This window comes from Solanum verrucosum, unplaced genomic scaffold, assembly GCF_900185275.1.
Source record: "Solanum verrucosum unplaced genomic scaffold, falcon-dt-bn FXZP01000261.1, whole genome shotgun sequence".
In the NCBI taxonomy this organism is placed as follows: Eukaryota; Viridiplantae; Streptophyta; class Magnoliopsida; order Solanales; family Solanaceae; genus Solanum; species Solanum verrucosum.
Genome location: NW_026019969.1, coordinates 6,775,020 through 6,893,548, shown reverse-complemented (window position 1 = coordinate 6,893,548; position 118,529 = coordinate 6,775,020). Strand labels below are relative to the sequence as shown.

Here is a 118,529-nt window from a genome sequence, read left to right as displayed (position 1 = left end):
ATGAATTCCAATATCAATTTAAATTAAAGTATACAAGTTTATTATGTGAATACAAATCACTGAATACACGATGAATATGAACTAATGTATACAGAGTGTAGTTACCGTATACATAAACAAAATCACATGTACTTAATGAATAAAATTTATATATGTATCTTATTAATCTCATTCTTGTATTCATTATAGTAATACGTATAATTGATGATAATATTCTTATGTATACAATATAAAGTTTATGTACACATGCTACAATTACTGTATACATCAATAAAATTTACATGTCTATTTTTATGAATATTTTTTTGTGTATACATATTTTTTTTTATGTATACATTATGTAATTGTAACTTTAATTATTGTATAATTTATGCATATTTATTATTACAGTTTCTAATAAAATGCCATTTAATATTATTTGATTAATTATTGTCGATTATGTGATAATTAATACACGTTAGAGCATTAATAATATATTTTCTTACCTTAAAAGTAGTCACAATCTTTTAATAAGTTATTTAAAGAATTTTTTAAAATTCATTCCTTAAAAGTTGGTGTAACCTTTTTTTTTAACGGGTTAACTAATAAATATATATGTATATATATATCACTTCTTAAAAGTAGGCAATGGTTTTCTAATAAACTAATTATTGTTGTTTGGTAAAAAAAAAATCATAAAATTACAATAAATTATATCTTTATATTTCTGTAAATTACGTTACTATTTTTTTAAATAGACGGTTAAATAAAGTTGAGTTTAAAAATTTAAAGAAATTGAAAAGCTAACTTCCTTAATTACAGGAGTTAAAAACAAGGAAGAAAAAATAATCTCACATCTCCTTAATTAATGTGGGTTGGTTGCACCTGATAAAAAGAAAAAAACTATAAAAAGTTGGTTTTATTTCTTTTAGGCTAATACGTGCTAATTTTATTTTAGGCTATTAATTGCTAATTAATATTGGGCTATATATTGCCAATTATATATAATAATTGTATGTCTGTGTCAATTCCTCATAAATATATTTTTTAAAGAATTATTATTTTTAAAATCTAATCTGACCTAACGCAGCCCAAAATTCACATAATGATGGGATGGGAACCCGATCTGACTCATCAAATATTTAATTCCCCTTCAATTGGGTGTAAAAGAAAATGAAAATAATTGAGATAGTATGCACAGACTGACTTGTTGCTGCTTTCGAAGCTCGATGGACTAATTCGAATGGACTGGACCATCATATATTAACAGCTCTACTTAACTCAAAAGTTTACATTAAAATATAAAATCTAATTTTAATTTTTTTTAATGTTTAATCATGTAATTAATACTTATTTAGCATGATTTAGTACTTTTAAATGATGATCATTTTCATTATGACTTATCAATTTGCAATATTTATTTTATATGATTTCATTATTATTTTTTATTGAATATTTTAGTGTCATCACTAATCTCATATTTTGTGTTATTTTCTTAAGAAACACATTAGATAGTTGTATTTTGGTTGGACTAAACAAATATTTAGAGCACAAATTAATTAAATGTTTGTATGAATACTTTACCAGAAAAATCCAAAAACCTAAAGAAAAAAAATCCGAGGTTTATTAGTTTGGTTTGATTTAAAAATTCAAAAATTCGACACAAATGGTTTGGTTTGGTATTTGAAAAACCCGAAAAAATCTGAGTTTTATTAGTTTGATTTGGTTTATAAATTTAAAATTTTTATATAAATGATTTGGTTTGATATTTGAAAAATCCGAACCAACCCGGTCATGTACACCTCTAAAAAATTCTATAATCAAAATTTGAAATCAATTTTTCTTTACTCTGTTAAAATATGATTAGGAAAAAAAATGTAAAAGTGTAAACTATCCTGATACATTATTAGAGCTTTCTCTGGTTAGTATGTTTAATCCTCGTAGAAATACGTTGTTTGATGTATCGATTGCCAATTTAGCCTTTATCTCATTACTAATATATAAGTATTCTTAAGCTAATGGATTATGAAATTGAATATGTAACCTTAAATCATTTTATTTAAATTCACTCTTAAAAATGAAAGAGCAACTTTCACATATAGCAAACACAAAATTCATATTCGTATGCTATAACAAAGTTTGTATAATTGCGCTCCATAGCAAACATATATATATGTATAATTCGCTATACATATACAAAAAAAAAACAGTTGTATAATCTGCTTTGGTATACATATACAAAAAGATCAATTGTATAAAGTGAGAGAGGTGAGTGAGCGAGATCTGGGAGAGGGGAACGAAAATATATGTATATATACAATTTTCACGCATTTTATACATTTGCGTTTTTGTATAAAGTGAGAGAGGCGAGTGAGAGAGTGAGATCTGGGAGAGTGGCGAGCGAGATCTGGGAGAGGGGAGAGAGGGGAACGAAAATATATGTATATATATAATTTTCTCTCGTTTTATACAAACACAGACGCATTTTATACAATTTGCGTTTTTTGTATAAAGTGAGAGAGGCGAGTGAGAGAGGGAGATTTGGGAGAGTGGCGAGCGAGATCTGGGAGAGGGGAACGAAAATATATGTATATATACAATTTTCTCTCGCTTTATACAAACACAAACGCACTTTATACACTTGCGTTTGTATAAAAAACGAGAGAGGCGAGGGAGAGAACGAGAGTGGCGAGCGAGATTCACCAGGAGAGAAGTGAAATAATAATAATTTGCTATGAGGTACAATTAAATCAAACTATATTTATAGCATTTAATTTGAATTAATAGTTTGCTATTATATACAATTTTCCCAAAATGAAAACTGCTGCCACCAATAAGTGTTTTGAGCCCAACAAAAAATACAGCATAGCCCATTTGACACTATCTAGCCTCAGGGTACTTATTCAGCCCATTTCATATTAACTTTGAGCCCAAAATTTACTTAAAATCCAAATCCAGAAAAGTACTCTTTTTTTTTTTGCAGGTCTTTAAGTTTTTTTCTTTAAGATAAATAATCTTTTTATGGGTTATAAATTTATATTTGCACATCAATGTTGCAACAAGTTATGCCACTCTTTAAAGGACTTATGATTGTTGAATAAATAAATGCAATATGGTAAAAATTATAATTGTTGTTAATTGTTATGTATGGAATAATAATAAGAAAAGGAATGGTTTAGTTATGCAAGAATATATGACACAAATATTAGTATGCAGTGAATAGTGTATAGCAGTAGAGATCATCATATATGCATAGCGATGTTATAAAGAATACAATAATTTATGTATAAATAACCATATCAAAATTAGTACTAATACATTTTTTTATATAACTAATTTAATATTAAAAGTATTCCCAACTCCACGCTACTTCTAATCTTTTCTAGGAGTATTTTTCAACTAACAAAAAGCAAATCTCTTCCTGTTGAAATTGGAGAAAAGGTTAAGAGGTCTCTGTCACAATGATTACTTTGACATTTTCCTATCACCAAGATTCAAATAATGAGCTTTCACAATCATTAGCTTTCAATTCTTGAAATTCACACAATCATTTACTACCCAAAAAAAAAAAAAAACAAGGGAAAAAAAAGAGAGGAAAGAAAGAGGACTTGAAGCTAGCACACAATTATATGACGTGTGAGTTAATTACGTCAGTATGAACTTGTTCACATTATTGATTTTAAATTCAAATAAAAAAGAAGATTATCGAGAGTCAATCAAAAATAATATTACTATCTCATAAAAATAAAAATAAGACTGAATAAATTGATTTTACGATCTTTTCATAATCTTACTTATACAATTACATTGAATTTGTTATTGTAGTACACAATTGTATGTGTGCTAGTGGTGCTATTTTTCCTAGTTACTTCCTCTATTCGTGACCACTAAACTAATCTCATCATTGCTCCTTTATATAGTTGGAAAAAGTTGAAGCGCAAATGAAGAAAGTTGGGATTTCATCCTTCCTTCACATTGTGCTTTCTCATTCTCTTTCAATCATTTTCTTAGACGAAAAAAATGAATGATTTGAAGAGTCTTCTTTAAAAAGATGGTCATAGTCGTCATAGAATTTAGTTTGATGACCCACTATATTATAGTATCCACCGTCTCAGTTTATATGACGCAATTTGATCAGTCGCATAATTTAAGAAATACAAGAAAATTTTATAATATTTTAAAATTATTTCAAACGAGTGAACCTAGTATACATAAAATTAATATTAGTAATATTATTAAATAATCAAACAAAATTTTGTTATTCTTATAAAATTAACTGGAAAAAATATATCGTATAAATTGAGACATTTGCTTATATTCTCTTTTTTTTTTCCATTTGGAATATGATGGATGCTAGTCGGCTATATTCACATGTAGGGGAAAATATAAGGTCGGTTAAGTGGGTAGGTCTGATCGACTAGACAGTTCAAATAACCTCAACATGTGAGCTATTTCATTATTTTTTATATGATAATTATAATATATATAATCAACTAAAATTTAAATTAAATTCTTGAAAAATGCTGCAGGAATTAGTAATTTATGTTTTGTTGGATGACTAATATAAAGTTGAGTAGGAAACTTAGTTTACTTTAACTCATGTCTAAATAAGATTTGAGTTAATTTTTAAGTTTCTTGTTAAAGTATATTTTGCACAATTATAAATATTTGTATTTTTCTATCTATTATTTATTTATTTATTTATTTGTGGCGGAGAATTCTTCAAGTTCTCAAAATTTTCAGACTCCCAATTTTACGCTATAACATTGTAGTACTCGTGGAATATGATTCAATATCTTCCTTAACGGAAAATCTTAATTAGATTGATAAAAATTTTAAAAAATTAGTGATGCCTTCTAGAAGCTTATAAATTAATTATTGAAATAATAAAATTTGTGTATCATATCTTTCTATACTAGTTGATGTATATTCTATCGAAAATCAAGATTTTTCTTGAAACGATTGATTCTACTTTTTGTTTTATTTTTTTTGCACCTTATTTTATTTAATAAACAGAAAAATATATATCGATTATTGATATAAGACAAGTCACCATCAACGAATAAGATACAGTGGATGAAGCTATTATTCTCTTAATCAGTAGTCTCAAATTCAAGCTCTAAATAGGAAATAATGACCCTAATAGGGGTGCTCAAATATGACCGTATGCAGCACAAATAAAAAAATATTGAACTTTGATATACAATGTGAATATCGGACGCCGAGAAAAAAAAAAAAGACAAGTCGTTGTCACAATCAGAAGCTAATCTCGATCGTGGAAAGGTTTACAAGTATCTATAAAGGGAAAAAAAGCATGCTTCTTGAGTAGCCACATGCATACACTTGAAACAGTTAGGAGTATGACAAAAATTCTCTTATCCTATCTTATCAATCGCATTCTAATCATATATAGTACTCCGGGGGTCCCAATGTGAGATAGTTTGACTTGACACATAGTTTTTTATAGTTAAATTGTTACTTAATATAAAAATATGTCATTCTTTTTAGACGAACTAAAAAGGAAAGTAAGTCACATAAATTAGGCAGAGGAGTATAGTTTATAATAGTTTAAGGAGTAGTATATTATGATATGGACCCATTTGGATTTCATGCCCACCTCATCTCCTTAATAATATCAAGAAAGATTTAGAATAAAGTTGCTTCCACACGTGAATTCTTAATAAGTTATTCATTCTTTAAATTTTGACTAACCCCACCTTAGATTGGGCTAAATTAAGAATATATACCGTATAAGTGATACAATCGTGTGCAGATAACTTTAGATCAAGAACGTTTCTACATTGAATTGTTATATAAAACATAATTAAAAGTATATAATATAGTAACAATAGGTACAAAGTAACTAAATTTGAATAATTTTTTTAAAAACTATATACACAAATAAGAAAACAATACATTATAAAAAAGAAAAAGAAAAAGGAACTTAAGGTGTTAATTTTTTAGAACATAAAAGCACTTGGATGTCTTATTATTATTATTTTCAAAATACTTTTGCATTCGGTATTATATTTCAAAAGCCAACTAATTTGAGTAATGTGGATTAGCGCATATTTATAAGTACGCTTGTTATGAGAAAGTAATTTATTTTCAAGTTTCGAAACTAAAACTTTTAACAAAAAAATAAAATGATCTCAATCATCCCATTATACTCATTGACAGATAGAGCTGTCAAACTTCATCGAGTTTCCAAAATCACAACTTTATTAATTGGGCTGCTTAGATATGGGCCATCGCTAACAATATATAATATAATGGGGATAATATATGGATATGATCACGATGGTGATGGCATGAAAAAAAAAGTAGAAAGTTATAAGATATGGAATTTGAATTTTGAAACATGAGTATGAATGACTAGACCTCCAACTAGAGAAATGACCACTTGATTAAGTGATTATATTATTTCAAAATTCCAAAAATGAGTCAGATTGATAATCTTTTTTTCCCATTTGCTTAGAGAGTCTTATTACATACAAATTACAATGCATGCATTCAAAGAAAGCCCACCAAAGATCTTGAGCGTGGTTCTTTATAATATAATTATTCATAATTGCATATACTATTTTATTATGATGACGCCAACTTAGTTTAAAGCTAACACATTAAACTAATTAATCATAGTTTGGACATATTTTGGCTTACCTCAGAAAGTCAATTTGCCAAGGAGCTTAGATTTGACCTAAGATTTAAACTTATTTTTGGGATGATGTATCTAATAGTACTAATTAATTTTAGTAATTTCATAATGATATTTTGATTGAATCTGAGAAAAAATTACAGTGTTTAACACAAGAAAAATAGGAAGCTTCTCGATATTTTAACGAGTCTATTTTTCATCATGTGTTTTCTTAGAGAGCTGGTTCAGTAGGAAATATGGTGGAAAATCGTGTTTTTTAACACAAATTTCATATTGATTAGAGGTAGAAAAACCCTTTGTTTGTAATAGTGTTGCACCCTTAAACCCCATAATGGTAAGCAATTATAACATGTTATCACTAACATTCTTTATCAGAGAATGATCTCGAGTTCGATCCCTAAGTATAGAGAAAAAATCATGATCGAGAGTTTTCCCCTTTTTATCATAATGCGGTGTCACTCCTCCTAATAAGTAATAACATTTGTCTATGTGGTTTTTCAAGCTAGTAATATTAATATTTCATTATTAAAGACAAATTCCGAGCCAAAATTATAACAATAAAAATATAAATAAATCAATTTTTTAACGAAAAGTAAAAATCAAACTTTTGACGTATGACAAAACTAGACCTTTATCCAAACTCGCAAAATACAAGAACACCTTCCTTGTTATAAGGTACACATATTGTTATTATGTCTCTTTAAACATAACAACGCAAAATACAAGAACACCTTCCTTGTTATAAGGTACACATATTGTTATTATGTCTCTTTAAACATAACAAAGTCGAGATAAAACAAAAAGAAAAAGTTCAGTTGAGTTTTGACAACTCTTGGTGAAATTTCGAAGCCAAATGACCATATCCATTGAATTGAAAAATTCTTGTTGTAAATATAATATGAGTATTTTTGCCAATGTCACTCTTCCACCAAAAATAAATAAATAGAATGTCATACATCACTTTCACTTAAGATTTGAGAAGATAAATGGCATATAGAGTTGGGTACTATCATAAAAGTAATGATTGGTCTTTTAGTCACATTTGCATATATTTTCACAATAGGTCTTTATTTTAAGTCATATAAAAGTGCATATCTTTTTTAGCATTGGCGTCTCAACTAAAATTACGCATGCATTTCCACATTCCTCCCCTATGTATGGGCCCAATTCTTTTGTAAGTTTCAACGTTATCTACTCAAGTGAGATTTCGCAGCCAATTTCTTTATGTTATAAAATCACAAGAATATAGTTCCACGTGTTAACATTGATACTTCTTATACTCTGCTTGAATTTGTTTGTCTTTTTTTTTTTGGAAAAATGCTTTATATATCCTTTAATTTTGTCACTTTAAAGTGATTTACTCTCATTATAAAAATGGCTCGCATATTCTCCTACCATTATAAAATTGATTCACATACACACTTTATCATTATAAAAGTAGCTTACATATATACTTCTACCGTTACAAAAGTGATAAAATTAAGTTTTTTGATTTTTAAAAAAAATTATGTATTTGATCTTTTTCAAACAAATTATTTTTTGACTTTTTAATTATTATTATTTGAGTTTCTAAGTCTTTTTCATTTTTCTTTCACTCTTTAGTGTAAAAATAAGAGAAACTAAAAGAAAAAAGTGTGAATAAAAAAAGGAAAAAGAATTAGTATATATGTTGTAATTTAATTTTTATATCTATAAAAAAAATTGTGGGGATCTATAATAAATTTTACTAGAAAAGGAGTAATAAATAAATAAACTTATCCATCAAAGTAATAAATTCAAATTAACCATTAAATTTAAAAAAAGTAAAAAAAAAAGCATAAGAAGAATCAAATCTACCCCTACATGCAGTGGCGAATTTAGAGCCAAAAAATAGGGCATCCGCATCCGTGGTTTCTTCGTAAAATTAGATACTTTATGTATATATTTTCTAAATTTGTAAAATATCATATTCTTGCACCCGTACTACGAGAAGTCTAAATGGTCCACATGATTAAATGTTGAGCTTTTGACCTTGAGGATTAAGGATTAATTTCCCATGTTCGAAAAATTCTAAATTCGCCTCTGCCTACATGGATTATTTTTTTGATAAAACAATAATAATAATTAATTTGTTCACACTTCTGTTAGAGAAAAAATGTATATGTGAGTGTGTCATAAAAAACATTTTCATAATGAAGGGTATAAAAACTCTAAATGACAAAATTGAGGAGTGTATCATGCCTTTTTGTTATAATTTCGTAACTAAAAATTTTCAGATAATATATTTAAGAACACAAAATTTAAAATTATTTTAATACATTTTATATACTTTACTTTAAGATCATAAAAAATAGATGGATTTACCTAATAATGAGTAGTAGATTTAAAATCCAAATAATCATGAAATTATTTATCTCAAATTTTTACGAGGACTATGAAGGCAATAAATAATTAAATATAGTCCGCTCAGAAAGCTTTAGTTTTCAACTCCATGTGAGAAAACGACTCAAATCATTAATCATTTTAACCCCATCATCTCATTATTACTATTTTACCTTTTATTTTCTAGGTAGGAAAAAAATATAAAAATGTCAAATTTTTTTTTTGTCATTTGTAGGTTGGTCATAAAGTTAAACTTGGATTCTTTTGGATTATAGTTTACATTTCTAGATTGAGGAAATTAGCAATTACAACGACGTGACAGTAATAAAGTCCACTTGATCCTTCCTTCCACTAACAAATTGGTGGTGATGTGTGAAAGTTTTTTTTTAAAAATAATTAAAATAAACGTACTTGTATTCTTGAAAAAAACTATCCTTCTTCATTTAACATTATTAAAATAAATATGCCAATAAAAGTATTGAGAAAAAATTAATCGAACCTCTCATCTCAATGTAACTATCAACTTATACGGTGTGTAACAACATATATTATTGATTGATTGTTACTCCATATGTTTGTTCAGGCAGAAAGTTTTAGTTAGTACGGGGTAAGACGTAAGCTTCGAGGTATGGGGTATAAAATGTATGTCCCGGAGATTTTAAATTTTAAAATTTTATAATATAGTAAAATATTATATTAACACAAAATATATATTTTTTGGAATACATTAATAGTTAAACAAAATTAGAAGCATGATTAAAAAAATACAAGACCACAGTTTTATTTTTTTGTGATTTATTAATGAAAAACCTGATAAAACAATTTTGTATTCAACTAAAAATAAATATTAAACGAACATGAAAGAAATGATAAATGTAGTAGATTTACCACACTTTTAACAAATAAGTTCTACACACACAAAAATAAAAGTTAATTATTTTTATTTGCAATTTGGCCGTAAAGTTGAATTCAGATACAATTTAGTCTACAATTTATGCCTACTTTACTTTTATAGATTAAGGAAAGAGAAATAGCAATTAATATGGACTTGACATAGTAACAAATTCTAGTTTATCATTCTTCTGTGGTGAAAAATAAAAATGAATACTCCTCTTTTACAATTATAACAAATGTTCTTGAATTAGTTTAACATTGTTGTAAAAATGAACAAATTTCAATAGAACATTCATGAACTTTGTAAAAATAGTAGTTAAAATTTATCTGTGTATTCGTGTATAACAATTATTTTTATAATAACAAATGCAAAACATAAAAAAAAAAAAATACCAATCAAAATGTTAGTCTCACCACCAAGTCATAATTTTGACTATTTACCCAATGAGGATAAAAACAAATCTTAATGGCACCTCTTCCTCAAAATATCGGTTTCAAATTAAGGGTACTTTTGGTATTTCAAATCTTTTCATTGATGTACTTATTTTATATCAAGAATATTTTGAATTTTAATGTCTATATTTTGAAGGTGAATTCCATATGATTTTCCACATATAATTTAGTTCCACGTCAATTCAAAAAAAGGGGGGGAAATCATCATAGATTTGAACATTTATCAAATGGAAATGTGCCTTTTTTGGATGACAAAAAAATGTGTTAAATAAATTGGGACATAAAAAAATATATAAGGCCTTTTTTAGCATAAAAATATATATAGAGAAAAAAAAAATAGGGAGAATAAATTAATTAGTCATTTTTAGACCACTTTATCATTGTTGGTTAGTTATTGGGAAAAATGTCTAAAATATATTTGAACTTTAATCGAAATTGTTGTAACGATATCAAACTTTGGAAAGATCTTTTACCCCTCTGCACTATTTAACAGTGTATTTTAAAGGTATATATGTGTCCACGTGGATATCATAAATATTGCATAATTATAAATAGTAACGTGTTCATGTGGACACATATATACCTTTAAAATATACTATTAAATAGTGTAGGGGGTAAAAGGTCCTGCATAAAGTGTGGTATCGTAACAACAATTGTACTTATGTAGCGCGTTTAATTTCCAAAAAAGAGTAAATTTTGTCGACTTCACCCTTATAAGTACGTCATTAATGTGCATTTATTCGTTTAGTTAGAAAAGAAGTTTTCTTTGATAACGTGTTTAATTCCCCAAAAAGTAAATTTTGTCGTTTTCACCATTATAAATCAACGTCAAATTTGGAGTCGAGCTTTTTCAGCAATGAGGCTTAGCGACAAATATGATGATTGATTTATGTAGCGCGTTTAATTTCCAAAAAAGAGTAAATTTTGTCGACTTCTCCCTTATAAGTACATCATTAATGTGCGTTTATTCGTTTAGTTAGAGCAGAATTTTAGAATGTTTGTTCTTTGATAAAGTGTTTAATTCCCCAAAAAGTAAAAATTATCGTTTTTCACCATTATAAGTCAACGTCAAATTTGGAGTCGGGCCTTTTCAGTAATGAGGCCTAGCGACTAATATGATCATTGATTTGTGCAGCGTGTTTAATTTCCAAAAAAAAGAGAAAAAAAATTGTCGTCTTCTCCCTTATAAGTACGCCATTAATGTGCGTTTATTCGTTTGGTTAGAGCAGAATTTTAGAATGTTTGTTCTTTGATAACGTGTTTAATTCTCCAAAAAGTAAAATTCGTCGTTTTTCATCATTATAAGTCAATGCCAAATTTGGGGTCAACCTTTTCAGCAATGAGGCCTAGAGACAAATATGATGATTGATATATGTAGCACGTTTAATTTTCAAAAAAAGTATTTTTTGTCGACTTCTCCCTTATAAGTACGTCATTAATGTGCGTTTATTCGTTTAGTTAAAGCAGATTTTTAGAATGTTTGTTCTTTGATAACATGTTTAATACCCCAAAAAAGTGAAATTTGTCATTTTTTTACCATTATAAGTCAACGTCAAATTTGGAGTCGGGCCTTTTCAGCAATGAGACCTAGCGACCGATATGATCATTGGCTTAGGTAAGACGGTAGGCTTGCTACGAGCACTTGTAGAGATTAGTGTTTTAGATCACAATACACTAATATAACTGACGTATGAGACTTATCCTTTACTTAAAAATATAGAGAGAAAAAATATAGCATGTCACAAAAATGTTGGCAGATCGGAAACCCTACTACGAGAGGGACACTTCATGTAGTGAAATTTTAAAATTGAGCCTTTTAACAAAGTCAAGTCAATTTCAGATCACCAAACCATCCTACTAATGAGAAGCTAGGTCTTATGGAGTATACACAAACATGTACGTTGCCACACTAAGATTAAGTAGTAGGTCATTGATGTGCGTTTATTCATTTAATCAAGATAAAAATCAAAATATTTGTATATAACGTTTTTTATTCCTACAAAAAAATATATATTTATTTTTCATCAATTATAAATTTCAATTTAGGATTCAAAGAGTAACTGTTCTATAAACATCCTCTTACTTAACAAATATACTAATGCATATAAGGTAATTGAGAATATATCACATGTAACAGTAGTCTGGATTTTTATTTATATTTTTGGTTTTCATCCGATGTCTGATACTTATATTGTAGCCCGATTAAATTCAGATTTGCGCTGGCCGAGAAGTTCCACATTGGGTAAAGCGCTTCCTATATAACAAAGACGGTTCCATATTCAGGGTTACTCGAACCTAACAAAGGTGACTCCGTACTCAAGGTTACTCAAACCCGAAACTTCTGATTAAGAATAAAAGACTACTTACCACTCCACCGTAACCCTTATGTAATAACATTAGAGTGATGTATCATAATTGTAACCATTAAACTTTTATGTTCAGTCAAACCGGATTCATAAAAATAAATAAATCCATTATAAATCAACACTTCACAAACAAAAATCAAGAAAAGAGAAAAAGTTAAACAACTCTGTTTCACTTTGATTTTTACTGAATTAGGAGCTAATCCTACAATTTTTTGTTGAAAATGTAGCAAGAGGACAATTTTGTGCTTACTCCCGAGGAATAAGTTGGTGAAATTAATAGTACTCTTTTACTTGTTTTATTATAGCCACGAGCCACCCACACTTCGTAACAAGTGGAAATTAACGATAAAACTCTTAACACACAAAAATTATTTATTTCGTGAGTACTTCTTATTTATTTTGCAATCTATTTATTTTCATTTCGTGATTTATTAATACAATCTGATAAAATATTCCCTATTGAAAATAACTTTTTATTTTCATAAAATAAGACTTTGCGTTCACATTATCTTTTTAGACTTCACTTATAAAATAATTGTGGAAATAAGAGTAAAATTTTCATTTATGTCGGTTTCTAGGACTAACTTATCATAAATGTTATACAATTATAATAATGGAAAATACGAATAATAGCCTTTTTGACCAAAATTTTAAAATTCTTTTTTTAAATGCATTTAAAAATATAATTTTGATAAAGATTTCTCTTGTATTTGGTCAATATATCTTAAAAACACTTTTATGTAGTAATTAGTGTTTGATCCAAGTGTATTTTTCTCTAGCTTCTGAAAAAAAAGCTTTTAGTACTACCAATAATCACTTATTTTCTTGGAAAAGCTTGGCCAATCACCTTATCATTTTTTAAATAAGAAAATACTTTTTTAAAAAATAAGCACTTTTCGCCTTGAAAAACTTGATCGCTTTAAAAAATAAAAATAAAAAAAAACTAAATTGGAAGAGAGTGGTAAAAACAGCAGATTTACCACGGTTTTACAACAAAATGAAAATTTGACTATTTTATATTACCGCCAATAGAAAAAATATTCACTTATTAGTGAGACAAGAGTCCTTTATATCCACAATCCCTATATAATAGTCTTCTTCTCTATACACAACTCATCCTTTTTCACTCTCCTCTGCTATTTATTTCTCCCCTTTCAACTAAATTTTCTCTCTTCAACAAATCTCACAAGTATAAGTTTTTTTTTTCTTTTTGGGAACTGGTCTCGACATCATGGTTATAGGAGATGATCTATATGGTCTTGATCATCAACGCTTATATGGTGTTGATCATCAAAGCTCTGAATCTCATCAAAGCTCTGAATCTATGAACACAGAAAGCGATGATGTGAACGCCCAGCTAAAAAGCCGGAGAATGAGTTCAGAATCTGAAGAAGATGGTCTGTCAAAAAAGTTCCGAACATCCCCAGAATTCAACTCTAACTCAGAGGTTCAGGTTTGTTGTTAGCCATTTTCCATGGTTTGCTTAGGTGTAAAGCTTTTAAATTTAAGTAGCCATAGCCAATATGCATGGTTGCTTTATCTTCTTCTTTTTTCTGCATGTGTTTTTTTAAAATATTTTTATAATCTTCTTTCCGCACATTTCTTTTAGTTCTTTTTAAAGTCGGCACATCATGGCCCCTCCATAACACTCATCTATATCAAAAAACAACCTCCACTTAATCTTCAAATCTTCAAGAATATTTTTTTTTTAATTTTTGTTTTTTATGTTTTTGGAAGATATCTTGAAATCATTTTGTAAATTGATCGAGTATAATTCATTTTCATAAAATAATCTCATACATACATTTTTTGTTTATACTAGAAATCAAAATTATTGAACTAACAAACAAGTTTGATAGACTGTTTTGATAAAATTTATATCATTTGTCCGTTTTCATAAAATGTATTAATTTTTCCATTTTTTAACCTATTCATTTTATTTATAAAATAAGTAAATATTTTATTATTTTATTTATTACTAAACACATTAATTAACAAACTTTTTTCAGGATACAGAACTTATTGGTCTAACACTAAGCAAGACACCATCTTTCGTGAACTTATTAGAATCAAAACTTTCACAGGTGAAAATGAAGAACAACGGCTCTACACGCCGGGTAGGAAGGCCATCAAAGTCTTCCCGCAACATGGAAGATTTTGCTATTGTTTCAGAAAAATTGAAGGCTGCCAACTTTCCTGCTATAAAACTCATTATTGGTGTTTGGGAGGTAAATAATCTTTTCATTATAACAATATTTTTTTTTTATATTTGCTAAACAATGCTTGTTACTTTTCTACGCAAAAAACAAAAAAATTAAAACTTTATAATTAAATATGTTTTTATAATGCTTTTTCTGCACATTTTTTTTTAGTTCTTATGTGATATTTTCATTTATAATTCTTTTTTTAGTTCTGTTATAATTTATTTATTTATTTTTATTTTTATTTTTATTTTCACAGTAACGTATATGAAAACCATATTCCATTTATCTTTTCTTTTTAATAAGCTATTTTTTATAAAATAATAATAATAAAAAATGATATTAGATAAATGAAATAATAATTGTTTTTTTCTAGAATTATATTTGTTGATAATTCTAATAAAATTAATTTGAGAATTAGAAATGTTTTTAAAAAAAATTCATTCAAATCCGTAAATATAACAAATATTTATGATTTATATAAATCGATTCATAACTAGCCACTTCTTCTTACAGTGGCCTAAATTCACTATTAGTCATTTTAAAAAGTATAAAATTAATAAGTTATTAGTTATGTGTTTATAATGCATTCCTTGGATATAGTTATAAAAAAGATTGACTACTAATTTAAATACTTAAATAATTTAATACAAAAATACAAAATATATCTTATGTTATAAATATTTTAATAAAAAAAATTACCTTTAATTTTTTTGAAAAATTAATATATAACTTACTGTAAATTTGGCAGAGAGTTTCGAAGCATGAAGGTGATCTGATTGCGAAATGCTATTATGCAAAGAGAAAATTAGTTTGGGAACTTCTAGATGGGCCTCTTAAGAGCAAAATTGAAATTCAATGGCCAGATATCATTGCTATTAGAGCCATCATGCCACCAGGTGAACAACCAGGAGTTCTTGAGCTTGAGGTACTATTTCTTATTTATTTTTTTTGCTTATATACATAATTTTAGATTTAATAATCAATTTTACGATATATATAAAATCATCATTGATACAGTTGAAAGAACCACCTACGTTTCATCGTGAAACAAATCCTCAACCTCGAAAGCACACATTGTGGCAGCAGACATCTGATTTTACTGGAGGTCAAGCTCCTATTCACAGGTGAAAACTAAATAATAAGTAAATTATTACGATTCTCTATTATACAAATTCAAAACTTTTTTTGGTAACTTGTACATATGTCTTTTTTAGGAGGCATTGCGTTAGATTTGCTCCAGGAGTACTTGACAGGCACTATGAGAAGTTGCTACGTTGTGATGCAAGGCTGAATGAACTAAGCAAAAAACCTTTCCCTAGCCAAATATGTCCTTTTTTTGAACAACCAGATTATAATAATGATCTGGTTTCAGATTTCTCAATTGGCAATGACTATGGATCACAACTTCTTCTCAATTATCCTTTTCATCACTTGACTTCTTCTTCGTCGTCTACTGCATTACTCCCTAATGTTCGTGAACCTCTTCGACAATTCAGTTCAAGTTATCCCGTAGCAGGTATGAATCATGTATAACTGTGGTTATAGTGTCATAACCCGAAACTAATGCTTATTAAAAATTTGGGCTTGTTTATGTTGTATATTTAGCCCAAATTCGATAAGAACCTTTTCATTTTGATTTGACTAAGGTTATGTGACTCATGCAGGTGAGAGTATAAGTGGGCTTTGGGGTGGCCAAGGATCAAACAACATGGTGAATGTTGCTACTATGGGAAATCAAACTATTGGAATGTTGCCAGCGGGTTCAACACCAGATCAACAAGCTGATTGGATTACTACAACACAGGATCATCAAGCAATGTATCAGCAAAATGACTCGATAGGAAATGGTCAAGTGGATCACACAATGCTAAACAATTTAAAGAACTATTTGCTGGAGGAAAATCAAGTTACATCCTACAACGAACCAGCATTTCCCTACTCATTGCCCGAGCACCATGAAAATAGAAGCCTTGTTGCTGCTACAGGTGGCCTAGACTCCAGTTATCAGATGGTGAACAACAATTATGCAGAGAATGTTGTACCAAACTATGAAATGGCGTATATGCAGCCAAATACCAATTGGATGTTTCCTCAACAAGCAAATGATCAATATTCTACCAATTATGCTACAGTTAGCGGAGGATATCCAACTCAAGATGTGAACCAAGAAGCACAGTCCGTATGGAAAACAACAAACTAGTAGGGGTTCAATTAGCTAGTAATGACATAAGATCTTGTTTAATGTTATTTCTTGTTGCAAGTACCTTTTTATTACCCTGCCAGTAAGTAGAGCTAGAACTTTCTACCTTTATCTTTCTTTTAGCCTATGTATGTTTTAGTTGATGCAAATTAGCCTATATATGTATGTTTTAATCGATGCAAATGAACATTTTATCTAACTTCAAGATAGAGATGTTTGACCTATACATAGCTATTCGCTCAACTAGTAAATAAACTGAACTCTCATTTTACATAACGGTATCTAATGATCTTTCAAACATAAGATAATACAAAAGGCTGATTGATTGTAATCTGCTTATTATTTTCTTTCATAATATTACAATAGAACTAAATAAGCTTTAAGAAGAAGAAAAAAGTATAAACAAGTTTGCAAATCATTGAGACTTCAGAGGGAAGATACAAAAAAAAAAATGATAATAAAATACATGTTAATGCATCAGCTTAATTGCACTCATGTATTTTTCTGAGTCTTGTCCATCAATTAATCATAGAGTTCTTTTGCTTATTTGCACCTTTACGTGCCGTCTTTTAAATAATGAATATGGCTTGATTCTTAGGTAAGTTGCACGATTTCAGGTTGCAATTAAATTTGAGTTAAAAAGATGGAAAAAAACGAAGAGAAGGGTTTATAATAAGAGGGACAACTATGGTAAAGTTTTGGCTTAAGAAGTAAAAACTAAGGAGCAATTCTAATGGTGCTTTGTTGATGAACAGCGAAACTAGAGCCAAGTTTCAACTTTCTGAATTTCAGAATCAAGCCGTATTAATTCAACAATGTTGTTTGATTGAAGATTTCTCAATTGAACGCATGACCTGTTTAATCTTGGAAATTAGAGATTATAGGATTAGATAGATGTTGGACAGCAAATAGTTTGTTAAGATTTATAAGTAGGAAAAACATTATGGGGAACTCACAAGCAAGAAGATTAGGGGAACAAATCATTAATTAGTCCAATCCAATAATTTGAGAAATCATAACTCTACACAAGACTTCTTTGGCAACTTTTTGCCTCACTTATTTACTACTTAATTAGTCAAGCTACTTAGTTACTCTTTACAAATAGAAAAATGATATTACTTATCTCTTACCCGATGAGTTTCGAACGTGATCAATTGTTAAAATTAAGTAAACCTACTAAGATAAAGCAGAAGCATATATAGCGATAGTAGTAATAACTAAACAGAAAACTTACTCAAATTATTGACGAAAATCATTAGAAAACTCCCTCTTAGAACCCTATTTTGCTCCATGATTTTCATGGCGGTATTCTTCATCTCATCCCAAACTTGAAACAAACAAAAAATATAAATATATAAAATAGAAGATAATGACTAAGGATTGCATATCAAAATTTAAAAATATTTGTAGGTGTAGTGGTATACAATGTAAATATATAAGGGGGATAAAAATTTATTAGCACAAGATATTTACCCTAATCAAATTATTTTATCATGATTAAGTGATAAGTTAAGATATGATAACCATCTTAGTAGAGATAAGTGTCATGTATATATTTGTTTGATATAAAACACTGAATGCAGATAATTTATTTTTTATTCCATTATCATCCAAGTTGAGATATCGATGAAAACCTTCATTATAAAATATACTAAACTTTTATAGTATTTAAAATATATATAAAATTTCATTTAGAGATATTAGACAACATAAAAGAAAAAATCGTATATTGTAGGACACAAAAAGGTAACTGTTTAGAGAAACACAAAACTCTCAAATTGGATTAAAATAAAAATGTTAACCTAGATTTCCATGAATTACTTATTTATTTGTTAAAGAGTTGAGGATAATTGAAAAAATAAAAATTTACTTATGTTTCGAATTCTATTTTTTCTCACAAAGGCCGTAACCCAAGTAAATTTAGGGCCTTAGCCCAATATAAAACGAATCAGTCAGGCCCAAAAAAATCTCTATTAGCCCAATTAAGCTAAGTCATTACTCTAAAAACCCTAGCTCTGTGTTCGCGGCAATTTTAGTTCCTAAAGGTTTAAGACAGTTACTCTCACCTCTCCGACGGGAATTTCTTTGCCGGAGTCTCGCCGGAAGCGTCTAAAAGTTTCATCATGGCGGGAGGGAAGATGAAGAAAGACAAGCCTCAGCGGGGCTCATCATCCGCTTCCTCAAATCCTCACTTCCAGGGAGGGATATCGTTCCACAAGTCGAAGGGTCAGCACATTCTGAAAAATCCTCTACTGGTTGATTCTATTGTCCAGAAATCCGGAATTAAATCTACCGATGTTATCCTCGAAATTGGTCCTGGTACCGGTAATCTTACAAAGAAGCTTCTAGAAGCCGGAAAGTCTGTTATTGCTGTTGAACTTGATCCTCGTATGGTTCTCGAGTTGCAACGAAGGTTTCAGGGAACTCCTTTATCTAACCGACTGAAGGTATCTTATTTTATTTGATCAGTTTTGTTTTTGTAAGATATTTATTGCTTAAATTACTCTAATGTGAACTTAGTGTAGCTTTGAAAAGAAAAGAAAAAGCTTATTCTTGATATGTTCTTTGTTTGTCAGCATTCATTCTAGTTAATTATGAGATTTGCGAATATTAAGCATTGGAATAGAAGAGGTTTAACTGAAACAGAATGTATTGGTTGTTGTTTGTTATAAATGCAAATTGGGTTAGTGATGTTTGATTGGTTGGTAATATGTTATCAGGGTTGAAAAGATGTGCTTAATCATACTTATTTGGTTGGTAATATTGCGGTTTCGAAACTACTTGTTTAGATAGAATTTTGATTCAAATGTTGTGTGTTAAATAATCAGTGGTTTTATGTTGTTTTTTTGGTGGGGAAGCATTTTCATGTGTTAGCATTTAGTGATTTTTTCTTTTATTAAGGAAGAAACTAACTACAAGCTCTCATTTGGATCTGTTCGGTTCATGAAAGAGTGACGCTAAATCGGTGACCCATAACATGTATCTTCCCATTCTCACACTTAGTAGTCACATTTCAGGAAACTAACTAATTCAGCCATTATTGTGTTTTGAATTGAAGACAGACGGTTTCATTAGATAGAAGGTTAAGCCCATTCCACGTAATAGTTGGATGAATGAGGAATTAGTCTAACTGAGGAACTGAGGTGAAGTGTTGGTTTTGAGTTGGTGGTTCAGTGGTTCTTTTTAATTATGGCTGCTTTGAGTATGGTAAAATGGCCTTATATAGAGTAACGTCTTTTCTTAATGAACTCACTCCACAGTTCAAGTTATAGAAATGGTTACTTATCTAAGTTCGACATCACCCATAAGGTTGTTATGGTATGTGGACCCAATAACTTTTTGTGATTATTGCACCCTTTAGTCACAAGCTTCTCTTTGGGAGTGGAACAAACAATTGGCAACCTTACTGACCTAAGCTTGAAATGGTTCCCTTCATGCAACCAGATCTGGATCCGTTTCTCTCAGTTTCCAAAGAGACTGCAGTTCTATGTTAACTGAATTTTCAAACTAGAAGATTATATACTTTCCCGACTGTGGATTCCAAGGATGAGATTTTGAGATGGTTTTGTGGATACAAAGTTGATCTCTGCAGTCTGAAATTGGCATAATTATAATAAAGCAAATTCCTCCCCTCTGAACACTTGACTTATAGAGCAATTATCCTCTGTGGAGGAATTTGCTTTATCATAATTGTGTGCACAGAAATTGAATCGAGTTGACATGTCTGCTCCCTCTGATTTCCAATGATTTGGGAGCCTGGTTTAGACTCACATCCATAATTTCCTATTTTGTTATGTATTTCTTTATTACTTGATCAAAAAAAAAATTATGATAAAGATGGGCTCTGGCAATTGCTTCCTTCTACAGGGCATAGGCTTGCATTCTCTGATCAGTGAGTAGCCGCTTACTTTACTGGAACTGTCATGCATGGTTGACAACTTCATGACTTATTATCATGGTCATGCTGTTAGCAATATGAAAATAAGAATTCACTTACATAATAGACAATTCATATGGCATCACTCTTCATTGATGTTCCTTTTGGTTTTATGTCTAGATATTATCCTTGCTTTCATTTTAATGCACTTCCCATCATTATCTATTTACGTTGAGATGCAAAACTGTTCTGATCTTCTGATCTTCTGTGCTGCAGGTTATACAAGGGGATGTTCTTAAGTGTGATCTCCCTTACTTCGATATTTGTGTGGCTAACATCCCATATCAAATATCATCTCCTCTCACCTTCAAATTATTGGCTCATAGGCCTTTATTCAGAGCTGCAGTAATAATGTTCCAGAGAGAATTTGCTATGAGACTTGTTGCTCAACCTGGTGATACTCTTTATTGCCGCCTTTCTGTGAACACACAGCTGTTGGCCCGAGTATCACACTTATTGAAGGTGGGAAAGAATAATTTCAGGCCACCACCAAAGGTTGATTCTTCTGTAGTTAGAATTGAACCTAGGGGACCACTTACTCCTGTCAATTTTAAGGAGTGGGATGGTTTGGTCAGGATCTGTTTCAACCGGAAAAACAAAACTATAGGTTCTATTTTTAGACAAAAATCCGTGCTCAACATACTGGAAAAGAACTATAGAACTTTGCAAGCTTTACAGTTCTCTGAGAAAGCTCCTTCAGATGATATGGAAATGGCTTTGGATGTATCTACCTTGGGAGAGTCATTTGGAGACTTGAGTATGGATGCTGATGATGGAAATGATGACGATGACATTGAGATGGATGATGGTGATACGAAAAGAGCAGAATTCAAAGAGAAAGTTTTGGCAGTGCTGAAGGAAGGAAATTTTGAGGAAAAGAGATCTTCCAAGCTCGCACAAGCAGATTTCATGCATCTACTTTCTCTCTTTAACAAGGCTGGAATTCATTTTTCTTGATTCATGGGGCAGTTAGCCATACGAGCTTATTATCATGTTTGTGGTTTTTCTCCTCATGGAGATCCAATTTTGTTTTGCTCATAATGATTCAAGTCTTGAAATTTGTAGATAATTTGCATTTAGCGTCTCACAATATGGTGGATTTGAATGAGATTAGAAGATTTTCTTCTGGTATGCTTGTAATAGCCTGCACTTTTTGGTATCTGTGACTCTTCAACAAGTGTTAATCTAGTCGAGTTGTTGCCTCTTGTTGCACTACTGAAGGCATCTTCTGACACATCTCTCCCTGCTTCTTGCTTTTGTTGGAGAGCTATGTAACTGCCTAAGCATCCATATTTTGAACTATTTATAATCTGTTCTCAGTCTTGCACTTTTACAACCAAGTGTGCAACACCTGGTGGTTGATAGATTTTACCTCTGTAGGAACTTAAATAGATTAGATATAAAATGGCTTAAGAGTTGGCTGATTTTTAGCTCAGTTCTTACAGAAAAAGAACAAATTCATACTTTAAACAATTATTGTACTTGCAACACATCATATCGAGTGTAATAGTACTTGGTCTACGGAAGATAGTTATACAAATACTAGGGGGAGACAGATAGCTGCACTTTGCAAGGCAGACTAGAAATCAACAGTTACCAAGAGCCTATTTGCTAGTTGAGATCAGTGTTTTTCTGCTGAACTCAATATTTCAGTGGCATAATGTTGCTTGTGTAGAACTTATGTATCGTACTGGGAGGGTTCAACAACAAAATCAATCAATTGATCACGGCAGTTGCAAACAAGTACACTACCTCAGTTTGACTGCTTCTTTTCTTTTCTTTGATAAAGATAATTACAGATCTTGGATAAAAATAAAACAGTTCCCTAGCAAGGGAGTAGCAGCTTGATCCAAAGATATTATTTCATCAACTTCGTATAAATGATGTGATTCAGATGGTGAAACTTCAGCACACCAGTAATGTTATTCCCATGAACTGAAACTTCAGCACACCAGTAATGTTATTCCCATGAACTGAAACTTCAGCACACCAGTAATGTTATTCCCATGGGACTAGCAAGAATGATATCTTGTGAGTTGTAACCAACAAAAACTTCTTTGAGCTTTTTCTCCTGCAATATAAGGCACCAGTAAAGCCGTCTCCCGGTGCCACAAAGTTGACCTGAGAGCTGAGATTGGAGTTATGTTATCCAATTTCACTATCAACTGGCCAAGGGAACCCGAAAATTAAGGTTAAGAGGTCATTCTTCATCCTTGTCTAACGATGTTGAAAGAAAGCTCAAAATGAAGTCATCAAGATCCCCTTCAAGCACAGAATCAGGATCTGAAACCTCATAATTTGTCCGGAGATCTTTGACCATGCGATAAGGCTGCAATTATGATACAGAGCAGTTATGATGACTACATGAACCATCACTATGAAGGTAAAATGAAAGGTTAAACTGTATGAAACATACATGGAGCACGTAAGTACGTATTTGGTTGCCCCAACTGATCTCAGTGAGAGACTGGGTATGTTGTGCATTCATCTGAGCCTGTCGTGCCATCTCAAGTTGGTCCAAGCGCGATTGAAGAACGGCCATGGCAGAAGCTTTGTTTGAATGCTGTGACCTTTTTTTTGGAAAAATATTAGAGCACTAAAAGTTCCCATTTGCTCTTCTTCCTATGGAAAAGAAAGAAGCTCTCACATATATTTTTCACCAGAATGGATGCTTACCTTTCATTCTGACAAGAGGCAGTAATGCCTGTGGGAATATGAGTTATCCTGACAGCACTCTCAGTTGTGTTAACAGACTGACCACCAGCTCCCCCTGATCGAAAACGCTCAATTCGAACATCAGATTCATTGATTTGAACATGGGTAGATCCATCTCCCAAAATTGGAATTACAGCAACTGCAACAAAGGAAGTATGCCTTCTCTTCGCGCTATCGAATGGCGAGATGCGTACCAGACGATGCACTCCTACCTCTGATTTGGCATATCCAAAAGCATTTTCGCCATCAACTTTGATTGTTGCACGCTGATAACATGAGGGAGCAGAAATCAGCAGAGCAATAAGACAATAGCTAACTAGTGCCATGTTTGAAAATTAAGAAGAAAGGGGAAAACTTCCTAATTTCAGGTCAAATTAGAACCCATGACAAGATTCACAACCCATATTTTAAACACACATTAATTACATATTTGTTTAACAATTCCGTTATGCTTCAAGGCTAAACCAAGTTCTCCCAACAGCATGTTATAAAATTAATGTTTGTTTTTAAATAGCCAAGAGTTTTTGCAATTCACAAATTTCAATTTTCCATACTACTTAATAGCTACATAGTTTTCAAGTGAGAAGAAAATATGGTAAGAACCTAGACCTTGATTCCTGCAATCTCACCAGGCATTTCATCCACAACAGAAACGCCATATCCTTTATGTTGAGCCCACAATTTGTACATCTGCATGACCATTGAAGCCCAGTCCATGCTCTCAGTACCGCCAGCTCCAGCTTGAACCTACACAGGAAATAACAAGTCTATCAGCATCCATTTTACAAAAAAAACATGATTGAGGAAATCAACAATGTGAGTGGCTTTTCTTATGAGATGTCCTTCTAAGTTATTCTGGAACAAGATGTGACAAGGAGAAACAAGTACACACTCAAAGACCAGGGAGACAAAAGTTATCCAAACAAAAAGGTATAAGTATCAGTAAAACCATGTCTGACAATTTAAAACACAGTCTGAGCTTCAGAGAAACTAACCTCTATAAAACAAGAGCAATTATCATGCTCCCCAGATAATAAAGCTTCAAGCTCTTTTTCTTTCACATTCCTTCTAATTCCGAGTAGAGCTTTCACTGATTCCTGCACTCAAAATGACTAATAAAATAGGAAGAAATGCCAAGTGACAATAGAATTTCTCACAAAATTGATCCACAAATCATATACCATATGGTTCACAAGTGGCAGAAATCAGAATTGAATTGGAGTATCTTGAGATACACACTTTCTTGAAAGGAAAACAAATAATGTTTTATAACATAAAATATAACACAAGTTATATAGAACCTAACTTTGACTTCATTATAAAAATCATTCTATACCTATACCTGAAAGAAGAAAAACCATGCCTACATTGCATTTGCAGGTAAGAGGGTAATTGAACAAACATTGAGTAAACAATTCCTTCCAAGTTCCTTCCTGGTGAAGGCGTCAAGTCAAGCAATCAGTTTGAAGATGGAGTTAAAGGTTCAATAGTTTATTTATTCATTCTACCAAACAAGTATTGGGCTGTTGATATTTGCAAGTTATGTTCAAAATTATTACATATAGTATAACAAAAGAAGTTGTATAAAACTTAACCCAACTTCTTTGTAATATAACTCATTCCTTACTTATTCCTGGAAGGAAAGAAAATCAACAAATTTTAACTGCTCCCAGTTTCAGTTTTGGTCTAACCAAGCAGTCAGTTTCATACAGAAGATGGAGTTAGGAACTTATTTATTTGTCATACCAAGCAGGAATTGGGCTGTAAAGCCTTGCATATCAGCTCCAAGTAATACAGTAATCATTACTAAGAACTAGACTGTTAGTTAAACTTACTAATAAAGTACTTAAAAAAAAGAGGTAAATACAAATTAAGCAGAGCCCCTAGGGTCAAAACTAGTGATATTTAAATAAAAGTACTGATATAAATCCAATGATATGCCTGTAACAAACTGAATTTAGGAGGAAGAATCGGATTTGATTTGCAACATTCTGAATTAAACTGAAACAAGTGGAATAGTGTAAAAATGGGAAACATGGAGTAGTGGATTCCATGCAATAAACAAATTTAAGCTCACCGATTCCAACTCTGGATCATTCTCTTCCCTGGCAAGCTTAATCATGTCAATATGTTCAACCAACTCTTGTTCAATGGCCATAACATCCTCCACTTTGTTCATTAGAGAACCATGTTCACGGCTAATCTTCCCAGCATGGACGGGGTCATCCCAAAGATCTGCCTTATTGAGCTGAGCTGACAGCACTTCAAGCCTATACATTAGCCTTTTCCACTATAAATGGGAGGCAAAGAAACAACACAAACAAAAAAACTGAACTCATTAAATAGAATTAGAACTTCTCAAAAGAGCCATGTAATATATTACTTCATTAAAATAATTATCTCAATCTAAAGACCAAAAATAACACTCCCTTAAACATGCCCCAAGTACAACTCGAGTTTCCTGCCAGACTAGTTATGTAAACATTGATCATTCATTTAAATCGGTCTGGTACCTGGCCATAATACTGAAGCTATTATATCCAATCAACAAATACAACAATCAGAGGATTCATCAAGGGATGATTATTTGCACACTTGTCGTAAACCTACTGCAACCTTCCCTATGTGAAGCTCACATTGGTCTGTTCTCAGTTTTCACCATGTCCATCACCTACCTCAATACCCAACCAACCAACCCCCAAAACTCACCCTACTGAGGAATTTTCTAAAGAAAAAACTACCATTATCAGACACAAAATGTAGAATCCTGTCTTCCAAACAGAACATATAAAACATAAAAATCACATTTTTTTCATAAAGATCACAAACTTATATTTCTCACTGGATAAGCACAAAGATCGGAACTTAAATATCACTAGTTTCTCTCTTTTTTCATCAATAAGCAAAAAGATCACAACTTTTTAGTGATGTGGTCAATCTAAATAAAGTATAAAGCTGCTTCAAACAACAATTACAGATAGACAAAAATACCTTGAGGCGTTTCTTGATAAGATGAACGGACTGAGCAATGGAAGAAGCATGGCTTTTCCAATCATCCTCACTATCATCAAGTATATTCCAATTTTTAGCAATAATTCCCTCAACAGTAAGCCCATCAGCAGTAGTCGGCTCAACAGCAGCCTCCAAGCTCAAAAACCGAACACCCCATAAAGACCCTGATGGGTTTTTTGTACTTCCATTGAAAATTGAAGAGAACCCTTTATTTCTTATATTGGATGAACTGTACCAAGAATGAAAAATTGTTGATCTATTATTGGAAATGGAAGTATTAGGAGATTGAGAAGAAAAAGTGCAAGAAAATAAGAGGAGTTTGCGTGGGATTCGAGAGAGCTGCGTTGATCTTCTTCCCAATATTAAAAACGACATTTTTATTCGAATCCGATTTGACGAACCATCAAACCCAAAGGGGTTTAGGCCAGGGTTTAACGCTATTCACGTTTCAGAAGACGAAAAAGTACGACGACGTTTTAAAAGAGAGACATCCTTTTGGCTAACTGCAGAAAAAATTAAACCACTTCACATTATAAACTTCGTACTAATAAAAGTAATTTCAGGAAGATTTTGCTAGTGTTTATTATAATCATCTTTTTCTTATTAAATTTGCATTGGCTTATTTATGTGCTTAGTTAAAAAACTCTACTTAGAACTTTTGATTTATAAATCATGAGTTATAAGCCCCCTTCAAACAAAGCTTGAAACAATTTCGAATTATATTTCTCATTGCGATGAACCTAGACTTTAGTTACTCTTTAATTTGAGGACTTCAGAGAGGTGAGCACTTTGTTTTTCAGATAACTGAGAAATAATGACCAACAATTACCACTTTTTGTAAAGAAATGAAAGTAATCAACTGCAAATCCAACCAGCTTAAGATATACAAGTGAAGTATACATCCAAATTCAGAATTTTCAACTCCCAGGTAATATTGTTCTTTTTTCTACATTTCGATTTCAATTTCAACATAGATGTCAAAGATCATACAGCAAAAATAAAACAACACCATTGTTTGATCAAAACTTTCTACCATAGTGGATATGGACGCTATCTAATATGCTTCTCCCACATGCCCTCGGACCTTTATTTCAATAACTAAGAGTAACATGTGTTCTGTTTGAAACCCTTCACTTCAAAATTCCTTGTACAATGTCTCCAGCCAAAACTAACCATATCTTCAACTGGAATTATTGCCTACAATACAACAGCCTACCCACCTGCCTAATTTAACAGCCAGATTCTGCACTTCCAACTAGCCCCAGCAAGGCAAAAAAATGGCATGTACAAATAAAGAATCTATCGCCTCACAAGTATAAATTCTCATAATGCAGGTCTTGCTACCTTAACGGTAGAAGAATGTGATGAATAGATACACCAGATTGACTAACATAATAAAGTGGTTAGGCCTTGCAGTAAACCACATCCAGCTTAGAGGAATGCTGATTTTCTGGGCTGAATGCTACAGAAGTGTCAAATTACTGTTTCACCATGAAGGAACTTTTACAACTGCACCCACCCACTGCACTTGGATTGGTAGATACCTGCAGAAAGACAGTAAACATGCACAAAAGCGGTTAGATGAAAAACCAAGAGGAACTAGCAGAAAATAAAATAGTTCTAGTGCCAGGTTAAGCATGATTTATTTTCCGAATTAGCATCTAGAATTGTTTTCTAACGGAATCCAACTGACTACCAATGTTGCAGGCATACAAAATAGAGACATAGTATACGTTGGAAGTCCATCTAAGACACTATTGATCAAAGTAGTCTACCCCCAAGAGACAGATATTGTTTTTTCCAAGGAGTTGGATTTTTGTTACACTTTTTAATGACCACTTTGCCAAATATTTTTATCCCCACTTTTCACCCCTAATGGAAGCCCCAAATAAGTGGTGGGAACTTTTCTACCCCTGCATCCCATGATATCAGCCAGTTTCTCAACAGTCATCAGCATTAATGCTAAATACTGCTCTTTACTAGGTTAACTCTCAGCCCAGTAACAGCTTCATAGCATTAAAGAACTCCTCCCAAATATAGCATCAGCACTTTGTCAGCTTCACAAAATAGGAGAGAGCCATCTGCATAAACCATACAGAATGTGATTAAGCATCATACCTTCTTGATCTAACCTGCCTATTTTAAGGTCGCTTATCCACCCCAACCTTTCAGCTTTTCTCAACATTGTGCTGAGGATTTCCATTACCAGAACAAATAAGTATGGTGAGAGAGGATCCCCTGCCTAAGACCTCTTTGAGAACTTAACAAACCTTGTGGGTCACCTTTAATAAGTATGGAAAATTCCACAGTTGAAGTACAAAATTAGATCCACTCTATCCATTTCTTTCCAAAGTTCATCAACGTCAACAAGCATTGCCAATTCACATGGTCATAAGCCTTTTCTAAATCAGGCTTGCAGGCCAGTGGCCACCCCTTTTTGTTTCCCCCTCAGCAAATTATCAGGACTTCTAATTTCCTCCAAAGAAGCATCTGTGAAATTATTCCAGCATCCAGATACCTACCATAGTTGTGGCCTAGGAATATACTAGTTTTTGCCATGTATTTTTCATTTTATTCATCTACAAGTAAATTGTTCGTGCTTTGCGCAGTCCTAAAAATCAATCAATTTACAATCAGATGATATTTGAAAATTTTGTTGAGATAGAAGAAAAAATTCTTAATCCATACACAAATAAATTGAAGAGGAAACATCTTAATCTTTAAGCATACACCAGTAGGATATATGCAATCATTAGTACTCCTGGATGGTGGCTCTTTATCTCACATATAATTCAATGTACATAGAATTTTCATTTTATGGCATTTACACACTGTGCTTAATACAACATGTGATGGGGGGAAAAGAAAACATCATTTGCAGTAAAACACAAATATTAACTACGTATGATTTATCAGTCAAATGTATAAGGTGACACTAATCAACACAACATACAATAATTTGGGGACCCGGAGTCACAAAGAGATTAGTATAATCAATGTTAACTATATTAAGGAACTACTGCAAAGCCCCCTCCGAAAGAAAGAAAGGATGTGACGGGGAAAAAGAAAACATCATTTGCAGAAAAAGAGAAATATTAACTACGTACGATTTATCAGCCCCTTCAATAAGGTGACACTAATCAACACAGTGTACAATAACTTGGACACTGAGTCACAAAGAGGAGTACAGATCAATGTTAACAGTATTACGGAACTACTGCAACACCCCCTCGAAAAGAAAACATCATTTGCAATAAAAGACAAATATTAACATGTATGATTTATCAGTCAAATGTATAAGGTGACACTAATCAACACAACGTATAACAATTTGGACACCAAGTCATAAAGAAAAGAATACAAATCAATGTTGACTATATTAAGTAAGGAAGGAAAGGGGAGGGAGGAAGAATAGAGTACTCCTTTGGCTTTTGCTTAGAAATCTATAAAAGCTGGTATCAATTTGGATTTAACCGGAAGGACTATATATACGTACATGTTTGGATTTCACTGATCTAAGCTAACAAATATAGAGTCATGCTTGTCCATATTAAATATATGGCAATTCATGTTTGTAATTGTAATATTGACTAAGCTAATCAAACAAAATTTATTTTTTCGCCTCCCCCTCCTTAATTATATTTTTCCATTTTCTCATTTCCTCCCTTCCCTTCTTCTAAATACATACAGAACAACTTCTGTATCAGAAGCAAAGCAACTAGATGAATGTATCACCTCTGGCCAATTCTAACGTTATGAGCCAAATTAAAAGTTAGTTTCCACAAGTATTATTTGAGCTTAAAACCACCAAAATTTGGTGTTTGCATGCTGAAAAGTTGCATAAATAAGAAATAGGATAATCAATAGATGCCGACTGTATAATTTCATGTTAATTTTAGATTTCAAGTCTTCTAAAAATCAACAATTTCTAGTCATTTGAATGACCATTTTAATCATGCTTCTCAGTTAAAGTAATAGTATTCTCAAGGTTTCTCACACTACTTGTTAAAGCCCGAAGAAACAAAATTTTAAAATCTGAAGACTTCTAGGAAGTCAAAACTAAAAACTTCATACTTTACATTCCACTACAAAGAAATAGGAAGAAGACAGTTTTTAAAATCACAATAGAAAACTTACCAAGTTGATCTGTGTTTTTTGGTCTAATCAGATCTTTACTAATGATTCAATTTCTATTATTGATGATGTTTTAGACTCATTACAGATAATAGGATCATAGCTTGTTTGGAAAGCTTCATGTAGATATGGTTGTAGTACAACCTTTGTACTGACTTGTTTAAAGATATATATATACAAAGCTACCAGTTTAAAATAAAATAAAATAAGGACTTACCAAGCTGACTTGTTAGAATAATGTGTGGCACATCACATCTCAAGTGTGCCATACCATTAGCAAATATCAGTTCATGAAAAGGAGCCACTGCTTCTCCGAACAATAAGAAATCAACTTTAACTCAGATTTAGTTCCTGTAATCTATCATACTGATTTTTCTGGAACGCGATGAATATGCCACATTACTCCACAGAGTACCCTCAACTAAATCCCTTTCACAAGCAAACTATAATTGGAATGTTAATTAAATATAACCAATGTTCTTATCAATTACCCAGTTAATGAGATTCTCTATATATTCCATATCTGAGTCTCTTCTTTTCCTTGTTTCAGTTTTGTAGGTAGTAATCAAAGTCATAATTGTAATCTCCTCATATCCCAAAACGTCAACTATTTTCCTTGAAATTTTCCTTATTTCAGTTTTGTAGGTAATAATAAAGCCATAACTGAAATCTCCTCATAACCCAAAACGTCGTCTCTTTTCCTTATTTCAATTTTCTAGGTAGTAAAGTATTAAACTAACCGGAGAACAAACCAAAAAAGAGATAATAGATAAATACAACCTAATCTATGAGAGGTGCCATGTCAGCTCTCATTGGCCCTCCATTACATAGATACAGATAGATAGATTTTTTTATTTATGTTGGGTCTGGACAAAGCTTGCGCACCACAACTATGACAAATGGGAAAAGCTCACCTAGAGTGTTTTGCCTCCGTTAGGATTTGAACCCGAGACCTAATGGTACTTTTTTTCCCAATAAAGGTAATGTAACTGAGACCTCATGGTACTCCTCATGTAGTGCAGCTTCTTTGTTCCAAGTGTGACAGAACACAACATACTTTGTTTAAAAAGTAGGAAGTTATTTTTCCCCTCCTCCAAAAGCAGCTAAATTCTTAAACATTACTCCATGCATTTTTTAAATGAAAATTCTAGTTTATAAGACTCCTAGACATTTCTAGATTAATTACTGTTGGAATGTAAAACTACTATGTACTACCCCAGGCTAGTAGAGTGGACAGTGGTACAACAACAACATAACCAGTGAAATCCCACAAGAGTGGTCAGTGGTACTTCTTCATATTTTTTAATGGCAAGTCTTTCGGGGCTTAAGCTAATGCCTGCCCTAATTCTTGCCTCATTGACAAACAGAAACGGAAAAATAGAATAGTGGCATCCATCATGCAATTGATCTAGAACACCAATATGCATGTGTATCTGACATGCAAAAAAAATAGCAATATTGAATGTAAAAAGCTACTTTTACAGACCTGAAAAGCAGAGCGGATCAGCTCCTCAACATAATCAACAGTTGCACCTTTGACAAAATCGAATGATACATTATCCACAACCAATTTAACTCCGTCATGCTCAAAAATTCTACAAAATATAAGAAATGAATGAACAGCAAAATAAGCAACATAATGACAAATGTTAACAGTAGCAGTATATGAAACTTTAGAGCATTTTAAGTGGTTTTGGGGGGTGGGATATGGGGGAGCAGGATGTTGAACTCATGCTTCAAAATCTGACAGATTCCTTAGGACCACCAAGAACAGGATTTATCAATCAATCAACCAAATCTGTGTCAATCCCAAACTAGTTGGAGACTTGGAGTTGGATATATAAGCCCTCTACATCCAGTTCCCTTTATTCAGCCTCATTTCATTCTAATACTCAATAGTTTGCTTTAAGACAATTTAGTGAAGACAAATAGGGGTCTTTCTATAACTGAAGGAAGGCTGGTATAATACTCCCAAAACTGTATAGGATGTGAAATACAAGAAACCGTTAGCAAACCTGTCATCCGAATTGGTCTTATCATCTAGAGAGAATTCATATTGAAACCCGGAACAACCGCCAGCTTCAACACTCAAACGAAGCATCTTCTCTTTATGTTCGCCAGCTTGCAACTCTTTAATCCTCTACTCAGGCATGTAAAAGGACCAAGTTAGTAAATTGTCTCAACTCAATTTTACAAGCAATTCATACCTAAACAGTACAATATCAAACCTTATAAAACAGTATAAAAACTAGAATGTCATCGTCAAAGTGATTATGCTCTCACATAGTCACATATACCACGGTTACCAAAAAAACCCTTTCCCAAATGGAGTTTGGAACTATTCACTTAGAAATTAACAATCTTTTACAGAACAACTGAACAAATTTAACTGATTAAACATAAAGGTATCAAATCTCGAATGTTTCAATAAGATATAGCACAAGAATCTTGAAAATTTCTCGCAAAAAGTCTTTCCCAGAATTTTTAAAAAAATAATCAGCACAGACATTTTTTAAGCATAAAAAAAAGGGAAAGCTTCGGACCGAGAGATATATTAAAACTTACACGAACGCAGTTCTCAGTCATTACAACGGAATCTGTAGCTTCGACTTGAGATTGAGATTGAGATTGGGGCTGTGATAGAGCAGAAGCTGAGGAATTCAAAAGTCGGTAATTTTGACGAATCCGGGTGGTGAAGAAGGGAACAACACGACGAATCATCGAACTCGACGACGAAGATGATAACATATCTATGAATTAATCATCTACAGAAGATGAGATTGGCGAAATCGGTATGGTTTTTTTTTTCCTGGAAGAAATGAAGAATTGGTGGATGAATTGAAGATGACAGGTTTTCTTGTGCCCGAGACAATTCAATGGAAGCGGATCTGGAGCTCCGTTTCGACTTGTGCCCGACACGTACCTTCCGAAAATATAGCTTACGCCAAATATAGAGGAAAGGCTCAAAATGATCCTTTATCTTTGAGTTTAGAATCAAAGTAATCCTTATCTTTTAACATGGAGCACTAATAATTCTTCATATTTTTAGAATTGGTACACTTTTAATACTTCATCAAACAACTGTCTAATATTTAATGGACTTATAAACTGTCCACGTGAGAAAGTTTTCCCCTCAAAATTGAATCTCTATTTTCCCTGTCTCTCACTTCCTACAATGAACCATGTTTGAGCGGCAGAAAAAAAGAAGAGAAAGATGAAAATAACAACCTAGAACAAACTCTATCGACGGCGGAATAATTCAACACGTGGACGAGATATGTTGAAGTTGGACAAGAAAAAATACTACCAATCCAACAAAATGCAGTTACATTTTAAAGATCAATTTATTTATTTTTACAAAAAAATAGATCACCTCTTGTTTTACAAGTAGAAACTATATTTTGTTATTGTTTTTCAAAAAAAAAAAAATTGGTGTAGTTTTTTGTGCGAATCTGCTATTGTTTGTGGTTCAATTCTAGTGTTGTTTTAGTGCAAATTAGGAGCTGCTGGTATGGTGCATTTCTGGTGCTGTTTTGGTGCTTTACTAGTGCAGTTTTGGTGATGTTGTGGTGAATTTCTAGTGCAGTTTGGGTGTTTTTCTACTGCTGTTTTGGTGCAATTTAGTGCAAATATGATGCAATTCTGATTTGAAATATGGAAATTTCTTTGTGAAGATTCAAGGGACCAAACAAATTGAAACCAAACATACATCATATTTGTTCCATAGCAAAATTCATTACATTGCAAAATGAAAAGATACATTATTCAATACTATGTCAACATGTGATAGCATTTCGAAACACCCGTTTTACAATTATTTGATCTCAACTACTCTTGGCTCATTTTTTCCGCCTCTTATCTCGGATTCTCTATCAAAACTTGCATTTGATAAACTTCCGCTAGGTAGAGCTTGAATCTGCCTGGTTTCTCTTCTAGATTATCGCGTGCCTCTAATTGTCTTCGAGCTCACTCATGTTTAGCATGTATATGTCATAATTGGGACAATCAAAATGATCAATGGGACAATTGGTCGAGTATCTGGTGTGCAAATACGTTTCCTATAGATGCACATATATCAATAATGATGAAGAATGCTTTGCAAATGAAGAATTTTTCTTCTGCCTGAGACTTCCATTGAAAGAGATGGAAAAAAAAAAGGCATTCCTCAAAAATCATTGAAACGCCGCTGACATATTGAATATTACTTCTCGGTCTGTTTCATTTATGCAAATAGATGAAAGAAACAGAGTTATGATGGATAAATTAGGTATTGATACTATTTGAAGAAGAACAAAGACGGGGAGGGTTTGAGTTCAGAAAGCATTTCTCGCGTGTAAAGAAAAGTGCCGTAAAAAATTAGACGGCTATTTAGGGGAGTACTAAATATGCACCAATTGTTGAAACATGGAGGACTATTAGTGCTCCATGTTAAATTATAAGGATTACTTTGATTCTAAATTCAAATATGGAGGATTATTTTGAGCTTTTTCTCCCAAATATATCTATCTATCTATCTGTGAAAAATGAAAAACTCCACCTTTACCCCAAAATAAAAACAAAGGTGTTCGGATTTATTTATTTTACTAGTGAGCATATCCGCGGTTATAAAAAATGATAAGATGTCATTATATATTTATTCAGATACATAATTGATTTCATAGAGAAAAAATATTTGGTTAGTAGTTAGATGGCTTCCAACGAAATCATAAGTTATTCTTTTAAATCAGAAGAAAATATAATTAAACTTACGACAAGAAATTTTTTATATAAAATAAAAAATAAAGAGGAATCATAAAAAAAAATGTAACAATTTTTTTACACAGCTTACAATCCTAATCATTAAAAATTAAAAAGAAAAAATATGAAATCAATACACAATTTTTTGAACTTTTATCGATATCCATTTTCACAAGTCGATCACCATTCAATAGCTTTTATTTTATTCTTCAAGTCAAATTAAAGAATGAATAATTTAAGTATCGGAAATATAACAATTTAAAAGGCTCGTGTGATCATTTATCCAAAGTCTTACAATGCTTTTATTTATAGGACTATAGTATGAATAACAAATAATGTCAAGATTATGACTATTATATTTAGATATTATGATAATAAAATTGTGGGAGTAACGAAAATAATGACTATTGAGTTTTGTGTTAAAGAATATAAATGAATAGTTAATTGACATATTTATTATTCTACAATAAAAAAGATAGAGAAATTGTAAAGGAAAAAAAGAAGAAGAAAAAACAGAATTCTTAGCATTATTGTGTAGATTTTATTGTTATTTAAAACTTGTAATGAAATATTTACAATTGACAATTCATGGGAAAAAATTATAGTTAGACATTTTTAAGGAACTAAACGGACATAAAAAAGAAAAGAAGAGATAATTATGTCCAACAAAGTCACGGTTACTATTTTGAACGAAATGAAATTATAAATTTACGACAATCAAAACTTTATATAAAATACAAAATTAAGAGAAATCATGAGAGAACTAAAAAAAATAAAAAAAATAATACAACATCATTCTTACGATCTTAATTATTAAAACATTAAAAAAATACAAAATTAATGTACAATCTTCCGATCTCTTGTTGATATCCAGTTCCACAAGCCATAATCACCATTCAATAGTCTTTATCTAATTCTTCAAGAACCAAAACATCAACATAATAAACACTAAAAATATGACAACTTAAAATGTTGATGTGCTCATTTCAACAAAGTCTTACAATCTCTCTATTTATAGGATCACAATATAGAATACCAAATAATATCATGAATATGACTATTAATTATTTTAGAGGTTATAATAATAAAATTTTATGGAAGTTATGAAAATAAAAACCATTAATTTTTACATTTAAAAAAAAAAAACTAAAACGACTTTTTAGCAATTTGACACTGAGCTTTTGATATAAAATTTGCATTACTTTAAACTCTTGCAAATTTCTTACAATAAAATTCAAGTAATAAAAAATACGACTTACATGTAAATAAAAAAGAAAAATAAGTATACCTTTTCGCCAATAATCTTGCGGGACCTTGTTTAAATTTTCTCACTAAATTGCGAGACTGAAATTCGATCAATTTATCAATATCATGGAGAAGATGATTTTTCCCATTCAAAAAAAGACACTTGCAATAAAACAATTAAATTTATATAAGTAAAAAGTTGAAAGGAATATATGAGCTATAAAATGCTATTTTATTAAATTACAAAAAAAATTGTGATTCTTGGTCAAAACGATGAGCAAGTTTATCACCTAGTTAATAACCTAGCTCAACTATACATATAAATTTGATCATTTCATTTGTAAACAAAAATTTATAATGCCTCTATTTATAGGACATAATATGGAATACCAAAAGATATCATGAATATGACTCTATTAATATGAATTAGGAGTTATGGTTATCAAAATACATGGGAGTAATGAAAATAAAGACAATTAAATTTTTATATTAAATAATATGAATAAGTGGAGTAGTAATTGGCACATTAATTTTTGTACAATAATAATTTTAAAAATAGAAAAAATTGTCAAAAAAATGAGAAAAAGATAAATAGAATTTTTGGCCAAAGAGAGGTGCCACGTCACTTTTCTTTTATCTAGCTTTATATTATATATAGATAGATTTATAAGTAATTTTTTTATTTTTAAGTTTTTTTACGAAAGATGTTTGAAACAGATAAAAAAGTATTTTAAAATATTTATTTCTAGGTAAAAAAAGTACCCAAAAAAATAGCCTAAAATTGATAATTTGGATATGATCATATGATTATCTGTGACTTATAACTTTTAATTTACAAGCTACTTAAAAGAAAAATCAGTCTAAAACATTTAAAACGGACTTCCAAGAAAATGAAACAAATCCTGGAGTACAAAAAATGATGAAACCACAACTTTTGTATCATATAAAATATAAAGAGGAAAATTTTATTCTCGCGTATGTGCGATTTTATGAAAATTGAGGAAAAACAAATAGAGATGTATTTGTCTTTATAGAAATTGAAATTCAGGAAGAGGAATTGATTTTTCTTTTCTTTATACAGTTTTCATTGGTGTGTAAACTTTTACCAAATGGTAAAGTTTTGATTATTTTAAAAACCACAAAAAAAATACAATTATTGATATAATTAAGGCCCTTCAAAATTAGGTGTGTGAAAAAATCAATTTAACTGATAAATTGAAACAAAAAAATGTTAATTTAGTGTTGTGAGGTTATTAGGTTAACGATTATGTAAATTAAAATTATTGAACTATCGGTTCAATTTTCAGTTCTTAGATTTTAGTTAATGGTTAATCAATAAGCTAAGAAGATCATATAAAACCTATTTTTTTTATTCCTAATGTTATAAAAGGTGGCTTATATTATTATTTTTAGAGATATAAACACTTTCTTATTTCTCAACAACGAAGCATTATACTTTTGGAGTATCAACTTTGGTTCATCTTTTTGCATTGTAGTTCAAAATTTCAAATTATAGTTTGTTACAAGGGACATATTTAAGAGAATGCTATTGCATCTAAGTTTGTATTAATTCATTTTTTTTTGTTGAATTAAATGACAGACAAATATCTAAACTCTTTAATTTTTTTGTTTTGATTTGAAATGAATAGGCACTATTAACACTAAAAATACAAGGTTGTACTTAACGTGTATGAATTCATGTTTTTGAAATGCAGTTTTTCGCAAGTTATTTCACAATATTATTTTAGTAATTCTGTTTGGATTGATATATTTTTTATTTATAGGTCTCATATTTATTAGATCATGATGCTTGTTTTAGCAATAAATATTATGTGAATACAAACATCATGAACTAACAAATACGAGACCTATACAAACGTCATGAAGTAACAAACATCATAACGTTTGTTTCATTTGCTTAAATAAAAAAAAATAGTTTTATTGGATAAATAAATATCTAAACCGCTAAGAACTTTTAATCGATTAATAGAAATTGATAACACTTATCTTACTAGTTTAATTATCAATTTAGAATGTTTACAATCCGACAAAGGTTATTTGAAAGAAGGTCCTTATTTTAGAGATAATCTTTAAGTTTTATCTTTCAACATTTTCAACAATAAGAAAGTAACCAAAAATAATAACAAATTGAATAAACCTATTTTACAATAATATTGATTTGCCTTTGTTTTAAAACTTTTCTAACTACACGAGTTTATTTTCGAGCTTTTTAACTATTATGAACTTATTATTTCATGTAAAACGAAACAAAATTAATTCAAATTTAACACTAATGCATAAAAAAAAACTAATAATCTCAAATCCCAAAAAGCAAGGAAAAGGAGAAAAAAAATGGCACATCAGTCTTTTGTCTCAAATGAGTATAGATTTTTATTTTTTTTTGAAAAAAAGAAGTATAACTTAAACGAGAAAATTGAATGAAAGGTGTGCTTTAAGTTTTGAATTAGTTATTGGTGACTATATTGACCAAAAAAGGTCAAACATACTTAAATACTAAATTAAGTTAATTGTGGACTCAATTAACATTTTCAAAACATATAATTTTTAAAAAAATACAAAACAATCCCCCCACTAAATAAACAAACTTTCCACTCCCTTCCCCTCTCTCAAATGTTCTCCTCTCACTAAAAAGCCCTTCCCCTCTCTCAAACGTTCTCCTCTCTGTAGAAAATTTTTCATACTTCCCAAAAATTAAAAATTGCTTCGATTGGGACAAGCAATTTCTCCGGCAACTTTCAATTTCCGACGGCCGTACTTTGAACTTTCGATTCTTCTATTCTAACCATCCAAAGGAACAACAATTTGCAGGTAAAGCTTTATTTTTTTGAAAAAAATTAGGGCTTTTTAGTTTTTTTTTTTTAATAGCGCATACTCTTCCCTCAAGAGCTGCCCAAGTTTTGTGCGATTCATGTTGAGACAATGAAGCTTTTGCTTGTTTATGCTTTAGCAAGTGGACCAACTGATTGTTCTAAGAAGAGCAAATCGACTAACCCCACCCTATGCTTTAGGACAGTTTTTGGTAAGATTTGATTTTTATTTGTTTATTTGTTTTTTGGGGTACTTTGAGAGGATTAGTGGGGTTAGTTGATAATTTAGGTGAGATGGGGAAGAAAAGGGGTTTGCCCAATTGGGTTCCTAATGGGTGGAAGGTGGAGGTTAGAACACTCAAGAAAGGAAAGAAAGAAAGGGTGTCCCTACTTTTTTGTTCATTCCTCTTTTCTTAATCTTACATTTGTTTTTGTTGTATTTTTTTTTGGGATGATAAAGATTGATTATTTTTGTTCTATTCATTTCTGATCTTCCATTGCAACTGTTATTTTTGACTTAATCTATACTAATATGATACAAAATCATAACTTTGTTTCCCATAACTATTTACATGATTGTGTAACTAAGGGCTACTACTTTGTGTCTTCTCCTTGTTGGATAAATTAGCAAGCTTGATGACATGCTTCATCTGTATAGACAAACTAGGCAAAGTAATTGAACTTAGTAATGGATACTTTGTTGAGATGCATGCAAGCTGATCTAAACATCACTATTAGAAAAAAAGAATAAAAGGGTAAGTTTTGGTAGTTAGTCTTCTTGCTCTAAATAGGGTTTTAACTGAAGAAGTGCTAGTTTGCTTTTATGGCTGAAGTAGGTAAAAAATTCAACATGCACTTTTTTGTTGAACCTTGTAATGCCTAGACAATATAAGAGTTTGCTACTGTTTTGATTTTGTTCAACAGATGACTGATTTGTTGCAATAGATGGGTCATTTGTTAGACGAAAACATAATCATTTGTTGTTGTTGTTTTACTTAGTACCAACATATGACCTATTTGTTGCAATAGATAGGTCATATATTAGACGAAATCTCAATAATTTGTTGTTGTTTTGCTTTCATCCAACAGATTATCTATCTGTTTCAATAGATGGGTCATTTGTTGAACAAAAACTTAATCATTTGTTGTTTTACTTAGGTCCAACAAATAACCTATTTGTTGCAACAAATAGGTCAAATATTGGATGAAATCTCAATCTTTTGATGTTGTTTTGCTTTCGTCCAACAAATTACCGATCTGTTGGAATAGATGGGTCATTTAATGGACGAAATCTCAATAACTTGCTTCTATAGTTCTATTTGCTTACTTCCCACAATTGACCTATCTGCTGCAACATATGAGTCATCTGTTATAAGAAACTTGGTCATTTGCTATTGTTTTCCTTTCTTCCAATAGATGGTCCATTGTTGCACCAGATAGGTCATCTGTTGCAATAAATTGTCCATCTGTTAAAAATAAAATATATAGATAAATATTATAATAAATATTTCATCTATTATAATTTATAGATTAGTTTTAATGTAAACTATTTTTGTTTATAGATTGTATATCCATGGCTTGTCCCCACAAAGCAAGAGATACAAATATCATTCTTTTTAACTCTAGGAAATATTGACACAAAATAAGACCCTACAGTGGATCTGATAAAAAAAAAATTGGCTGGAGCAACAACGATCAAAAGGGAAACACCTATTGTTTCTGGTGATGCTGATGATGTTGCAATAGATTTTAGTGTTGACGTTGGTGTTGATATTAGTGATGCTGGTGTTAAAAGTGGTGGTGAGCATGTTGATTGGATTGTAATTCGTGAACACTTATCATATTTAGTTAATCATATTTTGTAATTACTAATGACAATATTTTATATTTTATAGATGTTCAGCTATTTTACAATGAATCCATTGTATTATTAGATTTGGAAAATGTTAAATTATACTATTGGAAATAGACATATGTTGCAGCAAGTTATGAGTTACTTGTTGCAATAGATGACACATATAATAGAGTCCGTTCAAACATATATGATCATACGTTGCAACAGATGAATCATCCATTACAACATATGAGCATATATGGGCCATCTATTACAACAAATAATGCATATTAGACATTTGTTGTAACAAATATATATTTGTTGCAACAGATGATCATATTTATTTGATTATTTTCAACAAATGAGTTATCTATTGCAATAGATAATGCTATAATTAAAATATAATTGAACTTATTAATTAAAAGGTAATTATAATTAAACAACTTTATTTATCACTAAATATGGACTAACGAAGTATTTATATCAAAATAATCAACGGATCACTTTATTTAAGACGAATACAATTAGTTGATCATGTAATTACTCTACAGTACATTGAAAATGTAATTGAACTTATTAATTAAAAGGTAATTAAAATTAAATAACTTTATTTATTACTAATTATGAGTTAATGAAGCATTTCATATCAAATATATATAGAGTCGGTTGAAAATGATCAAACATATATGCTCATATGTTGCAATAAATGAAACATCAATTGCAACAGATGAGCATATTAGACATTTGTTATAACATATTTCTATAATTGTTGCAACAGATAATTATATTTATTTGATTATTTTCAACAGATGAGTTATATATTGCAACAAATTATACAATAGTTAATGCACCTAATGCAAAATATGCAAAGTTTGTTGCAATGAATGAGCATAACTAATATATTTTATATAATAAATATGAACACACACAATTAACCAAAATGAATTAAAATTATCAGATTCATGACTAAGTACAAAATAGTTATTTCACTATTACAATAATTATGGAGCATTTCGAACCGGACATGTTGTTCTTTTGTGTCCAATATTTTTACATATTGAACACTTATTTTTTCTTGTTGGAAATGATTCCCCGACTCCACGCCTCCTTTTCGTTCGTCTTATTCCCAATTTGCTTGGGGTAACATATGGATGAGGTATTTCTCTCTCAAAAAACTCCAAAGATACAATCCAAGAATCTTCAGGAGGCACCAGATTAATTTCTTCACAATACGCAATTATGTATTTTTCCACCGAATAATATGAAGACGAGTGCTCATAAATCTGATTTCCAAAATGTGCATCATATTGGGATCGAAGCGCTGCCATAGCCTGTGGACAAGGTAATTTGTTCAAGTCAAAAACTCTACATGTGCACGTTCTTGTTTGAAGATTGACCGCGACAATATCACCATGACCGTTGATACTAAACTTGTAATTGGCTAATTGGATATTCTTTGATTAAGTTCACAAAATCATGATACAAAATATCCCTTTGGACGGTCATCAATACTGACTGTGACATGTCACCATCTTTCCAACACTAAATAAATCGATTGTTCTTCTCAATCTATTCACCATAACAATCAACAAATATTGTTACTGATTCTTCTATTAATGATGCTAAAGGAATTTATTTAAAATATTTAATAATGATTGTATAGTAAAGTTGAGTGGCTATATACAGTTAAAAATCTTATGCACAATCATTGTCCCTACAAGTCAATCATCTATTGCAACAAGTAGGTCATTCGTTGCAGCAGATGATTCACTTGTTACAACTGATGATTCACTTGTTGGATGCATGTCCATAACTAGAAGCTTGTTCAGTATGTAAGTCAATTATTGTGATAAATAAGTCATGTTGCAGCATGTAATTGATTCGTTGCAATAGGTAATTGATCTGTTGCAATATATGACTTACCTTTTTGGACAAATTTATGATTTTGTCCTAGTTTAGCTTAGTACTGTAACATGTATTTAACGGGTAAGTCATCTGTTGCAACATATGAGCTGGTGCAACAGATGACTCATAATTTGCAATAAATGGCTCATCTGTTGTGACAAGCTTCTGGTTCTTTCCCAGCTTGGCCTGATATTGTAATATGTATCTAACAACTAAGCCCTCTGTGGCAATAGATAAGTCATCTGATGCAGCAGATGACTTATCGATTACAATAAATGACTTATCTGTTAGGAGATTCTTCTGGTTCAGTCCTAGCTTGACATGATATTGTAATATATATCCAACAGGTAATCTATTTGTTGCAACAGATGACTTATCTATTGGCTACGGGGCTGTAAATTTTTTGAAGAAACACTCAAACTACCAAAATGAAAAATTAGAATAAAAATAATTAGTTTACTTACCAAAATCACCTATAATGTAACGCACAATGATATATTAATGAAAATTGGTTTGAAAGCAACAGTACAATGTGAATATCAACTGAAGAAGAAAAAAATGATGAACAACTAGAAGAAGTTGGTGATGAACAACAAGAAGAAGAATGAAGAAGAAGAGCAACAACAAACAATGGCCCCCAACAATGAAAGAATATAAGCAAGAGAGAAAAAGGGAAAAAATGATCAGTTGGTACCCTTTTTTCCCCTCAATTTCTTATTATTTTAAGAAGGACTAAAGTGTAAAATAAAAAATTTAGGGATGAAAAATTCAACCCCTTAATTTTTAATTTAAAAATTATCACCCCTACTCAATAATTAAAACTTGAGTCACCAATCCTTAATTTTGAAACTTTTCTATAACCCTTAATTCATTGTCCCACTTAAACGAAGAAAATTGACTTTTTAGGCTATTTATAATTTATTATTATAATTTTGCAATTTCTTTATAAAAAATATTTATTACACTTATTTAAATTTAAAAAAAAAAGACGGTGCCCGCACGCCGTGAGTTTTTACATTTTTAACTTACACTCGTAACGGACTAAACTGAAAAGTTTAGGGCAATATTGGTTAAATCCCTAGAGCCGAAAATCCAAATGACAGTAAAGTTCCCTCTCCTCCAAATCCCTTTGATAAATTTCTTCGCTTCTTCTACCAGAATTTCCCGGCACCGTCGATTCATCTTCATGGCGAGCCAAAGCTACTTCGATTCTCCCTCGGCGGCAACCACAGATTACCCAGTACCATTATCTCCGCCATTGCCTGCCTTATCTAAGGACATAGAGCCGAATAGAGCCTTAACAGCTTCTTCGAAATCTGCTTTGTTTTCTCTCTCGAGAAGTCATGTTATCTTTGAAGACGAATGGATCATTGCGGTTAATAAGCCTCAAGGAATTTACTGCGAGAGCGTTTTGTCTTCACTCCCGGATTTACTCAATGACACTGGTGAGATTCCTTTCGTGTACAATTGGTTGTCTTCTGTAATATTTGGAGTTGGAAGGGGATTATTACTTACTCATAGATAACATTTGGATTAGCAAAATATAATTTCAGTTAAATTGATTCTATAGACTGAGTAACTGACCATATGAACTCTTTTGTTTGTAGTTTATAGGTCGTAGTATACATAATATACACCTGCGGATGTCACTAAACCCTTGCTTGATCGGTGTAATACTTGTACTTCTGTTTATTAACAATGTATAATCAAACAGAGGCTTTTACACTCCCAAAGATGATTTCGGAAAGAAGAGGAATGAATCGAACAGAGGCTTTTAATCATATTATGTTGTTTTTATCGTTAAACATTTGAATCATTTTATATTTTAAGTTAAGAAATATATGAAGACTAATACTACTTGGATACTTGTGAGGTTTCCTTATGTTTTCACCTCCACTTGCAATATCTTCAGGGGCTAATGTTTCCGAGCTTCATTTAGCTAATAGACTTGATCGTGACACAAGTGGTGTGATGCTGATTACTAAGTTACACAAAGTAGCAGCTAAGTTCGTAAAAGCATTTACAGACCATAAAGTACGAAAAACATACCTGGCTTACTGTGTTGGGCTTGCTCCTAAATGGGAAAAAATAACTGTAAAATCAGGTCATGGACGGTCAAAATATGGAGCTTGGCGTGTTTATGCTGCATCAGATGCGGGCAGAAAACTGCCAGGTGGATCACTTGTTAAAGACATGGAGACCTCTTTTGAAGTATTATCAGTGAATGGTCTTGGGTGTTTTAAAGAGGTTTCTGACTTTCATAAAGATGAAGATGTAGTCATAGTTCAAGAGAAATCAGTCATTGGTTGTGACTTGAAGAAAGATGAGATTTTGGTCAGGGCGAGCCCTCGGAGTGGAAGAACACACCAAATTCGCTTGCATTGCCAGTATCTTGGAATTCCTATACGAGGAGATGTAAGATATGAAGGTGTCTATGAGTGGAAAGGAAGCAGATATGATAGTCATGAACTTCATGCAGAAAGTTTATCTTTTGAGCATCCTATTACTGGGAAACCAATGCTGCTTCAGGCACCTTTACCTTCCTGGGCCATTCAACCTTTAAGGTCTCAGTTCGAGTAATGATAGATCTTGCAGTTTGATAGTATTTTGAGCTCTCTCAAGCAAATGGTAAAATCCTAGCCTTCATTACTTTGTTGACTTTGATAGTAGTTCTTTTTCCTCTTAATTTTTGCTTCTTGAAATTGTTATGACAATGTTTAAAGTTTATAAGTTATTTGTTGTTTTATACACCTAGAGGGTAAGTTGGAGAAGGAGAGAGCGAGAAATTATCACTGGATGGCACTTTATTAAAATGCAGTAGAGGAAAAAGAGATACCTTTGTATATAGAGAAGTCAATGCAAACTGTTGTGGGGTTTTCTTTCAATTGAATTTTTCTTTCTTCTTCTTCTTTTCCTTTGTCAGTGGTGGGGGGTCTGTGGCTGTTCTGTTTTGAGTGACAATGCTGCTTTTATTTTGTGATTAGCAAATACAAATGCAATTGGTTCCCTAATTTTATTAGTGTTGTTTATGGACTTCAACACATTTTTCCTTTTGCTTAAATTATTTTGTCGATAAGTGATTCCTGATCAAATGAAGCACCCATTTTGGCCCACGTAATGGAAAGCTAAAAAAAACGGGAGTCTGCCCACCAATTTTCTTGGCAGTGTATCTTAGGATGTGAATCTTAATATACCAGCTGTTTTCGCTAAATCCTTCATGCAAAACCTAGCATGTTTACATGTTTAGTATCATCCAAGATCCTATACATGTGAATAGGCTATACATTTTTCTGGTTATTGTCAAAAACAAAAATGTTGTGTACTGCTGTGAACACAACACCTACAAGAGATCATGTTCAGTGGATGTGTCTACATATCTTGTGCAATTCAGCATATATGTGCTTTATTGCTTTTAGTGGATGTTTTTTCCCGAATTATAGTTGATGTCTGTGGACTTCTTCTTGTAAAGAGTTGTCTCAAAATCATCTCCGTTTTGTGCAAAATACTATGTTTCATGTTCTAACTTTTGATAAATATACTTCATAATTGTTGACGATTTTTATTTTTTTGGGGGATAAAGCTGGTGTGCAGACCAACTTGAGCACACCCAGACTAATACGCCGGGTAACTGCTATCTCTCATCTGCAAAAATGTTAGTGACTCTATCCATCAAGGTTCAGATAGATGGAAAAAGTTTAACAGTACACTTTTTTTGGAGGATAAAGTTGCTGACGATATGCTATTTATCTTGCTTTGGACTAGAGAAAAATATTCTCGGTAGTTGTTGACTATCTGCTATTTAGGATTTTCTTATACAGTATCTGCAACTAAATTGGAACATACTGACTAATATGAAGTTAATTTATGCGGAGCATCTATGGAGATGTTCTCATTCTCTGCAATTTGTTCAACAAGGGAGATAGTTGCATAGAGGAGCTGCAGGCTGCAGCACCGGAGAGGATTTCCAGTCAGATGTTATTGACATTTCAGTAACTGCCCTTTATGTTAATCTTCCAGTTGTTGGGATGAGGGAGGGAGCAATGGAAAAGGAGCTGCAGGCTGCTGCATCGAAAAAGATTTCCAATCAGATGTTATCGACATCTCAGTCACTTCCCTTTATACTAATTGTTATGGAGGACATTGCAAGTCACGCCAATAACAGTTGCATCTCATGTGGTGCATCCGTTTCTTGTTATTAGTGTTTGATGTGTCTCCTTTGCTGGTAAACGGAGCTATGTGCATAATATTGTTATGATCCCAGAGCTTCCTTGTTCTTATTTAGCATGCTGTGGTAGTTTTTGCTCCAAGAGAGATTGGAGTACTGAATTGTAAATCATCATTCTCGACATGTTTTATTTGATTTGGTTTGCCTGAAGTTATTCCATGGACTGAATCAGTGAAATAGATAAACATTAGTTATGTGCTGAACCTTCCATGCTTTATAAACAATAACAATATTAATTATGCCTCACTCCCAAATAAGTTGCGGATTATTATACAAATTCTCACTTACCATATTACTCACTATAAGAGTATTAAAAGTTTTTCAAATTTTCTAAAACGTATAATCTCTGAAAGGCGTGATCAAATAATCGCAAATAAGTTGACCTTCTGTTATTTTTTTAATGCAGTCTTGGGTTTGGTAGAAACGCAGAAGGAACACCTTGATTATTTATTCTTAAATCTTAATCGGTAAGTAATTTTCCACTAAGACAATTCAAAATACATGCATAGCTTCAAGTTGACCGCTGAGAACCCTGCAAGAAATTACGGACACTAAACTATACTCTCTTTTTTTTTTAAATTTGGTTTTTCCATAATGACTGGATTAAGGAAAATTGGAGTTTGAATACTTAACAAGGTTGAACCTAATTAGGTAGTTAATGGCATAAATAGTTGAACCTAATTACATTGATCACATTACATACATAAACTTTACAAACTTACTTTTTTGTTTTTATACAAGTATCTTATTAGTGAGGCATCTTTGGTTGACTCTTGATTAGTTTAAATTTAAACCATCTAATTCTGAAAAATTAAGAGAAGTCAAAATTTCCACGATTAAGCAATGGTTAGTCAGAAATTGTAAATTGAAAAATACATAATCCTATGGATGTTGATTAATTTGATTTTACTTAACAATTGCTCTTTACATGAGGTATTTCCTAGCAGGTCTCTTGGGGAGTAATTTTTCTTATTCAAACATAACGGTTAATCAAATCAACCAACTTAAAGCTTTCCAACAATTTCCTTGCATGCTAAGCTACGTAGATTTAATTTTTTTCGTGTGCATTTAATATTTACAAATAGTCTTAAGAAATACCATATTTTGTTTTATTTTATTCTCTTTAGTTCTTTATAAATAGTCATATAGTCTTTTATTTTCAAGAAATGTTTCCTTTTTGTTGTGTGGTTATATAGAAAGTGAAGTATTCAAGAAAGTTGAAAAAGTGTGAGAGATGGGTTTGATGAGTGAGGCCTTAACACAGATTCTGATACCTTTAGCTGCTTTTATTGGCATTGGTTTTGCTCTGCTTCAGTGGTTTTTGGTCTCAAAGGTCAGAGTCTCCAGTGGGTCAAAATTGGAAAGTGAACACAATGACAAGTTGATTGAAGAAGATGAACAAGAAGAAGGTATTGATTCTGATGATGTTGTTGCCAAGTGTGCTGACATTCAAAAAGCCATTTCTGAAGGTGAGCTCTTTTTTACCTCTCTGAATTTGACTCTCTCATTTTTGTTTAGATACTAAGGTTATGATGATTGGAGGGGAGCCTTGGCATAACTGGTAAAGTTAATGCCATGTGACTTCATGCGGTAGCAACAACCTCTTGCAAAAATGTAGGGAAGGCTGTGTACAATAGACGGTCCAGTCCTTCCCTGGACCCGCGCATAGCTAAACCTTTTCTTTCTTTTTTCTATTAATGATGGTGTCCGTGTCAGCTGGAATGCACAATCATACGTGTACTTCAGATAAGTCTATTCACCAAAGCTTAGATAGATAAATGAAATCACCTAGCCTTTTGAATGATGATGACATGAGTATAGCTAAATGGATTAATGAGTATTCATATAAGTCGACCTCAATTTGTTTGGGACTGCATCGGGATTTGAAACTTTGAAACGGTTTCGTTGACCGCAAAGCATGAACCTTTTCACATTTCACCTATTGTTATAACTGTTATTGGTTCCATGTGGTTTATAGTTACTTTACTATCCATGGATTTCTTCTTCATTTCAATGTCCTTAACAATGCACGTTTTCAAGGATGATCCATTTTTGTCTTCATCAAGAAGATTATTTGAATTGTTGTATCCGAATCCATAAGACTGCATCTTTAACATAATTGTGTTACATGTTTCTTCTAATAGTTATTGTCATGTCATCTAATTAGTACGATCTTCTTTTTCAAATTTAATGTTTTTCATATTAATCGATAGCTGACAAACAAAACTAAAATCCTAATGCCAAGGTATCTTCATTGTGATTTAAGGATGCAAACTTTTAACATATACTAACAGGCTTCCAGTTACCAATAAAAGAAGCCACAGGATTGTCCTGTTACTTTTATATTAACTATGTCGAACATTGGCAGGGGCAACATCCTTCCTGTTTACGGAGTACAAGTATCTTGGCATATTCATGGTGGTATTTGGAGCAATCATTTTTCTCTTCCTTGGATCAGTAAAAAATTTCAGCACAGAAAGTGAGCCTTGCACTTTCAACAAAGAAAAAATTTGCAAACCAGCTTTAGCCAATGCTTTCTTCACCACCATTGCCTTCTTTCTGGGAGGCCTAACTTCAGCCCTCTCTGGCTTCCTTGGAATGAAAATCGCAACGTATGCCAATGCAAGAACGACTCTGGAAGCAAGGAAAAGCATTGGGAAGGCCTTCATTATAGCTTTTCGCTCTGGTGCAGTTATGGGATTCCTTCTTGCTGCTAATGGCCTCTTAGTTTTATATATCTCTATCAACTTATTTAAGCTGTACTATGGAGATGATTGGGAGGGTCTGTATGAGTCTATTACTGGTTACGGTCTTGGAGGATCTTCAATGGGTCTCTTTGGAAGAGTTGGTGGAGGTATATATACAAAAGCAGCAGATGTTGGTGCTGATCTAGTAGGCAAAGTTGAACGTAATATTCCTGAAGATGATCCCCGCAACCCAGCTGTAATCTCTCATCTTGGGACCTTCTGCTCTTGCTATAGTTTTTACACTTACATTGTTTATAAGTTGAAGCCTAATAAGTTTTGTGTTATATTTTCCTTTGTTGATCACAGGTTATTGCAGACAATGTAGGTGATAATGTAGGGGATATTGCAGGAATGGGCTCGGATCTATTCGGTTCTTATGCTGAGTCATCATGTGCAGCACTGTTTGTTGCATCCATTTCATCCTTTGGTAGTAGCCATGACTACTCGGCTATGTCTTATCCTCTGATTATCAGCTCAATGGGAATTGTTGTTTGCTTGATAACGACTCTTTTTGCAACCGATATTTTTGAGATAAAGAATGTGACTGAGATTGAACCATCTTTGAAGAGGCAACTTCTCATCTCAACTGTTCTGATGACTGTTGGAATTGCTTTTGTCAGTTTCTTTGCTTTGCCATCAGAATTCACTATTTTCGATTTTGGATCTGAGAAAGTGGTGAAGAACTGGTATTCTTCTTCTTGCTTCATATTTTGTGCATAGTTCTACCTACTGTCTATGTTTCCAATATAGCATGATCATTATGTATTGCTACAGGCACCTATTCTTCTGTGTTTCAATTGGTTTATGGGCTGGCTTGGTCATTGGTTATACTACGGAATATTACACTAGCAGCGCTTACAGGTTGGTATTTTCAGTTGTTAAACTATGCTTGGATAACTTTATTACATTATGTTAGGTTTAACATCAGTATTATTAACTATGACATAAGTTGAATTAGCTTGCCAATTTTTAAGCCATATCAAATACTACTTGTTATTTAAGTGAGTCTTTCCCAATCGCATAAAAGGGGAAACAAAATGACAAACAAACATGTTAACGAAAATTAGCTTCAGAATGGAAACAAGGAAATCAGTCACTAATGATCAGTTAAGGAAATGTAAACCCTGATATCACTTTACAGAAGGTAGTAGAGATTGTGACCTGTGATAATCAAACTAGAATTCCGTCTGTTTTCTGGGTTGGAAAAAGAGTGAATTTTCAAGTACGAGAATCATATGATATGTTGAGAATCTCTTATGATAATCATCCAACTAGCCATCAAGTTTTCCTCTCTACTTCTTAGTAATAGTAACTAGTGTTTCATAATGAAATAGAGAAGAGTGTCTCTCCACTAGCAATGAAGCATTGTGTTTATGCCTGTTATTTGTCTCTTTTTCTTTTTTATTTTGAGGAGGGGGAAAGTTATGTAGTATCTGATCTATGTCCTTAATGTCTACTATTGCAAAATCTTGCAGTCCTGTACAAGAAGTGGCAGATTCATGCAAGACTGGTGCTGCGACAAATGTAATATTTGGATTGGCTCTTGGATATAAATCGGTTATCATTCCCATATTTGCCATTGCCGCTTCTATATATGTGAGCTTCAGCTTAGCTGCTATGTATGGCATTGCAGTCGCTGCTCTGGGAATGCTTAGCACTATAGCCACTGGGCTCGCAATAGATGCTTATGGTCCTATCAGCGACAATGCTGGTGGTATTGCAGAGATGGCTGGAATGAGCCATAGCATTCGTGAAAGGACTGATGCTCTTGATGCTGCTGGGAACACAACAGCTGCAATTGGCAAGGTTAGATAAGTCTCCTCCTAATCTATAGCATTAACCTCTCTATGTTTGTCCAATTACGCAAATGAGTGTTTCCTGATGTACATAGAAATTCTTTCCAATTATATGAGTCCTTTACACTTCTTAACTAGAAAGTTTCAGCAACTCTAATTAATCGGCAGTTAGGTCACTTGTGAGTTGAGTGAAATAGACTTGCTTCAAAGTGACAGCTCAAAGTTGTGTTCTTGATATTGGTGCCTTCTGTACTATATTATGTGCACATGAATTGTTAACAATTCAGAGATGGATCTAGGGTGAGTTCTACTGGTTCAATGGAACACATTGCTTTCTGTTCAAACCAAATTATGCATTTTTTTTAATGTTTATATAATAAGATTACACTCATTTTGAATCTACTAACTCTAGATACTCGCCTTTTGGGAACATCAGTTCCAGAGCAAGTATACCTGACAAACTACTTTCCCACATTATCAGGGTTTTGCGATTGGATCAGCTGCACTTGTATCTCTTGCTTTGTTTGGTGCCTACGTGAGCAGAGCTGGTATCAAAACTGTCGATGTCTTATCACCTAAGGTCTTCATTGGTTTGCTAGTAGGAGCAATGCTTCCGTATTGGTTCTCAGCCATGACAATGAAGAGTGTAGGCAGTGCAGCTCTGAAAATGGTTGAAGAAGTTCGCAGACAATTCAATAGTATCCCAGGGCTAATGGAAGGAACAGCAAAACCAGACTATGCAACTTGTGTCAAAATCTCAACAGATGCTTCACTCAAAGAGATGATCCCACCAGGTGCTTTAGTCATGTTAACACCTCTTATTGCTGGTACATTTTTTGGAGTGGAAACACTAGCTGGTGTGCTCGCTGGTTCTCTCGTTTCTGGCGTTCAAGTATGCAACTCTTAGTACCTTCAATTTGCAACATTCATGTCTCTTAGAATTCGCAATCTTATAGTAACTATTTCACATTTTTCGATGACTCTAGGTTGCTATTTCAGCTTCAAACACGGGAGGAGCATGGGATAATGCCAAGAAGTACATAGAGGTAACTGACTAACAAGGCCTCAAGTATTTCAACATATTATATGTAAAGTCATTTTCAATGATAACGTTTTCGCCTTTTTTTTTTTTGCAGGCTGGTGCAACAGAACATGCTAGATCATTAGGACCAAAAGGATCAGATGCACACAAAGCTGCAGTAATTGGAGATACAGTTGGTGATCCATTAAAGGACACTTCTGGTCCATCATTGAATATACTGATCAAGCTTATGGCTGTTGAATCTTTGGTGTTTGCTCCTTTCTTTGCTACTCATGGGGGACTCCTATTCAAGTTACTGTAGAATGAGCCTCTTTGTACAAAAACATATTTCTCCAAATAAACATAGAGTTATTCTGTCTAGACAAATTCTTTTTACTTGTCATTTTTTGAGAAGTGAGTATTATTTCCACACATAACATTTCTTGGGAAAATTATTGTATAGGTAATCCGTAATTACCTTACAGAAAAATAATAATTGGGGCTAAGCTTTTCAAAATTTCTTAATAGAAGTATTTTTATTTCAATAAAAAGGTGTATTAAGCATCCAGTCTTTCTTGTTTTGAAAAGTTAATTCTCATGTTTACTTTTTCTAATCTTCTTTAATAACATAAAAATGAAAAAACAATTGGTAAACACAGAGAAAATAAAGTAGGTGAGTAGGTTGAGCGGATTATAGTATATTCCTTTGTGTATGCCATCCCTCATCTTTTTTGGCCCAATTCAACAAAAATAATATATCAAGCATAGGATGTACACAAATCTTTTTCTATATTGATGAGAGATAGCGAGATTGTTTTCGATAGACAAAAAGAGTCATATGATCATTAGGTCACAGTAAAACTGTGAAAATAATCTCTTGTAAAAATACAGGATACGACTGCATACAATAAATTTTTGTGGTCTAATCCTTTCTTGAATCCGAGGCATAGTGAAAGTTTAAGGCACCAGACTGCCAAATTCATAAAACAAAAGGAAAGTTATGGATTGATGAAAATGTCAAAAGAAAACAAAGGAAAAACAAACGAGAATTGAACAGTAAGTAACTGATCAAAATTTTAAAGACATAAAGTTCAACATTTTAGGATATAGTGTATGAGCTCGAAAAATTATAATTCTGATCGGAATTGGTAATCTATAAATTATAATAATAACAAATCCAGCTAATAAAAGGAGTGGCTGAAAATTGAAATTGATAACTTCCAAATCAAGCATCCATTCAATTCAAAAATCTGCAAAAAAGACAAGTGCCGGCCCACTTGTCCTTATAAAGTGTACTCATTTTGGATAATAAAAATAATTTCCACTCTAAAAATAGATAAGTTGGATCTCAACAGAACTTCTGCAAAAATGAATTAAAAACTAAAACGTAGTTGATAACTTTACCCAACCCCTCTTTCTTTAAAAAATAAATTAAAGTGGATCTTGATTATGGAAATACTTGTTTAATTATTCCACCAAAAGTTGGTTGCTTTGGACAAAAGGTTACACATGTTATAACGTATATACTATCTAAATTCAGCAGGCATAAGTTATTTTATTACTCCACCGTTTCAATTTATATATCTTATTTTGATATGACATAATATGTAAAAAAATAAAAAAGACTTGTAAATCGTATAATCTTAAATTAAATATTGTATCAAAATATCATTAAATTTTATAATCTTAAATATACCATATGAAATGTTAAAATTAAATAATTACCCTAAAAACACTCTTTTATAAAACGGACAAAAAAAATAATAGTACCAACAAATTGAATGAATAATAGTTACTATTATACGTCAGAAACCAACCACATGGGTTGGTGCATGGTTTAATGGTATGAGAACTTTCTGCAGTTTTATTTTGTGATTATTATTCTCACTGAAGTTTTTGGACCCAACACAAATTAGAGCATATATATTCCGAATGATCGTAAATGGTATGTAGATACCCTTCGTCATACTTTTGGGACATTGGTGCTTCTGTCGTCCATAAACTAGAGCATATATGCTCTTCACTCGAACGGAAGACCAAATAGGGACAGGTGGCAAAATCTTATTCGTCGATCCAATATTTAATAAATGTCAGGTCGGTGGATAAGATTGTGACACGTGTATATCCGCAACCCGTTAGTTTAAAGGGTATATATGCTCTAGTTTTTTGACGGAAGGGACACCAATGTCCTAAAACTATGACCGAGGGTATCTGCATACCATTTACGTTAGTTGGGGGTATATTTATCCTTTTTCCCTTCAATCAATAATAGAGTTAATTTTTTTACTAAAAACTTAAAAATAAGCTATGTAATTTAAATGTTTTCTTAAGATTATATTTACATAATATAATTTTTTTAACGAATTAATATCAGATAATACCCCTTCAGACAAAGAATAGTTCCGCCTCCTCCTCATTGCTTGTTAATTGTAATGATGGACGGCTTGTGTTAATTATTTTAAAAGGCACCATACTAAAACATTACTGAAGCTTGAAATCTCAATGAAAATTAACAACAAAAATGTTTTTTTTAAAAAAAATAATAATTAAGATGTTCACAAATTGATTTGACCATGTTATTCTTTATTAAAAAACATTAATAACGAATTCAATAGATATAATGTGCTCATTAGCATCTTGCATTCGATCAACACTCAAATTTTAATAATTACAGTATGGATTTTCCATAATGGAATCTTTTTCCATTTCTTGACGGTTGACAAAACAAAAAGCAACCAAGATGAAATGGTAATAATATATACATGGAAGCAGATCTCGTAGAATGACAAGAGTTATATTGGCTTAATACGTAATCAATCTCTTAAAATTGTTAAAATATTTTATTTAGATATTCGAACTAAAATAATGTTCAATTGAATATATCAACTCTAATAAGATGTTTATTTAGTTATTTATATTCTTAGCAAAATTCTTATGTGCTTCAAGCCTTTGTTTAAGATTTACGTTTTCAAAATCCATAAATTAATTGCATACACCCGATATTTATATTAAACCGTATTCCAATTCAAGGAGAGACATTGACATTTAAAGTTGAAAATATTTTCTTTCTATGTGTGAAATTGTATTTGTAGAAATAAAAATATGTTTTTAAAATTTGTTGACCAACTTTTGCCGTAATGTACAAAAGATTGTTGTTGACAAAGAAAGGTCACTGCTAGAAGTATAACGATAAGCTCATCCACTTTCAAATTTTTACAATTTCCAAAAGAAACAATGTGAAAAAGTAATGAGCTTTGGAGAGGTTCTAATAAGCATATTTGACTTTTCAGAAATTCACTTTTTTTTAAAATTAAACTTCGGCCTCAAGAGGTAAATAGAATTTCAAAAACCGAAAAAATGAAATTGAATTATATAAGGGTAGAATTGAAAAAAATGTGTAATTACTAAAATAGTAGTAACGATTATTAATGGCATTTTGATTGTACAAGGAGTAATTAAATATTTTAAATTAACCTGTCTAATTTTTTTTTTTTGAAACAATACACATCACATTCTAAAATATTTAATATGAATCTTGACTAACATTTTAAAATATATTTTTTTATCACATTGATATAATTTTTTTTGTACGTTATATTACTTTTCATTATAATTTTTTAATATTTTAAATTTTAAATTTTAAAATATTAAATTAATTTAATTTAAATTTATTATTAAAATTAATTAAACTAACTCTCATTAAATGAATTTGACTACTATTTTGGAATTGAGTAATTGACAACTATTTTGAAACGGAGAAAGTAAATCCAAAGGTTAGAAACTTAGCATAGAGTATTTTGGCATGGCATTTGTGTGAAATTCATATACGAGGGCCAAAAAAGGGTAAATTCGTTATTTCGAAAAAATCATCGCACAAGTGCCAACGTAAATATGGTCATTCTCACTCGTGTAGGTTCCCAATAAGAATCAGCCACGTCAAGTTAATGACACTCTAATGACAGATGGCACATTCTTATTCGTTCATGCCATTTAATTCTTCCACGTCAGATTAAACCCAAACGCTGCCCTACGTATCTACCGAAAATAACTCTCCACAGTATAAAAGAGCGTTCGTCAGAGATCTCACAGTCAGTATTTTCCATCTCACACAATAGTGGCCATGGCTACTCGACGAATGAAAAGCCCTAGCTCTCTCCATCTCGTTGCTGTGTTCTCTCTACTCGTAGTCGCCGCCGCCGCCGAAGTTTTCTTCGAGGAAAGCTTCAATGGTAACAATTTTATCCATTTGTGAATTAATTTACGTCAATTGATTGATGTCACTTGGATCAATTTTTGTGATCCATTTGATTTTGGAGTGAATTTGTGGAAAATGATGAGGAGTGTGAAAGATCTGAGCTTAATTGTTTGTTTTTAGTTTGATCTGATGATAGAAGCTTGAAGTTTTGGAGTAGATCTGTCAATTTTAAGATGATATATGTAGATCGGAATGTTGTTTTGGCATGTTAGGTTTTTGAATTCTATGTTTGTGATTATGATTTGTATTTTTTTGAATGTTGATGTGTCTGAGTGCCATCGAGTATATCTACATTGTCTCTCTGAAGGAGCATACTCCATTTGCGTGTATTTTCTTGCGATGGGACTGCAATTTTCTTCATATACTTGGACTGATTGGTGATTGGTAGGATTGTTAGATCTTATCCGGTTTGCTATATGATTTAAAAAATCATGTCTTAACACTCTGACTAGCTAATATTGGATCTATATATTATACAGAATAAAATTTCGAAAGATCATGATTATTAGTATTACATGGATAAAGTTAATTCTTGACAATTCCTAGTATAACTAGAGCATTGCACTCTTGTATTGTTTTCATATACAATGTTTGTTGGCAGTTTGTTTATTTGTTGACTGGAAATCAAATTAGTTAGCATCTATTAACTGTATGTTCGGCTGAATTAGCAATCAATGTTAGTGTTTGATACTGAAATACATTAATGTTGCCTAGTTACTGAATTAGTGTGAAATCTATGCTTATATTCTGCTGATATTCTGTGGTCTGTTCTGCTGCATTAGAATTGTCAAGTTTAAATGTGTCAAATTATTCTCTTATGTTGGGCACTGTGAGGCTGATAAGTTTTGCTTCTTGAACTTTTAGATGGCTGGGAAAGCAGGTGGGTAAAATCTGAATGGAAGAAAGATGAAAACATTGCTGGAGAGTGGAATCACACCTCTGGGAAGTGGAATGGAGACGCCAACGACAAAGGTCTGCAATCTCTCACTAATTAGAGCCTAGTTACTTCAAGCTATAAGCCTTTTGATATCTGACTCTTTTATCTGGAGCTGAATGTTAAAAATAATAACATCTATTTACTTATTCTATATTTCAGGTATTCAGACCAGTGAAGACTACAGGTTCTACGCCATTTCAGCTGAGTTCCCTGAATTTAGTAACAAGGGAAAGAACTTAGTGTTCCAGTTCTCTGTTAAGCATGAGCAGAAGCTTGACTGTGGTGGTGGGTACATGAAGTTGCTTAGTGGAGACGTTGACCAAAAGAAATTCGGTGGTGACACTCCCTACAGGTTGCACATAATATTTTCTTGTTACTTTTTTTTTTTTACCATAAAAGCATTATTTGTTTTGATGTATGTTTTTACTTTTAAAAATGTTCCGTAGTTCATGAATGAAGTTTTTGATAAATGTTTCCATGCAGTATCATGTTTGGACCAGACATCTGTGGCTACAGTACCAAGAAAGTACATGCTATTCTCACTCATAACGAGACAAACCACTTAATCAAGAAGGAAGTCCCATGTGAGACTGATCAGCTGACCCATGTCTACACTTTCATCCTCCGCCCTGATGCCACATACAGTATTCTCATTGACAATGTGGAGAAACAGTCTGGTAGCTTGTACTCTGACTGGGACATTCTCCCACCAAAGAAGATCAAGGATCCAAGTGCCAAGAAAGTAATTCCCAGTGCATCATAATTTCAGAGTCAATTGATATTTATCTTTTTGATAGTGTTAATGATCAAGTTACATGTTTATTGCAGCCTGAAGATTGGGATGACAAGGAATTCATTGATGATCCTGAGGATAAGAAGCCAGAGGTATCCTTTGTATATTTTTTGAGTGGTTTGTCTGTGCCATTTGAAAATGGAGGAAGATGACGATCAATTTATTCAATCTGTAATAACTGCAGGGCTATGATGACATTCCAGAGGAGATAACTGATCCCGAAGCCAAGAAGGTAACCAGTTGAGCTTTACTTATATAAATCTTATATTAATACCTGGAATATAGAGTAAATTTTTTAATTACTGAGCCTTTTTTAAATTGCAGCCAGAGGACTGGGATGATGAAGAAGATGGTGAATGGACAGCCCCAACCATCCCCAATCCGGAGTACAAGGGCCCATGGAAGGCAAAGGTTTGTGGAGTCTGAACATTTAAGTTGAATGACTTGTCCCTGATTATGGTGCCTAATGCTTGGTCTTTCGTCTTTTCAGAAAATCAAGAACCCCAACTACAAGGGGAAGTGGAAGGCTCCTATGATTGACAACCCAGGTCCTTTTAGTTGTCAATACTACGTCTATATATTTTTGTGAGCTGACTTTTAGTATCACAATTATTGATATCTATGCTGTTTTTGTCTCTAGACTTCAAGGATGACCCAGATCTATATGTTTTCCCAAAATTGAAGTATGTCGGAGTTGAGCTGTGGCAAGTAAGGAATTTTCCTTTTCTTGTGTGATCTGCTGTAAATTACACCATTAACAATTTTGATTTACTGTGTTTGCACTTAATTGACATAAGCATAATGTATTTTGCAGGTGAAATCTGGAACCTTGTTTGACAATGTTGTGATATGCGATGATCCAGAGTATGCCAAGTCCATTGCAGAGGAAACATGGGGAAAGCAAAAGGATGTATGTGGTTCCTTCCTTATTCTCTTAGTGTAGTCATAATAGAATTATTGAGTCTTAATAGTTAATATTATCTTTAATTATGCAGGCTGAAAAAGCTGCTTTTGAGGAAGCAGAAAAGAAGAGAGAGGAGGAGGAATCAAAGAATGCTCCAGCTGAATCTGATGTAAGCCTCTAAATTTTCTTTGGAAAACCCTTTCTTACTCTATCAGTAAGCTGTGTTGTTCCTTGTTGTCTTGCTCTTATATTGTTTACATGTTTTTCCAGGCCGAGGAAGATGACGAGGCTGATGAGGCTGATTCAGATGATGCTGATGACAAGTCTGACTCCAAGGATGAGGACACACATGTAAGAATTGACAAATTGTTTTTTAACTTTCAAAACAATGGTGGCATCAATCTTTTCTTCTGGTTCTCAATCTGACAGTATGTACCCTTTTGTTTTTGCAGGATGAACTGTAAGGGCCAAGCATTTTGATTCAACTGACAAAGAAGCTACTTGGCAGTTCCCGGAAGATTTCCTCCTCCCTCCCCCCCCCCCCCCCTTTTTTTTTTTTTTTTCCTTATTAGTGAATTAGCCCCTTCCCAATTTTAGTGAAAAGACGGAGATTGAGGGTGCATGAGGTCTTATATGGCTGATTGCTTTGATGTCATTGGGCTCGGCCAATAGGAATACATGTTTGGTTTTGACTAGAATTTTAAACTAAATGGTGTTGAAATTACACTAGTTAATTTCTACCTAATTTTCTATTTAAATGGCTCCTTGTCTCGATTATTTACCGTATTTTATTGCTTGAAGCACCTGAGAAGATTAAATCTGTTAATCAAGTGTAACATTGAAAACTCTTCGAGCTCTGTTACAACTTGACCAGTAAAATTGGATGCTCACTGTTATCTTTAAGATTTATTCCTCTGTTAAGTATATCCTATCCAGAAATAATGATTCGGATTTATATAAACGTAACGTATTAGCTTTAATAACTTTTAGTTTACATAAACCTGACTAATAGAAAGGGAAAAGATGAGTTAAGCTCCATGTCTTTTCTCCTCCCTTAGCTTTGTTGCTTGTTTCCGGTCCATAACTGGTATCTACAGTTACAAATATTGCAACCTATTTATGCAGGAAAAAAAAATCAAAATTTACTACGTTTATTTGCAAAATTAGTAATGTCATAGGTTTTGTCAGCTTCAACTTTCTTCATGTCATTCAAAGATTTGAAAACTTTTTCATATTCTCACAAACATCAACATATCTGCTCCTATCTTTTCGAAGGAGGAAACATGCGCAGTACGCAGTCCACCAAAACCTTCTTTCCTTTTAAGTCCTTGCTATTACTCTTTTTTTTTACCATGATACGTTTAAGTCCTTGCTATTACTCTTTTTTTTTACCATGACGTATCACAATGTCATTGAGTTAGTTGGATTGGCCTGTCTCGATTCTCAGATACAAGTGTCTAAGCACTTCATGTAAACGTTTGCCGTGTAATGGTTTCGGAAAAGCATAATCAAAAGGAGGAAGATGTGGTGGCGTAACATTGTCTTGCAACATGACAACCTTACAAGTAAGATTCTGCAAATCTTTCTTGAAGCTAACTACGGATGGACTCTATTCAGAGAGAAGTCCAGCCTGAGAATCTATAACTATAGGTATAACGTTTGATGACCTTCTGCAATGAGGGATGACAACCATAACTAAACTCTACTACCATAACTGTAGATTTTGTGGTTATTACACAAAAATAGAAATTTAATATGTTGCCTCTAACATTTGAAAAGCAATCATACAATTATTAAGCAAGTTTAATTCAAAAGGTACATAAATCAAGGGAAGAAAAAAAACACAACAAAATCACAGCACCCTGCCTATTTAATTTACATTGGACGAACAATTACAAATTCCATAACGTACAACAAATCTATTTGCTTCTGCCATCAGTTTTTGGCTTTTTCACAATTAGAACTGGACACTTCACATTCTGCGCGCAGTGGTTGCTCACACTCCCAAGAAATGCCCTGTTATTCATATCAACAATTAATTAATTACTCCATAAATAGACACAGTCAGTAGAGATGATAAAATTAGTTGATGAAATCATAGCCCCCAGTTCATCCAAAGTTGGATTTGCCCTTTTATTAGCTCAACCCAACACATAGCCTATAAAAATTAGAACTGATATATATTCCAAATTGATTCATGCATGTAAAAAGAAATTCAAAAAAACATTTTCTTATGATAACAAAAAAAAATTATAAGATACTAAAACATTGTAAAAGAATAAATGAAACAATTAAAAGTTAGTGAGAATTTGTTGAGTTATAACTCCTATTTTAGCCCATTTTAAAGCATGTAATTTTGGGTGGGACAATAATCTATTTATTTATTAACTCAATCCATTTTGACCAACCCAAATTCAGCTCAACCCGCTCATTTGCTACATATAAACAAGACACCATTACATAATCATGGAAAAATCCTTACGTAACTATGAAAATCTTGGGAAGTTCCATACTATAACTATGAATAACAAATCTATCTGTTAAAATTTGTACCAAACAAATTAGGACAATAAATAATGATCCAATCATTTTATACTAGGCTCTTTTTGTAATTAGCTCTAAAAAAGGAGGACAAAACTCTAGTACCATTTTTAGCATGCTATACATATTTAACCATAATAAATTGAGGAAAATTTGTGCTCTTGACAAATCTTGATTTTCATTGTAATGATTTTTGACTAAATATATCTAGCCTTCAATCTAATAAAAATGTACACATGTCTATGAAACTCACCTGAAAATGAACTCACTGTGATTAGGAAGTGTTTTACCTCATTACCTAATATAACTTTCCGGCATGAATCCAAATTTAATCTAAATACGGGTATTAGACACTTGGCGGAAAAAAAAATTGAACGAAGTCTTACCTCTTGATGACACCATATCCATGGCTTCCCATGACGAGCATGTCGACATGTAACTTCTCCGCCGCCTGACAGATCACGTCCCTTGCATCACCATGCTCTACTATCGTCTCCACCTTAACCTGTATACAACGCAGCAACACACAAGCATTACCTCTCTACTAAAATTGACCAATTTACCCTTCATTCATCAGCAAATCTACAAAAACTAACCCCATTCAAAGCCTCGCAGGCTCGTTTCGCCTTCTCCATAACACACTGTGCAACTTCACTGCTGTACCTCTCCATGGTCGCCAATATATCAGATGAAACCAAATACCCTGAGATTTCAACAAAATTACGAGAACTCGCCAATTCAATTAATCACATAATAATGAAATACTCATACTGAAGTTTTTTTTTACCTTCAGGGTGATCTTTCTCACCTGTTCCGTCTAAGGTAGAGTAAACAGCTCGAGGTGGTATTGAGTAGAGAAGGATAAGGGTATCATTGCAATTTCCGGTGATTATGTTCTCTATGCACCATGAAAGGGCGTAACTGCTCTCTTCACTCTCATCTACGGCGACCAAGATCTTGCGTTCCTTTGCTGCTGCATCAGCCATCCTTTCAATTCAGAACTCACAATTTTGTAATTTTAGCTGATTTTAGGAAAGTTAAGGGAATCAATATTTATAGTGTTGTCAGTAGACGGAGTGTGAGGAATTGGAAGGGACTAGGGGGCGGCTGCCCGTGGATTGAAAAAACTGTTGGCGGTTTTGTGGTTTTTGCTATTTGGATCTTTTGGTTTTGAGTTGATCAGTTTGACCAATTGATTGACGTGTTTGTGCATAGGATCACAAAGAAAGGAGTATGGTGTGGCATAGAAAAACGTTACTATCTTCGCCAATTGAAAATACTTTTAAACTTGATGTAAATTATTAATTTTATTTTTAAATTATTAATAATTTTTAAAATATTTATTTACTTGACGAACTAAATTTAAATACATTCAGATCACCCTCGATTTGTCACAAGACATAACAAATGGTCTCAAACTCTTGTATATCATACAACTCTTAATAAAAAGTTGAGAGAAGTGTTGAAAACACTCATAAACTTGGCTAGATTTTATGGATGTATTTTACGCATGTTATAAGATCGGGGTGTATTTAAGTTCAATTGGTTAAATAAATAAATATTTTTGTAAGGATAAAACTAATAGTTTACACCTAGTGTTTAGCGGTATTTTCAATATTTCTCACTTTATAACTTTGTTTCAAACATATTATGGTTTGAATTTTGAAAGTGAAATCTTAAGTTATTTTTGTAGCTAGTTGAAGTTATATTTAATAAACAATTGCACAAATTATATTACACGAAATTACCTTATACAAATTCCAAATTATACAAACGTATCGCAAATTATACAAATTTGAAACCCCAGCCCACGTAATTATCATTGAATGTTGGTCGCGAATGATAATTAACTAAGACTATAGCTATGATGACTAATTAACTAGTATATGTTTGCTTAACCATGTAATTTCAAATTTATTTTTTTTTCATTTTCTTTTTTCTCGATTTTTTAGTGTAAAAATAAGAGAAATAAAAAGAATGAAGTGTGAATGGAAAAATATTAAAAAGTTAAAAATTAAAATTCATTTTTTCCGGCTATTTTATAATTTAATTTTATATTTGCAAAAAAAATATTTGGGGCATCAATAAAATAATTTAAAATATAATAAGTGAAAAAAATATATTTGATCATCAAAAATCAAAATAATAAATTAAAATTAATCCATGAATAAAAATTATAAAAAAAAGAGCAATTTTCACATATATCAAACACAAAATTCATATTTATATGTTATAGTAAAGTTTGCATAATTGTGTTCCATAGCAAACATGTATACTTCGTTATACATATACAAAAGAAAGCAGTTGTATAATCTGCTTTGGTATGCATATACAAAAAGATCAATTGTATAAAGTTAGAGAGGTGAGTGAACGAGCAAGATCTGGGAGAGTGGCGAGCGAGATTTGGGAGAGGGGAACGAAAATATATGTATATATACAATTTTCACGCATTTTATACATTTACGTTTTTGTATAAAGTGAGAGAGGCGAGTGAGAGAGCGAGATCTGGGAGAGGGGAACGAAAATATATGTATATATACAATTTTCTCTCGCTTTATACAAACACAAACGCATTTTATACAATTTGCGTTTTGTATAAAGTGAGAGAGACGAGTGAGAGAACGAAATCTGGGAGAGTGGCGAGCGAGATCTGGGAGAGAGGAGAGAGGGGAACGAAAATATATGTATATATATAATTTTCTCTCGCTTTATACAAACACAAACGCACTTTATACACTTGCGTTTGTATAAAAAACGAGAGAGGCAAGGGAAAGAACGAGTGTGGCGAGCGAGATTCACTAGGAGAGAGGTGAAATAACAACAGTTTGCTATGAGGTACAATTAAATCAAACTATATTTATAGCATTTAATTTGAATTAATAGTTTGCTATTATATACAATTTTCCCTAAAAAAAACATGTGAAAAGGAGTAAATATACCCCTACTTGTGTTTTTTAAAATAAATAAAAAATTTAAAAATATTTTTTTCATTAAAATAAAGATATATATGAGTATTTGTATAACAATAAAGATATATATATATATATATATATAGAGAGAGAGAGAGAGAGATGAGTTACTTTCATAATAAAAAAGGTAAAAGGACAAATATACCGCCGAACTATTATAAATTGTATGCATATACCTTCCGTCATACTTTTGGGACATACGTGCCCCTACCGTTCAAAAACTATAGCATATATGCCCTTCACTCTAACGGAAGACTAAATAGGGACACGTGGAACAATCTTATCCGTCGATTCGATATTTAATAAATGTTGGATCGGTGGATAAAATTATGACACGTGTAAGTCCGTAGTATAAAGGGTATATATGCTCTAGTTTTAGGATGACGGGAACACCAATGTCCAAAAGTATGACGAAGGATATATGCATACCATTTATGATAATTCAAGAGTATATTTATCCTTTTTCTATAATAAAAATATATTCGTTCTAAATAACAAAGTTAAGGTGAGACCTTTTCCCTTTTTATAAATTGTTTCGCACACATTTTATTTTTGCTCACAAAAAACGATAAATCCAAAATTTATAAAATTGGGTCTACCTTTGTGTGATTTTTTTTCTTTTCAAATTAATCGTAGGAATAAGTAGTTGGTTCATCCCAACCAACAAAAGAGAACACAACACAGAAAAGCTACAAGGGAACTCTCACTTAGTTAACTCCGCCACCTCCAACGGAGCTCTCAAAGCTCAAACACTATATATCTCCTCCTTCTTCCCCTGCTCCCACATTTCAATCTCCACAAAAACCCTAACATTCACGATGCAATCTTCAATTTCTCTATCGCTCTCTTCTCCATCCACGATCTGCAGATCGGACTCCTCCGCCGCCGTTTCCAATGCCAATGTTAATCTGTTGAATCCACGATCACTTCGATTCTGCGGTCTTAGAAGGGAGGCTTTTGGGTTGAATTCGTCTCTGTCTACGCATCGTATCCAGTTATTATCTAATGCTACGAGGCGTCCTCGTTCCAACAGAATCGTGGCTTCTTCGGCTGGAAATGGAGCTGCTTCTAAGAGCTTTGATTATGATCTGGTTATTATTGGAGCTGGTGTTGGTGGTCATGGTGCTGCTCTTCATGCCGTCGAGAAGGTAAATCTACTTTTGTGTCGTTTAATTGTTTAGTACAAGCTGATACTGATGTTCACCCAATAGTGCCATGCTGTGTTTAGTTGCTGAATACTTCAAACTGCTTACACTCAGGTGATTTCAATAAGTTGAATTCTAAGATATCTTGCTCTGTTTCGGTTGATATTACTTATTTAGCTGCCTTTCTTTATTTGTCCGTATTCATATGCTTTTCTTTTTCTAGAACTAACATTTTCTACCTAACAATAGAAGGAATTATTAGCTGGAATATGTGCTTTATTTTCTTTATTACTGCATTGTTACTAATGAAGAATCATTTGTTGAAAATTGGATCTTTAAGCGTGGGCTTACCAAAGAAAAGCACAAGGGAGAAAAATAAAATGTAGAAATGTAAATATAAACACATCATAATTATTTGGACAAAAAATGGAAAAAATATAATTAAGCTATATATGGTGTTGTGCCTAAACCCGTTAATGAAGGTGTAAAGGCCTCAACAGATTGATGCCTACACTAAAGCACCAATTAAGCGAGGAAAGCAGCACATGCTGGACTTCACTGAGCTTCTGGGATTAAGTGCACTTTAAGTGAGCCTTTATAACATTGGTGTGAACTCCTATAAAACATCACTTTCACTTCTATAACACTATGCAATTTAATTGTGAGATCGTCAAAGCCCGGATGGGATGGGAACGTAGGTTTAATAGGATGTTCCTTTTAGTTTTCTACCTGATAGTGTGCATAATTACTTAAAATTCATTGCAGGGCCTGAAAACTGCTATCATTGAAGGGGACGTAGTTGGAGGTACATGTGTAAATAGGGGTTGTGTTCCTTCCAAAGCCCTTCTAGCTGTGAGTGGTCGCATGCGGGAGCTTCAGAATGAACATCATATGAAGTCTTTTGGTCTACAGGTATTTCTTGTTCATGCTCCTAGAAGCCTAATGAACACCACATAAAGTCTTTTGATTTACAGGTGTTTCTTTTCTTGATCCTAGAAACCTATCTAACATGTTTAGGTTTTGACATGGGTTACTGATATAGCATATGCCCGTTAACATAATTGTTTGATTATTTGAGTATTTTGTTGCATAATCACAACACTTTAGACTTCATGAGGTGATGTAACATGGAATAGTTTAGGAGCAAAACTATGAAATAAGTGCTAACTTCCAGACTTCATATTGGCACTGGTTATGATATGTCCCATATCTAATTGCTATTATAATTTTGGGAGCATCCTTATTTTGGAGATGACACCCAGAAATTGTGTGTATTGGGATGGATGGATCAACATGGATATTTCAGCCGAAATGTAATTTAAACAAAAAATGTGGTTTTATTGACTATGTTTGGAGATGCACCTCTTGTTTCTAATGTGTTTGATGCTTCCATTTTCAAATGATTTTTGATAAGGATGTAGGATGACTTCAATTCATAGCCTATACTATTTAAATTTTAAACATTTGACAGAACGTGTGTGCTTACTTTTTGCTTTTGTTACTGACAGTTGTTAGTAATAAGTTCTTCTTATAATATCTTTATTTTTAACATATAATGAAAAATGTGATAAAGACTGCATATATCTTAGTACCACTGTTCTTATCTGTTTCCCTTATCTCAAAAGCTTTTTGTACTTCCATGTCATAATCGTACTTGATAGTTGATACTATACTCGTATCTAAACCTGTATTACATAGAACACAAGTCCAAACTGGAAAGTCTGATTTTTTGTATTTACCCTAATATTTGAGAAATACAGAACATGAATAAGGGTCATTTTGTACCTCTCTTTTTAGGGGGATGTATATAGGGAAACAGTGATCACTGAATTCCCATAACAGTGACTTTCTAAATCATTTAAAAATCAAGGACATAGGAGTAAAAGTAGATGAAAAAATAATTCATGTAAACTACAACAATCAACATGTGTTTCTGGTACCTACTTATTGTGTTTAAATGAACTTAACACTATGCATTGTTTGTTAATTAAGTTGCATCTAGAAAGGAAGCTTGAGGGTCCCCTAATGTAACTTTTAACTCAATCTTTCACACGTTTTTTTAAGTCTTTCACTTATCTTCATGTAAGGTTGCTGCCGCGGGATATGACAGACAGGGTGTTGCTGATCATGCAAATAATTTGGCCTCCAAGATTCGTAGTAATTTGACCAATTCAATGAAATCCCTTGGTGTGGATATATTAACAGGTTTTGGGACAGTTTTGGTACGTTTATATTTTATAGATTACTATTATCTACTACTAACCTGTGTCTGTAACCAATTGGATTTTGATGATGAAGCTTTTGTTGTGCTTTTTCAGGGTCCACAAAAAGTCAAATATGGAGATACTGTAATAACAGCAAAGGATATTATTATTGCTACTGGTTCTGTCCCCTTGGTGCCCAAAGGCATCGAGGTTGATGGTAAGGGCTTTCCTCTTAATTATTGTTGTCCGTGCACAACACAGTAAAGAACTGAATTATTGAATTGCAAGTCTTTTTTATGTATGATATACTGAAGGTTGCAGCATGCAGAATAGCTTGTATTACTTGACTGTCATTGTAAAGAAGGTTTTGCATCAAGATTTGGAATTAATTTTCCTACAATTACTTGAGTTCATCTATGTTGAATTGCTGGTAGAGATTTAGACATGAGATATAGCACACACAAATATTTAACACCAGAAGCTATTTCATAGACAAAAGAATCAGCATTCTCATCAAGAGAACGGAATTAGCATTAGATTTTGTCATGCCAAGTCATTCTCGTTCTCTTCCTGTCCAAAGCTTCAATGACAATTATGTATATACAGCCCCAGGGCTTTGGTCTAGTGGTATGAGTGCAATGTGTGATGTGCTGGTTTAGCTGAGGGTCACGGGTACAAACCTTATCCTTCCTTTAAGTGGAGAAGGGTAGAGGGTCGGGCCCATTATCCACCTAGTTTCGAACCGTGCACCCCTAGCCCTCGGGGATGTTTTGTCTTAAAAAAAATTATATGTCTACATTTATGTTGAATTTGCATCATCTAACGATACCGATGCTTGCTTTTGCAGGTAAGACAGTGATAACAAGTGATCACGCACTCAAATTGGAATTTGTACCTCAATGGATTGCTATTGTCGGAAGTGGTTACATTGGACTAGAATTCAGTGATGTGTACACGGCACTTGGAAGTGAGGTAAAGGCTATTATACTTTCTGCAAGACTGTATCTGTAGCAACAGAACATCAATCTTTTCTTTCAAAAGATGTCTTTCTATGCTGACCACTGGATAACTGTGCAGGTTACCTTTGTTGAGGCTTTAGATCAGCTCATGCCCGGCTTTGATCCCGAGATTGGGAAATTGGCACAGCGAGTCCTCATAAATCCTCGAAAGATTGATTATCACACAGGTGTATTTGCAAGCAAGGTAATTTATGAAAATAGTAGCCTGCATCCCAATGTACCAATCAGTTATCTGAATTTTGTTGCACCTTCTTCAGATAACTCCAGCAAAGGATGGAAAACCAGTGACTATTGAGCTTATTGATGCAAAGACTAAGGAACTGAAGGATACATTGGAAGTAAGTTGTCGCTTTTCTTCCAAAAGAGTTTAACATTGTTATTTCACATTCATGCTTTTGGCTGGAAGCTTTATCCCTTTGGTCTTAGATCATGATTATTGGTTAAGATAATAAATTCTAAATCATATCCAACAATAAACAAATTAATAAATTTAAAGTCTGGGGATTGTAAAAGTACCTTTATTTAGTATTTCGGCAACATCATAGGTCTCATTCATCATTAAGTTAACATTGTTTTTTTTTTTTTTGAGAACTTAGCTGTTTATCGAAAAACAACAACAGTTGGATTGGTCTGTCTTATAGGTACTTCATTGCGAGATATACACTTGATAAGCACATTGTGATTGTAATACGAGTAAATAAGTGCACAGCTTAAGTCTATGGTATTGGATAATTTAATTACTAGTAAACTGTATCAATTTAATCAACATTCTTTCAACACATCATTTTAAACTATGCAAGAGGAAAAAAGGGACTATGCAGATAGGTCTTTCTGAGTCGTGTTAATGAACATCAAAAGAGGGAGAAAAACTTTGTTTTGTTCCCTGTAATCAGATTTAAGATCTTGTTTTTCACAACTTATATACTTCTCTGCATACACAATTCCTGTCGGCTGTCACTAGCATCTTATATGTTCTCAAATTATTTTATTCTGCTACAGGTAGATGCTGCTTTAATTGCAACCGGAAGGGCTCCATTCACTCAAGGACTTGGCCTGGAAAATGTTAGTGGCGTGAATGTTTATTGAGACGAACTTTATAAATGTTATGACATCTCATATTATTGTTTTATAAACAGATAAATGTTCAAACACAACGTGGATTTGTTCCTGTTGATAGTCGCATGCGTGTCATTGATGCCAGCGGAGAGTTGGTAGGCATGATTAATGTTCTCTTTACGTACTCTAGACAATTTTCTTTCAACTCATTAGGCTTTCTGGTCACTAGGTTCCCCACTTGTATTGTATTGGTGATGCAAATGGAAAAATGATGCTTGCACATGCTGCAAGTGCACAAGGAATCTCTGGTAACGATATCATGTGATACCAACTGCTATGATTATCATCAAGCAAGTTTTCCTGTAATTGTTGAACATTTGTCCTTACTTCTTCTACAGTTGTTGAGCAAGTTACTGGCAAGGACCATGTCCTGAATCATCTAAGTATTCCAGCTGCATGCTTTACCCATCCTGAAATCAGTATGGTCGGATTAACAGAGGTATAGTAACTTGTTTTTGGTGTATAGTCTGTGTTTCCTTATGCACTTTCTTTACTGGTTGCATCTGGATTATTTGCTCTTTAAATGTTGTCTCATTTCACTTATATAGCACCAGAAGGAAAAATTTACTGCAACAATACTTTTGCATTTTTAGGATGTTCAGCATATATTAAATAAAAGTTAGGGTTAATGAGTCTGCTTGTATAATTGTCTGATACAGTATGCTGGAACTTACACAAGTGTGCCTATTTTATTCGCCTACATACACTTGATGTGTATGCAAACTCGCTGAAGCATGTTTGTATTTATTGTGGAAATTCCGCTTTCTCTAACTTGTTAACATTCAATCTGTATTTTTTATTACGGGTTGCATTATTTTTAGTTATGAATTTTCATTATTTTCTTGCAATCTTGCAGCCTCAAGCTAGAGAAAAGGCTGAAAAGGAGGGCTTTGAGATTGGTATAGCCAAGACTAGTTTCAAGGCCAACACAAAAGCCCTTGCTGAAAATGAAGGGGAGGGACTTGCAAAGGTGTCCATGATGATCCTTTCTAATTGATTTTTTTCATGGACTAGTATATGATTACAAGCTACTTCTTGCAGTTTGTTTTTAAATCTGGTGGTTTTAGTCTGTCTCTAGTTTCCCAAGACTAGTAGGATTGTTTTTGTTCATTGAAACGTTTGTCCAATGTAGTTGATATATAGACCCGACAGTGGGGAGATCCTTGGTGTTCACATTTTTGGAATGCATGCTGCTGACCTCATTCATGAAGCATCCAACGCCATAGCTCTGGGAACACGCATACAGGTAGACATTAAGTTCCATTGCATTTTCTCCTCACAAGATAAACATGTATACAGGTAGACACTACCTTCCATTGCATATTCCCCTCACAAAATAAACAGTTCCTGCAAAGATTTTCAACTGATTTGGTTAGAGGTTTTTGGTATTGGATAAGATTTTATTTTATTTTTCCAATTTTTTACTTTTTGCTTTGAGGGTGTGGGATGATGGAAGGGTCATGTTTTCTTTCAATAACGAAATTCTATTTCTTTTTTTGCAATCAATTGTGATCTTCAGCTGGATTCCAGCATCATGATTCTAGTGTAAAAGAAAATATATGCCAGCTACAGTTTTAGCAACATTATCGCATTTTGCTTTATCATTTCACATCTTGCAGGACATCAAGTATGCTGTTCATGCGCATCCAACCTTGTCTGAAGTGATTGATGAACTCTTTAAGGCAGCAAAGGTAATCTCTCGGTTCCCTGTTATTGCGGGTAATTTTGTAGTTTTCTAGAGAATAACGTAGTTCATTTCCCCATGAATTAGAATACCGGTAATTATCCACACACACAAAAGAAAGGAATACAGTCATCTCCTTGTCAAGATGCTCCGGTGGGGGTGGTATATCATGGGATCTCCAAAATACCATTGATTCTTTAATCCCTAAATTTAGTGTATTTGGATCTTCTTGTTCTCTAATTGGGAGTCGTAAGCTGTCTACCAGGTATTTGCAGAAGTGTCCCTCACACATGTGCATGTAAAAATTGCAGGTAGGGAGGAAATCCTCCTTAGGTTGTGAACTGAGATTCTCTCTCATTTTTAACTGGTATATTAGATCATCTATACTCACAAAATACTACGCACAAGGAAATACTGGATTGTTTGTTCACCCCCTCTCCCTGTTGTCTTTTATGGGTCATATACAATTAGAAAGGATTTTTTCAGCTTTCGCAATAATAATAATATGTACATTTGGATGGCAGGTTAAAGCTAACACTTCTAGTCCAGTTGCTGAGCCAGTTGCAGCTTAAGTTTCAAGGAGCCGCTGTGATGGATTCATAATTTATAGGATTTTGCATAAGTTTCTGATTGGAGCTTGTTGGCTTGATTTTCACATGTTGTGTTGTGCTATTCTAGAAATCAGTTTCTTGTTCAACCTTTCTGCAAGTGCGCACATACATTAGTTAGTTGCCTAAATGAATTTGGGCGTAGAAACAATTTTGTTTTCTAGTTTGTTAGCATTTAAGCTTGTGGTATATATTTGTTGCACTTGGAAAAAAATAAATTGTGAGGACATTGTAACCTCTAAGTTACAATTACTCACTCGTGCATTGAGCAACGGAAAGGAATGCGGCATTGTCTTGATATTAACACTGTCCTATAAGTTACTGTAATGTAGTAATGTGCTGCGCAAATATGCTTTCATATAATGATGGGAAAAAGAACAGCTTACAAAGATGAACGAGCGGAAACAGGAGTTGTTAGAAAATGAACAAAATGAATTGAAGAGCACTCTTAGGACCCGTTTGGCCATAGATTTCCTAAGTAAAATTTGGAGAAAAAATTGGCAAATAGTGTTTGTCCATATAATTTGTCATTATTTGGTGAATATTTTTGGCAAATAACCCAAATTCTCAAATACAAGAAAAAACTAATATTTGGATCAAATCTCATTATTTGGGAGCTTTTAAAAATTCAAATTCTACTTCAAACTTTTGTCTTTTGCAAAAACACCCTATTTAGTTGTTGTGTTGCGTTGTATTACATAATTTTTTACGTAAACAACAAAGCAATGATGGAATATGAAAGTGATGATATGATTGTTGATGAAAATGACAAACAATGACTTAGGATAACAAAGTCATTAGCTTTGTCTACTTCACAATGTATGGAATGATGCTTGTTGCACTCGCTCCGAACTATCACATTGCTCCAGTGTCATGGACATTAATTGTTATTTGCTGCAATAAGATCCAATTGACTTGTTGCGGAAGTCATGAATCTTATTGCGTTGACGTTTCCATCTTACTATGTAATACACACATATGGTAATTTTGATAGTTTTTAAAACTTACGGGTACAAATCATATTTCTTAAAAAGTGAAATATGTTTTTCAAATACTATGGACAAACATATGGTGAAATTTCACCCAAATAATATTTGTCAAAAATATTTAAAAATCTATTGCCAAACGCTTGTTTAATTTTCCGCCTTATCATTGGACATAATATTGATGTGTTAAAATTAAAAATATTCTTTTATATGATAATATATATATATATATATATTTATTTATTAGATATCAAATATTTTATAACTTTGAAAATAAACAATAATTTATTAACACAATTTTTGTGTAAATATAGATTATTATATAAAATTGGGTGATCCAATTTCCACCAAAAAGTAGATGATGTGCTTGGTATCCTACCACTCTTTTTGCACGGCGGAAGTATTTTTAGGGGAGGGGATTATAAGATTATATGGGGTGTTGAAACTTTATATTGGGATAAAGCGATGATTGATATGAGTATTTGCGATAATTAAAAGTAGAAATTTATTTTTAAAATAGAAAAGAAATAAAAGTAAATGAAATTAAAAAAAATAAAAATTTACGTAGGTATAAATAAAGAATACATCGACAAGGGGGTGTTAGGTTGACTAGGGTTGGGCACTTATATATGAAGACAAAAAGCAAAGCTCACCCCATTAATTCTCTCTCTCCACGCCAGCCAGGTGTTAGCGTTTCGAGGAGGAGAAGACATCAAAGCACTTCTCCTTCAATCAATTCTACAGATTTGTAGCCCTAGATCAATCCTTAGGGCTTGGATTGGGTTCTTTCGGATCGGAGGAAAAGCGAACTGGATCAACGATGTTCTTGGTAGATTGGTTCTATGGAATTCTTGCAACCCTTGGTTTATGGCAGAAGGAGGCTAAGATCTTGTTTTTGGGTCTCGATAATGCCGGAAAGACCACCTTGCTCCATATGTTGAAAGATGAGGTCTCTTACCGTTTTCTCCCTTTTTTTTGTTTTAATTTCCCCTTTTAGATATGTTGTATCATACAATTTGTGCCGTTGATTTTAATTTACATATCTAGATGTGATTATTGGTATCACAGACGGTGAAGAAATGGAGCTTCATCTGATTTTCTGAATTCTCCAACTTTCACCTGAAATTGAATTTTCCTTGATGTGGCTTTATGGGTCTTATGTGAAAGAGTTACAAGTTTGAAAAGACCTGTTTTTTCTGCTATTGGTTACTTGTAATCTTGAATCTGAGATTGAGGTTTATTGAATTATGGCAGAGATTGGTTCAACATCAGCCAACACAATACCCAACGTCAGAGGAGCTTAGTATTGGAAAGATCAAGTTCAAAGCATTTGACTTGGGTGGTCATCAGATTGCTCGCCGTGTTTGGAAAGATTATTATGCTAAGGTGTGTTGCTATTTCTTTCTCTTCTTGTCTTAATTTAGATATTTGACTTGCGAACCGTATATTATTTGTTTCTTAGGGTGGTATTTATTGGTTGGGATTCTGTTAAGCAGTGGTGCTCTTTGGTTCCATACAACTAAGTTATCATTTTTACTGGAATATGCCATTAGTGTTTGTGTGTTAAGATTTATGTAGTGATGATGGTTAACATGGTCTGAAAATTGACAAGTTGATTGTGAGTTCATCTTCTTGTCCACTAATGTTGGAGACTGGTTCAGTGTTAGACAAATGATGAATTATTTACTGGAGAAAGAATTCTATTAAGTACATAACAGGTTGTTATTGCTAACTTCATTTATGCGCTGTCATCAACTGCTCTTTGTTTCCAGGGAAATAGTCCTCTACTCCCGCTGCTCTATCTTCATTCCTGATTTCTATTTTCAGGAATTTTGAAATGTTTGTGATGCTTTAACAAGAAGTTCTGGCATCAATATAGATATCTTCAACATGTACTAAGAAGTTTTCCAATCTTCTTGTAAAGAATACTTTAGCTAATATAATTTAAATTCAGGTTATACAGGAACTCAAATTGTTTATTTGATATTCATTTATTATAACAAGTATAATGCTTAAGGCAACTTTTCTTAACTTTTTTTCCCTAGATAGTAGTTTATTGCCTTCATAATCCCAAATAAACTTCTATCTGTTTATTTGATTCATGGGAGGCATATATTGATATTGGGAGTTCGCTGATAGCACCTTACTTTTTTCCAGGGGGTGTTTCAATAGTACCTCTCCATACACAAAAAATTATCTTGTTGATGCAGAACTTCATTTAGGAAATTCTTTTTGAATCTTTATATGGATAACATAGGTATAATAGATCCCGTGGTTTTTAAGTTTTAGCCACCCAAAGAGCAGATTTTGACTGGCTGCAGCCATTTCATCTGCAAAGTGTAAAGAAGTTCTGGTGTCAAATAAAGACGTGAAAAATTACTCTTCCCGGTTGCTTTCTGTTCTGCTTTCTTATAATTCTTGAGCATCCTTCAAAATGACTAGCTTAAGATCTTTTATCCATGCCGGAACAAAGTTAGCTCTATTTCTTGTTAAATCTCTTATATAAAATTTCACTAATTGTTTCCATTGTTGTTGTTATTGGTACAATTCTCAGAATTGACATTTACTGATTTAAGATGAAAGAGAAATTATGTAATTGAAGAATAGCTTTCTGATATAGGATTAGTTTTATGTGAGATAGCCAAGTTTATACTATTTCACTTGTCTTGCAATGATGTACTTTTGAAGCTTGTCAAACGGGCATCTCTAATAAAGATATTCAACAGAAACAGCAGAGAGGGAATCACAGATGCAATTCCTTTGTTAATGACCCTTATTCATACTTGTTTTCTGAAACTAGATTTTTGTCAGATCTGATCTAAGTTGGTATTAGACTTCTGAAAAATGCATGGCACACATGACTCCATATGAAATAATGTTTGCTAGACTTAAAGGATTTGCCTGCAAAATCTAGAATTAGAAAATGGAAATTTGATAATGTATCTCTATGAAATACGGAGTGCTATTTGGCAATTTTCTGGTGTTGTGCTTATTGTAACATGTGTTTTTTCTGAAGGTGGATGCTGTTGTATACTTGGTGGATTCCTACGACAAAGAAAGGTTTGCCGAGTCTAAGAAAGAACTGGATGCTCTCCTCTCTGACGAGTCCTTGGCCACTGTTCCATTTCTTATATTGGGTAACAAGATAGACATCCCTTATGCTGCCTCAGAAGATGAACTACGTTACCATTTGGGGCTAACAGGCGTCACCACTGGCAAGGGGAAGGTAAACCTGGCAGAGTCCAATGTCCGTCCACTTGAGGTGTTCATGTGCAGCATAGTCCGCAAAATGGGTTATGGGGAAGGCTTCAGGTGGATGTCTCAGTACATCAAGTAATCATGTCTAGGAGAGTGAGATTTGTTATTTTGTTTTTAAGTCTTATTTTTGTACTGGATAAGTTGAAGATGTCTGTTTATCTCTATGGGCTAAATAGTTTCTGTGTTTTCCCCAGGTTTTCAGTGAAACAGTTAAAAACAGTGTTCTATTATATATGTCTAGTCTACATTTTTCTTTTCATTCATAGTTGTTATTTCATGTTTTCCGTTTTTGTTCCTTCAAGTGTTCTAATTTGTTCCTCCCCAATTATTGGATATAAAATTTGATTAGTGTGGGGGTAGTTCGCTACTACATACCATTAGTAATCAAGACGTGATATTCATCTACTAACAACTTGCAGCGAGACTGCTATATACTACTACCAATGCAGCTTTCTGCCTAAATATACAAAAAATTTAACATAGTTTATTTGTATATATGGGTTGGGAATAAGTGATTAACACTATAATCCTATTCTGTGATTTTATTTGTATATATGGGTTGGGAATAAGTGATTAACACTATAATCCTATTCTCATCACAAGATACTTTTATTGTTTTTTTTTCCTTCCTCTTCGTTTTAAAGCATTGAAGAGAGAGATGGCCACCCAAACCCCTTCTTACTACCCTTTCAAAAGGTGATGCAAAAGGAAAGAGATTCTGGTACGTGATGTTAGAAAGTAGCCTACATGAGAGAGAGAGAGAGAAGGTGATGCAAAAAGGATTGAGATTCTGATATGTGATGTTAGAAAGTAGCCTACATTCGAGAGAGAAAGATTAGTTCTGTGATTTGAACTCTCTCCCTCCGACAAGAATTATACCTCTGATGTCTTGCTATAACTCTAAGGAGAGGAACTTTGCCTCAATCCAGTTGATTTCTCTGTTACTCTAGGAGGCATCCATCCCAAATAAACTACCCACCAAAAGACTTATAAAGAAAAGTATTTGTGTATCTTCTTCTATTGCGATTATGTTTGCATTCTAGATATGTATAACGCTGTTTTCCTACCACGAATCTTTGTATATTGCTTGTGAAATGTAAGCTTCTTTAGAATTATAGACTGCACATACAAAAAGCAAACAGGGGATGTAGCTCAGATGGTAGAGCGCTCGCTTAGCATGCGAGAGGTACGGGGATCGATACCCCGCATCTCCATTTCTTTTGCTAAAACACCCATCTCTTAACTTATAAAAAAGAAAAAAAAAAAAACTATATAAAAGGTTTAAAAAGAAATGATATGATTATAGTGATTGTTTTTATAAAATATAAACTTATGGGTCAATTTTTGTATTTGAAAAATTCCAAATCATGATTTTTGGAGAATTTGGGATTCAACGCTGTCCAAACGCCTACTAAATCTTTGTTACATCAATAGGAGAGAATTACAGCATCTTTTATCCATCTTTGTTATTACATCAATTGGAGAGAATTAGAGCAACAAGGAATGGGAGATGGAACCTACACTTGGTGACTTGCACACCTAACACATTTTCCTTCTCTTCAACCTTATGTCTCCACACCTAACATATTTGCCACTATACTGACTTTCACTTATGAGTTCAGTTCACTTTCATATATTCAATCAAACAAGGTCAAAATCCCTTCAATATGTTTCTTTCTCCTTGGGGATTCATTGATATCGTTGCAGAAAAGCAGATCAATTAGGAAGAGCCCTTCATTGAAGGGACCCTATCTATCTGTCAGCAAGGAGCAAACACCCATAGTTTAAGATGCAGCTAAGGGATTAGCCACATAATGAAGTCGAAAAATGATCAAACAATTGTGCTCTGTCCTGGCGCTTTTTTAATGCTATTTCCGCTCATCAATACTCTCACCTTTTCAACGTCTTCCCATTTTCCTCTATCAGCATAAATATTGGATAACAATACATAGTTACCGGAGTTCCAAGGTTCAAGTTTAATAAGTTCCTTAAGTGCGTATTCAGCCAACTCCATTTCACCGTGAGTGCGACAAGCACTAACCAATGCACCCCATATAGCAGCATTTGGTTCCATTGTCATGGTTTCCACTAGTTTATGAGCCTCCTTTAGACAGCCACCACGACCTAGAAGATCAACCATGCATCCATAATGCTCAATTGTTGGTTCTATACCATGATTAGCAATCATAGAATCAAACAAATCTCCCCCTCTTTGGACCAAACCTGCATGTGCACAACATGCTAAAGCACCCACATAAGTCGAATCGTTAGGTCTCACACCTTCATCTAACATCTCATCAAACAATTGTACTCCCAAGTCACCCTTCCCGTTAAAAGCACAGTTTGATATAGCAGCATTCCAAGAAACTACATTTTTTCTAGGCATGTCATTGAATATAATAAACGCAGTCTCCAAATCACCAGATTTTCCAAAGAAATCAACCAATGCATTGCCAACGGATACGAGATTGGGATAGAGGCCTTTAGACTTAGCATAAGAATGAATCCACCTTCCCAAATCAAGGTCTCCTAATTGAGCACAAACAGGTAACACAGTAACAACAGTAGCTTCATCAGGCTCAAACCCACCATTCCTCATCTCATGGAAAAGTGCCAGAGCCTCCTTCTCCCTCCCATTTTGCGCTAACAACGAAATCATCAAATTCCAAGAAACAACAGTCCTCTCACCCATTTGCCTAAACAGCCCAAGTCCCATATCCACATTTCCAATGTGAGAATAACCCTTAACCATCAAATTCCAAATAATCACATCTCTGTGAAGCATTTCATCAAACACCTTCTTCGCATCTATCATCCTCCCACATCCAGAGTACAGCTCAACAATCCCAATCCTTATCGACCCAAATCTGCCAAACCCAAGTGCAAGAACATGCTTATGTACTCCTTGTCCCATTTCCAAGTCCTCAAGATTAGCACAAGCCTTGAGTAAAGGGGCGAAAGTGAACTCATCAGGCCAAATGCCACGTCGTTTCATAGTGGAAAAAAGACGACAGAATTTTGATAAGGGCCACGTAAGGAGTAACCTTTGATCATGGAATTGAAGAGAAAGATGTTGGGATTCTGGAAGTGTTGAAATATGAGGGATGCATAAAGCATTCTGTTAAGGGAACCGCAGATGGAAATGAAGTGGGAGATGAGCTGGTTAGAGTGGTGAAGGTGGTGGCGAAGGATGTGCGCATGGATTTGAGTGAGTTGGGTTCGAGTTTTTTGGCCGTGGAGCAGCCGGAGAATCCTCCGCTCAACCTCTCGGCTCCCTCTGTTCATATGAAGAAGAAGAAGAAGAGCACAGTTAGTGGAGAGTGAATGGAGTAGGAGTTAATAACTTTGATTTCACAAATTCACTAAATTTCATTCTCAAACTCAGAAATCACTCAACTATGACTTCTCTAAATAAAAAGTCACTCAATTTGTTTAATTATTTTTTTTACTAAAAGATTTTGATATGAAATTTTTATTTTTAACCAAAATTTTAAGAACCAAATATATATTCATTTAAACCATTGAATGGCCCGCCCCATTTAATTCAATCCGCCAAAAATATAAAAAAAAAAAAAAAAAAAAAGAACGCTTAGGAGAAAGGAGACAAGATATAATGATTTGGGAAATTAATAATTAAATAAAAAGTTTAATATTATATTTTTGACGGGTCGAATTAAATGGGGCACGTCATTAAATGAATATATATTTGGTTTTTAAAATTTTGGTTAAAAATAAAAATTTCATATCAAAAAATTTTAGTAAAAAAAATAATTAAATAGGTTGAGTGACTTTCTATGCAAAGAAGTCGTAGTTGAGTGACTTTTGAGTTGAGAATGAAAGTTGAGTGACTTTCTATGAAAAAAGTTGATAGTTGACTGACCATCAAAGTTATTAACTTTGAGAGTAGGATTTAACCTTGACGGGAAATACTCTTGTTTGGCTGGTTCATATTTTACAAATAACAATCAAATTATTTGTATCAAATTTTTAAATTTATAATCCAAATTAAATTAATGAAATTCGGGTTCTTTATGGGGTTTTGGGAATTTTTTTTTCCAGTTTTCTCAATTAAAGTATTTATGAAATATATAATTAACTTGTTTTTAAGGTATTTCTTAAAAAAATAAACAAAATATGAGATTAGTGATAATACTAAAATATTCAACAAAAAATAATAATGAAATCGCATAAATTGCAAATTAAAATGTCACAATGAAAATGATCACAATTTATAAAAATACAAAATCATGTTAAAATAAGTCTAATAAGTATTATATGATTAAAATTAGGTTATGTATTTTAAATGTATAAATCAATATAAAATTAAAGAACAAATATTCAACATTACTATCATTCTTAGTGTTGAACTAATTTTTTTTGTTAACACTAGTATTGATTTGATTTTTATTAGAATTACTAATATCTATGGGCTATAACTTTTATTGGACTATTCCAAATTCCAAGTATCAAAAAGTTCAAATGTTAAAAGAATTATGAACAAATATAAGAAATATTTTTAGAAATAATATCAAAGTAAATACTTTTAGATATAAAATAATTTTAAAAATTATATATACAATGTCGGATTGATTTGGTTTAGTGTTGACTTTTCTTTAAAGTAAAATTAAACCAATCCAAGTATAGTCGACTATTCTTTTAATACCAAATCAAGTCAAATCAAATTATTAGTCAAATATTTTTCTCATTTAACTCGATTAACGATTTGATTAAATTTTTTATTCGATTTTGTATACCGATGTAATGAAATTGTACCATTGTGGAATGGATTGAAAACCACAATTGATATTGAAAGCCACAAATATCCCCTTCTTCTTTTTTCTTTTCTTTTTTTAAGTTTAAATTTGGACTCTGGGTCTATTTTATTTAATAAAAATTGGGCTCCTATATGAATCCGCACATAAATATACCAAAAAAAGACTTGATCGGCCCAAAAGTGGTCAGACTAGGTGAATACAAAAGAACCCTAAATGATGGGGTTTTATAATTCCGTGCTCTCCGCCTCTTCTTCTCCTTGTTCTCATCGCCTCTGTGGAGATGTTCTCTTTTGTGCTCCCCAATTGTGGCTTCTTTTTCCTTCGGTTTTGGGTGATCAACATTTTCTATCCAATGTTGTTGTTGTTGATGATATCATCTTTCAAAGGTTCATTTTTTAGCCATCTTGCTTCTTCTTTTTTTCATTTCTAAATTGACTCTGCTTTCTTGTTTGAAGGTGTACTAAAAATTATTAAGTATTAAGAAAAAATTTATGGAGATGGAATAAACTTGATGTTGAGATTTATATGTAAAATCCAACTAATTCAGGATTGAGGTATTATTGCAGTTATTGAATTCTTAATTCTATATTACTACAATACTGCATTTTCTTAGAAAGGAAAAAGAAACAGTAAAATGCACTAGGCAGATCTTATCTACATCAATTTCAGGATGCAAATAGGGTAGAAAATCCTAAAACTGCCACTCGCATTACGGGTGAAAGATAATTTAGACTCCCTTGTTCTAATCTGCCCTCAAATTTGAAACCTTCGATTTATGAGGTAGTTGCAATTCTTTGGATAGCTACAAAAGTTCAACTATTGATGGTAATAAATACTGATACTTAGTTTCATCCTCTCTTTTTTCTCTTATTTAAGATTATGATGATAATTGTTCTATTTATGAGGCAGTTTCATATGATCTAACTCTTCGACAGATATCATCACAATCTTAAAATAAGAGGGGAGGGAGGGAGGGGGGGGGGGCGGGGCGGTGAGGAAACTAAAGATCAATATTATCACCATTAGTGGTTAAACTTCTGTAGCTATCAAAAGAGTTGCAACTGCCTCCTGAGATAGAATGTTCCAAACTTGAGGTCAAACTAGAGCAAGGGAGACTAAATTCTCTTTCACACGTAAAGTTATTGGCAGTTTTAGGATTTTCTACCTTATTTGCACCCTGAAATTGATGCTAATGAGATCAACCTGGTACATCATACTATATTTTTCCTTTCTAAGAAAAAGCAAAGCAGTAATAATTAATAAAACAGAAATAGGAATTTAAACAGCTACAATAACGCCTCAATCTTAAATTAGTTGGTTTTGCATATAAATTCTCAATATCAATTATTCCATCTTCACCAATATTTTTCCAATGAGACAAACTAGAGATATTGGTGGTTTTCAATATCGATTATGGTTTTCACCTTTTTTGTCCACTCCACATTCATGAAACTCTATCAACCACATAGATATTGGATAATCAAGTTCACCAAAAACTTAAGAAAATGAAAAGAAATCGCTTAATACTTTTCCTCCTTGAAGATATTGAACTTAGGGTATGTTTGGTATGGAGGAAAACATTTTATGGAAAATGTTTTTCAATTTTTCCATGTTTGGTTGGCTTATATGTTTGGAAAATATTTTCCAATCAACTCATTTTCCTCAAATTTAAAGAAAATGACTTTCCTTCCAAAATTAAGGAAACATTTTTCAAAACTCTATTTCATCCTTTAATATTTTTTGCTTACCCTGCTCATACCCTGTACCCGACCCTCTCCATTCAAAAAAAAAAATTAAAAATTAAAATTTTTCTTATTCTTTAAATTTCAAATATTTTTTTTATCCCTACCACCAAACCACCACCACCACAAAAAAAATTGCTTTTTAAAATATTTCAAAATTACTTTTTTTTAAAAAAATTTACGCCACTCCCCCCAACAAGGCCACCCCCACCCAGGCCACCCACTCACCCGCCACCCTGTCAATTTTTTAAAAATAAAAATAAAAATTGAGAAATATTTCAAATTTGATTTTATTTTTTTTTCATTTTTTACACCCCCTACCCCCTGCCACCCCTACCCAGGCCATCCCCATCAATTTATTTTTTTTAAAAAAATAATTTATTTTTAAAAAATATTTCCAATGTAAAGTTTTTCATTTTTGCACCACCCCTACCTCCAACCCCCTCCCCCAGCGCCACCTCCCACTCGAGCAACCCCATCAATTTAATTTTTTTATAAAAAGAAATTGTTTTTGACAAATATTTCAAATTTTAAAAAAATTTCTTGGTCGGATTTTGTAACGGTCATCAAGGTCTTGTCCTAGTTTGGGTGTCAAGGTCAGATCCTAATCAATTATCCTAAAGAGTATTTTTTAATCTCAAGCAAAAAATAAAAGATATTTTCTGGAAAAAAAATTCATTCACCAACCAAACACATCCTTAATCACCATGATTTTTATCCAGTAATTGACCGTCACTTACCCTTTGTGTGCCTGAAAATTTTCCTAATATCACATTTAACTTTTGTTCAAACCAAAACAATACAAATAACTTGCGAACTTTTCATTTCAAAAGGCTTTGTTGTCTGAAAATCTGAACATCAGAGTAAAAATGTGTATTTTCAAAATGCATACAACCTCAAAAACGCCATAGCAAGAATTGTTTATCCTCTCTCAGTTCCTTTAGGTATACGCATCACCAGGAAATGAAAAGTTCCTTGCACCATATATTTATTTTACATAATATCAAAGGGAAATGAAAAGAAGAAGAAAACGTCAACTACCCATCAAATCACTAGTTTTTAGAAATTTTCATACCGTAACCGTATTCTTCAAACTAGCAATGATGCAGAAAGATTTGGACACTTCAATCAGCAATGAACAATTGGAGAGGATATACTCCAAACCGTGGTTACAATCAGTTCATTGAGAAAATTCTGGAGACTAGCTTATCAAACATGAGATTGACGAAACTCAACTGCCTGGCTACTATGGTACCGAAATGGAATATCTATCTCATATTTTAGACCTTTTCAAAGTAAACTACCAGCCTCTGGCAGATTACTCCAGACTAAACCATCTTCCCAATAGATTCATGGCCAAAGGCGATCATTTTTTTGAAGTTTTGAAACCTCCAAATCCCATCATAGCTGCAACATCAGGGTCTATTTCAGGTTCCTCTTCTGAGACCTTCTCTTTCTGGATATCAATACAGATCATCAAAGTAACCATCAACAAAACTTTGTTAGAGAAAGCACTGCCATAGAAAGGGAGAGTGGGGAAGTGATAAAGAAATAAGTATATGACCAAAATCTGACTCATGATATCAGTACCATAATCTCTAAGTCTAATATCCAAAAGTAAGCTTCACAGAACTACAAACCTTCTTCTCTTTCTTCTTTTCTCGACGTAAACGTTTCCTTTCTTCCTCTTCCTGCTGCTGTTTCAACATTCGCTCATCAAAATCTACAAACAAAATGAAAGATGGTCATAGCAGTTCAATATGTGCATCCTAGTCCTTATACCTAAGAAAGCAGCTGTGGAATTATTTTTTAATCAGTGACAAACTGAAATGTGATACAGAGGAAAAAGGAAAACCACATCAGTCTTTGCTATCACTACATATAAGGTACATACTCGGCCTATAAAAGCATTAACCATTCACTAAGCTGAGGCTGATTATCAATTCCTCTTTTTTGCTAGTTAGATTTCTACCTTGCACAGTAAAGCTTCCTGGATCTTTGCGCTTCTTGAGTGATTCAAATCGTTGTTGGACCTGAGAATCAAGAAAAAATAAAAATTGGAGCCAGATATGTTTATCATCTAGAGTCTAAAACATTAAGCAAGGATATTCTGAATCATTCATTGTGCCTATTTATAGCACAACCAATATGAAACTTTTTGCTGAAATAAGTAATAATGTTAGGTCTTTCTTTTGAATTAATACTTCAGAAATTAGTTGGATTCACCTAAGAAATGGATATCTCATGTATAAAATTAACTTACCACACAAGACAGTCAAGTCCTTCAGTGATATTGACATTTTCCAAACAAATTTCAACTTTAGTCAAATCCTTCATACTTTCCAACACGCTCTATTAGGGGTTTAACTTACTGATATTACTGAATAAATAATTTTTACACGATCAACGTAATTTAACCAGTTATAACAAGTCCTTTACCCTATTTCCATGTTACCATATTCAGGATTGCTATAAATAGTTATATGATGTTGTAGGTCAACTTCTCCTAGTGATAAAGAAGTTAAACTCTTTAAGAATGAACACAGGATTATCTATAGGTACTTCAGAATGGAGGGAAGGGAGAAACCCATAAAAAGAAAGAATTAAGCCTGCAACAAAGATCATTAATTTGTGCCAGAGAACCCATTCACTGGCCCAAATTATTTATGTATCGAAAACCATAATATAACCATGTTATGCGCGAAGACAAAAGTAACTCCAGAATACAATGCAGACTCTCAAATCTATTGCCTTCTCAAAAAAAAAAAATGCAGACTCAAAACTTTTCCAAAGGACAATTTATTCTTTCAAGGGACCATCTCATCCTTACGTTCCCTAAGCAAATCAACAAACTTGAAAACATGTATCCCATCAAGAGAGATAGAGTTTCACTAGAAAAACGAAACTAAAATCTGGTACTCAGGATCTTAACAACAAATTGACAGGACAGCAGTCACTTTTGAAGAAAGAATATACCTAGAAATCCTACTTCAATCCCCTTTTTTTATTTCTCAATATCCTAATGTTAGTCCAGATATTTCCTTCAGTTTTATAGCGGTGAGGAATCAACATTTTCAAAGACAAAGTTGACACTCACCCCGAACTCGCCTTTGGGTGAGGCAGCACTAAAATGCCCTGAGACAACCATGTGAGCTTTAAATCTCATGAGGCTAATGCTCAATACATGGGGCGTCAGTCCCATGCACGCTTTATCCCTTGGGATATTCATAATGTATGCCCATTTATACCCTGGATTATCACCCTGATGCCCATGTCATTTTATTTACAAATTTTCTCTTTTTTTCTACAATTTGTAAATATGGTACTTTACAATTAAGAATTTGGTAACTGTACTGTTATTATTGTGCACAAATATTATAATACCAAGGTAGTTAAACCAGTTTCTGAGAAAAGTTTATTTTGGGTTCTACACACTTTTAAATTACTTTCATATTCTTTCACAATTTATCTATTTTTAATTGAACTTTTGTTCTTAAGAACTGAAACTATGCAAGTCTATTCCTAGTGAATGATGCCGTTACTTATCAATACAGAATAGAAACAATACTTCCTTGCCAAAACATTATATTCAGCCCACCTGCTCTAGAGAGGATCTTTCCACCCGCATAGACATACCCAAAGCTCGTTGATCTGGAAAAAAAAAAACATGCATCAATCAAGTATAAAACAATTGAAGCAGTTTTGAGCAAGAAAAAAGGCCAACAGGGGTGAAGTACAGCAACAAGTGAGAAGGTTATAGGTATCAATATGACATACGCTTCTTCCCGTTGATATGGTCTAAGTAGTTTGCAGAATCCTTCACTACACATTCACATACTGGGCAATAGTATCCAGCCTGCATGGAAACAAATTATTTCATTTATATCTAACAAGAGATAATATTGTACCTTAACAAAGAAACAGAAAATATTAGTGATCACTAAGCAAGAGTAAGGTGGTTTAAGTACGATATGCACAACAAGTTGTAACACGAGTGTTTTCTTTTTATCAAGAACAAAGTTTCTTATCTATGAGAGCATATATTGCAAAACCTCTAGGGTCCAAATATGCCCCGACTACATCTGATTGACAACAAATGATCCTTTAATCCAATATCTGGACCATGTCCTTGCTGCTTGACAACAAGAAGTTGAAATATAATAAATACAGAAGAAAGAAAATTGCATCGGTGCAATTAGGAATTAACATGTAAATAAGAACAGTGGAAAATACCTGCTGACTTAATGGTGCAATTGGAGTAACCACCTGCCAGAAATGAATAACACACAAATGAGAAATTGATGGATACATTGAAAATACATAAGAAGCACGTGCTGACATTGAATTATTTCAACAAGTTGAATTCAGGAACTACAAGAAAAAGATATTCGCAAGCAATAACATTCAAGACACCAGGGGAAAAGAAGGAGCAACAGAGAGAAGACCCAAAGCATGAAAATATATCCTTTTTTGCTCTTCCAATTTGGAGAACAGGGATGGGTTTCGTAAAGATTGATTTGGGGTGGATCTTCTACATATTTAGCCTAATGTTTAGGGTTCTTGGAGATAATCATGTACGGAGTTATGACACATTTGTTTTCTGTTAATTCTATTAGAATTTGACCTAGCGAAAGAGGAACTATAAAGGCAACCCAAACTAAAGAAATTATGTAAAAACATATCCCTTAGAAGGAAAACTAATCCCCATATGTCATATTATCAACAGACAAAATTCTAAATTGTGTCAATCACAACAGATATCCAAGTCCATATAATTCAGCTTCACTAAAAAAGGATGCAAATGAAGGTACATAAAAGACTTGATTAAGAGCCTTTTTTAATTGGCATATTTTAAGTGTTTTTAAGCCAAAACAGCTTTTAAACACTTTTGAAGTGTTAGGGTAAATTTAAAAAAAATGCTTATAAGCACTTTAGTTTTAAGTTAAAATGGTAAAAAATAAGTCAAAAGCCATAAGTTGGAATTTCTAACTTAATGGCTTCCAACTTATGGCTTTTGGCTTATAAGTCAAAAGCCAAAAGCCAATCCAAACAGGTTCTAAGACCTAAAAGGCCGTGAGTGTCCATCTACAAAAGTTTCTAGAATGTTCAATATGTGGTCCGCATGTTGAGATTATTTTGAGTGCCACTTCCGAAGAGGTATCCATTGGGGGACAAGTATATTTTAGTTCCATAGATTAAGGCTTTCATGCATTCATATACTTCCAAAGAGGTGGTGACTTATCACCTACATAAAGTATAACCCCTTCTGGAACATAATATCCTGTAGACATGCTTTACGAGAGGCAATCCACCCAACACATACTACTTTACGAGGATCTCTAGTTTCTCATAAAATTGGCCAAGGCCAAGTGACCCAAATCATGTTCCTGTCATCAGTTTTGGACTACATTCTATAACATGTCTTCACTGTGAATATTTCAGTTCTATATGCAGTCCAAATATACTCCACCAGATTATTTGTCTTCTTCCTGGTTCCCAATCATCAACATTAAGGAGTCAATCGATTCCCCAGCATTGACAGTCCTTGTTATTTCCTAACCATTATTCCTCCTACAATGAGCACTGGTATTGTCAAGATAAAGGAGAAAGTCATAGATCTCGAGAATTCCTCCTCCAGAGTAGTATGCCATATTTAAACATCTAGCAACCCTATTGTCTTCATCTCATTCCCCACCTAAAAGTTTACATGTTACTGAAATTCGTCCCACAATCCTCTAATATATTTCCAAGACACACACAAGAGGAGAAGAGTACATTTATTATTATACAATAGCAGTCTTGTATGCAATATTTGGAATTAATAACCTTTCTCCAAGACAGTGGGACTAGACATTACAGCTTATATAGTCCACTACAAACATGAAAGAGCTAAGGTTTGGCTGATGGTTTGCAAATAATAAAAACTTCTTCATCACACTAGAGGCTACAGAATTCAAATGAAATTTAAATGACAACAAGCACCACAAAATCTCAAAGTTTGAACAGAAAGTCACAGTCAATGCAAATAAAAGAGTTGAGAACTCATATAAACTTCTGTTAATGTCATAGATGTTCCTCTCTCACACACACAATTTAGAAAAAGGAAAAAAAAAAAAAAGAGTCAACTTGAACTGATAGTTGAAAACATCATATTACAACAAAGAATAATGACGACACTATGAAAGAAAAGAAATTGTGGCAAACCTGAGTCTTTCCCAACCGAGATTCGAGGTCCACTTGATAATCTCTTGGTTTCAAGGGCTTCCTCTGCACTGGAGGTCCTTTTGCTGCACAAAAAATGATGATATTTTCAATGATGTAAAACTCTGGGTTTCAACTTTCAGCTCTATGGATACAACACTAAGCAAAGCACCAATCGATCCATCACCAATTCCACCTACATCCTACACTAGTAGGCGTCAGCTATACCAATCACATATCATATACTAACTACACCTCCATCCATACTAGTTGGGACATGGGATCAACTATATCAATCTTCCATAATCATCCTACACTGTTCTGGCACATTCCGTTACTCCAGTAAAGAATATCACGTGTATCAGTAACATACAGGTCTCTGGCCAAACTAAAAAAAGACAACTAAACAAAATCAATCAAGTTAAACAATCCAAGAAAAAGATACTCCAAATGTGCATGTTAATAACTATGATAGTCTTACACTTCGATTTCCGACCATCCGCCTCCTGCACCAAATTGCAAATCAACCATGTCAATTAACAAGTAAATAACTAAAACATTTAGGAAAAAATGGAAGATTATTTATGATTAAAACACCTGTTCATCGCGTTCACGAGCACGCTGCAAAATCTCTTCTCTGTCGAACTTTTTTCGAGAAGTATTATCAACTCCAACAACCTGCATTCCGCCATTAAAGATACCAAGCACTTGTATTAATAAAATTAGATCAGTAAACAAAAACAAAAAGTGAAAGAGGTATAAAGAGAAGAACTGAGGTACATGATTGCTGGACTGATCCATTGCTTCGGGAATTGGACCAGTTGCTGGTACCGCCAGTTGAGAAAAACTTGTGGAATCGACAGGGAATTGCAAGCGCCGGTCCCGGAGAATGAATATCAAATTGTAAAAACCCTAGGTTCGATTTTGTGTTCAACAAAGGAGACGAATCAATTTTCAGGAAGGAAACGGGAAGAGAGTTTTCGTTCGGCTTCAAATAAGAAAGCTCAGAAGAGGATAAACCGACGGGTGTTTGGTCTAGTGGTATGATTCTCGCTTCGGGTGCGAGAGGTCGTGAGTTCGATTCTCGCAACACCCCTCTGCTCTTTTGTCATTGTCTGTTCAAGAATCCCGATTAATCAAAATTCATAGGATCTTACTCAATTATTTCATCACAACTTAAATTTGTGTGCTCATCTTCTACGGCAATCGTAACTTGTAAGAAGTCCATGTCGATAAATGTTTCTTAGCATTGACCAATCACAATTATTTTTTAATGTGAATTTAATAATATTTTTTAAAAATTTATATCTTAACTTGAAATGATAATTATGATTATTGTATTTCACATAAAAATGTAATTTACCCCATATTTATAATTTCTTATATGAACCTACCATCTTTAGAACACAATTTGAGTGTTATATTCATTTTTATCTAAGTACTGATTATTAGTACGGTAGAGGCTATTTATTATTTTTGTGACGGTTCATGATCTAAACGGGTCACACATATATCTTGGTACATGCTCCTCGATGTTGAGGACTCTCTGAAGAATGGTGAATTTTATAATATTTTTGATTGACAATCATGTTTTTTAAGAAGTTGTTCAATTATTAGCGAGTTGAATAGTATATGTAATGTGGTGGGCTGATTTAGATTGATCCCAAATCGAATGTTGATTAATTACTTCTATTTTAATAGAATATTCAATTTGAAGATAAAATTTCAAATCACAAATTTAAGCGAAATCCATATTGCTTTCCTTGAAAAAAAAACAAGATCATTTACTTGTCTACTTTACTGAAATTGGATATTCATTTTTACTTGTTCAAAAAATTAAAAGATAAATTTCTAATTTGTCCTTATTATTTAGAGGAATTTACGCATATAGCCACTCAAAAATAGCCTAATTACGCTCTATAGTATAGTTTGCTAATTACGATTCCTAGTTACATGTTATAGGGAGAAGAGTGGTGAGCGATATTGGGAAAAGGAGGAGAGTGGCGAGCGATATTAGGAGAGGGTAGAGAGTGGGAGAAAGGTGAATTGTATATTATACATATGTATTTGTATATCTGGCGAGTGAGATTGGGAGAGGGAGGAGAGAGGCGAGCGAGATTGGGAGAGGGAGGAGAGAGGTGAGCAAGATTGGGAGAGGGAGGAGAGAGGCGAGCGAGAGAGGGCAATAATTTATATAATTCGCATCTCGTTTGTATAATTCGCGTGTTTTTGTATAATTACGTAATATAAAGTCTGGAATTATACAAATATGATAAAACTCGAAATAAATAATTGATACAAACATAAACATATGAACTTTAAACAATTATACAAAATATACTATACAAATTACATCATATAAATTATAGGGATAAGGGTCTGAAAACTATCCAAACTTTGGTTGAAATTGTTGTTACGATACCAAACCTTATGGAAGACTTATTACCCCCCTGAACTATTTAATAATGTATTTTTTACCCCCTGAACTATTTAATAGTGTATTATAAAGGTATATATGTGCTCACGTGGACACATTACTATTTATAATTTTGCATTATTTTTTATGTCGGGCAAATATATATGTTTAAAATACGGTATTAAATAGTCTGAGGGGTAATAGGTCCTCATTAAAGTTTGGTATCATAACAACAATTTCGGCCAAAGTTGAGGTATTTTTCAAACTCTTATCCCTAAATTATATTATACAAAATTCGGAAACAACACGTTTATACAAACTTTAAGAAGTTATACAAAAAATGATTGAATGTATAAGGTGACAAAACTGAAAAATCAAAGGAAATTATCGTCATATACAAATACAAACAATCATATACACAAGAATTGTTAGAGTTTGTTTGGCATTGCTGTTGGGAGGCAGAAATGTTTTTTTTTTTAGAAAAAAAAAACACTTATTGTCACGACCCGATTTCTCAAGTCATGATGGCACCTACTATAACCCACTAGTAGGTAAGCCAACCCGTAACCCGGAACAACAAGTAATGGGTCTGAGGGTAGAAACTAAACAAGAGTAGGCAAATAACAATATAAACAGGCGGAAGCAAACCAAAAACATATATACAAATAAAGATCCCTCCCAGAACCTGGAAGTCACTAGTACAGAGCTACTAACAAAATGAGTACAAGTCCCAAAAGTGAACAACAAAGACTGGATTGTCTCGAAAGGAAAAAGACAAGTCTATATATACAGATGGAGACTGAAATAGTACAAAACGTCGTGTGCTCACCCCCGTCTCCGGATCAGACTGCTCCAAGCTCGATCAACGCTGGCTACTAGTGCCCGGACCTGCATCACGAAATAGATGCAGAGCGTAGCATGAGTACCAAAACAATCGGTACCCAGTAGGCATCATAGGCCGACTGAACTTGAAAAGTAACGGCAATATGAAAAGAAGGAATAACACAAACCGAAGTCAAGAACTAAAATCTAACTAACAAGGGAATGCACACGAGTGTACAAAGAACTAACTAAAGTTATCTATAAGCTAACTACACCTAACTGGGCCCCCATAAGCCCAGAAGGTACACTCGTGCGCAAGTTAAATAAAAACCCGAACGGACCCCCATAAGCCCGACGAGTACACAGAATAACTATAACTAAAGAGAATTGCATATGAGAACCCAAGAACGAAGAACACGAATCAGAACCTCAACCCTAATTAGTAAAATCTGACGGTACGGAGGCCGGATCTCTAACCGGATGCTCACCAGAAGTACCCAAGTAATCAATCACAAATATCAAGTATATGAGGCCGGAACTCTAACCGGATGCTCTATATAATTATCTGGGAAATAGAAGCCGTACCTTAAACCGGATGTTCTATATAAGTATCTGGGCGATAGAGGCCGGAACTTAAACCGGATACTCTATAAAGGTGCCAATGTAGCTGCTGAAAGAGTCCTAATCGATCCACACTCATAAATGTCTATGGAACGTCGTCCATACTTAGCCAATCAATGTAAATCCTTGGAACTAAATCGAAAATCAAATTCAAATCGCAAAGTAGAACTAGTGTCGCCGACGTAACTCGTGAAGCCGTAACATCAGGGAAAATAAGGATAAGTAAAGTTGGAGCAAGCGTATCGCCTAGCTAAGGCCCAATCTATCAGACTCAAGTCTGCTACACCAGTCTACAGGGATCTAAGCCGGCCGAGCGACGTCGGGGCAAAACTAAGGCCTATCGGATCCGAATAATGTATTTCTAAGGCAAGCCCTAGTCAAATCTAAACTAAGGCCCAACATGATTCAAATAAACAATAATTAAGCATGCAAGCACTCCACATAGCGAGGAGGGTCCGTTAACAACACAAAGCATGCTCACAGTTACCCGATAATTCCCGAAATAGGCTGAAAACATGATTTCTTAACACCTATGCAAGATTCAATAACTACCCAACCCAAATCCCAACTAATCAGCATGCATTCACATTCTCGAGCTCAATCTAAGAGAGGAAAATCGTAGCCTACCTGTAGGCCGATCACACGCGCTCAAAATCACTCCTTCGGAGCTTTCCCTTTCCGAACGGTCTCGAAACGCTGCCCCACTATCAAAAATAGAGTCACAACGTTAATACGGTTGTTTAGACACCAAAATCACAACAAACGGAGACGGGTCAATTTTGGAGTCAAAACGGGAATCGTGGGACCTGCGCAGGAAATTTCGAAATTAACCCCAAAAGTGGGTCTTAACCAGTTTTCCCAGCTCATGTCCCAAAATTGGACACAATTCGGGGCTTGGGAACAACACAATATCAACATGCAACTAAAACCCAAATTTTCTCAAAAATTAGAAATGGAACAGCAGTGTATTTACCAAAAACGAGCGGTCTACAGTAAAATCTGACAACACCACAATGTTCTCCTCGAAAAACCACTCAAGATAGCCTCAAAAATCACCAAAATCGGATCTAAAATGGCTAAGAAAACAAGTCTAAAAAATTTCCAAAATTAAGCTCACAAAAAGGGTGAGGCAGCAGGTATTTTATGAAAATTACCTCATAAGGGGACTCCAAATCACTATCCGAGCTCACCAACACGTTGTCCTCGAAAAATCTCACAACTTCGCCTTTTGGATCGCCCACATCGGTTGAGAGATGAGAGAGTTATGAGGGTTTGATGTTTTGGAAATGTTGCTGGTTTTTCTGCATTTATTGCAGAAAATCTGCAATTTCCCAAAAATTAAAAACTCCGACGAGGTGCTCCGAATTCGTTCGGAACCCCGTGCACGCAAACGAGATATGCAACCATACCAAATTCGACATTCCAGACTTAACGGCGCAGTCGAAATTTCCATCAGAGGTCATTTCGATAAAAAGTGGGTCCCACTTCCAAAAGCCCTTTTATGTCAAAACCCACAAAAGGGCTCGGAAAGATATTGAAAACCTCCAGACACAAAAGAAGGGTCAATCTAGACCAAACTCGATATTCCGGAGCTAACCACGCTGACGGAATTCTCATCCGAGCGCGTTTACTCAGAATGTTGACCAAAGTCAAACTTAGGCTTAAACTTAAAGTTAAAACGCCTAATCGCACCGACTCACACTGAAAACCTCGGGAGTCATGTCGACCATGTTACTAGCCTAAAATGACCCTTCCGGAGCTGATGGAATCGTCAGAATTGGATTCCGATGTCATCTTCTTGAACTTTTGATCGAAAATGATCGTTCAAGGTTCATAAGCTCCAAAACACAAAAACTCGCACCAAGACCAAACGAACGACCAGGTGACCGAACTATCAGTCCCAGCAAGTCATAAATGACTTGGGGTCGCTATAGGAACGCTCTAAACGACACACAGAAGACAAGACACAGAAATGACCAAGAGGGTCATTACACTTATTTTGAGAAATTAAGTGTTTGACAAATTCTTAAAACTACTTTTAAATGGAAGCGGAAATAGTTTTTTCTACTGTTGGGAATAAGCTAAAAAATTATGTTTTAAAAAAAAAGCATAAGTAGAAATAGAAAATCAATTTTTTAAGACTAAAATATCCCTTACATATATACATATTTATCAATATATCTCTTATTAATTAATCGACATAGCTCATAAATTTGGTTGATTTTTATTCAAGAATTTTATTCTTTATTTTTATATAATATTTTTTTATATTTTATATTATTATTTATATATTATATTGTATATATTACTTTATGTATTATTTTACAGAATTAGAAATAAAAGTAAGAACGATATTTTTGTTGTATTAAAAAGGAGAAAAAATAACAATGAAAGATTTAGATCCTCCAAAAAAAGTAACAAATAACAAAAAAAAAAACTTAATTTGTGTATTATTTTATTTTAGTTTGAATTTTTAAAACATTAAAGTATTATAACAAAAAAAGGATAATAGTAAAGATTGAATTCAAAATATAGGTAATAAATAACAAAAAAGATTCTTCTTTTTAAAAAAAAATCAACAATATTTATCTATGTATAATATTGATTGAAAATTTTGAATATGTACATTTCAAATAATTAAATTAAAAATGTAATTAAAATTTTTGTATTAGATGTTTAAAATAGTTTCTCTCTATAAAATATTCTTACTGTTAAATGCACATCGATACTTGTCATTTTTCGTAATTTGACTCTCAAAAGCACTTTGTAAAGAAAACAAGTCAAATACAAATTGCTTATCAAAAACACTTTTCAAATGAATTCGCCAAACACAAATTATTTTATTTTTTAAAACACTTTTCTGAAAAACTATTTTTAAAAAGTGCTTCTAAAAATAAGCAGTTTTTAGCAGTAATGTCAAACAGACTCTTAGTTGCGAATTATAAAATGTGGCGAATTATAAAAACTCGAAGTCAACCAACGTAATTAATGGTTAATATTAGTCGCGAGTAGTAATTATAACAAATTATAGCTATGATGAATAATTAAGTAGTATAAATTTGCTTAACCACATAATTTTTCCTATTATTAATTGTAGTTATTTTTAATGCATTTATGAAAGTATTGAATTTATTATACTTAAACAATAATATAATTAAATTATTATTTTTAAGAGAGGTGTCAAATTAATACTAGACAAAAATGAAGGAGGAAGTATTATTTTACTTTTATTATTACTCCCTAATTGAGAGTGGGAGTAGTTGGGTGCATTGCCATGTAATTAGTAGTATTACACTTTTTTTTTTTTTTTTTACCGTGGTTTCCGGGCGTCGCTTTGCGAACCCGACTAGCTGTACCCATCGGGTCCCGCTGTTTCAAGGCGGGTCCACCACGGTTAGTTCCACGGGGCCCTGGAGACGCGGCCGGTAGTAGTATTACACTAATTTGACGGTTTGACATATTAAACCAGGGTGGCAGGGCCCAATTGTCATCAACGTGTCATCGTCTTATTTGTTCGAACATGTCATAGACAAAGTGGAGTCTCATTCGTCAAAACTCAAAACATAATATCTTTGTTTTCTTGTTTCTTTCAGGATTTTGATTGTCAATTTTCGTAATCATATTTTCCTCTTTTGTTTCGTGTGCTCAGTTACCGATAAAATTAAATCTTTTAAATTTGTATTTAAACGTTAACTATGATAACCAATCAATTATCATATTTTTAAGAAACTCATATTATGCAAATTATTGCACAACGTTTTGAAAATAATTTTAAATACTTTCTCCGTTCTTTTTTATATGTCATTCTTACTATAAATAGTTAATTCATAATATCTGTCATTTCATAAAATCAATGCATAAATTACAATATTATTCATATTATACTTTTGTAAGTTATTTGCCTTAAAATATAAATTTGACCAACATAGAAAAAATTAGTGAATAATTCATTAAATTAATTCATATTCATTGATTAAAAAGTTGACTTCAACAAAAACAAAAATTAATTAAGGGTAGAATAGTAAACTTACTTAATTTCTTAATGCTCATGAAATAAAGAATGGTGACATATAAATAGGAACGGGAGAGTATTAATTAACACAAACTTGCCTTATTTATAATACTTTCTTGTTTTTCATTCGCAGGCTGGTACCTACCTATATGAGAGCCCAACCATATTTGAATTCGCGCTTGAAAGTTCAGACAGGTAAAACCTTTTTTAACAAATGTGACTCTGTACTCAAGCCGACTTGAACCCGAAATCTTTAGTTAAGGATGAAAGAATATTTCCTACTCCATCAGACCACTACAATACTTGTTAGTGTCCTATTTATTACTCCAGTCCAGTAACAACTTTTTTATTCGATATGATAATTATTCTATCACCCAAAAAAAAGAGACTATAACTAAAATTTGCTTGTAGATTACGAAATACTACCCTCTTTTAAAAATTTATTATAATATTTATAATAATTAATATATAATTTTAAATCTTATAATCGATCTATAAGTAACTAACTAATGTTTAAAACAAAATATAATTTTTTTCTTGATATAATAAAATAGATAAATAAAAATAAAAATATATGTTTGGTACAATAAATGAGTAAAAATGAATAAAAGGAGTAGTATTTAATATCTTTTTTAACATAATATATGAATAATAGTGAGAAAAGAAAAACATATAATAAAACGTTTTCTATAAATACTAAACGGACGGAGCCATTTCTCAATTTATTGTTTGTATGTTTGATTTCTTCCCCTCCTTTTGAAAAACTCACAAGAACAAGAAGAGGAGCTAGTAGAAAAGAAAAAAATGGGGAGATCACAGATCTGTAGTGCTTTAGCAATTTTAGCTTTGTTCTTCTTCTCTTCAGCTTTGGCAGATGATGTCGTTGTTTTGACCGAAGAGAACTTCGACAAGGAGATCGGTCACGATCGCGCCGCTCTCGTTGAGTTCTACGCTCCTTGGTTCGTACATCTTTCTGATTTTCTTTACCAATTATGCGGATATATTATCTTCTTTTGATTTAGTAATTTGCGAATTTTGATAGATGCACTGTATTGTGAATGCTTAATCTGTTAATTGTGTGTTTCGGTAATTAGATCTGTGATTTTCTTGATCTAAGATAGTGTGATCCGATTTGATTTGCAATAGCTAAGATGTAGTTATTGCTTCGTAATATAATCGATTTGATTAATTTGTTCGTTTCCTAGAGTTGTTTTAGTTCATTTGATTGTCAGTGTGTTGTGCACAGCAGCAAATTGATTTAAGTTTCTTGTTTCTTGAGGTTTTTAGATGTTAAGTTTCTCATGATTGGATATAACGATGTGTGATGTGCTATTGTAATTCTAGATACTATTATTGCAGAATCTTGAGCCTAAACTAATATCTCAGGAGTGTTTATGGGATTGATTTGAGTATAGTGTTATATGGGTGCAAATCTTGCTTTTGTATATGGAGTTCTTGTTGATTTTTAATTACTGAGATGCGTGAGTGCTAAATATGTAAGGTTGCTGTGAGATCGAATATTTCTAGGTTATGATGTGGACTAATTGGGTTCATATATTGACCATGGGCAGGTGTGGGCACTGTAAAAAGCTTGCTCCCGAGTATGAAAAGCTTGGTGCAAGTTTCAAGAAAGCAAAGTCTGTTTTGATCGGAAAGGTTAGTTCTTTTGAATATGAAATTTCCTCTCAGTTTTTCATTGTGCTTGAATCATATGTAATGGAGCTCTTTCTGTGGCTGAGGCCGTAAAAGTTTTCCCTCTCTTTATGTGTTTCTTTCCTCAATGTATCATACTTCTATTTTCCTTAAAGAAACTGCCGAATTCCTCCTATGTTTACTACTCATTCATTTTGTTTTGCGGAGAACTTTGAGCAACTTAACCAAGTAGATGGTTGTGATTTGTGCTTGATTCAGTCGATTATTTCGTTTTATCTGATGGGAATGTAGTTAAGCAAAATAAAAAAGAATAGGAAAGGAAAAAAGAAGTGTGTAACTGTGTATTCCTGTTTCTCCCATAAGAGAAGGTTATGTTATTGGTTTCATATGGTGGTGTAGTTTGGGAAAAGTTCCTTTGGATAGTGATAAACTGATTATTTGGTTTGACAAATTTAGTTGGATTGGATGGAACACTGGGTTCATTTATTTTTTTACCTGTATTAGCAAATGCATTTTTGATTTGTAATTCAATTTGTTTCACCTAATTTAATGGAATTTTTCTTCTTTTTATTTTAAGCCGGTATAATAGTGTGCTGCATGACATAATCTGATGGCTCAACATAGCTGTTGCAATTAGGCAACAGGTGTGTAGAAATCATCCATCAGTTATTGCTTTCAACATACCATTGGTTAGAGGTTGAGCTGAGAATTACCTGTAACTATTGGTTTCCTTCTATAAAAATCTTAACCTATTTGCCAGCATTTTCGTTTCTCTGAAAAGCCAATCATGATGAAAATGAAAATTTTACCAAATGCTAACATTCTCTTCATTGCCTTTTTATTTATTTTTATTTTGACAAATACTTAAGTCTTTTTTCAGTTAATTTTTCCCTGTTTTTCAATTTTTGTTTTGTTAAGTTTGTGATGATTCTTAGAAACAATTCTCTGTAGATTGATTGTGACGAACATAAGAGCGTTTGCAGCAAATATGGGGTTCAAGGTTACCCCACTATCCAATGGTTTCCAAAGGGATCACTGGAGCCAAAAAAGTATGTTCATTAATTCTTGCATACTTACAAATCAGTTTTTGATTGCTTTTTTCTTTGTGATTCTTTTGCCCTGCTTCTTAAATTTTTCTTATTGCAGATACGAAGGTGCACGATCTGCTGAAGCCCTTGCTGAGTATGTGAACAGCGAAGCAGGTATTAAGCTTGCCTTTGCAGCTTGAGTTTTTACCAGTAGAATGAGTTGGCTGATTGTGTATATAAGTATGTGGTGACTTTTATTGTATTTTTGGACTCCAATTCAGAATATGATATGCTACTACTTATGTTGACATTCTGTCATGGATCTATCCGAGCTTTTATGCCTTGTGTTGTAACAACGGTTGAATGTTGTCATCCATATCTGAAATTATGTTACCTTCCTTAAAAAAGTCATCCATATCTGAAATCTCCCTGCTCTGTTAGTACGAGTGTGAGTGGCAACTTGGGTTGGGGAAATAACATTGTGAAATCTTTAAGATGGTTGAAGAAATAAATTGACACCTTTATATTTGTAGTCTTAATCTCTCTCCGTCCCTCTGCATGTAGTGAAGCTCACTTCGTTAAGCTCCTTTTCCTTAAGGTCAGCTTCCTTGAACCATATCAGGTTATTTACTTCTCGAGGATTTATACTATTTATCCAAGAGCATCGAGTACTTAGGATATTCATATTCTCTGTAACGGCAATCTGTTCATCACTTTCTGTTAGTTCAGAAAAGGAGAGGGGAAGGTGGAGTTTACTGGTGAGTTGGTGAATTGTTCTCAGAATGTGACAGACAGCTGTACAGTGTGCTCCATATGGTCAACGTCAATTTACCTAGAAGATGGTTAAGGGATTCCCAAAATCTGTTTGAGACTCCCTTCTGAATGGCTTATTTTCCTTTATTTAGATAATGGGTTTGGACGTGTAACTTTCAAGTATAAACTTTGGTTTCTCTTGTTAAAGTTTGAGGCGAAAATGGGTTTTCGAAGTTGTGTTATTCTTCAGAACTGTGTTTTACTGCTTATAACTTAAGTTTCATTGGTGATACACACACAATAGAGCTCTGAGTTATTATAGAAGGGAAGGATGTGTGATACTCTATTAACTTAAAATTTCATTTTGCTTTATCTCAAAAAAAAAAAAAAAACTTCAAATTTCATTTTGCTATGTTGAACTTCCAGGGTAAACACATCTCTGGTTTTTAAAAAATTGCTGTTTGTATCATTTCTTCTAAACTTTTATCACGAGGAAACTTAATATTTTTTTGTGCTTAGTGTAACCTGAAGATTAATTTGGAAGTAGATAAGTACTATGTCTGCTGGTTTTTCAATCCTATAGGATTTAGCATCCTTTTTTTTAATCAATATAACTTCTTGATGGTGAGGAGGATGATAAAGTGGTATTTTAATTTTGAGAAAAAATGGTAAAGGCAAATATCTCCAGACCTTCAAATGGATGATATCAAATATGCAGTTCTGACACTTCTGTTATCCTATTTTAGGGACTAATGTGAAGATTGCATCTATCCCATCTAGTGTTGTGGTGCTATCTTCAGATAACTTTGATGAAATTGTGCTGGATGAGACCAAGGATGTGTTGGTTGAATTTTATGCACCATGGTAAAATTTTATGATAATCTGCTTGGGAATAAACAAATCTTTAATAGACTAGAGGTGCTACGAGTTCAATATATCTGGTTCTGAGTTCAGTGAGCAAAGGGTCATCTTTTTTCCATCTACATCTCTGATTTATGCTTTACTTTGTGTGTAGGTGTGGTCATTGCAAAAGCCTTGCTCCTGTAAGTGCATTAACGTCTTATTTTGAAACCTCTAAGAGCCAAGTTACTATGTGAAGAGATCTGAATTCATATCTGTTTATGAATGCAGATTTACGAAAAGGTAGCTACAGCATTCAGACAAGAGGAAGATGTTGTTATTGCAAACCTTGATGCCGATAATCACAAGGATCTTGCAGAGAAGTAAGTTCTACTTGTTAACTAATGTCACAAAGCACAACTTAAAATGCATATTTGCACCAGCTTATTGAAATGTCAAAGCTGTCAAGTTCTTGTCATGACTCCTCAATCATCACTCTCTCCCTAATGCGTTTGCTTCTATAAACTTATAGAATAACTTCATGAATCTTCCACCCCTTGCGGATTCTTCAAGATACTCCAACTACCTGGCCCCTCATTATATTTTCATTAAAACAATAATTTGTGTCTAATGTTAGAATGTAATTATAGCCATCCCACTTACTCCAAGACGAGCATATTGGGGAGGCAACAATGGAGGCTTTATTTTTGGGTGTTACATAGATGATAGACAATAGATATCAGGAAATATGAGTTGTGTTGTGTGATCCTGTCAGCATCTGGCTGGGGAAAGAAAATATGGCTACCCAATAGCATACATCTAGCAATTCTTACGCCATAGTCCATCTAGTAGTGTTGTTAACTTCCAAAAACTGATCAACTAAGGAATAGAAAGAGAGGTGATGAGACAAAGTCATTGCATTTTATCTTTTTCCAAGTTAAATGTGTTTTTCTTTTTTCGTCTAAAAGGGTAGGTTTTGTCCATTCCTCATTTATGAATTCCAAAGTATGTTGGCTGTGGAAATAGTTTGTCCCCGACTTCACGTTCCCTCAGTGTCAGGATATATGCTTCTCTGTTCCGAATTTACCCTTTTCTGTTACTGTTTTGGTGTCTCTGTCCAGCTAAACAAAGTCCTCCCTTCCATTCTATCTCGATCTCTCTTGAACACATGTACATTCTTGCATGCACATGCATCATAATAATGTAAAATTTTGCTAACCAGGTATGGTGTAAGTGGCTATCCCACACTGAAATTCTTCCCAAAGGGAAACAAAGCTGGTGAGGATTATGATGGTGGCCGAGACGCAGATGACTTTGTCAACTTCATCAATGAGAAGTGTGGCACTAGCCGTGATTCAAAAGGACAATTTACTTCAAAGGTTAGTCAACAGCTGAATTAAGTGATAAATTAAAACATTATAACATTATTTTGTCCTTGCCTTTTAACTTTCCTTGGTACCTCATGGCAATAGGCGGGTATCGTCGAATCACTGGATACATTAGTGAAGGAGTTCGTCAGTGCCACAAACGAGGAAAAAAAATCTGTATTTAGCAAGATGGAAGATGAAGCTGGAAAACTGAAGGGTTCTGCTGCAAGGTAAGATTGCATTGAAATGTATATTCGTCATAGAACACCTTATATTTTTGAGGTGTAGCATGGTTCCGATTATATTGTTATGTTACTTGAGTAGCAAAGCAAGCAGGAAGAACTGATGTTCTGCACCTGGATTCGTCTTTGGTGAGAATTTTTGTTTGCTCCTTTTTCTCAAGTCCTTTCTATATTGTCTTTCTAGGTATGGCAAGATTTACCTAAAGGCTGCCAAGAGTTCCATGGAAAAAGGAGCTGATTATGCCAACAATGAGATTCAGCGATTAGAACGCATCCTTGCCAAGGTATAACTGAACTTTCCTCTTCTGCATGTTCTTCTTATCCATGTGCAGCAGCTCTCCCCCTCTGCTCTATCTCTGTTTTCCTGTGTCCCACACAATTTTGATTACTTGGCACAATTCCTATTTCCTGTCAATAATCCACCCATGTTAAGTGAAAAAGGTGGTGAATTAGGAATGGAGATGAATTATGGAGCATAAATTGAAACATTACTCTGCTAATTATGTCCTTCAATTGGAATTTAATAACAATAATATGCTGATAAAAGACTTCCAGTAATCTACTGACGTAAAGTTTCGAACTGTTTTGTTTGATAATTTCCAGTACTTACCTACTTGGTTGGAGGGAACTTTGAAGTTCCTGCTTTTAACTGTTGACAGAAGTTGACTTCTCTTTTGTATGCTTGATTCTACAGTCAATCAGCCCCACTAAGGCGGATGAGTTCACCCTCAAGAAGAACATTTTGGTGACATTTGCATGAAGTCCTTGCTAGTGTTGCAGCTTGTGATTATACTGCCTGGCTTGGTATCACGTGAGTTTTGCCTAAGGTCCAGAATTGCATTATCTGGTTAATCTTCTGTTGTACCTTTTTGTACTCGGAAGTATTGGACACCACAGATCTATTTAGGCATTTTGTTTAGACCGGTAGCTATATCAACTTAGACTTTATGTCAGTCATGATTATCAGCTTCTTTTGAACAAATAATTAGTAAAGTATTATCATCACGGCACTTTAATCTTCTAACTTCTTCTACTGCATTAAACTAGATTTCATCTCACATTATGATGCTTTATAAGCCCTAAATGGTCTGCATCATTGTCTTGTTTGTTGTTGTTGTTGGATCGAGAGGGGCTTGAATGGGTGACATAGCTCGTGAGAATTCATGTTGTAGATCCAAACTTGCCTGAGATTGAGGCCATGGTAGTAGTAATAAACCACTACAGGGTTCTGACTTCAGAGTGGGGTCTTCCTGCACCTTTTCTTGTTTCTGACCTATGATGTGCAGAAAAATCTATCATCATTATGATTCTAGTGTGGGGAGTGTCATATAGCATATACAATGTGCAGTAAAGATGTTTTTTTACATGCATAAACATTCCTTGGTTTAAATTAATGTCTGCGACTATACTTATTTGTTCAATTCTCATTCTCATTACCCAAAAACAAAATAATTTTTTTTTTTTGGAAAACTTCAAAAGTAATCGAAACTATCCATTGGTCACATTTCTCTTTTGTTTCTCTATAACTACCTTTTTGATCTTCCCCTTGAGTCTACTGTCTGCGTAATAATCGGATAAACAAACTGGCTAAATAGATTCTTTAAATCGGAGGATTTATTGATGTGCTCTAAATCGGACTTCAACATGATTCTCTATTTGCTTCGAATATCTGCAGATTCAAAATTTTCGGACAAATAGTATACAAGAAATACTTGTAGACCTTTGAATACAAGTAAAAACTGTTATCTTAATAAAAATTTATTTATTGACGGAGTTAACAGGGGTTAGAAATAGAGTAAATGGGCCAAAAACATCCCTCAATTATAATCCAAACTTAAACTACATCCTTATATTATAACAAGGACAAATTAAGTCCTTATTATCCATTTATCCCTACTTATTTCAAAAATTTCAAAACTCCCTTATTTACCTATGTATCCCGTGCACAACGCTATGTATCCCGCTATGTGGAATGTATCAAACGCTATGTATCCCGTGCACAATGCTATGTATCCCGCTATGTGGAATGTATCAAACCTAATGTATTCCGTGCACAACGTTATGTATCCCGCTATATGGAATGTATCAAACCTAATGAATCCCGTGCACAACGCTATGTATCTCGCAAACATCATTTATAAGGGATTTTTGGTAAATAAAAAACTAGAAGGGATAGGATGTTATTTAGTACTTATAATATGTGGTTCCTATAATTTATACTTGTAACAATGAATAAATAACATCCTTGAACTATCCTAGAAATTACAAGTTACATCCCTATCTTAGTTTTCTGTCAAAAACTAACAGATTCAAAGAGAAAATATGTCATGCACTTGACTTATCCCTACAAATCTACCATTATTGTCCCCTCTCCCTAGCTTCTTCAGCAAAAAGCGAAAACATTAACCTACGTTTCTTTCATTTGGAAAAATATAGATAAGAAAAAGTGGAAGATAAATACTCCACCCATACCTTGCTTTCCAATAGCTCTAATATAGCTACAAGGAATTGATGTTTGGTGAGATTAATTTATGGAATGTGCAGAATAACATGAAAAATAGTTTCTTCTCTTTAAAGTTTTTATATAGCTTTTCTCATCTATATTATTCCAATTTTATTGTTTAGATAAAATAAATATAATATTGTATGTAAATGAGATACATAATTTGTTTTTTAATAACATATATATATATATATATATATATATATATATATATATTCTATAAGTCGATATGAGAAGGACAGTGTGTACATAGTCTTACTCTTATATTGTGAAGATTTTTATAATTAATAGTTCACATCGTGTATAAATGAGATACATAATTCATCTTATACCTTTATAACTTGAAGACTTTTATATATATAATTAATAGTTATTCATTTGGAATTTATAAAACAATTTAAAGTTTACTAATAGATCAATTATTTACATGTTGAAAATGACAAACATATAGATATCCTTATCAATTTTTGGTAAGAATATTATTGCATTAATTTTTATGCCGTTTGATAACGGATGGTCATGCGCTTCTGGTTGAATTAATAGTTATATCTTAGCATAAAACTAACGGAGGGATGTAATTTGCAAGTTTTTGGATAGTTTAGGGATTCTTTTTGTTTATTATGATAAGGAAAGGATGTAGCTTAAGAGTTGGATATAATTGAGGGATGTTTTTGACCCATACGCAAAGATATTGCTGATGTGGTAGCAATTTGTCCATTTTGGTACTAAAAAGAAATTAGTGGTCCTTTATGCATTTTGAAAGAAAAAAAAGTGGCTCTTTTAACTTCGGACTCTCATTACATGCTTCATATCCCAAGCCAACTTATTCACCATGTATTTCTCTTTCCGTACACCATGCCTGTTGACAAGACAAGTTTCACTCAGTGAACGTTGGACAACTGAAAACAGAAGTAAAATAAGGCCCAAAAGTCTTGAGCTGAGATTGGGACCTGTTCCAACATCTCAACTTGACCCAGTGAACTAAATTCATTTCGTGTAATTTTTAGAGTGGTAATTTCTTAATTAATGATATATAAAGAAAAAGTAATTTACAAATTTATAGAATTACTCTACCAAGGCGTCTGGAATAATTATTGATTAAGTCAAAGTCTGGTTATGGTATAAAAGAATCAAGTTAAAGAGAACACGATTTACTTCATTAATCATCTAATTTATTACTTAATCATTATAAGTTAAAGTTTGTGTACACTCTATCTTCTCCGAATCGAGATTAAAAAAAAAAAAAAAGGTAGCCAACAAAATTGTATATATTTTAGTACTAGTCGACAGGTTCCACTAATTGGGGCCAGATCACTTTTCGTATTTCTCAGTTTCATGTGAGTTTTCACTATCCACCATATAGGCTGCAACCACACAAACAATATATAGTTTCACTATTGTTTCGTTTTATTATATAGTATTTCCAAGGATGACAAAATATTGATGTGAGAATTAAAGTTTATTTCTACCACACATAATGTCGTACGTGCATATGCTAACCATTTCCTTGTTATGTAAATATAGGCATTTTATTTGCGAGAAATCAAATTTATATTTTTATATATTCGAGATTTTTGAAAATTATTTTCTTCTATTTATTTTGTAACTGGTCAAGATATTTTAATTTTTCGTTTTATTTATTTATAGAATCAAATTTAAAAAGAAAAATTTATTCACACCTTTATTTTGGCCTCAGAGAAATAAAGCTATTGACTATAAGTTACGTTGCGTTACGTTGCCTAATTGATAGAGTTTTCTGTTTGGTATAGCACCATATGTAGAAATTTGTCTACCTTTCATTAACTTAGTGCATCGAAAGAAATTTCTAGTCAATTTTTCCGATGCTTCAGATATGAAGAATTTGATTAATCGATTTGGGAAAAATTGGAAAAACAAAACCTCCTCTTTCCCCAATTGGTGCACATGTTTGAAACTCCAATTTTTTCCTCTTCCCAACTTAAATATAAGACTTTTTTGCGTCCTTTATCACTAAAACAAAGCCCCCCAAGTAACTTGTTTCATTTTAAAATATATATATTTATTTCTTTCTTTGTTGATTGAACTTTGTAAATTTAGAAGAAAACAAGAATTAAATAGGACGATTCAATAACGCAATAAAATTGTAGGCCCTTTCTGCCAGATTTTTCCAGCTAATTTCTGGTCACTTACTCAGTCCAACAAATTAAAAGATCAGTTAAAAACCTAAGTAAAACTGGCACTTCTTTCTGAAGCATAAAATCTATCAAAAGGTAATTTCCAAATTTTATATACCTTATTTTCTTCAAGAAATAAGAATCAAGAATAACTTCTTCTTTTTTCAGGTTAGTCTTACTTTCATTTTTAGTTCATTTAAAAGAAAACGACTCTTTTAATTTCAACTTTTCTCCTTACATGTTTCATACAATAAGATTCAAAAGTTTTATTTACTTCTTTAAACATAAGTGTCATATCAAAATCAGACAAATAAATTGACACGAAGGGAATATATTTATCATCAAAGGACTTGCATTAACATCTAACTAAAACATAGAAAGAGTAACCAGCAAGGGTTATGGAGGAATATCAAGTACTCCTTTATTCTTAACCAGAGGTCTCGGAATCAGATCCCCATGAGTACATAATCGTCTTTGTTAGGGACCGCTTTACCCTAATGTAAGATTTTTTTATGCGAATCCAAATTTAGTTGCGCTCTCTAATGTAGGTGAGTGGGAAAACATAAAGAGTATATCAGGTGATTTTATTAATTGATCATATATACTATAGTTCAGGTATGTCTCTATCCATATAATTTCAAGATTTAAGACAAGTATGGGGTGTTTGGTTTTCTAATGGTCCCCAAAATAGTTTGTTTATTATCTTCATACAAAGGGTACTATTGTAGAATCATGATTAGTGTTATATCCCAATTCCCAAGGGACCATATGTAACAGTAACTATGCTCCAACAAATATATGTATATCATCTCTATTTCACTGACATATAGATAACACAAGGATAAGATTTTGAATAGATATTCTACTTCATTTAATATACTTTTTTTAAAACTATTGATGGGCAATTATTAAACTGATACGTAACATGACAACAGATTCTCTCGAATGTAAATTTGGGTCCAAAGTAAACCATTGCTATTGGAACAAACAAATAGAAAATAACCCTTTCTGAGCTGCGGAACTAACAACTCTATTAGAAAATAGTGACTATTACACAGAACTAGGGATGGTAAAATCAAATCCAATCAGTCCAACACGACTCATTCTATTTAGGTTTGGGTTTGCTATTGATCTTCCCATTTGTTAGCTCAATCCATTTCAACCCATAACAAACAAAGCTAAACTTAGTAAAAATTAGGCTGGTTAGATTATGATCCGTTACTAATCCGTTGCTTAACCCATTTTGACCCAAACAAATTTGGGTTAAGTTGGGTCTTGAAGCGTTGACCGATTTCGATCCGCCCAAATTTAACCCAATCCACCCAATTGTTACCCCAACAAAGAACACTATATAAGGATGCCTGATTGAGCGTCTATCCAAAACATGCAAAGTAAAATAGCAGTAAATCAACTAGATATAAATCAAGAACTTTACTTATGTTGTAAGTGACGAGTCATGATTTTCGTTAAGGGAGTACGATAAAAAAGGAAGTACTGTATGTTATATTGACAACAGATGAATGATTAAGGCAAAGGCCATGTTAGTATGTTGCTTAATGTGAAACTACTTTACGTCAACATCTAAGTAAAAAGAGACCCCATGAGAATGAGTTAACAAAGCTTCACTACTATTATTTTTATTTTCATCCAGATCTGCTTTGTCCATATTTCAGGACTATAGTCTATAATATATATAAAAATAAAATATTCCAAGAAGATGAGACAAAAAGCTGCTCCTTCAACACCTTTTCAACTTCACTTTATTAGAGGCAAAAAGGAAAAACAAACCCAACCTTAGGCCATTATACATTTATACATCACTTTTGAGTGGTATTTTTTATAGCTCTCCTTTTTTTTTGTTATAATATATAAAGAGAAGGGGTATTAGAGCCAGTTTGTGCATATTTGGATTAATTTCATTTGGACTTTTTAATTCTTTAGATCAACTAAAATTTGGACAAATAAAAGGAAGTTATTTAGTGTTTTTATCTTAGTTGAAATTTGAAGTTGGGATGCTTCAATGCAAAAGCGTGAGAGATTGATTATGAATGATCTCAAGAGAGATTTAGACAAAATATGATACATCTTCAACTTATCGAGAGCATAACAATAGATAGGAGATTGTGAGGTTATAAATTAGGGTAGCTAAAAGAGTGTTGTGTCACTTATCATTTACTCATAAATACTACTTCTGGTATTCTCAACATTATTCCTATAATTTCTTGTCCTCTAATTTCTTTTACTATTTGTTGCTTCTTGTTTTCGAAATAATTATTGCTAGAAAGGTTTTGTCATGATTTTTATGTTAGTTTGCCCTAATTTCTTCACTTCTGATATCTCTTTTTCCATACGATTTTAAGTTGTTCTTCCATTAAGGCGAAAGTTTATAAAAAACAATCTCTGCACTTCAAAAATAGAAGTAAGATCTACATTCATTTAATCTTTCATAGACCCATTTTGTGAAATTATACTAATAATATTAAAATTTAGACTTAAAATCTCATAATTTCCTTGAAAAAATTCACCTCATGTTTCATAGTTCACTTCACTTATTACTGGGTCATCCCTTTATGACTATCCATTCGATATTTGTTATTCCTTATTATATTGTTTCACTCATACTAGCTACTTCATATATTTCAATTATTGCAAACCTATTTTCTTTTTTAAATTATTTTCAAAAGAACATCATTTTTCAAGAATTTGAAAATAATATTTCCATTTTAATCTTAAAGGGACTGTAGAGGAAACATGATGAAAATCACAAGTTACAAGAAAAGTAATTTTCTTTTATTAATTTTGTGCTCAATTAGACAAGTATGGGGTATATCTCTTTAATCAACCATCTTAATCAGTAGAGAGCATATGCTAAAACAAGGCTGGCCTACAGAAGATACAGACAAGAACAACTCAAAACTTCTGATGATACATAATTTATTGTTTGACAAAAGGCAACAGTATCTTTTTTTTTTTTTTTTTGGGGTAATGGGTTTTGGTGTGGTGTGTAGGGGCCTTCTGTCTACTATTTACCCGCTGCCAAAGGCCCTCTGCTCCATCTCCATGTGCGTCAAATCATAGGTTTTTAAGAAAAATAATGTGCACTGTGTGTAAATAATGCAAATTCACCTTCATGTGTATATCCAATGTCCTATCACTTCATATAATTCCAACAAACCTTTTAGGCTCCACACGGCACCCAAAATGATCTTTGTACCCTTCCCTTTTCCTTCCCATAACAACACATTTTAGGGGTGTGCTAAGTCAAATATTGGACGGAGAAAGTAATTAAAAGTGTAAAAGACAAATCTACTGGGAATAACAGGGATGAGTAGTCATGAAGAATATTAACTACCCTATCCCCACAGCTTAGCTAAGCAATTTGTATTCTAGTGCTGCAAATTTGCCATAAGCAAAGATCTAATAGGGAGTTCTAAAGGTGGCCTTTCTCTTTCTTTGAGCCCACAAAGGGAGTAGAAAGAAATGATCTCATGAATCTCTTTTTTTAACAAAGCAAAAATGGAGGATCTAACAAGAAAATGCCACAAGAGTTTACCATGAATGGCTAAACAAAATCCCATCATTAAGCATTTTTGAGGATTTTTTTAGTACATGCACAAAGAGATAACAGAATAGCATAAAAACATTACCATAACAAGGAAATAAAAATCTATACAATCAACTTAAACGTATCTCTCATCTCTTGATGGAAGATGGATGATAGATATAGTAATAATAATAATAATAATGATTGATTAGATATACAATTTTTTTTTACCTTGAAGAAACTGGATTCAAAGCTCTAGCAAAACCATTCATGGCACCATAACTCTTTGAACTGAACCCTAAACATCCAAGCAGGCCTTGCCTATATGGCAAGAAAGTCTTCTTCCTCATTTCTTCTGATTGAGCTCGGTTTGTAGTGTAATGCAATTCATGAGGCGATGGAGGAACTCTTCTCTTCCCAATCCCACTTCCATTCACGGGCTTTTTCTTCTTCTCTTTTGTATTCCCATTTTGTTTATCTTTTTTTGTTTCAGATGTATTTGCAGAATCAGTTGGAGTTTTGTTGGTTGCAATTTTGTCAAGCTTTTTGTCTTTCACAGGTGAAAATGATATCCCACTCCAAAACTTGTGGCCGTTGTTTCTTCCTTCGCTTTTACTTCTATATAGAAACTCCTTCAGGAATACCCATCTTTTTGAACTCCTCCCGACTGAAGAAGACCTAGAAGAAGATCCAGAAGGGCATGGCGTCGTTTCATTCGAAGTTTCTTCTTCATCATCTTGCTTAATCTCTTCATTTTCATTCTTCTCTTTCTTCTTCTCATTGATTACTACTTCCAATTCCTCCTCTTCATAATCCTCCTGCCATTCATACGACGTCGTCCGAAGTGGTGACATGGATCTAGTCCTTCTCCTCAGTGATCTACTCCGCAGCTTCAAATCTCTTCCTCTGCAACTTTTCTCTTCTTCATCCTCATTTTCGTCGAGATCAAGCAATGGTGCTAGGACTTGTGGACGTTTAAGGTGAGTGGACAGCTTCATCGGCCGGATCTGTCCGTTTAAGAACAACTCATCAGCCGAGCTCATGGATCCATCGGCGCCGCCGCCGCCCTCAGTGGTAAGTCTAGCAGAGAAATCAAAATCTTCAGAAGGTGATGAAATTGAAGTGCTAACAGCATTTTTCACGCTGGTAGTTGATAAAACGAAATGCATAGGACTCGCCGGAGCACTGTAATAGAAGCCACAGTGTGGTTGACCACGGCCTGGACTTGACGGAGCACTAACATATGGAGTTGAACATGAACTATCAATATCGTCTGAAAACATGCCGGCTTCCGCCGCCGAACCAGTTTCAGGTTCGGATTCCGGCACGGCGGAGGAAGTGGTGATGATGGAGGAGTGATTTTCGAGGGGTTTCATTATTTTCTGCGAAAGGTTTGTGCTGGGAATGTGTAGTGAGTGATGTATGCATAAAAAATAGAGAGAAGTAGGAAGGGCTTTTTGGGAAGTGAAAAAGGTTAGAGAATGACCTTAAATGTTGAGATATATAACGACTATGCCACTGGGAGTAGCGGGTCAGGAGCTTATTACTGCTGGTATTTTTTTCCTAAAAATAATAGTAATAGTTATTTTTGTCATAAAGAAAGTGTTATCTTCACAAAAATAACATTTATTATTATGAATATGGGAGTAAAAGATTATAGTTGAAAAAAACATACTACTAATTACTACTTTGAGATTGAATAATTTTACAGAAACGATACTAATTTTTTAACACATTTATTAATTGATGGGATGGGATTTTGAAAACTGTGGTATAAATTTACATGAGCATTAATTGAGTGCTCTGGACGGATGTTTCTACATTTATGATTTCTTTTCAAAAAAACATATTCAAAATGCATACAGTAGCATTTGAATAAAAAAAAAAAAGAGTTTCATTTTTTCTCAAAATAAAAATGAGTAATAATTAGTTTGGATAATAGAATCTCACTGAAATGTAATCTGCATATGCTAAAGAGTATAAACTATTATATACTAATTCAGTGTAAAAATAATTCTGTTATTTGAATGACCCAATTTATGGGGAATTTCATTTAAAAGAAAATTTTAAACATTTCATGTTAGAAAATAGAATGACGATGTTGGTATTGTTGTGTAAATAAATGACACCGCCAAGAAGAGTTAATTAATCTAAGATTAAATATATTAATTACAAGTGTAAATTACTGATTTGGAGAAAAGTAATTAAATTAGTCACATTTGGAGAAAATGAATCTAGTCGTGCACTGCCAATTATTTTTTTCTAAAAAAAAAAAAAATCACATTAAAAAAAAACAATTTTATATCCCCTCCAATATAAAAGTAACAAAAACCATCCCAACCAATAGAAATTAAATATATTATTTTGACTTTCTTCAGCTATCAAATAGAGTTACAATTATGAATTCTTTAATGTTTGTTTAATAGACGAAACGTAAGTGTGCCTGCATGTATTATTTTTCACATTTGCAAGATGGAATCAGAAGAAACGTTGGTGGTGAAAAATATAATAAATGTGATTTCCTTTTCTGGTGAAGCATGAAAGATGTGCTTAAAACGTTTGTTCTCTCTTAAAAATTAATAAAAAAACATTATTATAAAGTATATTATTTGAAATGTATAAAATCTCAAACAACTCAATGACTCATATACACTTTGGTAAATTAAATGAAACAACATTGTATTTTCTGTGATTTTAGAGTTTAAAGTGTTAAATATTGGTTTATTGGCTGGATTGCCCACAAGGAATGCTAATTAGCTAGTTAGTCAATAAGATTGTTTTCATTCTAAACCTTATTTTTAACGTATAATTATAATTGTATGAATATTGAGAATTATTGATTTCTATGTAATAATATGACAATTAAAATTTTCTTTAAAATAGGTTTTGCGAACAAAGAAAAATCATTTGTTTCTTAAGAATTTTCGACGACCATCAACATGAATCGTGATTATTCCAAAACTACTCAATGAAGAAAAAACTCAGATCTTCTAACCATTATTTTCGATTATATTACATAAAGCAATACGTACTCAGTCTCTAGTCTCAAGAGGATAATTAATTGTAATGAGTTTTAGTAACACTAATGAAGCATAATAGTCATTTAGGAAAGGCTGGAAAGTTTTAATATATTTTTCAACAATGATTTTTTTAATATACTACCCTATCTTTTTAGCATAAAATAAATTAAAACAATTGGTTTCTTGTGTTCAAAGGAAGCACCACTTGATGAAAGATAATATTTGCACACACTTTTAGAAACTCAATGTTGCAATATCTCAAAGCAATACGTGAATCATGATGAATCTTTTGTAGTTCTTGTGCTTTTGAGTCAATGAGATTTAGATAGGGTATCATCATTTTTAATTTTATTTTTTTTGGTTTTCCACGGTCGATGTCTTGATTGTGCATTACAGGATCCATTCGGGAGTGATGTTTCCAACAAGAATTCTCTCGTATTCAGGTCTCGACTGCAGGGCTCATTTAGGAGTGACGTTCCCAACAAGATTTTCTTCATACTCAAGGATTGAACTTGAGACATCTAGTTAAAGGTAAAACAATTTCACTATTGCACCATATCCCCGGTTGATATTGGGTATCATCATTAGTACATAGTCAAGGGGACTAGAATTCTTGACCAATTAGAATGTCTAAATATAATCATTTTTTCCTCTTCTTTTTTTCTTCATGATGAACATATATTATCAAGAAGTAACATTTTAGAGATCTCCTGGCATGCATGAAACTTTGGTATGAATTATTATGTGTAAGACAAAAGCAAATGATGGTAAGAATACTAAGAAATATACCAAGACTAGATCCATAATATGTTGATATTTGCTTTCCAAAAGTGTGGAAAAGGTCACTCCATTTCTTGTGGCTTACTAATGCTAGTACTCTTGCCATGCCATGTCCCAACATAAGCAAAAGGCCTAAATTATTGCTACTCTCCAAAAATATATACCTAATATAATTGTCCTCTCTTTTGTCTCATCCACTCCTCTTTTATTATATATTAGTATTATTTACATTTGGGATAGCAATATTATTGGTTTTTTCTTCAATTGTTTTAAATCTTGATTTCCAAAAAGTTAATTTAAGAAATTAAAATTTCAACTATACTCATTCGTAATTACATGGTCGTAGATTATTAAAACATTCTTAGAGCTTATTTAGATTGAATTATTTTGAGTGCTTTTAAGTTAAAATAATTTTAAAGTACTATTGGGTGCTTATAAGTTTTAAACTTAAAATGATAAAAATAAGTCAAAAGTCAATTCAAATTAAATCTGCTTTTAGTTTTTCATAAGGGAGTTTACCTTAAAGAAAATATTGATAATATAATTCAAATAACTTAATTATATGTGATGTATTACAAAAACATATTAAGTCTAATTCCATAAGTCAAATTTAGAAAAAAATTTATATACGTAGATCTAATTAATATAAGATAACAATGGAGTGTGTCAAACTTTGATACTCCGAAAAAATCCAAATAATTAATTGGCCTATAAAAATGACAAACTAAAATACTATTACGTGTCCAACATCAAGATTATACTATATTATAGGAACTCAACGACAAGTTGATCATTAACTTGCCACTTTCTTAATTATTTCTTTTTGTATCATCTTAAATCTTAGCCAAATATAGGGTATGAACCAATGGATAAATTCCTTTCAATAAAAAAAAGGGCAAGCAAAAGTCATCAAATCTATATACAAGCCAAATTGGTCTAGCACAACAAATTTTCTTAATAGGAAAAACAAAGGGGAAATATTAGGGGGGGGGGGGGGGGGGGGAATTAATTCTCCAAGATATATTTTGACTTTTGGAGATTTATTTAACTACCACTCCATAGCCCTTAGCCATAACCTTGTTTTGGTTGATTTTAGAACCCTGTTTTCCCTTCAGCCTCTAGGGGTAATTGGGAATAGCATAAATATTTTGTTTATGACTTTGAGGAATTTGGTTTATGGTTTGAGATAGGGTAAATTAAATATGGTAAATACTCCTTCCATTTAATAATATTCGTTCATTATTGACTATGCATATTTTTTAAGAAATTATAAATAGAAAAGTAATTTTCTTATATCACTCTTTGAATATAATAAAAATAATGTCTTAAAAAATATAATAAGAAAATAACTATAATTAATAATAAGATAAATTAGGAACTAAGTATAAAAGTTATTTATTAATTTTATAAAGCAGACAAATATTATTGAAAATTCCAAAATAATATAGGGAATAACTATTATTGAAAATACGCTAAAAAGTCTAGATTTATAAAATGGGCAAATAGGGATGAAAAGATTAAAGATTAAAAAGAAAGGATTAAAAGAGCATAGGGAGAAGAGGTTAGGGGGTTATAATAGAATAGAATAAAGTTAAACTTAGGGAATTGGGAAAGAAGTACAATGGACCACACATATATTAGCCTGCAAATAACAGAGCTCGGCACGTTCCCCTGTGGCCTATTGTTTCGAGGTCTTTTCTTCCTCTGTTTTGCACTCTCACCATACTTACCCTGCCTATCCATTTTCGTGCATCCACGTTTTCTGTTACGTATACGATCGAAAGTTTACCTGGACCATCTTTAATGAAAAATTATATTATTTATATCTTTAAAATTATTTTTTATATATTTAGTAGGTGTTGAGTTCTCTTTAATTTTGTCGTGTAATACTTTTTAAGTATAAATTGAGATGTCCGCAATTTGTTCATGATATTACCTCCTTGTAGTTGTTATTGATAACAAGAATATGTTTAGTGTAATTCCATAAAGTAGTATCTAGAGAATGCATAGTGTACACAGATTTTACTATAGCCTTAGTTGTAGAGAAACTGTTTTCGATAGACTATCGATTCAATAACAAACACTCCAAAGTAGTATAAATAACCAAAATGAAGATAGTCATGACGAAATACTATAGATTACCTGACAAGTCATCCTGAGCAATAGTCATAACAAAACTATAGTTGCAACTCGCATTACACCATTGTCAGTTCGTAAGAGAAGATCATGACTTATACATTCTACCAAACGACGGTTAAACTACTGAGTCAAAACCTTGAGAGAGGTCAAAAAGGTTTAGATAAGTTGTTATTTCACTTTTCCTTAATTTTATTTTTAAATTTTCAATTGATTATGCAAACAAGGCCTTAGATTAGTTGAGGGTGTAC

General features: G+C 32.9%; 14 protein-coding genes and 3 non-coding genes across 19 annotated transcripts; 11 read left to right on the top strand and 6 right to left on the bottom strand.

The window, feature by feature from the left end:
* The first annotated feature begins 13,942 nt into the window (after positions 1 to 13,942).
* LOC125816271 (uncharacterized) lies at positions 13,943 to 17,115 on the top strand. Its single transcript, XM_049495855.1, has 6 exons — positions 13,943 to 14,158; positions 14,721 to 14,939; positions 15,664 to 15,840; positions 15,933 to 16,039; positions 16,130 to 16,431; positions 16,580 to 17,115. The coding sequence occupies exons 1-6, from the start codon at positions 13,943 to 13,945 to the stop codon at positions 17,113 to 17,115; spliced, it is 1,557 nt and encodes a 518-aa protein (XP_049351812.1).
* Positions 17,116 to 19,139: 2,024 nt separating this feature from the next.
* LOC125816097 (ribosomal RNA small subunit methyltransferase) lies at positions 19,140 to 22,253 on the top strand. The gene is made up of 2 exons (XM_049495692.1): positions 19,140 to 19,562; positions 21,269 to 22,253. Exons 1-2 carry the CDS (start codon positions 19,239 to 19,241, stop codon positions 22,007 to 22,009), a joined length of 1,065 nt encoding a protein of 354 aa, XP_049351649.1. The 5' UTR covers positions 19,140 to 19,238; the 3' UTR covers positions 22,010 to 22,253.
* Positions 22,254 to 23,249: 996 nt separating this feature from the next.
* LOC125816371 (peptide chain release factor PrfB2, chloroplastic) lies at positions 23,250 to 27,353 on the bottom strand. The gene is made up of 7 exons (XM_049495968.1): positions 26,759 to 27,353; positions 25,845 to 26,057; positions 24,763 to 24,864; positions 24,377 to 24,514; positions 23,729 to 24,033; positions 23,469 to 23,622; positions 23,250 to 23,381 (listed from the first exon to the last, which is right to left on the bottom strand). Exons 1-7 carry the CDS (start codon positions 27,152 to 27,154, stop codon positions 23,253 to 23,255), a joined length of 1,437 nt encoding a protein of 478 aa, XP_049351925.1. The 5' UTR covers positions 27,155 to 27,353; the 3' UTR covers positions 23,250 to 23,252.
* Positions 27,354 to 27,915: 562 nt separating this feature from the next.
* LOC125816293 (iron-sulfur assembly protein IscA-like 2, mitochondrial) lies at positions 27,916 to 33,741 on the bottom strand. Its single transcript, XM_049495879.1, has 4 exons — positions 33,479 to 33,741; positions 32,929 to 33,053; positions 32,400 to 32,508; positions 27,916 to 28,323 (listed from the first exon to the last, which is right to left on the bottom strand). The coding sequence occupies exons 1-4, from the start codon at positions 33,659 to 33,661 to the stop codon at positions 28,258 to 28,260; spliced, it is 483 nt and encodes a 160-aa protein (XP_049351836.1). The 5' UTR covers positions 33,662 to 33,741; the 3' UTR covers positions 27,916 to 28,257.
* A 10,773-nt stretch (positions 33,742 to 44,514) lies between these two features.
* On the top strand, positions 44,515 to 47,486 carry LOC125816304 (RNA pseudouridine synthase 1). 2 transcript variants are annotated; one of them, XM_049495891.1, is made up of 3 exons: positions 44,515 to 44,907; positions 45,375 to 46,090; positions 47,378 to 47,486. In XM_049495891.1, exons 1-2 carry the CDS (start codon positions 44,559 to 44,561, stop codon positions 46,040 to 46,042), a joined length of 1,017 nt encoding a protein of 338 aa, XP_049351848.1. In that variant the 5' UTR covers positions 44,515 to 44,558; the 3' UTR covers positions 46,043 to 46,090; positions 47,378 to 47,486. The 2 variants fall into 2 exon arrangements, with proteins under 2 accessions (XP_049351848.1, XP_049351847.1); XM_049495890.1 differs by having other exon boundaries at positions 47,320 to 47,486.
* A 1,369-nt stretch (positions 47,487 to 48,855) lies between these two features.
* LOC125815742 (pyrophosphate-energized vacuolar membrane proton pump 1-like) lies at positions 48,856 to 53,815 on the top strand. The gene is made up of 8 exons (XM_049495291.1): positions 48,856 to 49,156; positions 50,056 to 50,630; positions 50,741 to 51,120; positions 51,209 to 51,295; positions 51,910 to 52,240; positions 52,712 to 53,122; positions 53,217 to 53,276; positions 53,367 to 53,815. The coding sequence occupies exons 1-8, from the start codon at positions 48,922 to 48,924 to the stop codon at positions 53,571 to 53,573; spliced, it is 2,286 nt and encodes a 761-aa protein (XP_049351248.1). The 5' UTR covers positions 48,856 to 48,921; the 3' UTR covers positions 53,574 to 53,815.
* A 3,489-nt stretch (positions 53,816 to 57,304) lies between these two features.
* On the top strand, positions 57,305 to 60,911 carry LOC125815341 (calreticulin). The gene is made up of 13 exons (XM_049494793.1): positions 57,305 to 57,480; positions 58,371 to 58,478; positions 58,603 to 58,795; positions 58,927 to 59,185; positions 59,272 to 59,328; positions 59,421 to 59,468; positions 59,561 to 59,647; positions 59,727 to 59,784; positions 59,877 to 59,944; positions 60,051 to 60,146; positions 60,232 to 60,309; positions 60,411 to 60,491; positions 60,593 to 60,911. The coding sequence occupies exons 1-13, from the start codon at positions 57,372 to 57,374 to the stop codon at positions 60,602 to 60,604; spliced, it is 1,254 nt and encodes a 417-aa protein (XP_049350750.1). The 5' UTR covers positions 57,305 to 57,371; the 3' UTR covers positions 60,605 to 60,911.
* Positions 60,912 to 61,869: 958 nt separating this feature from the next.
* On the bottom strand, positions 61,870 to 63,797 carry LOC125815355 (universal stress protein A-like protein). 2 transcript variants are annotated; one of them, XM_049494808.1, is made up of 4 exons: positions 63,469 to 63,797; positions 63,278 to 63,384; positions 63,068 to 63,186; positions 61,870 to 62,156 (listed from the first exon to the last, which is right to left on the bottom strand). In XM_049494808.1, exons 1-4 carry the CDS (start codon positions 63,665 to 63,667, stop codon positions 62,060 to 62,062), a joined length of 522 nt encoding a protein of 173 aa, XP_049350765.1. In that variant the 5' UTR covers positions 63,668 to 63,797; the 3' UTR covers positions 61,870 to 62,059. The 2 variants fall into 2 exon arrangements, with proteins under 2 accessions (XP_049350765.1, XP_049350766.1); XM_049494809.1 differs by having other exon boundaries at positions 63,490 to 63,797.
* Positions 63,798 to 66,316: 2,519 nt separating this feature from the next.
* LOC125815336 (dihydrolipoyl dehydrogenase 2, chloroplastic-like) lies at positions 66,317 to 73,724 on the top strand. Its single transcript, XM_049494786.1, has 15 exons — positions 66,317 to 66,798; positions 67,561 to 67,707; positions 68,883 to 69,017; positions 69,114 to 69,216; positions 69,847 to 69,971; positions 70,077 to 70,202; positions 70,276 to 70,356; positions 71,018 to 71,080; positions 71,155 to 71,229; positions 71,304 to 71,382; positions 71,473 to 71,573; positions 71,991 to 72,104; positions 72,267 to 72,380; positions 72,754 to 72,825; positions 73,343 to 73,724. Exons 1-15 carry the CDS (start codon positions 66,469 to 66,471, stop codon positions 73,388 to 73,390), a joined length of 1,713 nt encoding a protein of 570 aa, XP_049350743.1. The 5' UTR covers positions 66,317 to 66,468; the 3' UTR covers positions 73,391 to 73,724.
* A 1,315-nt stretch (positions 73,725 to 75,039) lies between these two features.
* On the top strand, positions 75,040 to 77,929 carry LOC125815353 (GTP-binding protein SAR1A). The gene is made up of 3 exons (XM_049494807.1): positions 75,040 to 75,361; positions 75,667 to 75,798; positions 77,429 to 77,929. Exons 1-3 carry the CDS (start codon positions 75,233 to 75,235, stop codon positions 77,747 to 77,749), a joined length of 582 nt encoding a protein of 193 aa, XP_049350764.1. The 5' UTR covers positions 75,040 to 75,232; the 3' UTR covers positions 77,750 to 77,929.
* LOC125816943 (small nucleolar RNA snoR83) lies at positions 76,480 to 76,601 on the top strand. The gene has a single exon (XR_007442266.1). It is a non-coding gene; the product is annotated as a small nucleolar RNA snoR83 (small nucleolar RNA).
* An 882-nt stretch (positions 77,930 to 78,811) lies between the features above and the next one.
* On the top strand, positions 78,812 to 78,884 carry TRNAA-AGC (transfer RNA alanine (anticodon AGC)). The gene has a single exon. It is a non-coding gene; the product is annotated as a tRNA-Ala (tRNA).
* A 508-nt stretch (positions 78,885 to 79,392) lies between these two features.
* On the bottom strand, positions 79,393 to 80,968 carry LOC125815339 (pentatricopeptide repeat-containing protein At1g09190). Its single transcript, XM_049494791.1, is given in 2 exon segments — positions 79,393 to 80,679; positions 80,682 to 80,968. Coding segments are annotated over 2 exon segments (1,452 nt in total). The 5' UTR covers positions 80,956 to 80,968; the 3' UTR covers positions 79,393 to 79,501.
* Positions 80,969 to 85,207: 4,239 nt separating this feature from the next.
* On the bottom strand, positions 85,208 to 91,492 carry LOC125815352 (uncharacterized). Its single transcript, XM_049494806.1, has 10 exons — positions 91,169 to 91,492; positions 90,986 to 91,066; positions 90,870 to 90,894; positions 90,392 to 90,474; positions 88,421 to 88,453; positions 87,965 to 88,043; positions 87,786 to 87,838; positions 86,160 to 86,220; positions 85,828 to 85,910; positions 85,208 to 85,643 (listed from the first exon to the last, which is right to left on the bottom strand). The coding sequence occupies exons 1-10, from the start codon at positions 91,187 to 91,189 to the stop codon at positions 85,554 to 85,556; spliced, it is 609 nt and encodes a 202-aa protein (XP_049350763.1). The 5' UTR covers positions 91,190 to 91,492; the 3' UTR covers positions 85,208 to 85,553.
* On the top strand, positions 91,413 to 91,484 carry TRNAP-CGG (transfer RNA proline (anticodon CGG)). Its single transcript has one exon. It is a non-coding gene; the product is annotated as a tRNA-Pro (tRNA).
* Positions 91,493 to 98,978: 7,486 nt separating the features above from the next.
* Positions 98,979 to 105,143, top strand: LOC125815348 (protein disulfide-isomerase like 2-1). The gene is made up of 11 exons (XM_049494802.1): positions 98,979 to 99,218; positions 99,831 to 99,915; positions 100,864 to 100,961; positions 101,059 to 101,114; positions 102,440 to 102,557; positions 102,709 to 102,736; positions 102,825 to 102,916; positions 103,756 to 103,912; positions 104,006 to 104,130; positions 104,327 to 104,426; positions 104,837 to 105,143. Exons 1-11 carry the CDS (start codon positions 99,064 to 99,066, stop codon positions 104,900 to 104,902), a joined length of 1,080 nt encoding a protein of 359 aa, XP_049350759.1. The 5' UTR covers positions 98,979 to 99,063; the 3' UTR covers positions 104,903 to 105,143.
* A 7,203-nt stretch (positions 105,144 to 112,346) lies between these two features.
* LOC125815342 (uncharacterized) lies at positions 112,347 to 113,733 on the bottom strand. The gene has a single exon (XM_049494794.1). The coding sequence runs from the start codon at positions 113,716 to 113,718 to the stop codon at positions 112,570 to 112,572; it is 1,149 nt and encodes a 382-aa protein (XP_049350751.1). The 5' UTR covers positions 113,719 to 113,733; the 3' UTR covers positions 112,347 to 112,569.
* Between the last annotated feature and the right edge of the window lie 4,796 nt (positions 113,734 to 118,529).

Bases quoted from the DNA above. Each gene is read 5' to 3' on its own strand.
- LOC125816371 (XM_049495968.1), bottom strand. From the start codon at position 27,154: ATGTCGTTTTTAATATTGGGAAGAAGATCAACGCAGCTCTCTCGAATC. The intron at 24,034-24,376 runs GTCTAGGTTCTT...TCATGTTATCAG, and splicing joins GTGAGATTGCAGGAATCAAG to CGTGCAACAATCAAAGTTGA. The intron at 23,623-23,728 runs GTAAGCATCCAT...TCCAAAAAAAAG, and splicing joins GCCTCTTGTCAGAATGAAAG to GTCACAGCATTCAAACAAAG.
- LOC125815348 (XM_049494802.1), top strand. From the start codon at position 99,064: ATGGGGAGATCACAGATCTGTAGTGCTTTAGCAATTTTAGCTTTGTTC. The intron at 99,916-100,863 runs GTTAGTTCTTTT...AATTCTCTGTAG, and splicing joins AGTCTGTTTTGATCGGAAAG to ATTGATTGTGACGAACATAA. The intron at 102,558-102,708 runs GTAAAATTTTAT...CTTTGTGTGTAG, and splicing joins GTTGAATTTTATGCACCATG to GTGTGGTCATTGCAAAAGCC.
- LOC125815341 (XM_049494793.1), top strand. From the start codon at position 57,372: ATGGCTACTCGACGAATGAAAAGCCCTAGCTCTCTCCATCTCGTTGCT. The intron at 59,469-59,560 runs GTAACCAGTTGA...TTTAAATTGCAG, and splicing joins CTGATCCCGAAGCCAAGAAG to CCAGAGGACTGGGATGATGA. The intron at 59,945-60,050 runs GTAAGGAATTTT...TGTATTTTGCAG, and splicing joins TCGGAGTTGAGCTGTGGCAA to GTGAAATCTGGAACCTTGTT.
- LOC125815355 (XM_049494808.1), bottom strand. From the start codon at position 63,667: ATGGCTGATGCAGCAGCAAAGGAACGCAAGATCTTGGTCGCCGTAGAT. The intron at 63,187-63,277 runs GTTAGTTTTTGT...CGTTGTATACAG, and splicing joins CCTGCGAGGCTTTGAATGGG to GTTAAGGTGGAGACGATAGT. The intron at 62,157-63,067 runs GTAAGACTTCGT...TATGAATAACAG, and splicing joins GGATATGGTGTCATCAAGAG to GGCATTTCTTGGGAGTGTGA.
- LOC125815742 (XM_049495291.1), top strand. From the start codon at position 48,922: ATGGGTTTGATGAGTGAGGCCTTAACACAGATTCTGATACCTTTAGCT. The intron at 52,241-52,711 runs GTTAGATAAGTC...CCACATTATCAG, and splicing joins CAACAGCTGCAATTGGCAAG to GGTTTTGCGATTGGATCAGC. The intron at 53,123-53,216 runs GTATGCAACTCT...CGATGACTCTAG, and splicing joins CTCTCGTTTCTGGCGTTCAA to GTTGCTATTTCAGCTTCAAA.
- LOC125815342 (XM_049494794.1), bottom strand. From the start codon at position 113,718: ATGAAACCCCTCGAAAATCACTCCTCCATCATCACCACTTCCTCCGCC.
- LOC125815352 (XM_049494806.1), bottom strand. From the start codon at position 91,189: ATGGATCAGTCCAGCAATCAT. The intron at 91,067-91,168 runs GTACCTCAGTTC...GGCGGAATGCAG, and splicing joins TGGATCAGTCCAGCAATCAT to GTTGTTGGAGTTGATAATAC. The intron at 90,475-90,869 runs GTAAGACTATCA...TTTTTTGTGCAG, and splicing joins GGATGGTCGGAAATCGAAGT to CAAAAGGACCTCCAGTGCAG.
- LOC125816271 (XM_049495855.1), top strand. From the start codon at position 13,943: ATGGTTATAGGAGATGATCTATATGGTCTTGATCATCAACGCTTATAT. The intron at 15,841-15,932 runs GTACTATTTCTT...TCATTGATACAG, and splicing joins CAGGAGTTCTTGAGCTTGAG to TTGAAAGAACCACCTACGTT. The intron at 16,040-16,129 runs GTGAAAACTAAA...TGTCTTTTTTAG, and splicing joins GGTCAAGCTCCTATTCACAG to GAGGCATTGCGTTAGATTTG.
- LOC125815336 (XM_049494786.1), top strand. From the start codon at position 66,469: ATGCAATCTTCAATTTCTCTATCGCTCTCTTCTCCATCCACGATCTGC. The intron at 69,217-69,846 runs GTAAGGGCTTTC...TTGCTTTTGCAG, and splicing joins CAAAGGCATCGAGGTTGATG to GTAAGACAGTGATAACAAGT. The intron at 71,081-71,154 runs GTTAGTGGCGTG...TTTTATAAACAG, and splicing joins AAGGACTTGGCCTGGAAAAT to ATAAATGTTCAAACACAACG.
- LOC125816293 (XM_049495879.1), bottom strand. From the start codon at position 33,661: ATGTTATCATCTTCGTCGTCGAGTTCGATGATTCGTCGTGTTGTTCCC. The intron at 32,509-32,928 runs GTTTGCTAACGG...TATATTTTGTAG, and splicing joins AAGACCAATTCGGATGACAG to AATTTTTGAGCATGACGGAG. The intron at 28,324-32,399 runs GTCTGTAAAAGT...GTCTTTCTGCAG, and splicing joins TGATCCGCTCTGCTTTTCAG to GTATCTACCAATCCAAGTGC.
- LOC125816097 (XM_049495692.1), top strand. From the start codon at position 19,239: ATGGCGGGAGGGAAGATGAAGAAAGACAAGCCTCAGCGGGGCTCATCA. The intron at 19,563-21,268 runs GTATCTTATTTT...TCTGTGCTGCAG, and splicing joins CTTTATCTAACCGACTGAAG to GTTATACAAGGGGATGTTCT.
- LOC125815353 (XM_049494807.1), top strand. From the start codon at position 75,233: ATGTTCTTGGTAGATTGGTTCTATGGAATTCTTGCAACCCTTGGTTTA. The intron at 75,362-75,666 runs GTCTCTTACCGT...GAATTATGGCAG, and splicing joins TCCATATGTTGAAAGATGAG to AGATTGGTTCAACATCAGCC. The intron at 75,799-77,428 runs GTGTGTTGCTAT...TTTTTTCTGAAG, and splicing joins GGAAAGATTATTATGCTAAG to GTGGATGCTGTTGTATACTT.
- LOC125816304 (XM_049495891.1), top strand. From the start codon at position 44,559: ATGACAGTAAAGTTCCCTCTCCTCCAAATCCCTTTGATAAATTTCTTC. The intron at 44,908-45,374 runs GTGAGATTCCTT...CAATATCTTCAG, and splicing joins GGATTTACTCAATGACACTG to GGGCTAATGTTTCCGAGCTT.